Below are 123893 nucleotides of genomic sequence, written 5' to 3' on the forward strand. Positions count from 1 at the left end.
AAAGAAATGCATGAGTTTCTTTCTTTCTTTTTTAAAATTGAAGACTGAGTTTCTCTGTGTAACAGCCTTGGCTGTCTTGGAACTAGTTCTGTATATCAGGCTGGTCTGGATCTCACAGGGATCCACCTGCCTCAGGCTCCCAAGTGCTGGAATTAACAGCATGTGCTACACCACCCTGACAAGGGGAAGGTTTTACTGTAGATATGAGAGAGAGAACAGCCAGAGGCACCTGGAAGAGACCAGAGCAGACAAAGTAGACTGAACATGGCTAGGGCCACTGCAAGAGAAAGGAGAATAGCAGGGGGTAGAGAATAGAGATAACATAGTGAGAGAAGCAGGAACAGAGACAGACAGACAGACAGACAGACAGAGCAAACATAGCAGGAATAGCAGGGTTATAAGGAGAATGCATAGCTGGGCAGAGGGAAGCTGGACAGAGTTTAGGGTAGGGGACGAGTGAGAAGGGCTGGGATGCTCGCATGGACTCTGAAACGTGTAACAGGTACTTGTGACACTGAGGGAGCCTGGAGGCCAGCATGTGCTTTGATATTTTAATAGGCACCATAGATAGACATATGTCCCTTCTGCCAGAGGTAAGAAAAATGACTCCTTTGGATAGATGGGAATCCATTTCACAAGTTCCTGAGAAATACTGGCTTGTATCTAGCCACCAGAAATCCTCCTATAGTCCAGGATGAGCCCATTTCTGGATCTTTGGACTGCCTCTTTAAGTGGTGATACATAGACATGCAGATTCTTTTCTGAGGACATGGCACTGCCTGAACGGTCTTCAACAGAGTGACCCTACTGGAAGTGGGGTGACTTGCAGACCCTGAACACAGGCTGGCCTCAATCTTGCTATGTAGATGCCTCAGCCTCCTGAGGACTAGGATTGCTGGTATGAGCTGTCATTCTTGTCTATGGTTTTAACTTTGGCACAGTGGCTGGGCCTTAATCTACTGCTATTTCAGCCAGCAATTGCAACTCTGAAGTTACCAGCCTACTTCTCTGGCAGCAGTCCAGCTGCTCAGGCTGCAGTCTGGTGGGAATTATGTTCCCAGAGGTACCAGCCTCGTTGCTGCCACTAAAGGCAGCTTTAACTAAATCTCTATCATTCTATTTATAAGACGAGAGATTCAAAGGCTGGGGTGAAAACCTGGTAGCTCAGAGACGCTGGGTAGTAACTAGATAACTTTTCCTTGTTGGTGTCTCTCAGGAAAATAAAAGTGTCCTTCAGCTCTGCCCAAACAAAAACAGCCACCCCCCTCCAAATCCCTCCCTACTACTTCCTATGTCTCTCTGTCTCTCCCTGATGCCCTCTGATGCTCGATTGTAGCACAAATTCTAATTGGTCTTAATAAAAAAAAAACTTGGAGTCAGATATAGGGGTAAATGCTGAAAGATCAGAGAGACAAAGGAGCAAGCTACAGCCACACCGTACCTCGCCAGCTTCTCAGCAGAAGAGAGAGAGCTCCTGTCTCCTCCCACCTTATATTCCTTTCTCTGCCCAGTCATATCACTTCCTGTCTGTCTGTACAGACCTCCAGACCTTTATGGTTAACTAGTGGCTAGCTCTGCCCCCTGATCTTCATGCAAGCTCTATTTGTTAGATTACAAACAAAATATCACCACACTATGATTACTTTCTGTCAACTAGTTGCTAACTCAACCACTTGATCCAAGGTTAATTTTGTTTAACCAATGCAAATGCAGACTCGGGGTTCACAGTGACCTAGCACCCCCCACTACTTGCCTAGACACATTCTTGACAGAGCATTCAGCCCTGCCAGGTGTAGCTGATCCTGAACATGTGAAGAGCCTTTACCTTTCTTATTTGTTGTGTCATTTTGTTTTGTTTTGTTTTTCCTTCATACATTACACAAGTGCTACATCATTGTACTATACCCCAACCAGTTATTATTTATTAAACTTATTTATTTATGTTGGTGGAAGGGGGGAGGGTTGAGACAGGGCCTCCTGCAGTTCAGACTTGCCTTGAACGAGTCATGTAGCCAAAGTTAGGCCTGAGCTCCTGATCCCACCTCTACCTCCCAAGTGCTAGCACTGCAGGTGAGCACCACAAGGACCGGCCTCTTCTGGTTCATTCTGCTGGAGTCTATGTGGCTGTGTCCTGACCATGCCCTTTACCACTGAGCTGGCTCCCCAGTTCAGAAAAGGAACAAAGAAAGTGAAGATTATCTAAGGAGTGCTCTTTTTTTCTGGCAGTGACAATTTTCAGTTTTCTTTTTTTTTTCCCTTTGTTTGTTGTTATTTCCTGAAGTCAATTCAGAAAAATAAATAAATGATCTGGAACCTTTTTCTTAAAAGAAAACATCTCTCTTATCAGGAAATATAGTAATATCAAAAGCTTGGCTTCAGAATGCCTGTTTTTCCCAATGATGAAAGGTCTCTCTGTCTTCCAGGCACTTTGAGAAGCTGCATAGCACGAATACCAAGGTGTATCTGATGTAACGTTGCACCTTTTACCGACATTTTCAGTCAAGGAAGTCACTTTGGAGTTGGTTCACTTGTGTTTCCTTAACTAACCCTTGAATCCATTTAGAAACTTTGTTGCGTCTCCTCCTCCGGTGTGACGACTGTAAAGTTCAGATGTGTACCTTAAGAGCGAAGCCCAGGCCGGGCGTTGGTGGCGCACGCCTTTAATCCCAGCACTCAGGAGGCAGAGGCAGGCGGATCTCTGTAAATTTGAGACCAGCCTGGACTACCAAGCGAGTTCCAGGACAGCCTCCAAAGCCACAGAGAAACCCTGTCTCAAAAAACCAAAAAAAAAAAAAAAAAAAAAAAAAGAGCGAAGCCCAGTGAACGACCGATTCTTCACACCCGCCACCTGGTCAAGACGTCAACTTTCCTGTGTTCGTTCCAGTCTGTGTTGTCATCAGAAAGGGCTCTCCTTTCCTGGATTCTAGCACCATCTGTCAGTTTGTCTTATTCCTAAATTGTATGTGAGCAGCCAAGTATGATGGCTTACGCCTGCAACCTCAGCACTCAGGAGCTGAGGAAAGAGAGCTGGGGCCAGCTGAGGCAGCCAGAGCTACATAGTGAGATCCTGCCTTTAAAAAAATAGTAACATAGAGTCCCAGTACTCGGGAGGCAGAGGCAGGCAGATATCTGAGTTCGAGGCCAGCCTGGTCTACAGAGTGAGTGCTAGGATAGGCTCCAAAATTACACAGAGAAACCCTGTCTCAAAAAAAAAAAAAAAAAAAAAAAAAAAGGAAAGAAAGAAAAAGAAAAAAAATAGAGCTGGGCTGTGGCAGCTCACACCTTGAATCCCAGCACTCAGGAGGCAAGGGTTTTCTGTGAGTTCCAGGCCAGCCTGGTCTACAAAGCAAGTTTCAGAATTGCCAGGGATACACACAGAAAAACCCCTCCTTAGCCGGGCGTTGGTGGCGCGCGCCTTTAATCCCAACACTCGGGAGGCAGAGGCAGGAGGATCTCTGTGAGTTTGAGGCCAGCCTGGTCTACAAGAGCTAGTTCCAGGACAGCCTCCAAAGCCACAGAGAAACCCTGTCTCGAAAAACCAAAAAAAAAAGAAAAAAAGAAAAAAAACCCTCCTTAAAAAACAAAACAAAGCCTGGCTTTGGTGGCGAATGCCTTTAGTCCCAGCACTTGGGAGGTAGAAGCAGGCAGATTTCTGTGAGTTCGAGGCCAGCCTGGTCCACAGAGTGAGTTCTATACAGAGAAACCCTGTCTCAAAAAACAAAACCAGAGAACCCAGTTCAGTTCCTAGCACCTACATGGCTGCTCACAATCACCTTGTAACTCCAGTTCCAAGGTAATCCAATGCTCTCTTCTGGTCTCTGTGAACACTGCACACGCATTGTGCACAGATATTTATGCAGACAAAAGTCAAACACCCATACTTGATACTGCTGATAATAATAATAACAATAATAATAAACATATTTTAAAACAAAATGCTGGGGAAATGGCTGAGTTGGCAAAATGATTGCCTCAAACCTGGGAAGTCCTGAGTCCTATCTCCAGCACTGGATAAAAATGGTGCGATGGGCCGGGCGTTGGTGGCGCACGCCTTTAATCCCAACACTCGGGAGGCAGAGGCAGGCGGATCTCTGTGAGTTCGAGGCCAGCCTGGTCTACAGAGTGAGTTCCAGGACAGCCTCCAAAGCCACAGAGAAACCCTGTCTCGTAAAACCAAAAAAAAAAAAAAATGGTGCGATGGACTGGACTGGGTGGTAGTGCATGCCTTTAATCCCAGCACTCGGGAGGCAGAGGCAGTGAGTTTGAGGTCAGCCTGGTCTACAGAGTGAGTTCCAGGACAGCCAAGGCTACACAGAGAAACCCTGTCTCAAAAACAAAACAAAACCAAAAAAAAAAAAAAAAAAACAGGAGTGATGGTTCATTGCTACAATCCAGATACCTGGTAGGTGGAGGCAGGAAGATTAGAAGCAAGTTCAACACCAGCCTGGAGAACATATGAGTCCTTGTTGCAAAAAATAGATGGGACAGGAAAAGGAAAATAAAAAGTTTATATATAATTGAAATCATAGAGTATGACACATAGTCACTGAAAATAATTTCTATGAGGTTCATTCATATTGTTGTACACATAGCAATTCCTTTTTGCAAATGGGTCCTTCCTATGCTACCGGGTCTGGCCTTGAAGCCCTGAGTTCAAATGGTCCTTTTGTCTTTGCCCCCTAGGCAGCTAGGATGACAGATAGAGAAATTAATTGTTTTCATTGCTACAAAGTATTCTATTGTATAAATACACCATAATTTGTCAATTTTCCTAGTTACTAGACTTTTATTTTTTCGTTTCTGGCTCTTGTAAATAAAGCTGTTATGAGACTGTGTTATGCTACATTGTGTTTTGTGACAAGGTCTCATGTAGCTCTCAAACTTGCTCTACAACAGTGTTTCTCAACCTTCCTAATGTTGTGATCCTTCAATACAGTTCCCCATACTATAGTAACTCCCAACCATAAAATTAATTTTGTACTACTTCATAACTAATTTTGCAACTGTTATGAATTGTAAATATCTGTGTCTTAGGCAACCCCTATGGAGGGGTTGAGACTCACAGGTTGAAAACCACTTATCCACAGCCAAGGATAGCATTAAACTCCTGATCCTCCTTCCAGTACCTCCCAAGTACAGGATGTGACGAGGATTAAACCCACCAAACCCATGGCATTGCACATGTGAGCCAAGTATTCCATTGAGCTACATCCATAGCCCCCGAAAGTATTAGTCACTGCTCCACACTTCACACACCTCACTGTCCTTTGTTAAGACAGGGTCTCACTCTATAGTCTAGGATAAGTGGACTGGAATGCCTTCAACCTTCACAGTGTTGGGATCATAAATGGGCACCACCATGTCCAGTGCCTTACATTTCTTAAACAGGCTCCTTATGATAAACAGTATAGCAAGAAGCTGAGTGGAGCCAGGCATTGGTGGCGCACGCCTTTAGTCCCAGCACTCGGGAGGCAGAGGCAGGTGGATCTCTGTGAGTTCGAGACAGGCCTGGTCTACAGAGCGAGTTCCAGGACAGCATCCAAAGCCACAGAGAAACCCATCTCGGGAAAAAAAAAAAAAAGAGGCTGAGTGGCTTTCCTAAGTCACATACAGAGAAGCAGTGACAGTCCTGACTGTCTACCGCCCTAGCTCAGGGGTCAGTAGAATGTCTCAGTTTTGCCAGGCTACTCAATCCTCTCCAGTACCCCTAGGCCTTGCTCAACAGGCCTGAATCTGTGATCCCTTTGTTAGAATGGAATTGAATTCCCTGGAGTTCCTGTCCCAGCCCTGGCCAGTAACTCCAGTAACCAGAGCTGTGTGAGAAGAAAAGGCCAAGCCACTGGGGAAGCCACACCCCAATCAAAGGTGAGGTCTCGGGTGAGTCATGCCAAGGGCTACTGCTCAGGTTGGTCCTGCCCTTCTAAGGTGTGTACTTCTGCACACACCTGCAGCACCCTCATCTTACTTGGTTTTAACACCCAGAGTTCTCTGCTCATCTCTCCCACATACAACAGGTACCCTGGAGCTAGGACACCTCCGCTGCTTCCATTCTGAGCCTCCAGATATGTGAGATGCACCTGAGTTCTGGGAGGGGCCTTTGAACTCCCTACTTTCCCCTTTCAGCCCTGGATCCTCTCAGATTCCCACAAATGGGTTCTAGCCAGGAAGGGTGGGGCTACTCCTGGGACCATCAGGAGGGACCAGCCGCATAGTCAGTGACAGTGTGGTGGCAGGAAGCAGCCTTTCACCTGTCTCTGTGCCTCCCTTGGACTCCAGTGGACCATGTCCCAACACCTGTTTCTCCCAGTTGTCATGATGGGTAAGTTCAGTGGACAGGGCTTCAGGAAGCCGGGATGCCAGCACCTAGAGAGCTGAAAAGCAGGTTAAGTATCCTGTATCCTTTATAGACCGTGAAATATCAGCAGAGGCAGAGAAGTAGGGTGTCAAGAGGAAGAAGGGGAGGGTGACAGAAGGAGGGAAGGGGCAAGTCAGGAGCCTGAGGGGTTGTGTAGAAGGGGAAGAGGGAAGGGAGGCCCCGTGTCGTGGGGGACGGAACACTGAACCTGGATAGGAGTGAGAGCCACACCTAAGCCATCATCTCCCGGCCTTTCCCTGCCTCTCTCTTGTCTTTCCAGTGGTCAGTCCCATCCCAGGCACCTCCCAGGATTCAGGTAAGCCTGCCAGACAAGGGAAAGTTAGGCACAGTGGCCTAGGTGCAGGCAGATCAAGGAGCTGAAACAACAGGGAATGGAGAGGCAAATGTGGGCTTAGAGCAGGAAGATGGGGGCTGGGCAACGTCGGGGCTCAAGTAGCAAGTGTGTCTCTGTCTCCGCCTTCTGTCTTCCAGCTATCAGTCCTACCCAAGGAGAATCGGAAGACTTAGGTAAGAGGGAGCCATGAGTTGCCTTGGATCTTGAGGGGTTTTTTTGTTTGGTTGTTTGGTTGGTTGGTTGGGTTGTTTGTTTGGTTTTAAGACAGGGTTTCTCTGTGTAGCCCTGGCTGTCCCGGCACTCACTCAGTAGTCCAGACTGGCTTCAAACTCAGATCCATCTCCTTCTGCCTCCCGAGGGCTGGGACTAAAGATGTGAATCTAATCACTGCCCGGCTTTGTTTTGTTTTGAGTCAATGTCTCTATATAGTCCTGGCCGTCCTGAAGTTCGCTCTGTAGATCAGGCTGGCTTCGCACTCTCAGAGATCTGCCTGCCTCTGCCTCCTGAGCGCTGTAACTAAAGCCAGCGCACCATCATACCTGGCTGCCTTGATTCTTAAAGAAGCTTCTGGCTGGCTAGGTCATGAGTGAATCGGAAGTGCCCAGGAACTCAGCCGTGGCTTGGTCATGTTCAGAAGGGCAAACTGAAGGAGTGGATGGAGGTTCAGACTGTCTCCCGAGTTACCAGAGTCTTTGGAATAATAAGGTCGGAGTGGGAGGGGCTTTAACTTCCAGGGGTCTCCTTTCCAGATTGCGGCCACCCGGAGCCCTCTTCCCGCATCGTAGGGGGCTCCGACGCACGCCCCGGCACTTGGCCTTGGCAGGTGAGCCTGCATCACGGTGGGGGCCATATCTGCGGGGGCTCTCTCATCGCTCCTTCCTGGGTCCTTTCTGCTGCTCACTGTTTCGTGACGTGAGTAAAGTCTTTGTACAGCTCTCTCCTGCAAAGACTAACCTCGCCCTGCAGCTCGACCTTCCCTGTTTACCGTTCCTGCCCGGCAATGTCATGCTGTCCAGGCTGAATACCCTGGAATAGGAATTATCGTTCAACGTCCATTGTCATCTCCAAGTCCTATTTGACACTTTGAACCTCCACTGTCTCGGCCCCAAATCTGGATCTGACTGCTCACTCCCTGGGTTCCTACTGACCCATCTCCCTCTTGGCTCTGAGTCTTCCGCCCCAAGGTGATCCACTGACTCCGTGAGACCAACCTAGTCCCTTTCCCTCCCCGGCAATTGAGCAGGAATGGGACCTTGGAGCCCGCGGACGAATGGTCAGTCCTGCTGGGCGTGCATTCCCAGGACGGACCCATGGACGGCGCGCACTTGCGCTCAGTGGCCGCTATCCTGGTGCCGGACAACTACAGCCGAGTGGAACTGGGCTCCGATGTGGCTCTGCTTCGCCTGGCCTCACCCGCCAGGCTGAGCCCCTCGGTGCGGCCGGTTTGCCTGCCTCGCGCCTCGCACCGCTTCGCTCACGGCACCGCCTGCTGGGCCACTGGCTGGGGAGACGTCCAGGAGGCTGGTGAGTCGGGCGAGCGACTGCCCTTGCAAGTGTGGGTCCAGGAGCTCCCTAAAAGCTGGGTCGTCTTGTGGGTGGCCCCTCAGAAGCTGGGCCTAAAGGGAGGGAGGGACCCAGGCGGAACTTGGAGACTTGGTTCTGATTCACGGAAAATTCCTAACCTCCCTCTGTGTAGCCTCCTCTGCACCAGAGGTTGCCCCACCTCTGGCCTCACCTTTTCTCCAGCTTTTGTTCTTGTTCTTTCTTCTCCTTTCTCTTCTGCATTTAGGTCGGATTCGGGTTCCGTGCCGGCTCTTTCAGGCAAAGCATTCCCCCTGCACATTTCCTGGTGCGAAAGGAGGAAAACATCCCCCCGGGGTGTTGGGTGGCTCAGAGAAGGCACAAGCGAAGCCTATCTGTCGCCCAGTAGCTATCACATCTATTACCTTCTGCAATAGGTGTCCAAGTACTGACGCTCAGCACGTTTGCTCTTCCATAGTCCTCCCTTCCACTCTGCCCACCCCTCGTCAGTCCATCCCACACTTCCGCTTCTCCCTACTCAGAACACTCATTCACGCACTCTTTGGCTGAAGCTGTTTCTATGTGCCAAGCACTGTGTTAGACACGCACTAAAAAGAGATAACCCCAGTGAACAAGCAAAACCCATGCCTTCTCGGAGGTGGCATCATGGTGGGTAGACAGACCGTATAATCAGTTAATAAGCAAATGCTATGTCGGAAGGTGTCAGGAGGCAGGCTGCTTTTCCGTTTTCAACCACCCCTATTGTTCAGTGTTACTTTGTCACTAGCAAACACGCCCATAGCTATCCCACATCTGCTTTGGTCAGACTTCCACAGGCCCGGGGCTTTGACAGAAGCCTTGTGGAGGGGATGCGACAGCTGCTGCTTGCGGGTGCCATCGGCCCAGAGGTGTCAGGGAAGAGTGACCCTGAGCACCTGGGAAAAGTCAGAGCATCCTGACATGGCCTTCCGAGCAGATTTCCTAGGAGAAGGTGTGGAGAGAGGATGTGCTGGAGGGAGGCCGCCTGAGGACCCTAGGGAAAAGCTAGAATGCTGGAGTGAGTGGCTGGGCAAAACTCACAAGGATGCCCAGACCGGACCCCGAAGATCTTAAGGTCGAGTAGTCATCAACTCAGGGGTCCCCAGACCACCCCCAGACTTTCCTTGCTGAGCTCCAAGGACAGGTTCAGCCGTAGCCTGACCTCTCAGGATTCTGTGTGAGTCTGGAAGGATCTCTTCAGCCACCTTACCTGTCTCTGGTACCTGAGACTTTTCATCAAAAGTAGCAGCTGGGCTGGGTGTGGTGACGCATACCATACCTTTAATCCCAACACAGCAGAGGCAGAGAGGCAGAGAGGCAGAGAGGCAGAGGCAGAGGCAGAGGCATCAGGTCAGAATGTTCTACATAGTGAGTTCCAGAACAGCTAGGACTACATAGTGAGACCCAGTCTCAAAAAAAATTTTTTTCACAGTAGTGGTAGTATGCACCTGGAATCCCAAAAGGCTAGCACTGGGGCCCCAGGTTGAGCCTGGAGCACCCATTTATTGTTTTAGTGAAAACTCAGAGCTGAGCTCTAGAAACATTTCTCCAGGAAGGAGCAGGTGCAGAGTGCATTAGGAAACCAGTCAGAAGGGTTGCTCACTCAAGCCCAGGATTATGCTTCTTGCACTGGGGAGTAACAGTGGAATGCTGTTACTCAAATCACAAATGACTTGAGAACTAGTTTGGGAAGGTGAGTTAAGGCTCCGACGTTATAAAGCAATTGTTGCTTGGCAGAGGATCCAGATTTGGTTCCTAGCACCCACATGGTGGTTCACAACCAAATGTAATTCTAGATACCTCCAGTTCCAGGATATTCTATGCTCTTTTCTGACCTTTGTGGATACCAGGCACACATGCGATATGCATACAGGCAATCAGGCAAAACATTCATATACATAAAATAAAGTAATTGTTTAAAAGGGAGAGAGGAGCCTGGCAGTGGTGACACACATGTTGGTCCAACACTCGGGAGGCAGAGGCAGGTGAATCTCTGAGTTCAAGGCCAGCCTGGACTATAGAGCGAGTTCCAAGACAGCCAGGGCTACACAGAGAAATCCTGTCTCTAAAAACCAATAAAACAAAATAAAGTGGGACAGTGATGACACCCAAATTCCCTTTGTTGTTGTTTTTGTTTTGTTTTTTGTTTGTTTTTTGAGGTGGGGTTTCTCTGTGTAACCCTGCTGTCCTGGAAGTCACTTTGTATGTAGACCAGGCTGACCTCAAACCCAGAGATCTGCCTGCCTCAGCCTCCCAAGTGCTGGAGTTAAAGGCATGTACTGTAACGCTCAGCTGCTTATCCAGTTTCTGTGTCTGTAAAATGGATGCACGATTACATCTAATACACACGATATCTTTGTGAAAAGGATGCTTTTTTTTAACAAATACAACTCCATATCAGTATTAAGAGATGCTTCTTCTTCTTCTCCTTCTTTTTTGTCTTCTTTTGTGGTTTTTCGAAACAGGATTTCTCTGCATTACTTTGCTTTGGAGGTTGTTCTGGAACTCTCTCTGTAGACCAGGCTAGCCTCGAACTCACATGCCTCTGCCTCCTGAGTACTGGGATTAAAGGTGTGCGCCACCACTGCCCAGCCGAGAGCTTCTTAATGATTTTGGCTCCTCCATATTACATTGTCATCTGGGGACCTTGTGTCATACACACCCTGCACCACCATCTATGGCATTTCTCACTGGCTGCTTGCAGGGCAACAGATGATGTGGTGAAGGCGGTAGGCCAAGGTGCCTTTTTTTTTTTTTTTTTTTTGCCAAGGCAGGGTCTCACATAGCCCAAGCTGGCATCAGACTTGCTATGTAGCTGAGGCTGGCCTTGAGTTGCTGACCCTCCACTTCCCATGTGCCACCACACCTGGCTTATTCCATTCTGGGAACAGAACACAGGCCTTTATCCATGTCAGCAATCAGTCTACCAACTGAGCTACGCCTCCAGACCCAAGGGGCATGCTGATGGGAATATCCAGGAGGCAGCTGAAAGCGACAAGCCTAAGGTCTGGGAAGATTCGTGTTTCATACCTGACTCACAGTCTCTGTTCTCTGGTTCTGCCCTCAGACCCTCTGCCTCTCCCCTGGGTGCTACAGGAAGTGGAGCTAAGGTTGCTTGGAGAGGCTGCCTGTCAGTGTCTCTACAGCCGGCCTGGCCCTTTCAACCTGACCTTCCAGCTGTTGCCAGGGATGCTGTGTGCTGGCTACCCAGAGGGACGCAGGGATACCTGCCAGGTGAGGAGAGATCTCCTAACCCATAGGAACTAAGGAGCAGACACATATTTGAGCCTCATCTTCAACGGAATCTGGGCTGGGGAGTATGGCTCAAGGGTACAGTGTGTGTATCTAGAACCTAGGAGGCTCTGGTTTCAATCTTTGAGAACAAAATAAACAAAAACCCAAAGATAGTCTGGAACAGCAGGGTGCACTTGTAATCCCAGCACTTGGGAAATAGGCTGAGCTACATAGAGGTCAGCCTAGGCTACATGAGATCCTATCCCAAAAACAAAACAGAGGGATTATCAATGAGTAGGACTGACATAAAGATTATAGGTGAATGAAAGTTAGGACTCAATACATGTACCTATTACTCATGGAAGCATAATGTAATAAAACATCTGGATCTAGAGTTAGTTACTGCTCTGTCTGCCTCTTCGTCCCCAGAGGCATGGGTTAGGGATGGTGAGAGAGATGTGTTACCTACAACAAAGTATTATTACCATGGTTAGGGACCTCACTGAGATCTAAAAAGTATTAGCTATTATTTTTCTAAGCCTATAGCATAGCACTTGTTGTTCAGTAGGTACCTACCAAAGAGTTATTGGGAAAATGAATTAATTTTACACAGAAGGGTATTTTCCAGATAATTGGCTGGTGGCCAAACAGTATGTTTGAAATAACTTTATTGAGAAATGAAACCCAGCCTTCATGGTATTGGTGTGGAGACAAGGTAGATAGTCTGAGCTTCCAGGATCCATAGACATAATCAGTTTCTTCTTATTTTAGACTTATTTATTTTTACCTTATGCGTATGAGTGTCTTGCCCACATGTACGTATGTGTACCACGTGTGCAGTGCCTGAAGAGGCCAGAGGAGGGCACCAGACCCCTAAGACTGGAGTTGCCGCCAAGTGACTGTGGGAAACCAAACCTGGGTGCTTCCCAAGAGCAACAAATGCTTTGATAACCACTGAAGCATCTCTCCAGCTCTAATCACTCACTTTCCCTCAACCTGGGCATCTTTTATTTACTTTTAGACAATTTCATACATGTATGCAATGTATGTTGATCATACCCACCCTGAACTCCCCCTCCTTCTCCCATCAGATGCTCCCAAACCCCTCCCACCCTTCCCAACTCCATATTGTCTCGTCTTTTAATCTTTGCAACTCACTTGAGTCCAGTTAGTGCTGCCTGCTGGAATGCTGGCTGGCTTCATCGGTTTGACTGTGTGCGGGTAGGCTGCACGTGTGCGTGAAGGTCATCTAGTGACTGGAAGGCACACTTCACAGCACTCCTCCTCATCCTCTGGCTCCTAGGTTCTTTCCACCTCTACTTCTGCCCTGTTCCCTGGAGGACAGTCACAGGGTGTTGCTATAGGTGTCCCGCCTAGCCGTAAGGGCTCAGTGGCCACTTATCGTCAGCACTCTGACCAGTTATGGGTGCCTGCATTAACTGATGGCCACAGCAGAGGAAGCTTCGAAGCTTGAGAGCTGCATTGGTCTATGGGTACAAACATAAATATTTTTAGAAGGCAGTTTGACCACATGTGTATTTACCAAAACAGTAGTAGTGGGTTCCCAACTAGGGTCCGTGACTCCATGGTTTACAGTACCAGGGATAGAATCCTTCTTGTAGAACAGGACCCCAAATCCAATCAGAAAGCACGTGGTCACCTCGGTGACCTTCATACCACTATTTCATCCATGACACATCTTCCTTATCAGGGCGGTATTGTAGCACTCAGGGCTCACCGCTGGGAATACTATTGATGACTTGAATTCTCCCACAAGCATTCGCAGCACTGTGAAAGCCAGCCAGCAGGGGAGTTTTCCAGTCAGCTTCAGGGTTATTTCTCTGTGTGCTGCAACCCAAGTGTGCTGTGTCTTCTGTAACAGAATCTTACCACCTATGGTAGGCAATCAAGAGCGATAACAGTAGTCCGTGTTGTTTTGGGAGTCTCTGGGGCCTCTCTGACCAATAACTCACAAGGAGGTGCCCCATGCCTAACACTGAGATTTTCATTTAATAGCCCATGGCTTCTTGGGAAACACTGTGCACAAATACAGGGTTCTTTAAAAAAAAAAAAAGCAAAACAGTTTTTTAAATTATTTATTTGTATTTTTTATGTACATTGGTGTTTTACTTGCATATATGTCTGTGCGAGGGTGTCGGATTCCCTGGAGCAGGAGTTACAGGCAATTGTGAGCTGCCATGTGGATGCTGGGAATTGAACCCAGATCCTTTGGAAAAGCAACCAGTGCTCTTAACCGCTGAGCCATCTCTCAAGTCCCCCAAATACAGGGTTCTTGTGTTCAAACTCCTTTTAAAACTTTATACATATGGAATTTAAAACTTTGTAAATGTTTAAAACATATATACACACTCGGGTGGCAGAGGCAGGCAGATCTCTGTGAGTTCGAGGCTGGGCTGGACCGATAGCCTCCAAAACAATACAGAGAAACCCTGCCTCGTAAAAACCAAAAAAAAAAAAACCATATATACATATTTATTTTTGACAGGGTCTTGTAACGTTTAGTCTTCCTGTCTGCTGCCTGGTTCCTGTTGCTGCTTTCAGTCCCCAAATAACACACAGGACACTATAATTATGAAGCTGTTGGCCGTTTGCTTGGTTTCTTATCGGCTAGCTCTGACTTGATTATTAATCCATAATTACTAATATATATTTTATAAGGACTTATCTTTACGAGGACACACTCCTGCCCGCATCCATTCCTCCTGGGAGATCACATGGCAACGATTCTCTTTACTACATTTCCCAGAATCTTCTTAGACTCCTAGTCCCACCTATCTTGCTTCCCTATTAGCCAACAGTGTTTTATTGACACATACACAGAAGGACTTCTCACAACAGGGTCTCACTGTGTATTCTTGGCTGGCCTAGAACACTCTGCAGAACAAGCTGTTAATTATGTTTTTACTCAAAGTACTGGGTTTCCATAAGTCTTTAGTTTTGGTTACCTCTCCTCTCTGCTGTCTACCCATCCCTTTGCCACCTTAACCCTTTAACTCCCGCCCCCTTTATATCACATGTATTCTACTAGGCCCTTACCCTTTCAGGCTTTCTTCCCCTCCCCCTCTCATGAACCCTTCCTAGCTTCCTGGCTGCTGCAGCCACTATAAATTAAACATGCAAAAATCTAGACATTTGAAGCTAAGATCTACAGATGAGAGAGAATATGTGGCATTTATCTTTTCTGGGCTTGGCTCACCTCATTTAATATAGTATTTTTCAGTTCTATCCATTGTCCTGCAAATTTCATTTTTTTAACAGCTGAATAAAATTCTATTGTGTGTAGTCGCCACATTTTCATTAATCATTTATCAGCCAAGGCATGTCTAGGCTGACTGTATTTTCCAGCTACTGTGAGCAGTGAACACGGATGGGTAGGCTGAAGTCCTTTGGACATGTGCCCAGAATAGCTGCATTAGATGATATTTCTGTTTTCAGGTTTTTGAGGGGACTCCACCCCGACTTCTATAATGGATACTCTAACTCATGGTCCCACCAATAATGAATGGTGTTCTCCTTCCCTCACAGCCTCATTAGCATTCGCTGTCATTTACTTTTAATTTTTTGACAATAGCCATTCTGGGAATGGAGAGATGGCTCAGTGGTTAAGAACACTGGCTGCTTTTCCAGAGGTTATGGGTTCAATTCCTAGCTACACAGTGGCTCACAACCATCTATAATGGGATCTGATGCCCTCTTCTGGCCTGCAGGCATACATGCAGACAAAGCATGCATACCTAAAAAAAAACATACATAAATAAATTCAAAAAATTTTGCCGATCCAAAGCCACAGGGAAACCCTGTCTCGAAAAACCAAAAAAAAAAAAAAAAATTTGCCGGGCGTTGGTGGTGCACGCCTTTCATCCCAGCACTCAGGAGGCAGAGGCAGGTGGATCTCTGTGGGTTCGAGACCAGTCTGGTCTACAGAGCTAGCTCCAGGACAGCCTCCAAAGCCACAGAGAAACCCTGTCTCGAAAAAAAAAAAAAACGAAAGCCCCTTTTTAAAAAAAGAGAGAAGGGCCGGGCGTTGGTGGTGCACGCCTTTAATCCCAGCACTCAGGAGGCAGAGACAGGTGGATTTCTGTGAGTTAGAGGCCAGCCTGGTCTACAGAGTGAGTTCTAGGACAGCCTCCAAAGCCACAGAGAAACCCTGTCTCGAAAAACCAAAAAATAAAAAATAAAAATAAAAAAAGAGAGAAGGAAAGAAAATAGCTATTCTAAGTGGGGTAAGATGGAATCTAAAGGAGTTTTTTTAATCTTATTAAAACTTTACTGTAAAGAACTTAGGGGAAAATGATCATGCTGTGAGAGCATCCACACTGACGTTTACACATCTCAGTGAACCTCTATTCAGCTAAAACAATCATTCTGAAACTGCACAGCTTCACATTAGGTTTTACACTTTGACTATCAATTATATTTTTATGCTCTGCTGCATTAAAACCAAGGCAAAACTGAAAAATCCTTGACATAGTTAAAACTAGAAAAAACATTAGCTTTATACATATAACTCATGTACTATACCTGCATTCAGCCCTTCCTCATGCCCTAATGTTTGGCTCCTTCTTGTTCTTTCCACGTTATGTTGTAGCCACATGTACTCATGTTCACATACATACATACATACATAATTATAGGTTAGGAGCCACATAAGTGAGACTGCATTTTCCCTTTGAGATATATTATCTCAGTATTATACAGTCTAACTCCATACATTTTCCTGCAAATTTTGTGATTTCACTTTTGTTTAGAGCTGAGAAATATTCCATTTTATCTATGTACCATATTTTCATTGATTATCTGTTGATGGACAATTAGAATGGTTCCATTGCCTTGTTACAGTGACTAGAGCAGTAATAAACATAAGAGTGTAAATATCTCCATGGAGTTCTCTGTGAACATGCCCAGATTGGCTTAGATTAGTCATATGGTAGTTCGGTTTGTTTTAATTGTTGTTTTGTTTGGTTTGTTTCTTCAAGACAGGGTTTCTCTGTGTAACAGCCCTGCTGTCCAGAAACTTGCTTCTGGCCTCGAACTCACAGAGATCCACTTGCCTCTGCCTCCCGTATGCTGGGGTTAAAGGTGTGTCCCACCACCACCCAGTGGTAGTTCTGTTTTTGTTTTGTTTTTTGAGGAACCTCTCAGCTGGCTTCCATAATGGCTATATATCAATTTGTGCCTCCTATAGGCAGTGAATAAGGGTTCCTATTTCTCCACATCTCCTGCAACACTCAAAGTAGCTGGGTGGTGGAGGCAGGTGGATTTCTGTGAGTTTGAGGCCAGCCTGGTCCACATACTCTAAAGTTACACAGAGAAACCCTTTTTCAAAAGCAAACAAATACCCCCCCCAAAAAAACTCAAAGTAGTTTTAATTTGCATTTCCCTGATGGGTAATGGTGTTGAACTCTTTAAAAAATGTTTAGCAGTTTTTTGCTTGTTTGTTTTTTGTTTTCTTCTCTTGAGAACTCCCTGTTCCCTTCCATGGTCCATTTTTATTTTCCTTATATTAATTTCTTGAGTTCTTTGAATATCCCATACTGTAGTGGGGATATTGATCTTGGCAACACGGCTCAGCAAGTATGTGTTCTCACTGTCCAGTCTGACAGCCTGAGTTCCATCTCCTGAACCCACAAGGTGAAAGGAGAAAAACTAAGTCCTGAGGGTGGTTCTTTGACCTCTGTTCTGGCTGTGGCATTTGAACATGCACACACACAATCAATCAATCAACCAACCAATAAATGTGATTTTAAGGTGGGTGTAGAGATAGCTCAGCAGTTTAGAGCGTTGGATGCTTTTCCAGAGGTTCTGAGTTCAATTTCCAGCAACCACATGGTGGCTCACAACCATCTATAATGAAATCTTCTGGCATGTAGACGTATATGCAGACAGAGCAATGTATACATAATAAATAAATATGTTTCTTAAAAATGTAATTTTAGCCTGGCATTGGTGGCGCACGCCTTTAATCCCAGCACTTGGGAGGCAGAGGCAGGTGGATCTCTGTGAGTTCGAGGCCAGCCTGGACTACCAAGCGAGTTCCAGGACAGCCTCCAAAGCCACAGAGAAACCCTGTCTCGAAAAACCAAAAAAAAAAATGTAATTTTAAAAACAAAAAGGCCAGGCATTAGGACACATGCCTGTACTCCCAGCACTCAGGAGGCAGAGGCAGACAGATCTCTGAGTTCAAGACCAGCCAGGGCTACATAGTAAGACCCTGTCTCAAAAAAAATCCTTATCTATGGAAAATGTTGCTTATCTAGCTCAATAGCTGCTCGTCACAGTGACTACTGAACACCTGAGATAGATGTGTTACTGAAAAGGAACAGAAGAAAAGGCAAAGCTGCCCCTGGTGTTCCAGGCCTGTAATCTTCTAACAGGGAGGTCTGCAGCACGAGATCCCAAGTTCAGATCTCAGAGTTTGCTAAGCAGGGGTCTGGTTAGTGCTTGGAAGGGAGAGCTTGAGTTCAAGGCCAGTTAGCAAGACCTTGTTGGGGAGTTGCAGGGGAGGAAGGAAGACAGATACTCATCGAGTGGGAATTTACCTCAGGAGCCTGGCAACCTGAGTCCTTTGCCTGGAACTGGAGGTGGAAGGAGCCAGCCCCACAGCTATTCTCCCATTTCTACATGTGGGCTGCAGCAGACATGGCTCCTCCCATCACACATCATAGTGATAAAATAAATAGATGCTAAGAAAAAGGAGCCGGTGAGAGGGCTCAGAGGGGACGAGCGTTTGCCACACAGGTGGCTCCAGTTCAATTCCACATAAAGGTGGAAAGAGAGAACTTATTCCATAGCAGTCCTCCACCCCAACACACACACACACACACACACACACACACACACACACACACACACAGTCCTCCACCCCCAACACACACACACACTGTCCTCCACCACCAACACACACACACACACACTGTCCTCCACCACCAACACACACACACACACTGTCCTCCACCACCAACACACACACACACACACTGTCCTCCACCACCAACACACACACACACACACACTGTCCTCCACCACCAACACACACACACACACTGTCCTCCACCACCAACACACACACACTGTCCTCCACCCCCAACACACACACACACACTGTCCTCCACCCCAACACACACACACACACACACACACACACTGTCCTCCACCACCAACACACACACACACACTGTCCTCCACCACCAACACACACACACACACACACACACACTGTCCTCCACCCCCAACACACACACACACTGTCCTCCACCCCAACACACACGCACGCACGCACGCACGCGCACGCACGCACGCTAGACATGCTGAAATACTGGGGATATTTCTGTTGTAGAGTGTTCGACTAGCCCTGAATTTGACCCCTAGCAACACAGAAGCAGAGAGCCATAGTACATGCCAATAGTCCCAGACTCAGGAGGTGACAGAAGCAGAAAGATCAAAAGTCATCGTCAATTCAACTACACAGTGAATTTGAAGCCAGCCTGGGCTTCATGAGACCTTAACTAAAATAAAACCGTAGGACAGGACTGAGAAACCAAAACTGTATTTAAATTTAAATAACCAGAGCTGCAAAGTTGACTGTGGTTAAGAGTACTTGCTGCACCGGGTGTTGGTGGTGAACGCCTTCAATCCCAGCACTCGGGAGGCAGAGGCAGGCGGATCTCTGTGAGTTTGAGGCCAGCCTGGTCTACAGAGTAAGGTCGAGGACAGCCTCCAAAACAATACAGAGAAACCCTGTCTTGAAAAAAACAAAAAAGAAAAGAAAAAAAAGAGTATTTGCTGCTCTCGCAGAGGGTTAGGGTTCAATTCCCAGAACTTTTACAACCTCTGTAACTCTGGTTCCAGGGGACGACTATCCTCTTCTGACCTCCACAGACCCCAGACAAACACGGTACACTGACACGCGCAGGCAAAACACACTCATAAACACTAGAGCCAATCTTAGGAAATATAGTTGCTTTGGTCTGTTAGCTACTATTCTGGGTAGAATAACTCTACAGAACATTGAGCCTTGTTTGTTTGTTGGAGACAAGTTTTCACTCTGTAGTTTTGGAGCCTGTCCTGGAATCCTGGAACTTGCTCTGTAGACCAGGCTGGCCTCAAAGTCACAGAGATCTGCCTGCCTCTGCTGGGATTAAAGATGTGCACCACCACCACCTGTCTCCCTTAATGAATTTATTAATTTGTTCATTTATTCACTCATTCACAGACAGGATCTTACTATGCTCCCAGGGTAGATTTGAACTCCTCCAACTGCAGCCTCTAGAAAGCAGGGACTACAGACATCGATACCACACCTGCTCTTATTGCTTTTGTATTGCCTAGGTCTAGCAGCATCTTCCTTGGCTAGTATCTATTTTATTTTTACTTTTATTTATTGTGTGTTCCACTCTATATGTCAAAGCGTATGTGTGGACATCAAATGACAGCTTGTGTGAATTAGTGTTCACCTTTCACCATGTGAGTCCTAGAAATTGAACTCAAGTGATCAGGTTTGGCAACAAGTGTTTATTTGTTTGAAGTCTCATGGAGCTCAGGCTAGCCTAAAAATATTTGTGCCACTGAAACTTGATCCTTTCACCTCCCACGTGTTGGAACTATAGGTATATACCACCAAGCTTGGCTTTGGCCTTTCTTTCTTTCTTTTTTTTCTTTCTTTTTTTTTTTTTTTTTTGTTTGTTTTTCGAGACAGGGTTTCTCTGTATTGTTTTGGAGACTGACCTGGAACTCACAGAGATCCGCCTGCCTCTGCCTCCCGAGTGCTGGGATTAAAGGCGTGCGCCACCACCACCGGGCTTGGTATTTCTTTCTTTTTGTGATTGAGTGTGTGCACTGTGCAGTATACATATGTGTGCAGGCGGCAGACAACTTCAGGAGTATAGTCCACCTTCTTTAAGACAGTCTCTCATTGTCCTTGAGCTCACCAATTAGGCTAGACTGTCTGGCCAGCAAGTGTAGAGGATGCTCCCGTCTCTGCCTCCCGAGTAGCTCAGGTTACCACATTTTTACATAGAGATGGAATCAGTTCCTTAAGCTTGCACGGCAAGCATTTTCCCAGCTGAGCAACCCCCCTACCCAGTCCTTGGTTTACTTTTTAAGGCGGTGGCTGAGGTGGAGCTCAGCATTTGTGAGACCCTAGGTTCAAGCCCAGCCCAAAACAAAACTTTAGGGGCTATGACTTAGAAATCTTAGGAATCAGAGACAGTTTTGGGGTGAACTATTTACAAGAACCATTCAGTTCTGAGATGGACAGGGTTCTCCTGAAAGGTCGTTGACACATTGTCTGGATGCTCTTGGCTTTGGTTACTCGGTGGTTCTGCTTTACCAGGTTTTCTTCTGATTAGGGCTGTACATAATACAGAGGTGAAGGTAGCTAAGGACAGTTTCTAGAAGGTGGCTGTATGTTAGGCCAAAACAAGGTAGGTATAGATCCTTGAACTGGCCTCTGACTTGAGTCATCTATCATTAGGGTGACTCTGGGGGACCGCTGGTCTGTGAGGATGGTGGCCGCTGGTTCCAGGCAGGAATCACCAGCTTTGGCTTTGGCTGTGGACGGAGGAACCGCCCCGGGGTGTTCACTGCAGTGGCTCCCTACGAGTCCTGGATACGGGAACAGGTGATGGGTTCAGAGCCTGGGCCTGCCTTCCCCAGCCAGCTTCACAAGCCCCAGTCAGGACCCCAGGAGCCCAGAGAAGAAAACTGTACCTTTGCCCAACCAGGTGAATGGCTGGCGCGCTGAGCCTGACTGAGCTGGGGTGGAGGCTGCAGGGTCGATTTCTGCAGACCCCCTGACCCAGGCCTCTCATCTCTCAGAGTGCGGGAAGGCTTCGCGGCCAGGGATCTGGCCCTGGGAGGCCCAGGTGATGGTGCCAGGCTCCAGACCCTGCTATGGAGTTCTGGTGTCGGACAGCTGGGTCTTGGCACCCGCCAGCTGCTCTCTGGAGTGAGTGAGAATCCACGTATCAGGCACTTTTGCCCCTTCCCACATTAGTCAGAGACTGACTCAGCCCTTCCTCTGGGGTGGGAGTTGTACCTCAGTCTGTAGTGGGGTCCCCGCTGGAGAGTATAGAACCCAGCACAAAGCGGAGGAGTCTGTCGAGAGTGGGTAGGAGGCTTCATCCAAAACGCCAGAGCCCGAATAAGAGAGTAGGGAGTGGGGTTCCAGCGTCGGGCGAAACATCCCAACCCGGAGATGCAGTCTAAGCCTGGGAAGGTAGGTTTGCCGCGTGTGTGCTGAATGCGCACGCGTCCTCAGCTACCCCATCCAGCAGCCCCGCACCTCTGACAGCCCACCCCGCGACCTTGAAGCCTGGCGGGTGCTGCTGCCCTCGCGTCCGGAGGGGGAGAGGGTGGCGCGCCTCGTGCCGCACGAGAACGCTTCCAAGGACTCCGCCTCGGACCTGGCGCTGCTGCAGCTGAGGACGCGCGTGAACCTGACCGCCGCACCGAGTGCCGTGTGCCTGCCCCATCCCGAACACTTCTTCCTGCCCGGGAGCCGCTGCCGCCTGGCTCGCTGGGGCCGCGGGGGTGCGCGGGGCCCCGGACTGGGTGGGGTGGGCGGAGCGGGGACCAAGCGGCCGAAGCACCCTCTCGCTGCTCTCTCCCCCAGAACCCGCGCCCGGCTCCAGCGCGCAGCTGGAGGCGCAGCTGATGAACAGCTGGTGGTGTCACTGCCTGTACGGCCGCCAGGGGGCGTCAGTGCCGCCGCCAGGAGACCCGCCGCATTTGCTTTGCCCCGCCTACCTGGAGGAGGAAGAGGCGGGCCAATGCTGGGTGAGCGGCAGGAGCTCGCCGCGAAAATCCGGTCCTAACCCGCACTCAGCTGGGGGCGGGACGGGGCGGGGCGCACTGGGTGGTGCCAAAATTCGTTTAGTCCTTGCTGTTTTTTCGAGACTGGGTTTTCTGTGTATCCTTGTCTGTCTTGGAACTCACTCTGTGCACCAGGCTGGCCTCGATGTCAGAGACCTGCCTCGGCGTGCGCCTTCACGCCCGGCTTATTCCTTCTTTTAAGGCGTGAGTGTTGGAGATCCAAGCCCGGGTCCTCGTGAAGCAAGAGCTTTACCAACTGAGCCATCTCCTCAGCCCGAGTTTGGCAATTTTAATTTAAGAGAGGGCTGAAGCTGGGCGCACGCCTTTGAGTTCCGGGACAGCCAGAGCTACACAGAGAAACCCTTGTCTCTAAAAAGAGGGAGGATGAGAAGGTGTTGGAGTTTGTCAAGTGAGGGCTAGATTTTTACGCAAATTAGTGTTGGAACTTGACCGGAAGTGTGTTTGATTAGTCCACGAAAGGAGAATCAGTGAAAAGTGTTTACACTCTGATTAGCCTCTCCGCCGATACAGCAATGTAAATCAAACCGAATTAGAAAAAGCCCACGTTTAATGGATACAAAGCTCCCTGGTAGCCTTCCAGCCTCCTAAAGAGGAGAGGGGGGAGACGACCACGAGTCTGTTCTGGGGAGGGCAGTTTAAATACCCTGTGGGAGTGGTCTTGAGCATCTCTGGGGGTCGAAGCTTCCACCGTAACAATCAGGATCCCAGGAAAGCCGAGAAAAAGCTGAGTATCTCTGCACCTGTAGCCTGCGCTCACGCTAGTAATAATACTGTTATGCTACAGAAAGATGCGGGTTGGAGCCTTCTGTGTCGTGAGGAGGGGACGTGGTTCCTGGCTGGACACAGAACCCTCTCAAATGGTTGTCTCCGCCCCCGAGCCTTCTCTCCACTGCAGACTCACGGGCCATGGATCAGTCATGTGACTCAGGGAGCGTACCTGGAAGATCAGCTAACCTGGGACTGGGGCCCTGAGGGGGAGGAGACTGAGAAACAGATTTGTCCCCCACACACTGAGCACGGTGGTGAGCAGTGAGTGGTCTGTGAGGCTTTAGGGGTTCCTGGGAGCACGTAGCTTTGGAACTCCCGCTGACTTGGTCACCTCCTCTCTCTAGCCTGTGGCCTAAGGCCAAAGGCCACTCCAGCTGGTGCGTTGTGGCCCTGGCTGACAGAAGTGCATGTGACTGGTAATCGAGTCTGCACTGGGATTCTGGTTGCCCCGGGCTGGGTCCTTGCAGCCACTCACTGTATTCTCAGGTGGGTCTCTCCTAGCCACAGGCAGCATGAGAAAGATTAGGTGATAAATCAAGAGCTCTTTCGGTAATAGGACTTTGTCACTTCGGGCTTCGTTTATACAGGAAAAGCTTTGCTGGGATGTTTTGGTTTGGCTGGCTGGGGGTGGGGAGGGTCTGTGAAATCTTTTGAGACATCAGAGAAATCCTTCTGCTGGGAAGGACTTCACCAGTTATGGAAGAAATAGGAGATGATGCTGTTTCCTGTTCCTACAGGCTGGGCTCTACAACAGTGCCTTACATTGAAGTGTATCTGGGCCAGGCAGGGGCCCGCTCCCTCCCACAGGGCCACCAGGTGTCTCGCTCGGTCATCAGCATTCGCCTGCCCAGGCACTTAGGACTTAGACCCCCCCTGGCCCTACTGGAGCTGAACTCTCAGGTGGCGCCTTCCCCATCAGCTCTGCCCATCTGCCTCCAGCCAGGGGGAATTCCCCCGGGGGCCAGCTGCTGGGTGCTGGGCTGGAAAGACCCCCAGGACAGAGGTGAGAGCCCTTGGGTAATGGAAATGAGGAGTGACCTCAAGCCAGAACCCTATACAGTTCTCTCTCCTCTTTAGTTCCTGTAGCTGCTGCTGTCACCATCCTGACACCACGACTCTGTCACTGCCTCTATCAGGGCATTCTGACTCCTGGAACCTTCTGTGTCCTCTATACTGAGGGGCAGGAAGATAAATGTGAGGTACAGGGGTCTAGGCATCCCCGGGACCAGGGAGGGGAAAGATAGTTCCAGGCAACTAGACCCTATTCAGATCGGAATTTCTTGGTATTGGGCTCCAGATAAGAACAAGTGGTATTTCTGGTCCACACCTTAGAGAGGAACCAGGGTACCTAAGGGTGGAGACAAGCAGGGCTTTGTGACTGGACCCTAGGGGAGTTAAGAGGACCAGGGGCAAGGGTAGCAGACCCATTTGGCCTTGGCTCCAACTTTGCAGGTGACCTCGGCACCTCCCCTCCTGTGCCAGACTGAGGGAGGCCCCTGGGTTCTCATGGGCATGGCTGTTCGAGGTAGCCAGGAGCTGTTTGCAGCCATTGGCCCTGAAGCTGCTTGGATATCGCAAACAGTGGGAGAAGCCCATTTCCTTCCTCCTAGTGGTTCCCCCTACTGGCCTCCTGAAGACAGTGACCTGTGCCACCAAGACTTGGCAGGAGCTGCAAGCTCCCCTAGGGCAGCCGCTCTGCTTCTGCTCCCACTGGCTCCCCTGATCCAGGGCTGAGTCTGGCTCCTCTTCACACCACCCATAAGGGCTGGAATGTGGCCCAGCCGGCCAGCTCCCAGGCCTGGAGAGGGCCTCATCCACCTATACTACACTAGCTTTCAGATCATCAGACCTCAGTGCTGGCTGCTTTGAACCTAAGAGTCCTTGGGAGTGCTGGAGGAAGAGACAATAAAGACGTAAATACAGACACGTGGCCTTGTGGCATGTCTTAGGTTGCTGAGGGCCCGAACACCTCAGAGCTAAGGGGAAAGCCCCAAGGATAGGGCTCTTCCCTCTTGGTGAGTCAGGCCTTGGGATCCCAGGAAATGTGTCCCCTATAACGTGGCAGCTGGGCGGGGGAGGCTAGGTGGACAGCTGGTTGTGTGTCACCTCTCCATTGGAATTAGTGTCTCCAGCACCTGCAGCATACCTCAGCCCTGGCTTGGTACCCACTGGACTAGGAAGTCTTGGGATGTAAAAGTCAGCCCTAAATATTACACCCTAGTGTATAATGTACATTCTTAGAGTCTCTCCCTGTGAGTGCATACACACACGAACCTCCGCACCCTTCAGGAAACGCTCACTTGTCCATCGTAACCAGTGCTCTCAGGATTTGGGCCACATTCACACAAATCCCACCCCTGTGTCTGCCACTCACCTGTTAATTCAATCCATACCCCACTATCTGGCAAGGCATGAAAACTGGAGCCTGAAAAATAAGTTCATGACGTGCTGGTGTCCCCCCGTCAAGTGGGAAGGAAACGCATGTGGCCACTCCTTGACTAGGGATCACGAAATGGTCAGAGGAGGAATGAGATTTGAGGGCGTAAAGACAGCAAACACGGAGCTGAGGAAAGGGTGGAAGTCTTACTGGGTGAGCAGAGGGGTCCCTCCCGAGGTTGGGGGTCGCAGTCTGTTACACGGGCAGAGACTAGGGAAGGGAGACCAGAAGAGAGTAGCAGGTGACAAAGGCAGGCTGCAAGGGGTAGCAGCTGTTAAATTCTAGGTAGCACAGTGACCATTCTTCAGGCCCTCCCAGGAAGTGCATTTATCTACCTGCTCTCGGTACCAAGCCAGCTACCCCCACACGGACCCTGCCTCATTGTTTCCCTAAACACACCCTGACTCCCAGGCTTGCCCCTCCCCCCAAGTCAACCTCTCCTCTTTACCTCCGCTAGGAATTCTCTGACCCCTGGGCTGGGCTGGAGTCCAAATGCCTAGGCTTCTAGGAAGAGAGGGGAGGAAGTAAGGGTCTATTCTTCCTCAAGCTTAAGCCTAAGCCACATCCCAGGTGCCACACTGACTTGCCTGCCTTTCCCTGAACTCCTACTGTGTGCCTGTGCTTGTGTGTGTACACACATGCTTGCACCCATACAAGCAAGTCCTGAGCCTACTGCTCTCCGCCTTGCTTTTGAGACGGGTTTCAATGAACCTGGAACTTGCTGTTTGGTCTAGACTAGCCAGGACCTGCGGTCTCCACTTTCTCCCACCCAGTGCTGTACTATGCTTACCAACGTGGACCGCCACACCCAGCTTGTCCTTCGGTGCTGGGATCTGAACTCAGGTCTTCATGCTTGCACAGCAAGCACCTTACCCACTGAGGCCCTCCCTAGCCCCTTCCCCTGGATTTCCACCCCGGCACACTATACTACAGATGTGCGCCTGCTTTACCACACCCCAGCTTTGCCTTTTTTTGGGGGGAGGGGGACCGCTACGTAACCCTGTCTGTCCTGAAACTAGCTATGTAGACCAGGCTGGCCCCAAACCGCAGAGCTCCACTTGCCGTTGGGGGGAGGAGGACATGGGGAGAGGGACAGGACAGGACGACTGGACAACAACTGGGATTTAGAGGCATGGCCACCATGCTGGGCCCAGCTCTGTCAACTTTGTTTTGTTAGCATTTTTCCGTGTCCTCTTAGGATGTGGTTCTCAACACTCTTCCTCCAGGACCTCTCCAGCTACTGTGCAATTAAGAGTCACCGCTCGGTTTTGTCTGTCGCAGTTCCTAGTTTAAATGATTCAATGATTGCCTTTTATTATTTGATTCAAGTCTGACATCCCTACTTCATCATAATCTCAAGGAGGTCATGGATGGTATAGTGTGCCACTTGTGCCTGGGGCCACAGTAGGTACTCAGCAAATACTTGTTGGATGATTGTCAACAGCCAGACAGCTCAACACCTGCAAGAAGGCTGCAAGCTTCACGGAGGAATGGCCCTGGCCTGGGGCATCCCCCATGTCCAGTCTTAGATACCTGGCCTGAGGAAGGAGGGAAGGAGTGAGCGGCGGCTGTGGCCCCTCAATAATAAAGTCTGGGCCAGGCTGCTGTGTGAGGGGTCGGGGTGGGGGTACTGAGAACCAGGAACACCTGGGACGTTGGCTGGCCCTGAGGGTTTCCAGCCCCGCCTTAGAAGACTGCTTTCTGACTGGCCAGGATCGGTTTTCCTCCTACCAAAACCACCCCCACTCCCCAAGGAGTCTGAAAGGGCTACAGAGGTCAGAAGCGGGGGGGGGGGGGAAGCCCACTGCTTTCAGCCAGGAGGGCGTGGCTGAGGGAGGAGCCCACAGGTAGTAGCTTTCTGCCCAGGTGCCTGCAGAGGTCTCTGTGGTGACCAGGTTGTAAGGCGCAGCAGGTCCACACTGGTCACCGCCGAGACTAAAGGTGTGTCTTCCATTCCCTGTGGCCATTTCCTGCCAAGAAGCCCCACGTCCACGCTTGCTTCACCTCTCCATTCTAGATCTTGGGATTCCTCCTTCCGAGCCGACATCCAGATCCGGCCTTCAAAGCCAGCCTTCCATTCCTTCCTTTTCTACCTCGGGTCTCCCGCCCGCCCGCCCGGGAGCTCTCGACCTGGGCCATGGCCCTAATGGTGGGCCGGGGACCTGGGCAGCGAGAAGCTGTGGCCATTCTGCTTCTTATGGGATTGCTCCAGCCAAGAACGGGTAAGTGTGGGTGGACCGGGAGGGAGGGCTGGAGAGAGGGCACTGTCGCGAGCAGGCAGAGCCCTGTGTAGAGCATGACTCTCCATATTCCCACCATTTAGCCATCTTCTCCTGTCAGCCTCCTAAGCAAGGCGTCCTGGGGAAACTGGCTGTAACTAAGGGGTCTGGGAACTCAGGCCTCCCTGCTTACTCCTCCCTTTCTTTCCCTCCAGGAGCTGCCGGGGCTGAAGGTGAGGCTTTCTGGGGAACTGGGAGAGGGGAAGTGGGGGCACACCAGTTTGGAGTCCCCTGCTGGGTTTTAGGAACGCTTGTCACCCTGCTGAGTGCTCACCTAACCACACTAAGTGCCCCAACAGTTCTGTGAGTATGGAGCCATGGCTCTTGTTTTATGAGGAAACTGAGGTGAAGAGAAACAGGGAGTGTCCAACGGCAGAAATGGAAGTCTGACTCTCGTGTGGGTACCTGAGGTGGCTCCGAGGAAACTACACAGACCAGCTCCTAGGCAGACTGGTTTTCAGTCCCAGCTTAACTATTTAGTGGCCTGGTCTCCTTCTCTTTCTAAGCTCCAGTTTCTTTGCCTTGAAAAGCTGTCTGCTCTGTTTTTCTAGGGTTGCAGTGAGGATTCCCAGAGATTGGGAAGTGAAAGCCCCTTTGGGCCTAGACTCACCACATCAGGCTAAGTAGTAGCCATCTTCATGATTATGAGGGCATGGAGGGAGTCTGGTGGCTGTTTGCTCTGCTTGGGGAAGATGTGAAGAAAGGCAGTCGTAACTCCACTCTCCTGCTAGCTCAGTGGGAGCAGGTTCACATGACAGAGAATGCAATTGTTCCGTGTTCAGCCACATCCATGCCTGTGTGCTCTGTGTGGGTTAGGGTGTCCCCAGGTAACGCACAGGCTGGTGCAGTTGGGACAGTCATAGGCATGAGAACAGGTGTCAGCCTGGACAGTGGCAAGAGAGGGCCCTGGACGCTGAGAGCAATACCTGTGACTCAGCCAGCTCACTCAGAACAGACTGTGGAGGGGCCGCACTTAGGAAGGCTCTTTGACCTCGAAGAGGAAGGGTGGGGAAGGCTTAAGAGCACAGTGATCGGGATTAACAAAGGTCCAGAGGTGAGTAGTGTGTGGACCAACCTGTGACAGGAAGCGTCCTGCTGGATAGTCAGAGGATAGCGCCATGTGCATCTGAACACATCTTTTTTTTTTTTTGGTTTATGACACAGGGTTTCTCTATGGCTTTAGAGGCTGTCCTGGAGCTAGCTCTTGTAAGACCAGGCTGGTCTCGAACTCACAGAGATCCACCTGCCTCTGCCTCCCGAGTACTGGGATTAAAGGTGTGCTCCACCACCACCCGGCTTGAACACATCTTTTTTGTTTGTTTGTTTGTTTGTTTGTTTGTTTTTTGGTTTTTCGAGACAGGGTTTCTCTGTGGCTTTGGAGGCTGTCCTGGAACTCGCTTGGTAGTCCAGGCTGGTCTCGAACTCACAGAGATCCGCCTGCCTCTGCCTCCCGAGTGCTGGGATTAAAGGCGTGCGCCACCAACGCCCGGCGAACACATCTTTTTTAAATTCTTTAAAATTTAGTATTTTGCCTGTATTAATGTATGTGTGTCACATGAGTGTCCAGAGCCTTTGGAGATCAGAAAGTATCAGATCCTCTGGAACTAGAATTTAGGAGAGTTGGGAGCTGCCATGTGGGTGCTGGAAACCAAATCTAGCCTGTGCAAGAGTAGTAAATGCTCTCAACAGCTGAGCCATCTCTCCAGCCCCTGGAATGTGCTGTCTCTTAAGGTCAGTTGGAGCCATGGAAGAGCTCAAGACTGTGATTGGCCACATTTGTAGTTGATGAAGTGTCAGATATGTAAAGGACAGATTGGATAGAAAGCAAGAAGGCTTGAGAGGAAGGGGGTGCCAGGACACTTGAACAGGGTGGCACCGGGTAGTGAGCTTCTCGAGCCGCTGCACCATAGAGCGGGGATGGCAGTGAATGTGAACGCGCTTCCCAGAACCAAGTCTGCAGGGCGGCAGGGCTGAGGACTGCTGTGGGTACACGAAGTGCCAGCCCTCACCTTCCCTTCTCCCATGCACAGCCTCCTGTGGTGTAGTCATGCAGCCACGCATCACAGGTGGTAGCAGCGCAAAGCCTGGCCAGTGGCCTTGGCAGGTCAGTATCACCTACGACGGCATCCATGTGTGTGGCGGGTCTCTCGTGTCGGATCAATGGGTGGTGTCAGCTGCTCACTGCTTCCCCAGGTACCAACTCGGTGGAGGGGCAGAGGGAGGGTCAAGAGTGGGTTGGAAATAGTGTTTGGGTGACAGTCCTGAAATTCCAGTACTTGGGAGGTGGAAGCAGGATCAGAAGTTCAAGATCATCCACAGCTACTACCTAGTAAATTCAAGGCCAGCTTGACCCTGTTTACATTAGACCCTATTGAGAGACAGAGAGACAGAGAGAGAGAGAGAGAGAGAGAGAGAGAGAGAGAGAGAGAGAGAGAGAGAGAGAGAGAGAGAGAGAGAGAGAACAATCCTGCAAGATCATTGTAAGTCAGACTAGTTTCTGGGGTGGGATTAGAGTATCAATAGTCAGCCTGGCAGTGGTGGTGCATGCCTTTAATTCCAGCACCCGGGAGGCAGAGACAGTCAGATCTCTGTGAGGTTGAGGCCAGTCTGGTCTCCAGGGTGAATTCCAGGCAGACTCCAAAGCTACTGAGAAACCCTATCTTGAAAGAAAAAAAAGATCTCTGTTCAAGGCTCACTTAGTATACAGGCTAGCCAGGGATAAATAATGAGCTCCTATCTCATAAATAAGTAAATAAATAAAAGGGACCAGCCAAAGGTAAAAGTGAGGGGTTAGGGTCATGGGATCTGAGTCAGGACAGCATAAGGCGGCAGGTGTCAGTGTTTAGAAGAGGTCTCTCAGGTCCTACCCTTTGCTTCCCTGCCTGCAGAGAACACTATAGGGACCAATATGAAGTAAAGCTGGGAGCCCACCAGTTAGACTCCTACAGCAATGACACTGTGGTCCGCACAGTGGCTCGTATCATCTCCCACTCAAGCTACCGTGAAGAGGGCTCCCAGGGTGACATTGCTCTCGTCCACCTTAGCAGTCCTGTCAACTTTTCCCGCCACATCAAACCCATCTGCCTCCCTGCAGCCAATGCCTCCTTTCCCAACGGCCTCCACTGTACTGTCACAGGATGGGGTCATGTGGCCCCTTCAGGTGAGGTGGGGCACTAGGTGCTAAGAGACAGGGACGGGAAGCTGACTGAGGTTGGGGACCCTAAATGCATTTTGTTTCCACAGTGAGCCTCCAGACACCCAAGCCACTGCAGCAGCTTGAGGTACCACTGATCAGCCGTGAAACCTGTAGCTGCCTGTACAACATCAATGCCGTGCCTGAAGAACCCCATACTATCCAGCCGGACATGCTGTGTGCTGGCTATGTGGAGGGAGGCAAGGATGCTTGCCAGGTAAGCACAAGGGCCCAGGAGCACAGGAGACCAGTGCGCCCTGAGAGGTGCAGGGCTGAGTGGAGCTGCCTGGGTGATTGTTGTCAGAGGTCTGTCCTGACAGAACTTTCTTTTTCCTTAGGGTGACTCTGGGGGCCCGCTCTCTTGTCCCATAGAAGGCCTCTGGTATTTGGCAGGCATTGTGAGCTGGGGTGATGCCTGTGGAGCCCCTAACAGGCCTGGAGTATATACTCTGACTTCTACCTATGCCTCCTGGATCCACCACAATGTGGCAGAACTCCAGCCTCGAATGGTTCCCCAAACTCAGGAGTCCCAGCCAGATGGCCACCTCTGCAACCATCATCATGTTTTCAACTCAGCTGCAGCCCAGGGACTGTTAAGGCCCTTACCTTTCCTGCCACTGGGCCTGACCCTGGGCCTCTTCTGCCTTTGGTTTGAACATTAAGCTACTTAACCCTCAAAGTTGACCATGCTTCCAAGACCAAAAGCACACCCAAGGACATGTGCCTGTTCTGGAGGGCAGTGCACCAACCTGATCTTTGAGCCCTTCAGCTGCATTTGCTCTTTGGGATTATAATCTAGGGCCAAGAAGTTACAGCCTGTGGAATGGGCCAGAAATTTTAGCCATCTTTCTCTGTTATCTGCAGCTTATTGGTTAGGCTCCTACAGAGCTCCCAGAAGCCTCAGCTAGGAAAATGAGCCCTGACTTCAACCTGTGTCTAGTTCACAGGACAGCTGCCTAGCTGACTGCTTCGAAAGGCTGGCTTCAGGGCCTACCCATCCTGCCTGATGAGCCCATTACTTTGTCCTCTCTCTGTCTCCCTTTCAGACAGGGAAGACCTCAGCTTTACTCCACTGGCTGCCAAGCCTGCTTTGAGCCCAACTCCTGGACTCCGGAGGACTGAGCCCCCACCGGAGCTGGCTGGGGCTTGGATCAGGGAGAGGGATAAAAGGAGCAAGGAGCAAATGTTTTAAACACAACTGGCTATATGTGAGGTGAAATGGAGAATGTCACCCTTTGGCATCTCCTTTGTACCTCTAAAGTCCAGCACACCAGCAGAATTTACTTTATTAAAAAATGACACAAAACAGGTCTGTACACATATTTACAGGTTAGAGGCCAGGAGACGCTGGTCCAAAGAAGGGCACAAGCCACTCACTTCTTGGAAAGCTTGACTTGTTTGTGCTTGGGGGGTGCCCACTTGAGGCAGACAGAGTCCACTGTGGGAGAGAAGAGGCATGAGAGGCCTGTGGGTCAAGTCTGCTTACACCTGGCTGCTCTTTCTGGGCCCAGGCCAGGTTTCACCTTCTCAGGGTGAGAACAAAAGGGCAACCTCAGTCCTGAAGAGGGGGAGGGAATCCCAGGAATGAGTAACCTGCTCTAGGTTGCAGTCCTAGAAGCTGGTCCAACTGGTTTGGGATCTTTTAACAGGGAAAAAAAAAGGGAGGGGGAAGGACTTGGCTCTTATCCCACCCTGTCAAACACACGTGTTCTTGAGCACATGCACACACACACACACACACACCACACACACACACACACACACACACACACGCAGCAGCATGCAACACACCTGTGATAGGTGGTTTCTTATACTGGGCACTTTTGAGGTGTTCCTCTACCAGCTTAGGTGTGACACAGATCACGTGCTGGCCCTTCCAGTACTTGACCATGTTGAGGGACTGCAGGGTGCTAATGATGTCATTCTGGGTGATGCTGGTCATTTGACTGTAGAGAAGGAATAGAGCACATGAAGACAGCAAAAGGGACAAGAGACAAGATCCATGATCAACCTTAGGAGAGCCCATTCCTGGAGGATTCCAAGACGATCCTTTACACAAGCCCTGATGGACAGTGTATCCTGGACCTGGCTGGAAACCAGGGTTCTTACCTGAGATCTTTGATAGACAATGTGCCCCGGAAGTCCCGCAGGATCTCTAGCAAGACCCATGACCAGTAGCTTCGGTAGCTGAGTTTACCCAGGTCACTCAGTGGCTTCTCTGGAGAGCCTACAGTGCTCTCCAGCTTGGAGAGCTCATAACCTGGCAGCGACACAAAGAGAGCCTTAAAGATACAGCTTCTCCCCACCCCACCTCATTCTTCCCAACTAGACAGCAGCAGCTACTCACTGAAAGCAATGAGAAACTTCCCATAGCCACGCCGCTGGTAGGGGGGGCAATGTCAGGATGCAGGCCACATTGTTTCCATCGGGGGATTCCTTCTCCTGTGGAGTACAAGGTTTTCAGGTCCTTTGGGGGTCCTAGCCCCCATTCTGGTTTATAACACCCTCTTCCCAGGCTCCCCAATCTAGTACCTTAGAAAAGTAGCCGACAATGTGGGCCCCTTGCCTATCTACTTCCGTCAAAATGTAAAAGACAAAGGGCTCCACGTCAAAATACAAGGTCTTGTGGTCCAGGAAAAGCTTAGCCAGCAGACACAGGTTCTGACAATATATCTAGGGATAAGAGGTAGAAACATGCTAAGCAAACAGTACAATGCCTCCACTGTCTGGGACCAGCAGCCACTCTGAAATGCTCTAAGTGCCAGCTGCACAGAGGAGCCAGTCAGGGAAGGGGACAAAGCACCTCCCCACCCCCCACCCCCCAGGGAACAGAACCCAAAGCAGAAAGGAGTCTTCCAGTCAGTGAGGCAGACAGGAAGGAGGCCCAAAGAGAAGTTTATTTGCACCACAGTAACAGGAAAGCTAGACTGATCATAGCTCCCCTTATTATTTATTTAGTTTTTGAGACAGGGTCTCATGTCCTGGCTGGCTTGGCCTCAAACACAAAGAGATCTGCCTGCTTCTGCCTCCTGAGTTCTGGGACTACAGGTGTGTGCCAGCATGTCTAACTATCAGACACTTTTTTTTGTTGTTGTTGTTTTTTCCAGACAGGGTTTCTCTGTGGCTTTGGAGGCTGTCCTGGAACTAGCTCTGTAGACCAGGCTGGTCTCGAACTCACAGAGATCCGCCTGTCTCTGCCTCCCAAGTGCTGGGATTAAAGGCGTGCGCCACCAATGCCCGGCCTATCTGACACTTTAAAATATTAAATTTTGTTAGTGCGTTGTGGCACACACGTGCAGGTCAGAGAGCAACTTCTAGCTGCTATTCTCTCTTTCCAGTATGGGTTCCAGGATAAACTCCGGGTGTCGGGCTTACATAGCCAGCACCATAACTGTTTAGCCATCTGACCACTTTTGAAGGCTAAATAAAGGGTAGGGTCTTATATGCATAATTGGCTTCAATCTTCATAGACATTAACTTGTGTTTCAGAACAAGAAACTGAGGCCCAGAGAGAAGAGTGCATTAAGTTCCACAGCTGGTGAATGCCAGGGCAGAAACTCAGCTGGGTCCAGGCTCTGTCTCACTCACCGACTGGAGAGGTCTCCCCAATCGGTCACAGTTGCTAGGTTTCAGTCTAATTGATGCAGACAGAGGTCCACTGAGGTCAGTATTAAGAGACAATAGCACCTTACAGTTGGCTTCTTAATACAGATTTAAAGCGTTTCCAATTTTTGGGTTTATTTTTATTTTTGGTGTTTTTTTGTTGTTGTTGTTGTTGGTTTTGTTTTGTTTTCCGAGATAGGGTTTCTGTGTATTGTTTTGGAGGCTGTCCTGGAACTACTCAATCTATATAGACCAGGCTGGCCTTGAACTCAGAGATTCACCTGCCTCTGCCTCCCGAGTGCTGGGATTAAAGGTGTGCACCACCACTGCCTAGCCCTTTTTATTTTTGAGACAGGGTTTAGACAGCTTACAGCCTAGGTTGGTCTCAAATTTGTGGCAATCGTCCTTCCTCAGCATCCTGGGTGCTAAGATTATAGGTGTGAGCCACCACACACTGGATGTCTGGGTTTTTTATACCTCTTCTGCTCTCTTACCCAATCTAACACTGTGTGAGCCCAGCACTGCTAGTCTGAAGTGACTCAGGAGCCTGAGTGGGGACATGTGGTGTTGATTTAAGGCTTCAAAGCTGGCAGAAGGTGGAGCTGGGAAACACCATCCCCACCCCTACCCTGTTTCCAATGGAGGCCTTCTGTCATTCTACCAGTTCAAGCTGAAGGAAGTCAGAGTAGCTGGTAGGGAGGGACCAGGCTCGGTATTCCCCTAGCTCAAGGCCACCTGAGCCCCAGCATGTCTTCAATAACAAGACCATGTTTACTAACAGCCTACTAGATGCCAGTCATGTGCTACATACCTGACATTTGTGGTCTCATTTGTTCCACCAAACAGATGAGGTAAATAATTATGACTCTTATCTTATGGATGCGGAAACAGGGACAAAACAAAGTTAAGTAACTTGTGAGGCCAACCAGGAAGTGACATGGTAATCTAAGAAGCCTACCCTCTTGTACTACATGGCCCTTCAGGGGAGACTTGAACACTTGCTAAAGCCCTCCCAGACCCAGCAGGAAGAAGCAAAGGAGGCCACCAAAGCCCACCCCTGCTCCAAGTGAAGCCATTCCTCTGAGAAGCAGGAACTCAGGCTGCAGTTCACAGTTTGTAAGAGTAGGAAATCTCTTACAAAGCCTTTCCCCTTCCAGGCAAACATCTCGGGTCACCTAGAAGCAGGAAACTGAGAGCAGCCTCAGGCAAGACAGTCTCTACTTGAGGCTCCAGAACTACCTTGCCAGTGGTGGAGCCCCCAGAAACAGGGGAGACCTAGCCTGAGGTGGTTTACCATATGGCTGTGTTAACTATGCACCAACACAGCCAAGTACCAAGCAACACGAGACCTCACTTGGCCAAGAGTAGCTATAGATACCCACTGAAGGCTGGCGCCTGCCTGGTGGAAGTGAAAAGAACTGCCCAGGAGACGCCAGTCTCCCTCGAGTCCTGGGCTACCAGCTCACCTTATGGTCTTTGCCATCCACTTCATACACAGAGATGTTGCTCTTGCGATAGATCTCCTTCCCAGGGGGCTGCCGCCACTGACACTGGCCCTGGGGAACCGGGTGAGGGAACAGGCTTCAGACCTCTATTGTCTGCTAAGTGACTCCCACTCAGCACTGTGGCCGAGTCTCTGCCTCTTGGTTTTGCCATATGCAGGCTCTATGTTCAAGCTTTATATCCAGTAGCCTTTGTTTCCTCATAGAATAGGGTCTATTTCTTAACCGAGGCACAAAGAGGCAAATGACTTGCAAGTGTCACAATCAACTGATTTGGAGTCTGGCCATGACACCTCTTTTCCTAACGCTCATGTCCAGCTTTGGGAGGCTCCCAGCTGTGCTGGTGAAAAGCGCCCCCTTCCTGCCAACAGCGGTGCAGCACTCCTTCCTACTGGCTGACGTCACTGCTCAGGAGCTGTGCTTGTTACCTCATTTGCCCTGAGGAGCCCAACACCAGGCTTCAGTAAGGGGCAAGGAACTTGAATAGTTTGGTCCCCATTCTGTAGAAGAGGAAACTGAGGTCTGAAGAGTGGCAATGAGCTGGTCAGTTACCCTGCCAGCAGTGGGAAAGCTCTCTATTTTCTTTTTTCCCTCCTTTCTTTAAATAAACTTTAAATTTTTTTTTATTTTCTAGCTGGGCATGGTGGTGTACACCTTTAGTCCCAGAACCCCAGAGGTGGAGGCAGAGGCACACACGCGTGTGCGCGCGCACACACACACACACACACACACACACACACACACACACACACACACACACACACTGTGTAGGTATGTATGTTTGTGGGCGTGTATACTGAAGTGCAAGTTCCAGCAGAGACAAGAAGACGACTTCAGATCTCCTGGAGCTGGAGTTACAGGTACCTGATATGGGTGCTATGAGCTGAACTTGGGTCCTGTGCAAGAGAGTCCAATGTTCTTAACCCCTAAGCCATCTCTCCAAAGTCCTGCTTTCCTTTATGTAGTCCAAGTCAGCCTAGAACTCACTATGTAGCTGAGAGCGACCCAGAACTTCTGTTCTTCCTATGTCCATCCCTAGGCACTAGGATTTAGGAACTATCACACCAGAAGAACCCAGGGCTCTAGCCCCTTGGGCAGTGTTTCCCTAACTTCCCTGGACTCATCTGCTGCAGGCGGAGTCTCACCAGGTGGAAGCGGTAGCTCTTCTCATACTTCATGTACTTGAGGCAGTACTCGCAGAGCCAAAGCTTGGGCTGCTTCCCATAGTCTTCTGGGAAAGGTGAGAAATACCAGGCATCAATTTCATAGTTCCCAATGTGGATCTTGTCTACATACTTCACTTTGGTGATCTGCAGACAGGGAGAGTAGGGGGCAGGGCACAGCTCAGAGCTCAGCAGGAAAGAGTACCCCAGCTGGTCACCAGACACTGCTCATACTTACCGCCTCATGTTCCTTTTCCAAGGCTGCTGTGGTGGGGTCCATCTCTGCGTAGGTCTGGGCAAGAAGTGCACAGAGATGAATAGACATGGTTAGACTGTCCCCCCATCTTAGAACTCTGTGTTTACCTACTGTCACCTACAATAATAAGATCTTAGTAATAATAAATAATCGCGGTAACAACAGTAATCATGCCGATAGCTCATTTGTTTTACTTGGTTGGGAGGCTGGCTCTTCTGAGCACCTCTCCCTACTCATACTTCCAGATGCCTCAGGCTGGACCTTGAAGTCTATAAACAGGGCCTGGGGTCAGGCCTGGTTCAGGGTTAGGTTAAGAGCTTCAGCCTGACAGTGGTCATGCTTGACTTTAATCCCAGCATCTGGGAACCTAAGGCAGGAGGAGCTACGTCAACAAGTATGAAGCCAGCCTAAACCATGTGGGACCCTGTGTCAAAACAACAACAAAAACAAAAAGAAAACAACAAAAATCAGATTGAGGCAGTGTGGTGGCACACTTTTTAAAATCCCAGCACTTGATAGGCAGAGACAGGCAGATCTCTGAGTTTGAGGCCAACCTGGTCTGCAGAGTGAGTTCCAGGACAACCAGGGATACATAGGGAAATGTGGTCTCACAAAGAAAGAAAGAACATCCGTGTACACTAGGTCATCCAAGTCCAGTGAAAGACCCACTGCTGGCCGGGTCTCCCTCCTCAACCACCTCTGAGGATGCTCTGTGAGGTTCCCCTGCCTTCTCATGCCAGGCAGCAGGTTTCCAGAAAGGACTTCTAGGTCTGTCTTCCTCCTGGGCCCACTCTTAAACACCACGGCCTGTCACTGGCTGACTTCTCTTAGGACTTTTCCCTCACCCTGGTGGCTGACCTAACCAGTGGCCAACTGAGTCGATGCCAATTCCTATCTCATGGGATCTCTGGAATCAGTTCCGGGGGAACTTTTCTCTGACCCACTCCAAATAATCACTGCTACTTTAGGTCTGAACAACTGACTAGGGTTCCTTAGACTCGCTGCTACATCTCAGGCCCCTCAAACCCATAGCTATCCAAACCTTTCTTCCAGCCTTCGACCTTTTACACACACAATTACTTCCACTTCGAGAATGCCCTTCCTCTCTTCATACTCTATATGCTCACCTCACAGAGCACAAGTCAGGTGACTCTATGACAGTTCTGTGAACTATCATGTATAATTGTTTTTGCTCTTTCCTGTCATTCAAGGCCCAACATCTTTCCCAAGCATCTACCAGGAAATCTGACTAGATTCACATCTTTGTGTTGGGTTGTTGTTAATTATGTTGCTTTTGAGATAGGGTCTCAATACGCATAGCACACTGGTCTGGAATTTGCCTGGTATCCTAGACTGACCTTGAACTCCAAGCTTACAGGAAATTCTTATCTCAGTTGACCAGCCCTTCCTACTTCAGGTCCCCAGTGCTGGGACTACAGATGTGCACCACCATACCTGGCCTTCACAGAGAATTTTTACCACAATTTTACAGAGTAGTAAACAGACAGAACAGGATGAAGTCTATTGCCTGTGTGTACCTGCAACTGCCAAACACTCTAGAGATATTATTTCATTTAGTTTTTATAATGAGTCTTTGAAACAAGAGCACTTGTTATTCCCACTATACAAAAGAGGAAACAAAGGCACAAAGAAGCAAAGTCACTTGCCCAAGGTCACAGAACTGCCCAATCCAACAAAGACAAAGACAGGAAAAGCAAAAATAACAAGATTTTTCTTGTCAAATGCCTTTTTAACTGCATTTGTCAATTTTCACAAAGCATAATTCTTTTCTGTAGATACATGAAAGAATTACAGAACCACTATTTTTCTTAAATGTTGTGATTTATTTAGAATTAAACACTAATTAGAACAGGGCATGATGGTACACACCTGTATCCCAGCACTTCAGAGATGGAGGCAGGGAAGTCAGTTCAAGGTCATCCTTGGTTATATAGCAAGTTTGAGGCCATGTCTCAAAAAAAAAAAAAAAAACACAAAAAAACAACCCAACCAACCAACAAGGAAAAGTCCCTAGTACTTAGGTAGATTCTGAAACACCTTGCTGACAACCCACCACTGTCTACCTGCTGAGAGTCACTCTACTCAAGTCAGAGACCAGCCTTTTAAGCCTGTGCTGTCCAAGAACAGCCATTAATCACAAGTGCTATTTAAACTCATGACAGAGAAAACCTGTCTCAAAAGACATCCTCCCCCCACCAAAAAAGTTATACTCAAACTGGACATATACAAACAAATATTGGAGAGAGCCACAGGTGACTAGAGGAGCTACAGAATTTGCTGGTAACAGTTCAACTAGAGAGTGCTGCCCTAGACTGGAGTCTTTCTAGCTTAGAGCATTGAAAACATTCCCTACTAAAGCACAGCTGGCACCGTTCCCAGTTGAAATGTCTGTGCATATATACATACATGGGTTACAAGTCAAACAAAACTATCTCAAAACAATACCCCTAAGAAAGTGGAAAACATCCATACTGTCTACACTATCCTATTTCTTTCTTCCATTAATAATGTTTAAAGGGGATGGAGAGATGGCTTAGAGGTTAGGAATATTTGCTGCTCTTGCAGAAGACCTGGGTTTGGTTTCCAGGACCCACATGGTGGCTCACAGCCACTTGTAACTGCAATTCCAGGGACTCCAATACCCTCTTCTGATCTGTGGGCACCAGACACATATGTGGTACACATGCAGGCAACATTCTTATACATACATAAATCTAAAAAGCTTTTACAAAATGTAAATGTTATACATACCAAACAAAAACAAGTTCATCGCCTGCTAACCACTGTGTCTGCAGTGAGGAAAGCATGGCTGCACTGCATTCCCCAGAGCTTGGAAGGGCAGCTACGACACTGAGGCTCATGGCTGCTGCAGTCTTAGTGTGGAAATCAACGCAGGACTGTAGGTCTGCTCCCTTTTCTGAACTATTCAGAAAAATGTAACTTTCCCTTTTTTGTCTTTCTTCTATCTTTTCTCAAAAAACAAAATGGGACACTGAGATGGCTCAGTGGGTGCTGTGATGTGCAGTGTAAGCCTAGAGACCTAAGCTGGAACCTGCTTAAAGGTAGGACAGGACTGACTTCACAAAGTTGCTCTCTAGCCTCCACATTCTCAAACCATGGCACATGAACCCCACCAATAAATACGTTTTTTGAAATATATATGCACATATGTATATTTAAATACATACATATATACTATACACACACACACACACACATACTTTTTTCTGGTTTTGGATACATTTGTAAAATGTATCAAAACCATGATTAGGGTCTGGCCTCTAAGATGATATACTTCCTAATAAGAGTTCTTTTTTTTTAGACTTATTCTTTTATGTGCACTGGGGTTCTATCTGCATGTATGTCTGTGTGAGGATGCCAGATCCCCTGGAACTGGAGTTACAGACAGGTGTGAGCTGCCATGTGGGTGCTGGGAGTTGAACCCAGGTTCTCTGGAAGAGCAGCCAGCTGAGCCATCTCTCCTGTCCCCTAATGAGATTTCTTTTCTTTTTCTTTTTTTTTTTTTTTTTGGTTTTTATGAGAGAGGGTTTCTCTGTATTGTTCTGGAGGCTGTCGGTCCAGCCCGGCCTCGAACTCACAGAGATCCGCCTGCCTCTGCCTCCCGAGTGCTGGGATTAAAGGCGTGCGCCACCACCGCCCGGCCCCTAATGAGATTTCTAAACCTGTGCTCCCTCTGTAAACTGAGACTGATGTTCAGTAAAAGGCCACTCTGCAACATCAGAGCAAGGAGGGAATAAGTATATTTAACCTAATACTCAGGCTCACAAACCATTAATGTGTGGCATAACTCCTGCCCACCTTTTAACCAGCTGTTTAACTTTAGTTTAACATACTAACTTCTCAGCTGGGCGTTGGTGGCACATGCCTTTAATCCCAGCATTCAGGAGGCAGAGGTAGGGGGATCTCTGTGAGTTCGAGGCCAGCCTGGTCTCCAGAGCAAGTTCCAAGACAGCCTCCAAAACAATACAGAGAAACCCTGTCTTGAAAAACCAAAAAAAAAAAAACAAAACAAAAAAACAAAAACCAAAACCAAAAACCAAAAAAAAAAAAAAAATACTAACTTTTCTCAGCCTACTTCCTCATGTACAAAAAGAACAGATTTCCTCAGTGGTGATGGACCATTAGAGAGATCTGATGAGTTTTTACAACACTCAGCATTGTTGCTGGATAACCAAGTAGCCGATGTAATTTTGTTTTCTTTTCCTTCCTTTGGAACTTCAAGTTCCAGAGTTCCAGCCCTAACTGTACCATTTCCTTGCTTCGAGACAGCACGTCTCTCTCTCTCTCTCTCTCTCTCTCTCTCTCTCTCTCTCTATCTCTCTCTCTCTCTCTCTCTAAGCTGAGGTTTTTACACATGAAGAATGAGAGATAAAATGCCTAGCACACTACAAGATTTCAAGTGAGAGGACTATGGTTTTGTGACTGGGCTGAGAAGGGAAGGGGCCAGGACCTTCTGTACGTGGTTGATCTCATCATGCTTTCGTTTCTGGTTTCGAGTGATCTTGCGCTCAGGCTGCTCTGCCAGCTCACTCAGGTATTTCTCAGAGTTCTTTTGCACGGCATCCTTCACTGTCTTGGTCAGTGCTAGTCGGTTCTTGTCCACCCATTCGTCCAGTCGCCTGTTGACTGTTAAGATGGACCATGAGGGACTGACCTGCTACCTCTTCCTTCCACCCAGGCCCAATGGCCCCAAACACTCACAGCCTACATAATGTACATAGAATTCTTCTCGGCCCTCCTGGTCATTCACTCTAGACTGGATCACTTCTGCTGAATCTGTAAAGAAAAAGAAGGGGTCAGATGCACTGAGGGATGATTTCCAGATCCATGTGTCACATCCGATATGGTACTTATTTACCTTGTAAGGTGAGCTAGGTTAGGACTTTAGGTTGGGGGAGAGGATGAGGATGAGGCTGACAAAGAGCCAGTGATTTGAAAACTGAGAAAACCTGGTATTTAAGTGTGTTTAAGTCTAGCTCCAAAGTCAGTGCTCATTTTAGTCATTCATTTATTTGGGAGACATGGAAGCTGGCTAGGGATTAAGGCAGTTTAAGATTCTATATAATTCTTCCTTCAATTTCCTAAATGAATGTAACTAACTGACCACATTATTTTGATTTTCTGAACCTTAGTTCTTTCATCTGAAAAGTAAGAATAGTGCCTACCTAAAAGGGTAAAATGGCTTAGAATTCTTTTTTTTTTTTTTTTTTTTTTTTTTTGGTTTTTACGAGACATGGTTTCTCTGTATTGTTTTGGAGGCTGTCTTGGAACTTGCTCTGGAGACCAGCCCGGCCTCGAACTCAGAGATTCACCTGCCTCTGCCTCCCGAGTGCTGGGATTAAAGGTGTGCGCCACCACCGCCCGTCGGCTTAGAATTCTTTAGTATGACAGATTCCTAGCAAATGTGTCTAGACACTAGGCCTTCTGCTGGTATTGCTGGACACAGAAAGCAGACACACAATGAATCACAAGAGATCTTGCTCTCTAGCAGTTTCCCATTTAACACAGCAGATAATTTTAACATGTTACATATAGTATGGCTGAGGTCTGAAAAAATATTATATAATATACAAGCAATTAACTTTGCCTGAAAGGGTCAAGAATGGGATCACCATGGGAGATAAAGTTAGGAGCTAGCTAGGCAAACATGAGAAAAGTTAATGCATTCCAAGAAAGCACATCTGCCATAAACGCAGTCTTTGGAGGGCAGAGCAGGCCTGACCTGGCAATGGTCTTTACTGGGAGTGTCTAGAAACTAGAGGTCGCAGACACGAATGCTACTTTTCAGGAGCTTTGTTTTTGAAACAGGGTTTCTCTGAGTAGTCCTGGCTCTCCTGGAACTTGCTATGCAAGCTAGGTGGGTCTCGAACTCACAGATATGCCTTCCCAGTGCTGGGATGTTTATTCTAGTTTTAAAATTACATTTATTTATTAGGGGGAGTGGTTAAAGGTGAAGTCAGAGGACAATCAGTGAGATCATTGTCTCTTTCCGACACATGGGTCCTGAGAATAGAGCTCTGATTCTCACCATTGGTGGCAAATACCTTTATCTGCTGAGCTATCTTAGCTTGGGGTTTATTTTGAAGAGGGAAGGAAAAGGAACATAAGTAAAAGGGAAACGTGTTTTTATGAATCGGGCGTCCTCTTTTCTGGCGATGTAGGGGGTGAGAGAAATGTACAGACAGACAACAACCAAAAAACACCAGTGAAGGAACAGCAGTAAAAATGAAGCTTGAAATCGGGCAGGAATGAGTGTTCATACGCTTACAATGTGACCACCTTACTGGTGGCTTTACAAGAGAAAACAAGCATCATCCCCGACTACAGTCTCCCTCTAGAGAGCTGGCAGCTCAGCTCCCGAAATCTCTGCGTTCTTACCTTTCCTGGGCCACCACCCTCACCCCAAGACTCCCAGCCCCCAAACTCCACCCTACGGAGCGCCCATCCCTACGCCCTGCCCATCTAAGCCCCGCCCCTAGGCCCTGGACCCCGCCCTCACGCCAGGTGCTGTCGGGCCGCCGGCACAGGTAGGTTTCTCCAATTTCCACGGTGACTTCTGGTTCGCCACGCGCCGGGGTCGGCGGAGAGACGCGGCCCGGAGACCGGGCAGGCCCCTCGACTGCTGCATTTTCCCCGGGCCCGGGCTCGCCCTCCCCGACAATTCCCGAAGTCGTTGCAGCAACTGCGGCTGTTGCTCCCTGTGCCGCCATTGCGGTCCCGGAAGTGATGTCGGTGACCTTAAAGACGGCCGCTTTTAATTCCGGGTGAGCGGGCGAGGGGGCGGAGTCTCAGCGTCTAGAGGTGGGAGACTGATGTGGCTTTTGTTTCATGGTGGGTAACCCGTAGAGCTATTGGTAGTTAGTTACTCTAGAAACCCATCCAATCTGAGTTTCTCTCTCTTTTTTGATATAGCCCTGACTGACTTGGAACTCGCAGTGTAGACCAGGCCGGCCTTGAACTCACAAGAGATCCACCTGTCTCGTCGGGGGCTAAGATTTAAAGACGAGCGCCACCACGCTCGGCGTTTCTGTTTAGTTTTTGAGACAGCGTTTCTCTGTGTAGCCCTGGCAGTCCAGGAACTCACTCTGTAGAACAAGCTGGCCTGGAACTCATTGAGATCCACCTGCCTCTGCTGGGATTAAAGGTGTGCACCACCACCGCCTGGCTTTGTTGTTTTGATACACAGTCCCATGTGTGTCATACTTGCTGACCTAGCTCCTCTCACCTTAGGTTCCCAAGAGCTGGGATTAAAGGCTAGCACCACCTCCCTCCCCCCCCCCTTTTTTTTTTTTTTTGAAAAAGGCTCTTTCACCGTCTGGCCTCAAACTCATTGAATTAGTGGCAATTATCTGGGGGTTACAGTTGTGTTCCATTATATGAGCTTCGGGAGTCTGAAACCCAGGGCTTCATGCATGCTACCCACCCCATCTTGCCGTTCTTGTTCAGGGTGGGAGTTAAAACAGTTGAGACAGGCTGGGCGTTGGTGGCGCACGCTTTTAATCCCAGCACTCGGGAGGCAGAGGCAGGCGGATCACTGTGAGTTCGAGACCAGCCTGGTCTACCGAGCGAGTTCCAGGACAGCCTCCAAAACAATACAGAGAAACCCTGTCTCGAAAAACAAAACAAAACAAACAAACAAACAAACAAAAAAAACAAAAAACAGTTGAGACAGGGAAAGAACAGGTGTGTCAAATAAGTACCTTCACAATAAAGTTTTGTTTTGGTTTGGTTTTTTGGGGGACAGGGTTTCTCTGTGAAAAAGCCCTAACTGTCCTGGAACTAGCTCTGTAGACCAGGCTAGCCTCCAACTCAGAGCTCTGTCTGCCTCTGCCCGCTGGGATTAAAGGTGTGAGCCACTACCTGGCTCACTTGTGTCCGGACAGGGCTCAAACCTGTAATGTTGCCAGAGGTAATCTTGAGCTCTCATCACCTCCCAAATGTCGAGGTTAGGATGTGTGCTACCCAGCAGTTCATGCACTACTAGGGATTTACCTAAGGCTTCATCAATGCTAGGCAGACACTACCAGTGAACTACATCTCCAACCAGAATGGCACCTCTTAAAGGTCTGTGGGGGAGGCTGAGCAGAGATGCAATAAAGAGCTTTTTGGGTGTGGCTGAAGAATCAGTGTACCAAATTCACTGAGATTCCATAAAGATTAAACAATATGTACATATGGTCAAGTCATAAAATTATATAAACCGTATAACAAAATTCAAGCTAAACTTCTTATTTGGTAGATAAAGTGGAGCGACACACATCTAATTTGCTTTGTCGCTTCACCCCCCCCCCAATGATCAGGTAAGGTATGTTTTCCTTCATTACTGTGTTGGGGTACCTAACAATTATAATAGCCTGCCCAATGCATAATATTTTAGGGACGGTGCCATTGGCAAACTAGTAGATGAAAAGAATAACGGTTTGTTATATAAGAACTTACTTTCTGAGCTTTGCAGACCTGAGAAATATGTAGTGATTAGGAATGGGTGTGCATCTGTGAGTTATGTTGTATTTAACTCTGAAGCAGTGTTGCTTTGCCCACCTAAAACACTTGGTTGGTCTAAGAAAGAGCTGAACGGCCAATAGCTAAGCAGGAGGAAGGATAGGCAGGGCTGGCAAGGAGAAATCTAGGGAAGAGAGGATCAAAAAAGGAGAGAACCCAGGGGCCAGCCACCAATAAGGAAAGAACTATATAGAGAGTAAAGAAAGGTAGAACGCTCAGAGGCAAAAGTAGAAATGGGATAATTTAATTAGAATAGCTGGCTAGAAACAAGCCAAGGCCAGGAATTCATAAGTCTCCCTGCATTTATTTGGGAGCTGGGTGGCAGGCCCCCAAAGAGTAAAAAAACCAAACTACCCAACCCTTTTCAGGATTGTAATTGCATTTGCTCAGGCTTCTGTTACCTCACTTCATCTTCGCCTGACATCTTCATTTACAGATGATGGCTTTCCTGAGTAAGGATTAGCCTAGGCATAGTAAATCCATTGATCAGATGTGAGCACACATACCTCTGTGCTGGCTTCATGCCAACCATGATTCTAACATGCAAATCCAACTATCCTTCTAGAACTGTGTGGGGACTGCACCCAGACCACCCTGTTATTATTGTGTGTGAGTATGGGCACACATGCATGTAGGTCACAGGATTTTTCAGGATTCAGTTTGTCTTCTGTCTTGAGTTCCAAGGGCATGACTCAGTGGCCAGTGCTTTTACCCACTGAGCCATCTCACCAGGTCCTTTTAGTATGTATCACAGCTACGCACCTTCAAAGACCCGAACATGAGACTCTTCTTTGACAACTGCCTAAGGGATTTGGTGAGGCAGGGTTTTGCAAGCAGTCCAGACTGGCCTCGAACTCATGTTCCTCCTGTGTTTAAGTACCCCCAAGGGCCAGGATCTCAGGTGGATATCACATTTGATTTGTTTTGTTTTGTGTAACAGACCTGGCTGTCCTGGAACTCACTTTGTAGACCAGGCTGGCCTCAAACTACAGAGATCTGACTGCTGGGATTGAGTGCTGGGGTTAAAGGCATGGGTCACCACCTCAGGCTAAGAGTTTTCAGTCTAGGAATTTAAATACTTTCCTACCTCCACATCCCAAAACAGGGATTGTCAAAGTGAGGGAAATCAATTACCATGGAGCTTAACTTTCTCATGTCTACTTCTGAGGAAGAGTGTACTAGCTCTAGAGTTTTTATTAAGATCACTTGCTTGACCTCTCCTGTTTCCTTTTGTGCTTTCCCTACTCACTGATGGAAGTACACCCTCCACCCCCCACATACAATGGGACCAAGGACATTACAGTACCAACCCTGGAACCACTTTAGCAAATTATCTGTACATAAATCTTCCTCAAGATCAGTTCCTAAAGAATCCAACCTGGGGGCTGGAGAGATGGCTCAGAGGTTAAGAGCACTGGCTGCTCTTCCAGAAGTCTTGAGTAGAATTCCCAGCAACCACGTGGTGGCTCAAAGCCACCTATAATGAGATTGATGCCCTCTTCTGGTCTGCAGGCAAACATGCAGACAGAACACTGTATATATAATGAAATAAATAAATCTTTTAAAAATTAAAAAAAAAATCCAACCTGAACCATCATTTCCTATCTTAAAACCCATCCATGGACTCCAACTGTGTCAGGATAAGGCCCATGCTCCAAGCACTGCACACTGGCTGCTGCCTACCCCTCTGGCAGCCAGCAGGATTTTCAGTGCAGCAAGACATTGTTATAGTTTCCTACAACCTGTCATTTGGTCCCCAGATACAATTTGCTGTTTCCCCTCAATCCAACAGTTCTTTCCAGGAGAGGCAGGAGATATTGACCTACAACCAGCTTCAGGAAGACAACTGCCACTTCAGGTGGCAGAGGCAGAAGAGAGACTGCAGCAGGTTCAAGGCCAGCCTGGTCTATAAATCAAGTTTCAAGCCAGCTAAGGCTACAGAGTAGTCTCAAAAGAAGAAAAATCTGGGGATGTAACTCACTTGGGAGAGTGTTTGTCTAGCAAGCAAGAAGCTCTGGGCTCTGTCCCTAGCAAAGCATAAAAATAGGTATGGTACTGGATGACTGTATTTCCATGGCGAAGTTCAAGTGTAAAGCCAGCCTGGACTATACGATACCCTGATTCAAAACAAAACCCAGCAAACAAACAAAAAGACCTGATTCTTCTATCCAGTCCCACCAGGCAAGCCTGTAGGTCCTAAACAAGGGGGAGAGGCACGTTCAGTTGAAATCCCATCTGAAGTTCTGTTCTACACAGTTCTGATCGTGTGCTTTTAACCCATGTCCTTAGTCTTCCCTAAGAGGACTTCTTTGTTTGTCTGAGGTGGTCTCTGCATAACCTTTGGTGTTTCTTTTTGCAGCCATAGCGGCCATGGTTGGCAGGCAATATTTTTAACCTCAAGAATCAGGTGGCTTAAAAGGCTGCCCAGTCTAGTGACCTTCACCTCTAAACTCCGTGACTGCCAGGAAGGGGAGAGTTCCATTTGGACTTTTAATATCGTCTGGGGCCCAGAAAGATTTGTTCAATGAGCAGAAGCTGCCAAAGTCACCCCCACTTCTGCCAAGTTAAATAGGCAAGAACCTCAGGGCCAGTCCTCCTCCTGCCAGGCTGGCTAGAGGCTGGGACGTGACCAGGTTAACTCCCAAGGCCCAGGGAACCCAAAGGGAGCAGAAACAAAAGCTCATCTGCCCTCCCAACATGTGGGGCCCAAGAGGGCATTCAAAATGCAAACTTTAATAAACAGCAGGTCAAAGAAGGATCCTCAAGACTGAGAACAGCGGAGCTGGTGTTGGAGGCCTCAGGGGCTCCTGCTTCCTCCCTCCAAGACTTGGAGTAGGAAGCAGAGGCCCCAGTGAGGAGGAGTGGTGCCCAGCTCCATGGAAGTCCACCTGTCTGAGGCCATGAGCCCCAAGCAGCAGTGTATGCAGCGTAGTGGCCCCCCACCAGGCCCAGAGGGTCCTAGGAGGAGTGTGGCAGGCTAGCAGGCCAAACTCCGCAGTCAGATTCTGAAGCTCTCCTCCCGGCCATCAATGTGGCGGAGCCGCAGGTAGACATCTGTGCCAATGCCCTGCAGGGACTGCAGCTGCAGGGAGCCACCGAGATACTCCGCATAGGCCCTGGACGTGGGCAACCCGAAGCCAAAGCTGGGGGCAGTGGATAGGATAGGGGCTTCAGAAGCGTGAGTGTCCTGGTCTACCCTTCCCCCCATCTTGGGCAGGTGGGGCCTCACCCATGCATAGGTCCTGTCTGGCTGCCACTGTGCATATCCAGGTGGCCGAAGAGGGGGCTGATTCGGGGGTCCTGGGTGCTGGCCTCAGCTGTGGTGAAGTGGTAGTCCATGACCCGATCCAGGTCTTTGTGAGCAATTCCTCCACCCCGGTCTGAGATCCTGGCAGGGTAATGACAACAAGGACTTGCTCAGGTCTGATGAGGTCTCACTAGGTTCCTAAGCTGAATCTGACTTCCTGTTCCATCTAAGGATAGAATGTGGCTTTATCTTTAGCACCTCTGCCCGGGCCACAGACTATTTATACTTTCTCAGACTATTTGACATTTACTCTTACTCTCATCAAACACCATTTGCCCAACTCCAGGTTCCTCAGCTGGCCCCAAATTCACAATATCTAGCTCCTGGTTGAGAGTTCTCAGGATCCATGAATTATCTTTTCTACCAGGATCCAAGTCCCAGAGGTGGGCAGGTCTGCTTTGAGGTCCTACAGCAAGTTAGAAATAGTGCCTGGAATCTTCATCCTCCCCAGCCCAATTCTACTTGAGCAAACCTGATGATGAGATCAATATCATTATTGGCGATGGTGATGACCACATCTGGAACATTGTAGGGAGTATCTAGGTGACTCTCCATGGTGGCTCTATTCAGGAGAGAAAGACCAGTAGATGGTGGCATCCTAGTTTCTGTCCTTCCCCACCCAGTACAGTCAGCCTGCCTACCTCATGGCATTCTTGAGCAGCTCAGGTAGGATATAGTCCAGCGGCATGGGAATGAAGGGGAAACGGGCAGCCACATGTCCATTGATGCGGACTCGAGGGGCATTGCCATACTTGTGCTCACACAGGCGTCTGTGGATATAAAGGTTCAGTAGATGTCCTAAGAGTTGTAGTTCTTGCCAAGAGGCACTGGGCAACTCATAGATGGTTCTGCTCATCACACTGAAGGGCACTTCTGGTGTCAAACGAATAGAAGTCAAAGGTTGCACTAAACAGCCTAAGCAAAGGCAAAAGAGCCCTCCATTAAAGACATCAACAGTGGAGCTGGAGAGATGGTTCATTGGTTGTTAAGAGCACTTGTTCTTGGGCTGGAGAGCTGGCTCAGGTTAAGAGCACTGGCTGTTCTTCCAGAGGTTCTGAGTTCAATTCCCAGCACATGGTGGCTCACAACCATCTGTAATGAGATCTGGTACCCTCTTCTGGTGTACCAGCATACATGCAGGCGGAACACTATGCATAATAAATAAATAAATCTTTTAAAAAAAAAAAAAGCACTTGTTCTTGCAGAGGACTCAAGATCTCAGCACCTATGTCGGGCTGCCAGACCTGACTGCCTGAGCTTAATCCCCTGATTCCTGCATAGTGGAAGAGAAAACTGACTCCCATCAAGTTGTCTTCTGACCAAACTGTGGCACACAATTATCCAATCAAACACACACACATTACATTATTAAATGCAATAAAAGAAATTTAAACAAAACTGGCTGGAGAGAAGGCTCAGTGGTCAAGAGCACTGGCTGCTCTTGCAGAGGACCCGGGTTTGGTTCCCCAGCACCCACGTGGTACACAGACACACATACACATTAAATAAAAATACTTTTTAAAAAGCCAAGCAAAAAACCTTGCCCTAGACCACACAAGGAGTCACACAGACAGACGCCTTCCCCATACGAGGACTCAAACAGATTCCTTCCCTGCCCCTGAGACATCGACCCCTTGTACCATTCTAGTCTCACCTGGCAAAATCCACCCACTTCTCAATAATCTTCTTGGGTGACAGACGAGTGCAGATGATGCCAACAAAATCAGGCTGGCAGGAAAGAAGAAGGTTCGGACTAGCAAAACCCCTCCCCACCTCAGCGGCCAAACGCCCACAATTTCTGGAATGCTAGAGCTGCCCCAAAGCCCATCCCCATTTAACATCTCGGGTCAGTCTTGGGGCTCAGCCCACCTTGTCCTCATGCAGTGCCAGGTGGTGAGTAGCCAGCATGCGGATCCCAAGCCTTGAAGTCAGAGTCTTGTCCAAGAAGTACCGGACCAGCTTTTCATCCTAGAAAGAGTCGGCCTCTGAAACCTGGGTCCCTTCTCCACCACACTACTTATCCAGGCCCATTCTCCATCGCCTCTGACCTCTATGTGTTTCCGGCTCTCACGAAGACCCTCAGCTAACAGGGTCACCACATCCTTGTGGTCATCCAGCAGCTGTCGCACCAGCTGGCAATACTGGGCCTCGTCTGCCTGGTCCTTGATCTGCAGATGACAGAGTCATAAGCACAGTGGTCGGACCCTGACCTTGGCCCCTCACCCTACTCAGCCTAGCCTCACCGGAGGGAAGTCTGTCAGCTTCTGGAAGGCCCGGATGTATAGCTCGTGCTGCATGGAATAAGTATGGTGGGAATTCACAGACACTTAAATAGAAAACAGTCACCCATGGGGACCCCCACCCAACTCAATTAGTAAGGTTCAAGCCCCATAAACTCTTCCAATCCCCACTGGTTATATGTAGTCTTGGCCTCTGATGTCCCACCTGGACTTGACATCCTTCAGCAAGCCCCGCCTCCCCCACTTAGTCCCGTCTGGACTTGACATCTTTCACCACTTGCCTCTTGGACACTGTGCAGACTGAAAGAGCGAACGCCCCTCTACCTTACCACATGCAGTATGGTGGGATTGCAACCGATGATGAAAGGAAGGCTGCGGAAGCCCTTGATGCGGTGAGCAATCCTCACTGGTAACTCTTGCTGCAAGTAGCGGCCACTTTTCTAGAAGAAAAAGAGGGGAGGGCCTAAGCAGCTGGCTGCAATCTCTGGAGCAGAGAGGAAAAGAGAGAGCCTTACCAGAAGGTGGCTGCCATCCTGTGAACGGCCAGAATAAAGCATCATAGTGGGAGTGAGGCGGACTGAGGGCTAAAAGGAAAGATGGACTTTGAGCACCAGGTTTCAAAACCCCACCAACCCCACATTAGCTCAGTCCTGTCCCGGAAGACGTATTCCAACTTCTGCTAATCACCCAAACATCCTACCTTCTCTGCTGCCACGTCAATGGCTGACTGGTTGTAAAAGGAGGTGACAGTCTTGGAGCGTTCCCTGGCCAGCTCTACATGGTGTGTATCGGTGGCTGATGTTGAGCGAACCCGGAGTGACAATGAGGACCCCAAGAGGGGCCGGAGTGAAGGCCCGCTCCGAGGGCCGCTGCCCAGCACAAAAGTGAGTATCATTGTCTTGTTTCTTTGTTGAACTAGGCTGCCACTGTAGGACTGAGGTCCGACAGGCAGGGGTGACCCCAAAGAGGAGCAGAGAGTGAGTGGGCAGGGCTTTCCTCGGATTTCAGGGATGTGGGTCCCTCGAGGATGCTGACACGCTCAGCGCTGGCACAACAGCTTCCATCTATTGGAGTGGCAGAAGACGGTTGTAAAGATCCGAATCCAGATGGTCTGCACTATTTCTCCAAGTGCACACCAGAATCCTCAGACCTGGACATACTTGCCCAGCCCTAACAACCACCAACTCCCCAGACACTCAGGCAACACTCACCGGGGGTCCTACTATGTGAAACTCAACCTGACGGCGTGTGTGCGCGCTCGGGGAGGCGGGTGGAGTAATCTCCAGTCCATTCTAGCCATAAAATCTCACCCCAGCTCTCTCAGGTTCTGGACAACCTCATTCAGGGGATGGATCTGACCTTTAATCAGCATTATGGGACCCGAGCCCTTGAAGAATGGCTTGCGTCCGTGCGACAAGCATAGCGTACGGAAGAGCAGGATGCATGCGGCAAAATTGCGGTCTCAGGGTTCCCCATCGGAGCTCCCCCTCCGCTGGGTCACTTAGTCCGGCCAGGGTCCCCCCATATGGTAGATGCCAGCCCCCGCCCATGCGCATTCACGTGCAGAGGTGGAGGCAGAGGACCTGTGCTGCCGAGCGTTCGCCGGAGGGGTTCTGCGTGAGTTCCTCCACTTACCGCGAGGCCAGACCCTGGGCCCGGGTCCGAGCGGAACCGCCGAAGCAGTCGACCCGCCCGGCTAGCCGAGCCCGCCTGTGCCCTCCTCCGATGTAACATCGCGCGGGTTGTGTGGGCCCAGTGCCTCCTGGGAGTTGTAGTTTGACCACGAGGACTCACTCGCATGGGCTCCTGCTCATATTGCTAGCCCCCACCCCTTCAGATAAGTAATTTGGCTCCCTCTGGTGGTCCCGAATTACCAGTGGCCGGTCATCGATTCTACTTTTTGTTCTACAAAATGAGTTCCCTGGGAGCAAAGTGAAGGAAAAACCCTTAGATGTCTTCAGAATGGATCCGACATGTTTCTTTAAGGTCCCATCCTTCAAGCTCCTAACTAATTCATGGTCTGCCTGGTTCAAACTCCAACTCAGCTCCCTTAACACCCGAGGAAAGTTAGCTAATGTCTCAGGGCTCTAATTATGGAGTTGACGAATGTCATCATATACCTATAAATTCATATACATATAACTGTAGATTATATGAATTTATATATCCAAGCTTCCTAGAACAGTGCTAGGTGTGGAATCAGCACGATCGTTACTATTTCTACCTGCCTGCAAGTTAACATGACTAGGTGACGTTTCTGTCCCACGAGGGAGGTAGAGAGTGTATAAAATAAATAGCCTCTACTCTGAGGAAGAAAACAGGGTGTGAGAAACATGGCCAGGCGAGGAAACGGGGACCGGATAAGGAACAGCCTGAATGACCTGAGGGTATGGCTGGAGCCATATGGAATCCGGGAGAGAGGGGATTCACGGAGTGGCCAATAGCTTTTGACTGTCAGTCAAGCCTGGGTGCTGGGGAGTTAGGAACCACCAAATGATTTTGTTTTTCCTGAAGCCAATTTCAGAACACTCACTATTATAAACAGACTGGCCCAGAACTCTGTCCTCCTGCCTCACCTCAGCCTCAGTTTACCGGTGTCACCACTCGTGGGCTCACTAAGGTTTTAATTATCTGCTCCTGTTTAGAACCCTCTGGCTGTGGTGACAGGAAAATGGACCAGATGACAAAAAGAACGGAGAAGACAATTACAAATCTTTGGGTCTCTTGCTTGACTCCTCCCCCACTCCGATCCTTACCCCCCCCTTTTTTTTTTACAACTTCCTGGCAACATCCTGGTGCAAAACCAGGAGGGCATTCGGCTCTGGCAAACAAGCATAACTTTAGCACATGGAAGAAGTCAGAAAGAAGGGTGACAGCCTTCATCGCAAGCAAAGGACTCTGAGTGCTTCTTGGGCTCTAGGACTCGAGGCTCACGTGGCTGCAGCGTGGATGGGAGACACCCCAGGCGGCAACAGCTGCAGCCAGTAGGCGGAGATGTCTGGCAACCACTTCACCTCATTTAACCTGGCTCTAGACTAAGGCTTGGTCAGAACAGGCTGCAGCTGCCAGCTACCTAGGCTGGGCACACATGTCCTTATCTTTGTAGCTACTCTATAAGATGGGTACTGTTATCATCTTCCTATTACAGATGCAAGAACTGGAACGCAGACAGATTAGAAGATTCGTCTCCCTCTCTTCTCTGTCCTCACCATGTTGCGTTCATTCTACGCCAGTCACACTGGTGGCCTCTTGATGGTTCACCAAACATACTAGGCTCATTCCCCCTCTCACTGGCTATCCTCTCTGCATGGAACACAGTTGCCCTAGATATCCACATAATGTGTTTCCCATCTCCTCCCAGGTTTTACTCAATTTGGGTGAAGCTCACACTGTCCATCCTAATTAAAATTGCAGTTGCTTACACCTCCCTCACTCTGCTTTTTCTTGTCTGTACCATTATCGTCAATTTCTTTGGTTTTGTTTTAGTTTTAGTTTTTCGAGACAGTTTCTCTGTGTAACCCTGGCTGTTCTGGAACTCACTCTGTAGACCAAACTGACCTCGAACTACTGAGATCCACCTGCCTCTACCTCCCAAGTGCTAGGATTAAAGGTGTGTGCCACCATGCCTGGCTATCACCCATTTCTTGTCTTTTCTCACCAATAGCACACAGACACAGTGGAGATTACATGTATCCATAAACTGAAGGCTATATATGACACATTCGTGCCTTTGTGCATGTGGGGAGTATAGAGAATCAAACCCAGGATCTCATACATACTAGGCAAGAGTTCTACCGTTGATCTCCACCTCCAGTCCCCAAATTTATTAATTGCTAGTTCCCTATTTTCAACAATATAAGAAGACAGCATGTAAAATACTTGTTTGACAGGGCTGGAGAGGAGACTCAGCAATTAGGACACCCTGATTGGAATCCCAGCACCCACATGGCAATTAACAACCACCTATAACTTCAGTTACAGGGGATCTGACACCCTTTTTTCATCTCCGAGGGTACTGTATACACACAGTGCATAGATGGATATACATGCAGACAAAATACCCATAAACATAAAGTCAAAACAACAAAAATATGTGTGTGGGCCTTGTTTTATTCCACACCCCTAATCTAATTTTAAACCTAGGGCCCTCTGCTTGCTAGACAAACACTAGCATAGCTACAGCCCCAAACCTCCCCCTTTAAATGTTTTTGTTTTCTCTTTGAGGTGCTGGTGGATTGAACCCAGAGCCTTGCCATGGTCTCTACCCCATATGGCAGAAGAAAAGAACAGACTCCTGCAAATTGATCTGTGATCTTCATGTGCCTTCATGCATGCACCATGGTATGAATAGTATATTTGTACACATACAATATATTTAAAAACTACACATACATACATATACATGCATATGCACATACATACATAGCAGTCTTTCTTGGACTTCGAGCCTCCAAATCATGACATGGAGGGTTATTTATTGTTAATTATGAACACTTGGCCTTAGCTTTAGGCTTGTTTCTCGGTAGCTTTTTTTTTTTTGCTTAAATTAACCCATTCTATTAATCTATGTGCTGTCCTGAGGCTTATCTAAGTACTGTCCATCCTGCTTTCCTTCTTTCTGTGTCTGTCTGGCCCCTGGCTGTCTGGCTCCTCTTTTCTCTCTGCCCACCAGCCCCACCCATCCCTCCTCTGCCTAGCTACTTGCTGTTCAGCTTATTATTAGACCAATCAGGTGCCTTAGGCAGGCAAGGTAAAACAACAACATAAACAAATATTCTATTCCACAACATATATGTATATGTGTGTAAGTGTACATATATATGCATACATATAATCTTGTTCAGACAGGATCATACTATATAACTCAGTATTTATGCTGGCCCCAAGCTTACAATCCTCCTGCTTCAGTCCTCCAAGTACTGGGATTACAGATGCGTGCCACCAACATGACTTCTTTTTTCTTTGAGGCAGAGTTTCTTTGTGTAACAGCCCTGGTTGTCCTGGAACTCACTTTGTAGACCCGGTTGGCCTCACACTCACAAAGATCCACCTGCTTCTATTTCCTGAGTGCTGGGATTAAAGGTGTCCGCCACCACCACCTGGCCCAGAATGACTTCTTTTTTTTTTTTTTTTTTTTTTTTTGGTTTTTCGAGACAGGGTTTCTCTGTGACTTTGGAGGCTGTCCTAGACCTAGCTCTTATAGACCAGGCTGGCCTCGAACTCACAGAGATCCACCTGCCTCTGCCTCCCGAGTGCTGGGATTAAAGGTGTGTGCCACCAACGCCCGGCCAGAATGACTTCTTACTGTATTAACTTATTATTGTTTAATTGCTATCGCTATTTGTGGTTATTTACTGGTTATTGATAGGTCCTCAACCCAAACTGTTGTGAAACCTCTTCCTATGCTGAATAGGGCAGAACTGGCCCAACTGGGTGAGACAGAGAAGGGGCGACACAGGAGGCTGAGAAATACAGTAACTGTGGCTCCCATCTTTTTATTGTTGTCTTGCTTCTAGAGACAGGGTCTCAGTAAATAGCTCTAGCTAACCTGAAGCTTACTCTGTAGACCAGGTTAGACTCAAATTTGATCCTCCTGGCTCTGTTTCCCAAGTCCTGGGATTATAGGCTGTACCATCATGCTCAGCTGTGGCTTCTTTCTCCTACTTATATTACTCTTTCTAACCTAGGGGAAGTCAGCAGTAGATAACAAGAGTTGAGAAACAGGTCTAAATCCTATTTGTCTATATCCATTTCCTCGAGCTGTTACAACAAATTACCACAGGTTTGGTAGTTTGCAACATCACAAATTAATTTTCTTTTTCTTTTAACGTGTAATATGTATGTGTGAATACATGTGTGTGCATGCATGTGTAGGTCAGAGGACAATTTTGTGGAGTCAGTTCTGTCGTTCTACCTGTTACATTTTGGGGTGAAGAGTAAAGAGACAGAAGGGAAAAAGAGACCAGCGTTGGACCACAACATACAGAACTGTTTATTTCAAATATCAAAGAAGAGTCGCTCTCCCACAGGAAAGGAGGTGTGCAAAAGGAGGAGGTCAGTTGGGACCCTTAATGGGGGCAGGTGAAAAGCTTGAGAATGCGGAAGACAAAGAGACTTCAGGGGCTTTGTGCAAAGTTTGCAGTCTCTCTATCCTGGAGCTGCTTGTTCACACAAAGCCCTTTATCTCTAGAAACTGCTTGGCCCCGGCTATCGGGATTCAGGTGATAGTGGGTGACTGAGTTAGGCAATGCTGGTGAGGGAGAAGGGGCTGCTGTGTCAGTGGCACGGGATTTTTAGCAAGCTTAGTTCACTGGTAGGAGTCTTGCAGAGTTTGTTCAAGGTTTTTTTTGTTTTTCAAGACAGGGTTTCTCTGTATTGTTTTGGAGCCTGTCCTGGAACTCTCTCGGTAGACCAGGCTGGCCTCAAACTCACAGAGATCCACCTGCCTCTGCCTCCCAAGTGCTGGGATTAATGGCGTGCACCACCAACGCCTGGCTTTCTTCAAGGTTTATTGTGACCCCACACCATCTTCACATGGGCTCTGGGGATTAAACTCAGGTCGTCGAGTTTGTGCAGCAGGTAAACCTTAATCTGTTGAGCAAACCCATCTAGGTAAATATTTCTAATTGTTCTTTACTTCCGATGTCTGGTAGAGGTGTTACTAGACCAAAATAAAAATATCAATAGCTTTTTGAGTCTGGTGATCCAGCTCTGTGATCCTAGTACTAGACAACTGAAGGCTAGAAAATTGAGTCAAAGGATTGAGAGTGGTTTGCACAATACCACATCACTGAGTACTCTATGGCTTGGCCCCAGAAACCTGACTGGGGCAGTAAGGGAATGAAGAAATAGACACACAGACTCATGATGTGCTGGATTTGCTGTGATGAAGTGCACCTTCTTTACAAAACCTCAAACCTCAGCGAGTCTCAGTAGGAGGTGTCTGGAGGTGGGCAGTCTCAGGCTGTAACAGCTGGTAGGTGGAAGCTGCAGTTGCCAGCTTTTGCCCACGTTGGTCAATTGTTCTCAAACACTCAGACTTGCACATACTCTCAGCGTGTCCACTTGGACCAGAGGAAGACTGTACCGCCTCTCTGAGCCTCACCCAGCACTGAGGAAGCTTCGCCAAATTCCAGTGGGTCTGGGGCTTTGGTCCTTGAGATGGCCATGAGCATGCCAACAATACACACTCACACAGGATTTCATTAAGTCCTTACACACTCATTCAAGGCTTTCTTGGCTCCCCACAGCACAGGATTAACCGATTAGTTAGTTAATTCTGGCCAGATGTGATGACACATGTCTGTAACCCCGCACTCAAGAAGCTGAGGCAGGAGTATTGTGAAGAGTTTTTGTCACCCAGGGCTGTATGGAGACACTGTTCTAGAAACTCTAGGAAGGATAAGCTATTTCTGTTTCCTTGCCAGTCCCTGTTTTTCAAAGCTACTAACATTCATTATTAGCTTAGGACCCCCTCTGTCCCTTCTGTGGCCACTTCCCTCTGACTCTTTCCTGTGCTCTTCCTTTTTGTTATTGGACACACAGTATCCAGGGTAGTATCTCTGCCTTACTTAAAGATTTATTTATTTATCACAGATACTGTGTTCTGCCTACAGGCCAGAAGAGAGTACTAGTTTGAATTGTAGATGGTTGTGAGCCACCATGTGGTTGCTGGAAATTGGACTCAGGACCCCTGGAAGAGCAGTCAGTGTTCTTAGCCTCTGAGCCCCCTTATTTATTTAGTTTTAGAGGCAGAGATTCATGTAGTTTGTGTTGAGGGTAACTTTGAATTCTTTTTTTTCTTCCTTTTTTATATATAATATTTTATTTATTTATTGTGTATACAGTCTTCTGCCTGCATGCCAGCAGAGGGTACCAGATCTCATTCAAGATGGTTGTGAGCCACCATGTGGTTGCCGGGAATTGAACCCAGGACCTCTGGAAGAACAGTCAGTGCTCTTAACTGCTGAGCCATCTCTCCAGCCCAACTTTGAATTCTTGATCTTCCTGCCTTTCTTCCCAAGTTTACCATCATGCCTAGTTTATCCTGTATGTATTTATTTATTTTTACTTGTTTCTCTGTAACTGGAAGTGAGATTTTTTTTTCTTTTGAGACAGGGTTTCTCTGTGACTTTGGAGGCTGTCCTGGAACTTACTCTTGTAGACCAGGCTAGTCTCAAATTCACAGAGATCCACCTGCCTCTGCCTCCCAAGTGCTGGGATTAAAGACGTGTGCTACCACTGCCCGGCTGTAAATGAGATCTTAAGGAGGAAAAGAAAAGATCTTAGCTGGTATAGTGGTGCATCCCTTTAATCTCAGCACTCTGGAGACAGAGGCAGGATGATTTCTATGAGTTCAAGGCCAGGCTGATCTATGTAGAGAGTTCTAGGACAGACAATGCTACATGGACCCCATGTACAAAAATAAAAGGGAGATGGGAAATAGGGAGGGAAACAGAATACATATAATGGGAAAGCAGAAAGGTGCTAGCTTGGGGAAGAAGGGAACTATCTGGGAGGCATGAGAGGGAGTGGGAGAAGCAATAGGGGAATAAACAGAATGAAGTATCAGTATGTATGGACAGAGATGCCACGATCAATCCATTATTCTCTATGCTAATCCTAAAAGGATAATAAAAATCCTATGATATGAAAAATAAAATGAATACTTCTTTTGTTTGTTTTTGAGACAGGATTTCTCTGTTTAACAGTCCTGATTGTTCTAGAACTCATTTTGCAGATCAAGTTGGCCTCAACACAAATAAAATGAAACACCAGGGTGCCCACTTTAATTCTATGCAACATTAATTCCCTCTTTCCATACAGCCTAACGTAGTCACGAGTTCTAAGCATCTTTGGAAACTGATGGAAACCCACCACATTCTCTGAAATAATAGTAGTAGATCTGAAAAGGAGCAGCCAAGGAGGGAGGGCAGCAACCAAGGAAGAAATAGACAGGTACTTGAAAGCAGCAATTAATACCACTTGGAGGTCACAACCATAAGACTCTAAATGTAACCATTGGTCCTGGTCCTACTTGCAACTAGGTGTTAGGGGAATGTTTTGGGGTAGCTAGCTTATTATGTGATAAGGAAGACTGGAAATATAAAATCTTCCCAAAACTTTCAGTAGGGGAGAAAGGTAGAGGGAGCCTGTGAAGGAACTCCATGCAATGGGAAGAATGGGATATCTGTAAAGGTGAAATAATATCAGAAGGAGTGTTGGGTTAATTCAGGCTCAGGTTTTGCCAAGAGGGCACCACAACAGTACCAAGGTCTGGGAAACAGCCAGCAGTGTGGGCAAGATAACGGAATTTATTATGAGAGGAAGGGCGCGCTCCGCCCACAAGGGGCGCTGTTGAGGCGCGTGCGATGACTGGCGGCTACCTGAAAGCTTAAGTTATAGCCCAATGGCATCTGAAATAATTTCAGGGGGAATGCTTCCTGAATCGATCACAGTTAATCTGTAGACATGCCAAATGCATAAAACAGGGCTTGGCATAGAGAACGCGCTAAGCACCGTCACAACTCTAGAGACTCCATTTCCCTTGATGTCTTGCAGCCTCTCCGACTACGATTCCCATCATGCCTGGCAGCTGCAGTACCAAGAATTCCCCACATCCTTTAATCCAGTTCACCAGCTCAGCATTCCTAGCTGTCGTGCCTAAGAACAACCAATTGGATAGGAGAAAGCCTGCAGAGGCGGTCCAACCCTCGGGGTGGAGGGGCGTGGCCACATCAGGCCCGCCCCCGCCCCGTGGCGGGTTCTTCCCCCGTTCCTGGTCTGGACTGCTGACATGGGCATCACCTGGAGGAGCCCGGGACGCTGGCGCCTGGCACTCTGCCTCGCTGGTTTAGCGCTCTCGCTGTACGCACTGCACGTGAAGGCGGCGCGCGCCCGCGACGAGGATTACCGAGCGCTCTGCGACGTGGGCTCGGCCATCAGCTGTTCACGCGTCTTCTCCTCTCGGTGCGTGCAGAAATGGAAAGCATGGGGTCCTGGAAGGCCAGGTGTACCTGGCGGTCAGATTGCCGGATGATTTTGGAGTCTGGGATCGCAGTGTCCGCAAAACGGACACTTTGAGAGCGGACTGCCCCAGGAGTTTTTGGTGGGTAATCAGACGTGCACAGAGGCTGGACCTCTCAGAGATACCGGTGTTTTAACGCTTTCTGAAGATGCCGGCGAATAACTGATTGGAAAACTGGAGGAAGCAAGGCAGACATCAATGGAGATTGAGAATAATTTGGAATGGCACAAAGCAGGAGGAGGTGGTGGAGCATTGCTGTGCTCAGGGACAAAGGTGGCTCACTCTGGCTGTGCTGGAGGACCGGATGTTAGTGGGTGGCGAGGGAACTGTAGGTTTGTAGGTCCAAAGCAAATAGATTGTGCTCCAGATGCCCCAGTGTGGTCACCATAAAGCACGATCAAGCTGAAAGAATTTTTTAAAAATTTTGTTTGAGTTTGTGGGGTGGCATATGCATGCCACTATATACTGGAAATCGGAGGTGGTTCCTTCCTACTTTGTGACTCTTGGGGATTCAACCCAGTTGACAGGCTTGGCAGCAGGCACTTTTATTTGCTGAGCCATTTCAGCAGCTCTTGAAGTTACTGCTGGTTTGTGATGACAAGCCAGGATAGAGTCAGTGACATGCCAGAAGGTCACTGACCTTTGAATTCGTGGTGTGTGGAGAGTCTTGCTAATTGCTTTTCCAGGATAAAGCCCAAGAGGCACTAGGCTGACCACACTTACCAGGGTTCTTTCGTTCCCACAGGTGGGGCAAGGGCTTAGGACTGGTGGAACATGTGCTAGGACCTGACAGCGTCCTCAACCAATCCAACAGCATATTTGGTTGCATCTTCTACACCATACAGCTGTTGTTAGGTGAGTGGCTTTGTCCCTTCATGACCTGTCTTCCCTCATCAGCCCCCCCCATGCGTTGGTGACCCAGACGGTTGACAGCCAGCTGCTAACCACTGAGCAACCTGGTCACAAGGAGACAAGAAAGGAGGACACTAGCAGGAGTATCCTAGTTAGTTTAAGAAGCCAGAGGCTGGGCCGGGTGTTGGTGGCGCACGCCTTTAATCCCAGCACTCGGGAGGCAGAGGCAGGCGGATCTCTGTGAGTTCGAGGCCAGCCTGGTCTACAGAGCGAGTTCCAGGACAGCCTCCAAGAAAATACAGAGAAACCCTGTCTCGAAAAACCAAAAAAAAAAAAAAAAAAAAAAAAAGCCAGAGGCTGAAAGGTCTCCCCCCCACACACAAGATTTCCTACCATCTCAATTCTTTTTTCTTTTTATTTGGTTTTGTGTTTTGGTTTGGCTTGGTTTGGTTTTTCTGTAGTTTTGCAACCTGTCCTGGAATTCACTCTGTAAACCAGGCTGCCTGGAACTCACAGAGAGCTGCCTGTCTCTGCCTCCCTAGTGCGGGAATTAAAGGCGTGCGCTACCACCACCCAGCTTGGGTTTTGTTTTGTTTTGTTTTTTGAGACAGGGTTTCTCTGTGAAACAGTCCTAGCCATCCTAAAACTCACTCTGTAGACCAGGCTGGCCTCGAACTCACAGAGATCTGCCTGCCTGCCTCTGCCTTCCTGAGTGCTGGTACTCGACCACACCTAAGTTGTTTTTGTTTTTTGGGTTTTGTTTTGTTTGAAACAAGGTCTCATGCATTCCAGGTTCACCTTGGACCGCCAAGCCTCCTGCCCCCATCTGCCAAGTGCTGAGATTATAGGCATATGTCAATACATCCAGTTGAAAAATGCTTTTTGAGGGGACTCCAAAGGTGACTTGTGTTTCACCGAATACCGAGTTTAGCAGGAGTACTTACTGTTTGGGTCCCAAGGATTACTGAGCAGATAAGGCCCATCAGCTCCGGTCTTAAGAGACCTTTCACTAGATGCATGTGCCATTTGTCTGTCACTGGGGAGGCATGGCAGAGTTCTAGATGGACCATTACAGATCCTCTCTTGTTTTACAGGTTGCTTGAGGGGACGCTGGGCCTTTCTCCTGCTGGTACTGAGTTCCCTGGTGTCCTTCGCTGGTTCTGTCTACCTGGCCTGGATCCTGTTCTTTGTGCTCTATGATTTCTGTATTGTTTGCATTACCACCTATGTCATCAATGTGGGCTTGATGTTGCTTAATTTCCAGGATGTGCCAGAACACAAGGCCAAAAGGCACTGAGGTCCCTCCTCATGCTAGGCTAATGTAACCTGTTTTACCTTGGCACATGAGCCTTGCCCAAGAAGGCCCTATTCCCTTCATTCCAACCCCCTCCATAACCACACACAGGACAATGACCAGATGTGCCTCTAAGTTCTGTTCCCAAGGGCTGCTTTCTGCTCTTGACTAAAGACAATGGTTTTGAACAATAAATTTTCCTAAGTTGGTCAAGTGTGAAGTGTATGTCCGCCAGAGACCCTTTGGGGTGTTGTCTTTCTCTGTTACTGCCTTCTCTGGAACTGGGAGGAGTCAGAACGGAGGACCTGTCCGGGAGGGGTGACTGCATCATCTCCAGCACATGTAGTCAGCAAAATCTGACACATCGGCCCCCACATCCAGGAAGCAAGCTTGCACCTACTGCCTACAGATCAGACCTCCTGTTGTAGGAGGGCCTGCCACATACCTGGAGGGCAAGCTTGCTTGGAACTTCTTTAAAATGTACTTGTTTTTATGTTATGTGCACTGGAGTTTTGCCTGCCTATATGTCTGCGTGAGGATGCTGGCTCCCCTGGAACTAGAGTTCTAGGCAATTGTAAGCTGCCATGTGGGTGCTGGGAGGGCAGCCAGTGCTTTTTTTTTTTTTTTTTTTTTTTTTTTTGGTTTTTTGAGACAGGGTTTCTCTGTATTGTCTTGGAGGCTGTCCTGGAACTCACTTTGTAGACCAGGCTGGCCTCGAACTCACAGAGATCCACCTCCCTCTGCCTTCGGAGTGCTGGGATTAAAGGCGTGCGCCACCAATGCCCGGCTCAGCCAGTGCTCTTAACCACTGAGCCATCTCTCCAACCCTACTTGGAACGTCTTCTATAGTTCAACTTGAACCTCTGCAACTAACTCACTTATCATCCCATGCCAGTCTTAACACTTGCACAGGGCCAGGCTAAGATTCTATTTCTGTTTTTCCTAATGTATACTAAGGATTTGGCAACCCGTGATAGTTAATTTAATCCTCAATTGTAGGAGATAGTCACTACCATTGTATATTAGTGAGGCAGCTTAGGTAGAGAAGCTACTGTGCCCGAGGCGACATGTCTAGTACTGGGAAAGAATTGGGGAGGGAAATCTCAGACTAACATCCCACAATTCCCATTGTAGGACTTTGCACATGCTGGCCAAGTGTTCTCCCACTGAGCTGTGCTCTTGCCTGTCTCAGAATCTGAGCTACTTGGCTCCCATCCACTCTAAACTCCACTCATAGTTGCCTCTGTATTGGGGTCAGGGTTCCTGAATGGTGGAGCTAGCCTAAGTAAGGAGTTGGAAGGTTCTAACCTCCATCCCAGCATTTGCAATAAAGGAGAACAACGCTTTGCTGACAAGGCAGCAGGCCCAGAGAGAGGTTGGCATAAGACCCACCCCTTAACACAGCCCTGCACGTGTTCTCTGAAGCAAACCTAGAGAGGTGTATGAAACAGGCCTGGCTATGCCGAGGGAGACAGGGAAGCTGAAAGGGGATCTACGGAGTCTGCCACTGCTCCGCAGGTGATGTTTTCATGCAAGTAGCTGCACTAGCAGTCAGGAGCCAGCATGTTGAGATTGGTTGATTGTTTTTTTCTTTTTTTGATTTTACGAGACAAGTTTTCTCTGTGTTGTTTTGGAGGCTGTCGGTCCAGCCCAGCCTCGAACTCACAGAAATCCACCTGCCTCTGCCTCCCGAGTGCTGGGATTAAAGGCGTGCGCCACCACTGCCCAGCATTTTTTTTTTTTTGAGATTGGTTGATTGTTTTTTTTTTTTTTTTTGGTTTTTTCGAGACAGGGTTTCTCTGTGGCTTTGGAGGCTGTCCTGGAACTCACTCTGTAGACCAGGCTGGCCTCGAACTCACAGAGATCCGCCTGCCTCTGCCTCCCGAGTGCTGGGATTAAAGGCGTGCGCCACCAACGCCCGGCTGGTTGATTGGTTTTTTTTGTTTTTTTGTTTTTTTTTTTTTGGTTTTTCGAGACAGCGTTTCTATGTGGCTTTGGAGGCTGTCCTGGAACTCACTCGGTAGTCCAGGCTGGTCTCGAACTCACAGGGTGAGTTACAACTGCCTCCCGAGTGCTGGGATTAAAGGCGTGCGCCACCAACGCCCGGCTGGTTGATTGGTTTTTGAGACAGGGTCTTACTCTATAGTCCAGGCTGTCCCTGAACTTGGTAGGTAGATCAGGCTAACCTTAAACTCAAAATTCTGTCTCAGCCTCCAGGTACCAGGATTACAGATGTACACCACTATGCTGGACTTTTAAGAATTAAAACAAACTGGGATCTCTGTGAGTTCGAGGCCAGGCTGGACCAACAGCCTCCAAAACAATACAGAGAAACCCTGTCTCGTAAAACCAAAAAAAAAAAAAAAAAAAAAAAAGGCAGAGGCAGGTGGATCTGAGTTCAAGGCCAGCCTGGTTACAGAGCAAGTTCCAGGACAGCCTCCAAAACAATACAGAGAAACCCTGTCTTGAAAAACAAACAAACAAAAAAAGAATTGTAAAGTAACTTTATGTGTATGAGTAATTGCCTGCATGTGTGTCTGCACTACATATGTGCCTGGTGCATGGAGAGGGGAGAAGAGAGTGTTGGAGCCCCTGGAACTGGAGTTACAGGGGGTTGTCAGCTGCTGTGTGAATTTGGAAATCTGAACCCAGGTCCTCCAGAAAGAGCAGCCAGTGAAGAAACCAATGAGCCAACTCTCCAGACCCCTAAGCATTTAAAAAAATATTGTTGGTTAAGAGATAGAGTGTGTGTATGTAAATGCATGTTGAATGTCATGATGTGTGTAGAGTTCAGTTTACAGGAACCCTTTCTCTACCATGTGGGTCCCAGGAGTCAGATTGGGTCATTAGGCTTGATGGCAGGTGTCGTATATTTTTGGTTGTGAGCCTGGCCTTTAATGGCTGAGCTATCCCTCCAGCCCTGTGGCAAGTGTCTTTGTGCTAGCCCCCTAACTATTTCTTGTCTATCGGCCTGGTGAAATAGATCACCAGGTAAAGGTAACTAGATGTGAGTTCAAACACTGGGATCCACACAGAGGGAGAAAACTCTCACAGGTTTCCCTCTCTCTGGAATAAATAAATTGATAAAACAATAATAAAAGGTCAGGTGTTGGTGGTGCATGCCTTTAATCCCAGCACTCGGGAGGCAGAGGCAGGTGGATCTCTGTGAGTTCGAGGCCACCCTGGTCTACAGAGCGAGTCCCAGGATAGGCTCCAAAGCTACACAAAGAAACTGTCTCGAAAAAAATAAAATAATAAAAGACATTTCTTCCAGTCCACTTGATGGAACAAATTTAATTTTTTTGTTGTTTTTTTTCAAGACTGGAGCTCACTTTGTAAATTTTTTACTATTATTCTGTGCATATGAGTATTTGCCTGCATGTATGTCTGCACACCACACATGTGCCTGGTGACTTGGAAGGACAGAAGAGGGTGTCAGATGCCCTGGAACTGGAGTTACATGGGACTGCCCCAGAGTCTGGGAATCCAACCAGCTGTTAACTGTTGAGCCATCTCCACTCCCCAAAGCACTTGAGTCTTTCAGGCAAGGCACAAACAACTTCATCGTTCAAAGTCACCAGTGCAGTAAATGGGGAAACTGGGATTTGAACTGGGGGATTGTGGCTGGTGGCAGAAGCTCATTGAGGGGTAAGGATCACACAAGCTGCTGGCTCCCTTCTAGCCCAGGAAAAGTAACCCTGACTCTTAGATGACTGTGGGCGGAGCAGGGGTGGAGCTAGGGAGACCCAGGTAGCCTCTCTGAGAACAGGAACACTGAGAGGCCTGAAGCAGCATGAGGCAGAGCTGGGGACCGGGGCTGCTTATTGTGGGAGCTGTGGTCCTGACAGAGGGTAAGTCACTCAAGTGGACTCCAGTTTGCTATGTAAGATCTGAGGGGCTATAGTCTCCTTGTGGGTGTTCTTGCCTAAGCGTGGTGTGTGTGTGTGTGTGTGGGGGGGTGTTGTGGGAGTGAGGGGAGGTAACACAGCCTGCTGTTACAGCACCTTGGAAGAACCTGTGTCAATACATTCATCCTTACAGTAGTTCTTTGAGGTAGATACTCTGAAATAGGTTCCTATCTTGGTGAGGAGACTCAAGTACAGAAAAGCTAAATGACGTGCCTGAGACCAGCCTGTCCCGGGTTAGGAAGGGATGAGCTGAGAGGACTGTGTACGTAGGTGGCAATCTCACCTGCGTGTATTTTGCCCCATCTAATCCTCTATTTGCAGAGTGACCTCAGGCATGCTCTGGCCCCACTGGCTTGGAGCTGTCCTTTGCTTCAGAGGTGCAGTAGGCCTATTTGTGTGAGCCCGATGGGTTACAGGCAGGGCAGGGACCCTCTGAAGAGTCAGCCTCTGGAAAGGTAGTTTGATTCATGAGCACAGGGGTGGAGTGAGTCTCACTTGGGGCCTCCTCCACTTTGGACATGACACAGGCCTCTAATCTACCCTCTTAGGCTTCCACAGCTGAAGGGACAATTAAGCTAATGTCCTTCCCATCCACAGGCCACCTCCCTGACTCAGTGGTGGGGGCAGGAGTTAGGGGTTCAGAAGCCTGAGGGGTTGGCCTGCTCCCAAGGTAAATCTCAGGCCTTGCTTTTTGGGCCCAGGAGTGCTGAGCACAGCTGAGAGAATTAATGGCTGCGTACTCTGAATGGGCTCCAATAAAAGCTGCTTTTCAGCCTCATATAAATATTTTCATTCTGGGAGGGGCCGGTTAAGGTAACCAGTCATAGATAAGGGCCTCGGGCCTGTTGTCACCTCATGCCCTCCACTGAGCCTAGGCCTCAACATCTTGTGTCTTTTCCTTCCTAGGTCTTCAAGCAGCTCAGCGTGGTAAGCGGTGGGGACAAGGGACCTGGGCTGTACTCATGATGGAGGGTGAATGGTATTGTGTGGTCCTGAAGTCAGGACAGTGTCTGCAGTTAGCATGACTCACTCTTCTCTACAGCATGTGGGCAGCGTGGCCCTGGCCCTCCAGAGCCCCAGGAAGGCAACACGTTACCAGGCGAATGGCCGTGGCAGGCCAGTGTGAGGCGACACGGGGTACACATCTGCAGTGGCTCCTTGGTGGCAGACGCCTGGGTCCTCACAGCTGCTCACTGCTTTGAGAAGTGAGTTATGCTCTGTTTGTCTTTCACTTTGAGGGTGTTTGTCCCTGTACCTCCCTCACAAGACTGTTTCTCACCTCTAGTATAATTATCATTTATGGAGAATGCTGTGTAGCTGACACGTTACCAGCTTAACTTTAGCAATCTCTCATGGTAGATGCTTCCTTTACAAAGGAGTAAATGGGCTGGGCGCTGGTGTCTCACACCTTTAATCCTAGCACTTGGGAGGCAGAGGCAGGCAGGTCTCTGTGAGTTTGAGGCCAGCCTGGTCTGCAGAGCTACACAGAGAAATCCATCTCAGAAAAAAAGGTCCCCAGAGGAATAAATGGCAACAGAGGAGGGGCCTGTGCTGAGCTGCCTGTGCTGTTCACCAAGTTGCCATGTTCCCATTGGCACTCAGCTGCCTGGGCCTTGCACTTCTCCTTCCAGGGTGGCCACAACAGAACTGAGCTCCTGGTCTGTGGTCCTGGGATCTCTGAAGCAAGAGGGTCTGAGCCCTGGGGCTGAGGTGGTGGGAGTTGCTGCCCTGCAGGTGCCCAAGGCCTATAATCACTATAGCCAGGGGTCAGACCTGGCCCTGCTCCAGCTCACCCACCCCACAGCCCATACAACCCTCTGCTTGCCCCAATCCACCCATCACTTCCCCTTTGGAGCTTCTTGCTGGGCCACTGGCTGGGACCAGAACACCAGCGATGGTAAGTATTGTCCTAGACAGAAGCCTACAGAGGCACTCTGCTTGCCCAAGGTCCCATTGCTTCCCAGAGCTAGTCTCAGTTTTATTCCCTTTGGCAGTTTCCAGGACCCTCCGGAACCTGCGCCTTCGCCTCATCAGCCGCCCCACCTGTAACTGTCTCTACAATCGGTTGCACCAGCGGCTGCTGGCCAGCCCAGCGAGACCTGGAATGTTGTGTGGGGGTGCGCAGCCTGGAGTACAGGGACCATGCCAGGTCTGATGAGTACAGGGGGAAAGGGAGGGCCTAATCTTGGGCTAAGGGCTCACAGAGAAGGGTGACAGGTACAGTCACAGGGCATCTATCTGGTCAGTGTTGGGACTCAGGTGACTCCTTTCCCTGGCTTCAGGGGGATTCTGGGGGACCTGTGATGTGCCGTGAGCCTGATGGACACTGGGTCCAGGTTGGGATCATTAGCTTCACATCAAAATGTGCCCAAGAAGACACTCCTGTGCTGCTGACTGACATGACTACTCACAGTTCGTGGCTGCAGGCCCACGTTCATGGGGCAGCTTTCTTGGTACAGGACCCAGGAACTGTGGAGAGCAGTGATGAGAACAGCTGTGTAGGTAGGTCTGTGCCTGGGTATTGGAAGTGGGATGTATGGGGACACCCAGGACACATGAAGGCTTCCTGAGTAGTGGGTAGGAGCCACAGGAAGCAAACCAGCTCAGACACTGAATCTAGACACTGCCAACAGAGAACTAGGTTTGTTAAGGCCCCTTTTAGCTTCTGGGATAGAAACAGCCCTCTGGGGCCAGGAAGCTTTTCAGACTTGGGCATGAGTGTCTCTGAAATCTGATTGGTTTCAGGGGGAAAGCTGAGTTTCCAGGCAGAAATCCAGGGAGATGAGACAGGGCACTGACTGCAATGCAAATTGCATGCAAAGTCATTCCGGGGAAGGAAGCTAGGTTCTGATGTTCAGGACAGCACGAGCAAGCTAGCAATTTTAGGGCTGGTCCAGGCTTGGGGAAATGCCGGTGGGTGGGGGAGTGGGGTAGAGACCTTCCAAGCAGGGCTGGCATGGATTACTGTCAGACATCAGCATACACATTGGCTCTGAATCCAAGTGGGCTACCTGGTTTTGGTTACAGAGCTAGGTTAATCTATAGGCTATAGCTTGATTACCTTTGGCAAGGAGGCTGAGTCAGGTGAGAGGAGGGTACCGGGAAGACCTGCTGACTACAGAAGCACTCAGCACACGCCCTAGCACTAAATGACCATTTAACAAACTATTTCAGCATGTGGCTCCTTAAGGAGTGGAGGCCCCCAGGCAGGAGCCCTCTCTCAGTGGCCCTGGGACGCCAGGCTAAAGCATCATGGGAAGCTGACTTGTGGTGGAGCCCTGGTATCAGAAGTGGTGGTGCTGACTGCTGCTCACTGCTTCATCGGGTGAGCCTTACGTCTCTCTCCTTTGTGCCCCTTGCCCAAGCTCTGTCACTCAGTGCTGTCAACTCTACTTCTCAACAGTCGCCAAGCCCTAGAGGAGTGGAGTGTGGATCTGGGAGCTGGGCCAGAGGAACGGGGCCTGAAACAACTCATTCTGCATGGAGCCTACACCCACCCAGAGGGTGGCTATGATGTGGCCCTCCTGCTGCTGGCTCAGCCTGTGACATTAGGCCCTGGCCTGAGACCCCTTTGCTTGCCCTACGCTGACCACCACCTGCCTGATGGTGAACGTGGCTGGGTTCTCGGGCTGACTCAAGGAGCAGGTACATAGTAACAGAGACCCTGGCAGTTGTCCATTGGACTTGCAGGCAACTGAGGCACCTAGCCTCATCCTTTGCTTTCATAGGCAACAGCTACCCTCAGACAGTACCTGTGACAGTCCTGGGTCAAATAGCCTGCAGCCGACAGCATGCAGCCCCTGGGAGCACAGGCATTCCCATTCTGCCAGGGATGGTATGCACCACTGTTGTGGGTGAGCTGCCTCAATGTGAGGTGAGTTCCAATTCCCAACCCTTACCCAGCAGACCCCTGGCATTCTCACGCCTTTCTACCAAGCTTGGCTGCTAGCCCTGCTTTCTCACCTGAATCTAAGCCCTGCTAGCAGCTGCCCCCAAACACTCAGCCTGCAGCCCCCAAGCTCCTCCCACCTGCTGCAGGAAGTTACCAGTGTAACCTGCTCTCTAACAGGGCCTATCTGGAGCACCACTCATCCATGAGGTCAGGGGCACATGGTTCCTGGCTGGACTGCACAGCTTTGGAGACACCTGCCAAGGTCCTGCAAGGCCTGCAGTCTTCGCAGCACTCTCTGCCTATGAGGACTGGGTCAGCAATCTAGACTGGCAGGTCTATTTCGCTGAGCAGCCAGAACCCGAGGCTGAGCCTGGAAGCTGCCTGGTCAACTCAAGTATGTGTCACTATTCACTCGTCCTCTGCAGCCCTGGCTCCCATCTAGGGAAAACACTATGGTGACTCATCTCTAGTGCCCGGGGTGTGGGGTACAGCAACAGACAGACCCACATGGACTTTAGGCAGCAGGGGTCTCAGCTTCTTGGTCTTCAGGTCTCCCACATACCACAGGGGCCAGGATGGATCCTGCTTCTTCAAGGGAACTAAGAAAGCTATAGGGATGGGGCCAAATTAACCTCCCTCCTCTCCTTGACAGGCCAGCCAGTCAGTTGTTGACTGGTGACTCTAGTTTACTCACAAGACGCCAGAAAAGCCAGGCAACTCCCACATCAACACCCAATTCTACGCTCCTGCCCTTCCCTATCCTGTCCTGTGGTTCTCAGCCCCGAGGCAGGTTCAACAACTGTCTGGATGGGAATGAGCCTGCAAGGGGAGGCTTTCTATGAGAGGCCATGACCCCAATCCCAAGCTCAGCTTTCCAACAGAGACGTCTCCAGCATTCCCTAAACAACCCTTCAGATACAACCACACCAACAGCTGTTGTGGAAAAAAAAGTGGGTTTTTTTGGTGGGGGGAGTGGGAAGCAATTTTCCTTTTAAAACTTAAATAAATTGTTACAAAATAGATTTTAGAAAATAAGTTACAAACTATAGTAAAAGGCTCCCCTTCCACAGGCAACCTTCCCACCTGTGGTGCACTCTGAATATGCCTCTCCCTGGGTTAGAATCAGCCTATCCCAGCACTGTGGCAGAGCCTGGCCCTGGAAGAATACGGTGACAAAGGCTTGGGAAGGAGATCCTTCATGGATAGACACGAAGACTACCTCACGCCCTTCTTGAGAAAGAAACCAGATCAGGGTCCTCTTCATGGGAAGAGATGAGGATGCCCAAGCAACTCCTGAGCGAACTGTGGAGATGAAGCCTCTCTCTCTCTCCTGCCTGCCTGCATCCCCAGCTTCAGTGAACTGTTCTTTGGAGACCTGAAGTTCAGAGGGAGAAGTTGAGGTCTGCAGGCCACTGGGGTGAGGGGTCCAGGTGTGAGGCTGTAGATGAGTCCCCTCTGCTTGTTACTGGTGCCGTTGAAGCTCCTAGGGAGAGAAGGAACAGTGGTCACTGAGGGAGGCCTAAACCACCACTCCAGACCTACAGGTCACTCCCCGACATGGCCCTGAGAGACGGCGAAGTGCAAGTGGCCAGGACACACAGCTCACTGTTCTTGTGTTCACCTACCATGTATAAGGCTAAGTACCAGGCCCGGTATCTCCCCCTCAAAAAGACCAAGCCCAGGAATCCTAGAACCCCTAATTTATAGTCTTGGCTAATAGGCTCCTCACTCATTTTACTTGAAGACAAACCCCTTGTCCTGACAGTCGTTTCTTTAGTTCTCAGGAACCATCGCCACTATCTTTGCCAAGATCTGGTCAATGGCATACTATTTCAGGGACACCTTCCCTTGGTGGCTGTAGATTTTCCTCCCTAGATGTGGAATATGAGCTTAAGGCTTGCTGACTACACAGACTGTCCCATGCCTCCACGGCCTTGCCCTTCAATGGGCTGGGGTGGAGACCAGTTTACCCCAAGATTCACTGTGAGGAGGGTGACAGATTGACTAATGAGTGCTGCTGCCCGACTGGGCCTGTCTTCAAAGAAACAATTATCCATGAGTCAGTCCTTCAGTTAAAGGGCGGAGAGGGCAGTCTGATCAGTTCCCGCAGGGTCTGCAGCAGAAGAAAAGGTTAACCAAAAGGAAGAACGAAACGGTGCGGTGCAGCACTCCCAGAAAGGCCCAGAAAGAAAGGCAGGACAGGAGAGCGCTCACTAGTGGCCAGCAAACTGGCCAAGTCAGCAGTGATGCAGTCAGTTAGGATTCACCAGCTGAGCAGGCAGACCCACCTCTGCCTCAGCCCTGCAGGCTCTTCCCTATCTACCCCCATGACAGTCCAGGATCTGCAAGCCTCCACCACCCCTCACTCATTCTCTGACTTCTTGCCTACTCTAGGAAAGACCAGAACCCAACAAAGCCCGTTTTGTCTTTTTCCTATGCAAGTCATTACTGGCTAAACCAAGATTCCCAGATGTGGTAGTTCCCAGATATATCTGTCCACTGAAAGAAAAAGCACTGCCCCACCCACCATAGTGTCCATCTTTCTGACCCAGGATTCACACTTCAGTGGCTCAAAACCATTTCAAATGAGTTAGTCCATGTCTAGGCCTCCTGCCACCCAGAAACCCACTGCCCCTGTTCTTCTTGCTTCCCTTACTCCCCCAGGGGCACAGGGATTTTCTACTGTGTGCCTCCCTCTTCCTGGGTCCTCTACCCAACCCACTCACCTCACATACCTGAGCTAGACATGGTCCACTCCTCCTGGTGCTGCTGCTGGTGCTGCAGGAAGCTCATTTGGTGACGAAAATGGCGGGGACAATGAGAACAGGTGAACGGTCCCTCCTGGGGGGCATGGACACGTCCATGGCCCTGTAGCCGGGCAGCTGTTCGGAAAGCCTTGCCACAGATGTTGCAGCTGTAGCGCTTGGGGTCTGTGTGGGTCCTGCTGTGGTTCTTGAGAGACAGTAGGTTGGGCAGAAGTTTGGGACACAGGGAGCAGGGGTAGAGTCCAGTGGTATGAGCCTTCTGGTGGTTCAGCAGGCTTCCAGCATGGCGGTAAGAGCGCCCACACTGAGCACAGCAAAAGGGACGTTCCTTGTCTTCAGCTGCTGTCAAATTTGTTCCTTGTCCTCCATTAGCTGGCTCCCCATTCTCTTCTGGGTCTCTAGGAGGTTCGGATGGGGCCTCCTGAGCTGTCCCTGGACCAGGGGGATTCACCTCTACCATGCCAGCTTGTGGATCTCTGGTCTCCTCTGTCTGACTTGGCGCCTGATTATGGTCAACAGCATGAGTCTGCATGTGTGTGGCCAGCTCACTGTGGGACTCAAACACTTTGCTACAGTTACTACAAGCAAAGATCTGGGCAGCAGTGTGGTTATTGATCGTGGTGGTCACAGTACTCAACAGCTCTTTGGAACAGTGCAAACAACTGTGACAGTCTCTCTTGTTAATGCCGGGATTCAAGAGGCCGTCAGGTTGGCAGTAGGTCTTTCCACACTGACTACAGCAATAAGGGCTGCTCTGTGGTTGGAGCTGAGAGCTGCTGTTTCCACCATCCCAGCTATCCATATAACTTGCAGAAGGACCATTGGACTGGCTCTCAGAGAGATGAAAAGGATTCCTGGACACAGTGTCTTCCAACTTGCCTTCTGGCTTGGTCAACTTATCCTGAAGACCCCAGGCACCATTGTGATTCATTTGTCCCCTGTCTCCTTGACACCCATCTACCTTCCCCACTTCCCAAGATAAAAATTCTGTGACTTCTGGACCTGCTGCTGGTCTGCTGGGACTCTGCATGTGCTCCCCAGGCCTCTCGGTTCCATGCTCCAGCTGCAGTACCGACTGAATCCCTTCTGACCTGCCCTCGACTCCCCAGTCATCAGCAAGGTCTTCCTTACTGCCTTCGGTACCATGTGGGCCTCCCTGGCTACTGGCCAGCTCTAGTTTGCTCTCCTCATGCTCCTGCAGATGCCGCTCCAGAGATCCCTGGCCAGGAAAGCCACAGCCACAAAGGGTACAGCGTACAGCTGCTGCCCTCCGGGGTGCCCGCCGCCGCCGGCTATCAGAATGCAGCCTCTGGTGGTCTTTCAGGGCTGTGCGGCTAGAATAGGTCTTAAAACAGAAGGGGCAGCTGTACTGGCCTGTCTCAAGGATGCACCGATGGCTCAGGAGGCCGCCAGCATGGCGGTAGTTCCGGCCACATTGCCCACACCTGAAAGGCTGATCCTCACGAGCAAGCTTCTGGGTGCCCTTACCCCTCCGTCGCTCAGTATGGACCCGCTGGTGGTTGGCCAGCTGCTTCCGCAGGCGAAAGGCTTTCCCACATTCACTACAGCGGAAACGGCGAGGGTCTGCGTGGATGCGCCGGTGGTTCTTAAGGGACATGAGGTTTGAAAAGCCCTTGGAGCAGGCCTGGCAGCCAAAGTGGCCAGTCTGGTGGCTCTGCCGGTGATTGATGAGGCTGCCGGCATGCTTGTAGGTACGGCCGCATACTTCACAGCTAAAGGGCCGCTCAGAGCTGACTTCAGTCTGACAGCCTTTCTCTGCTGTCTCCAACCTCTGCTCCAGTTCCTCCTCCTTTACAGTGGTCTCCTCCCACACTTCTTCTTTCACCCTTGCCGGCTCCTCCAACGGCTCCACTTTAAGTTCTTCTTGGAGCTGCCCCATTAATGCCTGTTCCTGCCCTGCCTCTGCCACATTCTGGGGTTCGCTGCTGCCTCCTGCCTCTGAGATAGGACCTACTTGGGGTTCTGAACCTTTGCAGCGAGGGTGGTTCCGCAGATGATTCCGGTAGGCAGCCAGGTTGGGGTAGCAGCGAGAACAGACAGGGCAGATGAAGTCACCTGTCTGATGGATCTTCCGGTGGTTAACCAGGCTGCCTCCATGTCGATAGGTCTTGCCACACTGGTTACATCGGAAAGGGCGGGGGTGGGACTCAGGAAAGCTTTCACCAGCCTGCATGCAAAGGCCGTCTGCAACTGTGCCATCTACTCCCTCCTCAGACTGAGTGTCCTTACCCTCTTCTGAGACAGAAGTCACTGTGCCCTCAAAGACATGATCCGTAACTATTTCTATCGAATCAACTGATCCTTCCAAGTGGCTAAGAACAGTCTCTGTCGTATTGCTGGAACTTTGACTTTGGTGATGCCGCTCTAGGCTCCCCAGGTCATCATAGGTCTGACCACAGCAACCACAAATGTGCCCATACCCTGCTCCATCGAGAGCTTCCACCTCCCGCTGGAGCTGATTCAGCAGCTCTGCCTCTGAGAGCTGTAGGGGAGGACTGTGGGTAGAGGCCGCTTCTGCTGTGCCCTCGTCCTCCTCCTCCTCCGAGCCCTCAGGTATGCCAGCAGTGCCGTGAGCCTGGCGCAGGTGATGCCTGTAGCCAGTCCTTCCAGGGAAGATCATACCACACAGACAACAGAGGAAGGGCTGTGCGGAGGCTGCCTCCCCTGGCCTGTGGTTCTGGAAGTGACTACGCAGGGCAGGCAGAGAATCAAATTCCTTTGGACAGAGAGAGCACTGATAGATGCCTGGAGGGTGGCAGGGTTTATGGCTCAACAGGCCGGCAGCATGGGGGAAAGACTCCCCACAATCAGAACATGTGTGAGTGACTTCGGCCTTCCAGACAGTGTTAGTGTCAGCAGGGTGGGAGGAGTCGGACTGGCAAATGTCTGGCTTCTGGTCACTACCCACCTCAGCGAGGCTGTCACAGAAGCCAGCTTTACTGCTTTCCTCATCACCTGGGATGTCCAAGTGATCAAGGAAACAGGACTCTTTTTTTTCTAGTCCTTCCTCAGTGCCAGGGTCTTCTTTATCACCCAGGAAACAGGCTTCACCCCTTCCAAGCCCATATTCGCTGGCTTTAGATCCCGCCTGCAAACAGCCCCCATCCCTTTCCAGGCTGTCTTCAGCCCCACAAGGACTTTCTCTCAAAGGGTCTTGGGAAGAATCTAGGTCTTCATCATTCTCCATCTTCTGGGTCCAGGCACCCGTAGGTGCAAGTTCGGACTCTTCTGCACCAGTGCTGTCTTGTTTCTGATGCCTCCTGCGCCACTGCCGACTGTGCCGTCGTAAATGACTCTTCATGGCAGCCATGGTATGGAAATGCTTGGCACAGGTCCCACAGCTAAAGTCTCCAGTCTGGTGGGTCTGCCTGTGGTTGATAAGGCTGCCTGAGTGGCGATAGCTCTTTCCACAGTCTCGACAAGCAAATGCTCTAGGTGGTGACACGGTGCTGTCTGTCCTGTTCTTTTCTCCTTCCCCTGCCTTGTGTGTCATGCCATGATGTTCAAGACTCTTGAGATCTTCAAAGAGCATCCCACAAATGTTACATATCTGTTGTGTTGTCTTATCTACTGTGGCCTCTTCTTCATGTTTGTATACTTGCCCCTGATCTGTGTGGAATGTTGCTTCTGTTCCCACTGGGTCAGGTTGTTCCTTCTTGACAGGGCTAGGTGAACCCTCCGTCCCTGGGTCTGTATTTCGGCGTGTAGCCTTGCAATGTACACGCACATGGTTGCGCAGAGCCATAAGGTTGGGGTATTTTCGAGGACAGAGCGAACACTGGTATTCTCCTGTCCGATGGCTGTGGCGGTGGTTCACCAGGCTCCCCCTGTGGCGGTAAGCCCGACCACACTCATTGCACTTATAGGGACGATGGTCCAGGTTGCTCGAGGGGACCTCTTCCTCTTTTTGGGCAGTCTCAGCCAACATAGGGGCAGTTGAGGGCACTTCTTCCCCGGCCCCTTGACGGGGTCTGTGATGAGCACGAACATGGTTTTTCAGAGCAGCTGCATTGAACAGCTGCTTGGAGCAAACTGAACAGGTATAGACACCTGTTTGGTGGCTCTTTCGATGGTTGATGAGACTACCTGCATGACGGTAAGTACGGCCACAGTCCCCGCAACAGAAAGGTCGATACTCCTCTGGGCTACCATCCTCTAGCTGCCCAGAAGTGCTGAGCTCCCCAGAGCCATTCAGCATCTGTGTTTTAGGCAGCTGATTCCAGCTCCTCTCATCTGAATGTCCATTCGTGGTAGGCATCTCTCTCTCTTCCCATGGCTGTGCCTGCTTTTCCCCCTCATGGGACTGCTGATGCTCCAGTAGATCCCGAGGCAGCCGGAAAGCGCGAGGGCAGTGGGGACAGTGGTAAGGCCGATACTGAGCGTGGAGTCGAGAGTGGTTCTTCAGAGCCATGAGGTTAGAAAACTCCTTAAAACAGATGGCACAAGGGTAGATCCCCAGAGTGTGGCTCTGGCGGTGGTTGGTGAGGCTCCCAGCATGCTTATAGGTCTTCCCACATTGATTGCACTTGTATTTTCGCTCCTCCTCAGCAGGAAGTGGCTCAGTGGATTCCTGGCCCCCCGTGAAGTTCACTACTGATTCAGCCAAATACTGCTCCAAATTGCTAAGGAGGTTGCTAGCTGGAGTGGGGAGCGATGGTGCTCCATCAGAATTGGTGGCGGGTACCCAGTCCTCTGCACTTTCTTTAGCATCTGGCTGGATTTCTTGGCCTCCTCTTGGTTTGGTCGGTGGATCTTCCCAAGTACCTGGAGCTACCCTGGGATCAGCTCCAGAGTCACATTCGCTTGTCTCTTGTATACGCTTTGCCTGACTTTCCCAACCTTCCCTAGAAGCAAGTCTCTGGCTCCAGGATTCACTCTGACTGTGTGAAGTGGTCTCCCTGGCATGTGGGGGCCTGTGCCTTTGGGGAACCTCAGGAGCATGAGTCCTCATGTGGCTCTGGAGGACCGAGGGATTAGGAAAATCTTTGCCACAGGTGGTACAGGGGAAAAGACCAGTTTCAAGGTTCTGCTGGTAGTTGACAGAGGTCCCTGGGTGATGGTAGCCACGCCCACACTGCTGACTTCCAGAGGGGTGGGGGGAACTGTCAGTCTCCTCACTGTCCTGGTTAGAAGATGGGTGGAGCAGTTCTCGATGCCGTGACAGTTCTGGGAGGTTAGGGAAGTGGCGCTGACAGTCAGAGCAGCTGAATGAAAGGGGCATGTCCTCCATGGGCAATGCAGTAGAAAAACCTAGAGGTTCAGGAGGAACAGACAGGCGGCAGCAGCATCTTTCTCTGCAGAAGGGGCCAAGGCCTAGAAAGAGGGGGCAGTAGTCAGAAGGAAGGACTGAATCAACTTTGTTCTTGGCTATATGAGCACCACATTCACTAGAAGTCACTGAGAGGTCTCTCCACCATCCATGCCAAGTGGCCTAGTTTTTATTAGGTCTGACGGTGTCATCATTTGAAGCTTTACTATGCACAAACTTCTATTGGGGGGGGGTTGAGACAGGGTTTCTCTGTGGCTTTGGAGCCTGTCCTAGAACTCGCTCTGTAGACCAGGCTGGTCTCAAACTCACAGAGATCCACCTGCTTCTGCCTCCCAAGTACAGGGATTAAAGGCGTATGCCACCACCGCCTGGCCCTACTAAGCACAAATTTCTAGAAAAGTTCCCCTAGGCACAAGTCATCTCTAGTGCCAGAGATAAGTGAACTAAAGACTAGAGTTTAGTTAGGCTCTAGACAGACCTAACTGGTTTTGTTTAGACAGTACATAATAAGATTTTACTGTTCCCAGGGCTCTGCTCTCTATAATTCCAGGACAAACTAACAACAACCTATGAGCTTTAACAATAAACCAAACTATTTCTTGCTCTGGTGGTGGTGTTGTTTTGAGGTAAGGTCTTAGCTCCCTCTGCAGCTCAAGCTGCTTTGGAACTCCCTATGTAGCCCAGGATAGCTTCAAGTTTATGGAGTTTCCTACCTTGGTCTCTTGAGAGCTCAGATAACACGTGAGAGCCACAACAACTGACCAGGCCTTAGAAAAAGAGAAGTCCAATTCTCTCTTCACCCCTCGGCTAAACCGAATGGTCTGAAAGCTGCTCTCTCAGCTGCCACCTAAGGCTTCCTAGACGGTGGAGACCCTTTCAAAGCAAGGGCGGCACCCGCCCCTGCGCGGCCTTTCAGCCGCACTCTTTCCTAATGCTGGAGGGCATTTGTTTCCCTTACCTGCTTTAAATCCTGCCCCAGCTCAGGTTGGATTTCACTTTAACCCGTTTCTTTCTCTGTGCCGTGCCTGCCTCACCTTGCTGTCACCATCATTTTTATTTTCTCTTCTACTTCCTCTCTACTGTCTAAAGATGACAGCAACCGTGCCAGACACTGCTTTCAAGTGTAGTCTGATTTGGGGAGGGAGGCATTTCAGACACGGTCTCACTATGTAGCTCTACCTTCACAGGTGCTGGGATTAAAGTCGTGGGCCACCAGGTCCGCCTTCTAAGTGTATTTATGCCATTAAACCCAATGCCTATGTTTCCCCAGTTTTCACATAAACTCACTGCAAGAGGCAATCTTCATTACAAAGCTCCCGCTTCCCCAGTAGCTGCCACTGATTTCCATCACTTCATCTTGCCTTTCTCCGAGCCTAACTCCAGTCTCCTGGGACCCTAAAATAACTATTTCTAATCTCACCAGCTGAGTCTGTTCCCAGAATTCTCTCTTCTCAAAACTTCTTCACTTAAAGAGTCCCTTTCCCTAATCAACCACCATCCTGATTCTCCAGAGTCATTCGTCTTTTCTGCCAATTTCCTCTCTAGATCCCTACCTCGCACCAGGAGTGCCTTCTGGTTCCCGCCGCCGGCGCGTCCGTTGGAGGTCGTGAACGGGAGCGCGCCTGCGCACTGGGACCCTTACCCTAACTGCAGCCGCGAGCCCTAAGTGGTTGCTGGTGCGAGGGTTCTCGAGCTCGCATACACAGGCACACTCAGCCAGGGTTCCCGGGAGTGGCAGATGAGGGAAAGAAGAGGGGAGAGAAGGAGATAGAGGTAACAGGGCACGGCAGGTATGAGCCAAGAGTCTACCCCAGTTCCGCGGACACTTCCTATTGTTACTAGGAATCAGGAAGTGTCCTAGGTGCTAAAGCTTCCCCCTGAAACTTCCGCCTAGGAACACTTCCTGTCTCTCCGAGCAGTGTTTCTACACGGACACGCTTCCGGCGCTATGTTCCGGGTGGGCCAAACTGTTTGGTTTTTGTTGTTTTTGAGACTGGGTCTATCTGTGCAGCTCAAGCTAGCCTCGAACTCGCAGGAATCCTCCTGCCTCAACCTCTGGAAAGTTGGAATTACAGGCGGCGTGAGCTATCACGCCCGACTGCAGGCGCAACTCTGGCTCCGCCCACGCAGGTCAGCGCGGCGTTCTGATGGACTTAAGCCACACTTCCGGCCAAAGCTGCTAAAATCGGTCCGATGCTTGTTCAGAAAGCACGGCAGAAAAAAAATATTCTGCAGCCCTGGCTACAGTACTTTGGTGACACTTTCCACGAGGTTCCGTAAAAGACTCTTCCTAAGACAGGAGCGAGAGGGGGGTCCTAAGTTCACTCCTCGCTGTTAGAATGTGCAATGCAAACGGATTCAGGCACTACAAACCCGAGTGCCCCCTCCGCATCTTCCCACCTAGCTCTTGGAGACGCCTCCGGCGACCTGGCGGGCGTACACCGTCAATCGGCCTGGCGTCCCATCCCCTTAGCACCCAGAGACCCTTCGCAAGATACTTCTCTGCTACTGGAGGCTCGGGGCTGCTTCCGCAAGTTTTTCCTTCCTCTTGAGCAAGGAAGGCGCCCTTCCACTTCCGCTGTCTGGCCGCCGGCCCCGCCCCTAACCTCCCTCTTGCTGGGTCCTAGCGCCGGCCCCTCGCCGAGTGTCCCGGGCTCTGCCGGTGCTAGGCACCGCCGCCGAAGCTGCGGAGCCTGTGGAAGTCGAGCCAGGTAGGACACGTCTGCGGGAAGTCTCAAGGGCCTCAGGCAGCGGGCACCAGCGCGGTTTGAGCTGCCTTCAGTTTCCCCGTTGATGCCGAGCGGACGGAGTTGACCAGGCGCGAGCATCGCGGGCGGGGCGAGCGGTGAGCGGCCTCGGGCGGGCTGCGGGCCCAGCAGGTCCTAGAACCCGCCCGGTGCCCGCCGGTCAGCGCTGTGGCTGCCTGGGCTCAGCGGACGCGACAGCCGGTCTTGCTCCGCGCGAGCCCGGGGGTCCTAGAGTCCGCCATGTTATGGGCTTTTGTCTGTGTGGCGCCGACCTCCTAGCCAAGTCCTCCGCGTCTGCGCGCCCCCCTCCCAGTCCGAGGTCCTGCCCGCCCCTCCCGCGGTCCTAAAGATCGCCATTTTGCAGGTCTTTGTCCTGCTCTCGATCATCTGTCCATTCATTTGTTCATTCCTTACTTCTTCATTCATTCTTTCTTGCTATGCTCGCCGAAGCCACGTTATCCTAGGGTTTAGTCCCACATGAGTCAGCATACAGCCCCGCTCTGCGGGGGCTGCCTGTTTGGCGAGGACACCCGCACAAACACGGTTGCAGAGAGCGAGGAGCGCTGGGTTTCTGCAGCTCTTGTCCCTCCTCAGAGAGTCTGGTAGGCCCTACCGCCCTGCAAACTCCCATTTGCTTCAGGGGCCCCATTCGACTGAAGAAATCGAGGCCAAGAGCGCTGTGCATCCCTCATCTTTACTGCCTGATAAATATTCTTGAGGGCACGGAATATTGGGGAACGGAGTAATGGAAGTGTGCAAGGATCTTCCTGTGGGAGAAGGAAAACCAGCAGGGCTCCTGGGCAAACGGAATTGCATATGGAGGTGGTAAAGTCTGTGAATTGTGGATGGAGCTTAGGTTGCTGACCAGTGGGCACACCGCCACAGAAAACTGAGGCTGGGATTTTTTTTTTCCAGACAGGGTTTCTCTGTGTAGCTTTGGAGCCTGCCCTGGCACTCACTCTGTAGACCAGACTGGACTCGAACTCACAGAGATCCGCCTGCCTCTGCCTCCCGAGTGCTGGGATTAAAGGTGTGCGCCACCACCGCCCTGCTGATGGGATCATTCTTGAGCTAATTTTTGTTTTTTTTGTTTTTTGGTGTTTTTTTGTTTTGTTTTGTTTTTTTTTTTGTTTTTCGAAACAGGGTTTCTCTGTGGCTTTGGAGGCTGTCCTGGAACTCGCTCTGTAGACCAGGCTGGCCTCGAACTCACAGAGATCCGCCTGCTTCTGCCTCCCGAGTGCTGGGATTAAAGGCGTGCGCCACCAACGCCCGGCTGCTAATTGGTTGTTATACTTAAACATTCACCCCAACACAATCCCATCAACTCACCAAAAGGCTCGAGGTCTGTTAGGCTTGTTTGTTGTCTTGAGGAGATTGGGAATGTAGGTACCTGTTTTATTTTTTTTAGCCACACCTGCGGCCGGAGTGGGGGAACTGAGTCTGCATTAACTTGAGAGACAGCAAAAATGTCATTCCTCTCTCAGGCGAGGAGTTACATTGTGTCCTGTCACAACAGCCGACAAATTGAAGTGCTGGGGTGATGCTGGACCCGATGGCTTTGTAGAGATGGGAGTTTCGGTGAATGAATAGTTGGTGACTGAGTCTCACAAACTCCAACAGTGGAGGAGGCAGAGGCCGTAGACCTGGGTTTGAATTCCACCTGAAGTTTGCTTTCAGTCACCAAGCAATTTGGGACATAAAGAGAACTTAGAACAAAGTGCCGTGGGCCCCAGTGGTGGAGGCAGAAAATTAACAATCAAGTAATAAGATGTGTTAGTGCTAATAAAGCAATAGTCAAGGGGACAGATGGCAGAAATTTGGGTATCTGACTACCTGGCTTCAAATACTAGCTCAATCTATGACTAATTGCTTGGCATTTCTGTGTTGTCTCTTATTCTAAGAACTTGTTTAATTAAATTTTTATTTATCTTGTGTGTGCATGTGTGTGCTTGCAGCATATGTGTGAAAGTCAGAGGACAGATTCTTGGAGTCTGTGCTTTCTTTCCACCATACGGGTCCTGAGGGTGCAACGCAGGTAGTCAGGCTTGGTGAAACCACCTTTTTACCTCCCCAGCCCTCTTCTAGCCCCCAGAGTATTAAATTTACGGGACCAAAGCTCTACCCTATGACTTTATTTAGGCTTCATTATTGCTGCAAAGACCTTGCTTCCGAACACAGAATTTTAGAAGAACACAACTGTTCAGTCTGTAACAAACATCTAAGAACTGGGAGATGAGCTTGAGTAGTTGGATCAGTGAGCATAAAATGCTAATGATAACCCAGTCAATAACAGTAAGCCTGCAGGTAGTATCTAATTCAGATGGCACCATAAAAAATGTTATTTGAAAGGGGAATTTAAACAGTAGTTAGTTAGGATAAAGATACCATTATTTAAAAGAAGTCCGTGAGGTGTGGTGGCATACACTTTTACATCCCAGCAGACAAGCAGATAGATCTCTGTGAGTTCCAGGCCCGCCAGCCAAAGCTATATAGTGGAACCTTGTGTCAGTGGCAAGCATGCGTGAGATCCTAAATTTGACTCCAAGCACTGCCAGAAAGAAAGGAAGGTAGGTGGTCCATGAGCCACACCTGTAATCTCAACACAGAGCAGGCTGAGGCAGGAAGAATCAGGGCCAGCCTGGGCTACATAGTAAGACCCAGCACTCCACTGCCAAAAAGTCGTCAAGAAAACCTTTATTTTTTATGTGTATGAGTGTTATGCTTGCATGGATGTGTGTGCGCCAAGTGTATGCCTATAACTGGAGTACAGGTTGTTGTGAGCTACCATGTGTGTGATGGGAACCAGGCCTGGGTCCTCTGAAAGACAGTGATTGCTCTTACTGCTGTGTCATTTCTCCAGTGCCCAGAAAAGCCTTCTTAGGCAGAAGGAGATGGCCAAGCTTGAGACCTGAGTTCAGCCTCCTACACTGTATGGTAACAGGAGACAGGACTCTAGCTGTCCTCTGGCCACCACTCATACACAGAGACAGCAAATACATTTTTTTAAAGAAAAAGGAAGAAGGAAGAAAGCCTTGATAAAGGAAGTGTCTGGGAGCTAAGACCCAACAGTAACCAAAGAGATAAGACACAAAGATGCTCAGTAGACTGTGAATAATGGTTCTGACCAAGAGATGCTAGTGTAAACACCCTGAGGCCAAGAGGCATGAGTGGGTGACACTTAGTGATGGCATCGAGGAATTGAACAGAGCTAAGCAGGAGTGAGATGGATTAGGGATTTGCTGATCATAGAAAAATACTGGTGTTTGTCCTGGGAAGTGTCAGGATTTGGCTAAAGATTTCAAGTGATGAAAGAGTCTAACTCAGGGTTTGAAGTTTGAGTTTTGACTCTGTGGATCTCTGTGCACTTTTTGTCTTGGGAGGATTTAAAAATAAAGTAGTAAAAACACATTTTAAAGCAGAGTTGTAGTACAAATGTGTCCCTCCTAAAAGCACTAGTCTGAGTCTGTCTGTCTGTCTGTCTATTTTTCTTTCTTTTATTTGTGGTATTGAGGATAGAACCCAGTGCTTGACATGTGTCAGACAAGTATCCTGGCTCACATGTCCGATTCTTAGTGATCCACAGAGTTTGTTTAAAGTAGAGATTGCGGGCTGGAGAGATGGCTTGGTGGGTTAAAACACTAGCCATAGAAGCTTGGCAATCTGACTTTAAGCCCCCAAAACCCATGCAAAAAGCTGGATTTGGTGGTAGACATCTATAATCCAGCACTGCATACAGGAGAATGGTCAGAAACCTTGCCAGCTAGTTAGTCTGGACTACACAGGGTAGCAACAGAAACAATATGAGAGACCCCAGTCAACAAAGTGGAAGGCAAGAACTGACTCCTAGTTGTCCTCCACACACACACACACACACACACACACACACACACACACACACACACACCATTACTCCCAGCACTCAGAAGGCTAAAGCAGGTGTATCTCTGACTTCAAGGACACCCTGTCTTGGCTGTCCTGGAACTCGCTCTGTAGACCAGGTTGGCCTTGAACTCACATAGATCTGCCTGCCTCTACAGTGCTGGGGTTAAAGGTATGTGCCACCAATGTCCAGCCTTTGTGTGCTTTTTTAAAAGGATTTATTTTTATTCTTTTTGTGTGTGTGTGTGTGCATGTGTTAGGACATGTCTGCAGGTGCCCAATGGGGCCAGAAGAGGGTACCAGATCCCTTGGACCTGAAGTTACAGGTGGTTGTGACCCACTCAGTGTTGTACTAGGAACTGAACTCAGGTCCTGTAAGAACAGCAGGACTCTTAACCACAGGGCCATCTCAGCCCCTTATACTTGTTATTTAAGCCAGGCTCTTGCTATGTAGCTCAGGCTGGTCTTCAACTAATGATCCTCCAGCCTCAGCCTCACAAGTATTAGGATTGTAGGTGTGCTTCCTAGATGAGGAGTTTGATGCAGGGATTTGTCAGACCTCATTTGGAAAAACATCACTCTCCACAAGGGTGGGTACGATGAGGTATAATCTGGCGCTACATTTTTCATGGAGCTAGGTGCCTGCTGGTACCCGTTAGACACTTCCCTAAAGTTTCTCCTCTTACGAGCCTTAGGAGGGATTTACCTCTCCATCAGAATAGAAGACTGAAACTCAGACCTGGAAGGGCCAGGATAGGGGCCAGAGCTCAAGATTAGCAAGGCTGAGTGAGACAACGCTGGCTCCTGGCCCTGGTCTCAGTGCAGTGTTAGCAGGACGAAAGAATGTATAGGTGAAGCCGGGCCGTGGTGGCACACACCTTTAATCCCAGCACTCGGGAGGCAGAGGCAGGCGGATCTCTGTGAGTTCGAGACCAGCCTGGTCTACAAGAGCTAGTTCCAGGACAGCCTCCAAAGCCACAGGGAAACCCTGTCTTAAAAAAAAAAAGGTATAGGTGCAACATGAGCGAGCTCAGGCTCCTAGACACTGGGGCAGGCCCCGACATTAAGTATGGACACAGACTTTTGAGCAAGGGCTCAAACATTTTAAATGCTAGGAGTCAAGTCTCAGCTGTGTTAAGTTTCTAACTGTATGGCATGACAAAGTCTCTTTACTCTTAGAATTCAATTCAGTCTCTCTGTAAAATGGGGTCAGTGATTCCTGTTTCAGGCGGTGTGAGAATTATGTAAGGTGCCACACCCGACTGTCTGGCTCTGAGATGACTCCATGAGGGAAGCAATCTGGTTCCGGTCAGTCCTCATCTGTTCCACGAGTTAGTACTGTTTTTACCTCCGTTTTTCAGGCGAGAAAACTGAGGTTCTAAGATACATAGTAAGTTGTACAAAAGTCGCGTCAGCTGCGACATGGTGGCGGCTAGATTTGAATCTGGGCATTCTGACTTCAGAATATATGTATATACACTGAAATATATGTATATTCTCTGGGTCTTGTTTCTTGTGGTGTTGATGGAAGGATGAGTTGATATATGCAAAAAGGTTAGAATGCTCTGGAATTTGGCAAGTACTTAGTAGATGTGAGCTGCCTTTTTTTTTTTTTTTAAAGCAGTTCTAGGGATCAAGACCAACCAAGCCTCATGTACCCTCACCCTGGTTTTTGTCTTTTTCCTTTAGGAAAAATTTAGGAGGCTAAGGGTATGTCTCGGTGGTAGAGTGCCTGTCTTGCCTGCACCAGGCCCTGGGTTCAAGCCTCAGAAACTTCCTTCCTCCCCCCCAAAAAATGCTTCTGGGTATGTGGAACTGACCCTAAGCAGTGTCTCACTCAGGGTTCCCTCAGTCAGCCAGGTAAACTGCTTCTGTTGATCTTTTCTGGAATGGGTCCTGAGCATCTCCCCACCCCACCCCCAGACTTACTTCAGGTCCATCCTTCTCTAGCCCAGCTCCTGTGGTGTGCAGATGAGGCCACACGTCTATAATCATCCTAGTAAATGATCCACAAGCCTGAACATAGAGCCCTGGCCCACTACCCTCTGGGCACACCTGGCTCTTCTTGCCCTCTCTCCCAGCCCCAGCCCCACATCTAAGACCCTCTTAAGAGGATCTGCTCTAATCCTATTGCCTTCATCCCTCCAGGAGGATGAGCGGGTGTTAAAAACCAATGCAGCTGTTAATCCTATTTTTTCCCAACTATGATCCTAGGAGCAGCTGTGTGGATGTTGTCTGGGCTCTTGGCCAGAAAGTAGGAACTCAGCAAGAGCTAGTATCCCAGGAGGTCTCGCTAGCTCAGACACGTCAGTTGTGACTGAGAAAGACTCTGACTGCCAGCAGTAGGTCAGGCTGCCTTGAGAGTGAGTGAGCTCCCCATTCCCAGAGTTTTGGACTAAAAGGGATTCCAGCTCAGATGGACCAAAATTCCTGTCTGGGGTGGAGTCCAACCGGGGGGGAGGGTGCGCACATACCAAGACCCGTTACCTCCAGACACGGCCAGCCAGCCACCCCGTCTAAACATGGACTCCTCTCTGGACCTCAGGCTGTCTTCCCTTAGTGCTTGGAGACCTTAAAGCCTTGGTTGGAACTGAGAAAGAAGATGTGAGCGTAATGGAGCCTAGGCATTCTGGGAATGCCCAGGGTTAGAAAACGAGAGGGTAAGGAGTAGAATACAGCTGCTTCTTTTCTGGTTCTGGCCTCTTACTGGTTTCTACCCTAATGAGCAGATCAGAGGGGAGACTGGAACACAATATCAAGCCTGGGGACCATCAGCACAGTAAAGGACGTAGAGTCAGTGCTCTGGGCCGAGGAGCCCCAGGTTTGGAAGCTCTGGGGTGAGCCTGGAGAGCTGCCTCAGTGGGTAAGCGCGTGCAGTAGAGCATTCAGGGCTGATTCCTAGCACCCACGTGGTGGCTCACGAACATCTGTAACTCCAGTTCCATGAACAGCCTTAGGCATGGACATGGTGCCAGCAGACCTTCACACATGTAAAATGAAAGTATTTTTTTTCCCTTAAAGATAGGGTTACCTCAGAGCGGGGCATTGGTGGCACACACCTTTAATCCCAGCACTCAGGAGGCAGAGGCAGGCGGATCTCTGTGAGTTTGAGGCCAGCCTGGTCTGCAAATCACGTTCTAGGACAGCCAGGACAGAGAAACCCTATCCTGATTTAAAAAAAAAAAAAAAGAAGGAAAGGAAAAGATAGGGTTACCTCAGATCTTGAGAGGGCTTTAGTGAAGAGTAGAGCCTTGAAGAATGCAGAGGGGTGGCTTTGGTCTAATTTTACTTTTCTCGCAGAGAAGGCCCACCCACCAAGGCCATGGAAGTGGAGGCTACAGAGGCCAAGTCCCCAGGCCCCTGCTACAAGCGCTCTGGACGCCGTTTTAAGTGCCTGTTCTGTACAAAGACGTTTCCAAATGCTCCCAGGGCAGCACGCCATGCTGCTACGCACACACCTACAGATTGCTCAGAGGAGGTGAATGAGGTCCAGCCAAAGGTGGATGCAGAGCCCAAGGCCGAGGAAGCCAGCGGAGACAAGGTGTCCGGCCCAGTAGGAAAGCCCCGGCCCTATGCCTGCCCGCTGTGCCCCAAGGCCTACAAGACAGCACCTGAGCTACGCAGCCACGGGCGCAGCCACACTGGTGAGAAGCCCTTCCCATGCCCAGAGTGCGGCCGCCGTTTCATGCAGCCTGTGTGCCTGCGTGTGCACCTGGCCTCGCATGCTGGTGAGCTGCCCTTCCGATGTACACACTGCCCCAAGGCTTATGGTACACTCTCCAAACTCAAGATCCACCAGCGTGGGCACACAGGCGAGCGGCCCTATGCCTGTACTGACTGCGGCAAGAGCTTCGCTGATCCCTCAGTGTTCCGCAAGCACCGGCGCACCCATGCGGGCCTGCGACCCTACAGCTGCGAGCGCTGCGGCAAGGCCTACGCCGAGCTCAAGGACTTACGGAACCACGAACGGTGAGACACCTGGATAAGCTGGGAAACATGAGTGGGAACTAGCATCTAATAGATATGCCAATCGGAAGGGGGGCGGCTGGACACTTACCTCAAGATAGGAGCACCTGGTTGGACAGGTCAGGCAGGCTAGGTGGCAGAGCAAAGTGCCCAGAGAGCGGGTGGGGTCTTACTGGCCTAGGTTCCAGTACAGCTGGAAAGGGAACAGTGTTTGGAATCTGTCACCCACAGCGGGAGGGGCATATGTGAGTCCTAGGAAAGAGGGCACTTTAGATTTTTTTCTTTTGGTTTTTAAAGCAGAGTTCTTTAAAGTTGCCATGGCTGTCCTAGCTCACTTTGTAGACCAGGCTGGCCTTGAGCTCACAGAGATCGCCTGCTGGGATTAAAGGTGTGCACCACCACTGCCCAGCTGGAGTTCCTCACTCTAGGGTACAGCCCTGTAGCTCTTAGGGAGTTGCAGCCCAGACAGGATATAGGGCTGTCCCACGGGAGCCTGTTGCCATCTAACCAGGCCCTCCGTTACTCCGCAGGTCCCACACGGGTGAGCGCCCCTTCCTCTGCTCTGAGTGTGGTAAAAGCTTCTCCCGATCCTCTTCCCTCACTTGCCACCAGAGGATCCATGCAGCCCAGAAGCCCTATCGCTGCCCGGCTTGTGGTAAAGGCTTTACGCAGCTCAGCTCCTACCAAAGCCATGAGCGCACACATTCGGGCGAGAAGCCCTTCCTGTGCCCTCGCTGTGGCCGCATGTTTTCCGATCCCTCGAGCTTCCGCCGCCACCAGCGGGCCCATGAGGGCGTGAAGCCTTACCGTTGTGAGAAGTGTGGCAAGGACTTCCGGCAGCCGGCGGACCTGGCCATGCATCGCCGAGTGCACACCGGTGACCGGCCCTTCAAGTGCCTGCAGTGCGACAAGACTTTCGTGGCTTCCTGGGACCTCAAGCGGCATGCGTTGGTGCACTCAGGACAGCGGCCGTTCCGCTGTGAGGAGTGTGGGCGAGCCTTTGCTGAGCGAGCCAGCCTCACCAAGCACAGCCGCATGCACTCCGGCGAGCGTCCTTTCCACTGTAATGCCTGCGGGAAATCCTTTGTGGTGTTATCCAGCCTCAGGAAGCACGAGCGTACCCATAGAAGCAATGAGGCTACAGGAGCTGCCCCCCAGCAGGAGCTGGTACTGGGACTGGCGCTGCCTGTAGGGGTCGTGGGTGAGGGCTCAGCTGCCCCCGTGGCAGGGGCGGGGCTAGGGGACCCTCCAGCGGGGCTGCTAGACTTACCCGCAGAGTCCGGTGGTGTGGTGGCCACACAGTGGCAAGTGGTGGGCATGACCGTGGAGCATGTGGAGTGCCAGGATGCTGGTGTCGGGGAAGCTCCTGGTACCCTGGGAGATGCAGGAGAGGTGGGGGGTGAGGAGGCTGATGAGAAGCCCCCACAGTTCGTGTGTCGTGAGTGTAAGGAAACTTTCTCCACACTGACGTTGCTACGCAGGCACGAGCGCTCACACCCGGAGCTCCGGCCCTTTCCCTGCACCCAGTGTGGTAAGAGCTTCTCAGACAGGGCTGGGCTTCGTAAACATAGCCGCACCCACAGCTCAGTACGCCCCTACTCCTGCCCCCAGTGTCCTAAAGCTTTCTTGAGTGCTAGTGACCTGCGCAAACATGAACGCACCCACCCTGTGCCGGTCGGGACCCCCATACCCCTAGAGCCTCTTGTGGCTTTACTAGGAATGCCAGAAGAAGGGTCAGCTTGAAGCTCAGAGCTCTCTGCCACATTCTCAGTCTCCAGATCCCTGCCACTGGGCAGTTAGTTCGGCTCTCAAGCCACCAAGAATTGGGGACAGTGGAGGCTTGCAGCACTTGTGAGAGTCACTCATTAAAGCGTTGGCTTTGACACCAAGCTGTCTTCTGTATTCTGGTTGAGTTAAATTTCAGTGGAGATCCCGGATTAACACAAATTATAAAGGTCTTGGTGGTATTTTGTTTTGTGACAGGATCTCACAGCTTAGCCTGATCCAGAGCTCACCGTATAGCCCAGGCTCACCTTGAACTCAACCAATCCCGTGTCAGCCTCCCAAAAACTAAAATTATAGGTGTTTACCACCACATGTGGCTCCTAGAAGGGGCTTGCAATTCATTGTTTGCCAAAGTACATTTTGGGTTTCTTGTGAAAGAGCTTTCAGTGGGCAAATCAGGACGGGAAGGAGTGTGCTTTGAGAGTCTGGAGTTAAAGGTGTCTTGAAGCATTAGTCAGTCCTGCAGTGAGCAAACCAACAGAGCTTTGTTCAGCCTACACTCAGGGTCATGTGAGGAGCTGGGGTCAAACGATCATCTTTTCTCGGGACTGAGAAAGGACTCCACTGCTAAAGGCTAAGGCTCACAATTAAAAAGTACTCAGCGTGTCTCTCCAACTACCTTAAAAAAATTCCGCCCTCCTCAGGTGTGAGACAACTAAAAAAAGATTATCTTTTCTGTTTATCACAGTAACAAATTAGGAAGCATGCTTGGAGGAACAGAGATCCCTCTTCACACTGAAACCCATGAGCTACAAAGGAATAACCTCATCTTAAAGGTGCTGCTGGGCATGGTGGTGCACATCTGTAATGCCAGCACTCTGCAGACAAAGGCAGGGAGGTCTCTAAGGCCAGCCCGGTCTGCATAGTATGTTTCAGGACAGCCAGGACTACACAGAAAGACCCTGACTCAAACAAACAAACAAAACTAAGACTATATGAAAAAAAAATATATATATGTATATTGCCAATGCAGTGGGGATATACTATGTACCTGAATGGACAGGGTTATTATTAAAAGATGTTGATAGGCTCTACCATTTGGAGGCAAAGGCAAGGGGATCTCTGTGAGTTCAAGGCCAGCTTGATCTCTATCAGGAGTTCCAGGCAGGTCGGTCAGTTCGTGTGTCTCCCTCCCTTCCTCTCTCTCCCTCCCTCCCTCCCTCCCTCCCTCCCTCCCTCCCTCCCTCCCTCCTCTCTCTCTCTCTCTCTCTCTCTCTCTCTCTCTCTCTCTCTCTCTCTCACACACACACAGAGAACACACACACACTAACAGTAGGGACTTATCTTGGTGGTAGAGCACTTACCTACTATGTGTGAGGTCCTGAGTTCTGTCTACAGCATTAGGAGGAAACAGTTGACTTTCCCAGTTTAATCTTTAAGTTCATTGCCTGTGCAGCTTTGGCCAGCATTAAATTCACAGTGAAGCCCAAGCCGACCTCAAACTGGTACATCTGCTGTAGCTACCTAAGCATTTGCCATCATATGCCATAACACCTGACGGTCTTTCATTTGAGGGAGAAACAGAACAGAACAGGGTTTCCCTCTGCTGAGTGTTTACTACCCTTTCTTTGTATTTCATGATGCCAGCTGGTTGTCAGTGCAGTGAAACCAAACTTGAGAGCAGATGATTTTGCCATTCCCCCCAGATTTGTGAGATTGGTATCAAGCTGGGACTGGTCTCTGTACGAACTCTGTAACTGGCCTGTGAAGTTCCCACCAGTCTCCCCAATGCTGTGATCATCAGTGTTTTCAATGTGGCCATCCCAGCTAGAAAGTGGAAGATGACTTGGCCTGTGGCTTGCTACTGGCCTGATGTTTGAAAACATCCAGCAGCACGTTAATTGTACCATTATAGTGTATAAAAAGAGCCCAAAGGGTTTTTTAATCCAGTCTGAGAATCCAAAGCTCTTATGGGACATAATAAGCACTTGCTCTGCCACTGAGCTGCACCTCCAGCCCATAATACTTAAAAACAAAAGACAGAGGTGATGTGTTTGATGCTAAAAACCAAAGCACTAGAATAAAAAAATAATGATTGGTACAAAAATAAAAGTCAATCAGTGGAGTGAGAGGATCTAGAAACAAGTGTATCTGAACTTACTAGTATTTATTTTAAGTTTTGGAGTGCTGGTGATTGAATAGGAGCCGCAAGCAGGCTGGGCAAACATTTTACCTTTGAGCTATATCTCTAGCCCTTTATTGTTTTTATTTTGAGATTAAGTTTACAGACTTGTACAACCAAGCCCAACACATTTTATCAATCTTTCCTTTATTGTTTTTGTTGTTGTTTTTATTTATTTAAAAAAATTTTTAAAACAATCTATTTGACTTTATGTTCATTGGTATGAAGGTGTCAGATCGCTGGAACCAGAGCTACAGACAGTTGTAAGCTGCCATGTGGGTGCTGGGAATTGAACCTGGGTCCAGTGGAAGAGCAGCCATTGCTCTCTAGCCTATTTATTTTTAGGGGGGATTTTAGAACCAGGATTTCTCTGTATAGCTTTGGAACCTGTTCTGGAACTCACTCTGTAGACCAGGCTGGTCTTGAACTCACAGAGATCTGCCTGCCTCTGCCTCCTGAGTGCTGGGATTAAAGGTGTGAGCCACTACCGCCCGGCTTGTTGTCTTGTTTTGCTTTGCTTTTTTGAGACAGTCTTGCTGTGTGGCCCAGAGTGGCCTTGATCTTATGATGCTTTCATTCATTCAGCATCTAATGTTCTGGGATTGCCACCAATTTTTGTGAATTTTTTTTTAATGGCAAATGTGATTGTTCACATCACTGGGGAAAAGAAAGACTAGTACATAGCTTTCCTTGAAAAATGTCTAGATGACTCCATGAATTTTGTCTTCATTATCACATGAGCATACATATATGCATGAACACACATACACGCTCATACACACACACGCACACACAGAGATACCTAGGAAATGAGTTATACAGGTGTAGCCCCTATGCCTATAATCCCAGCACTTGGAGGTAGAAGCAGGGTATTTAAAGGGGTCTAATGTGACATGAGACTGTCTCAAAAGTGAAACAATAAAAAAACAAACAAAACCACCTGTTAGACAGAGAAACGGGGTGGGGGGAGAAAAGAAAAAACAAGGTGAGGGTAAGATTTGCAGACCCAGGGTTTTGGAGTGTGGCAGGGTGGAAGTCGTTAGTGTGTTCCCCTTCAGGGTCAAGTCACAAAGTCCTCAAATCTTCATGGAATACTTCTTCAAAATTTTCTTTTACATTTGGCTGGGCGGTGGTGACGCACGCCTTTAACCCCATCACTTGGGAGGCAGGGGCAGGTGGATCTCTGTGAGTTCGAGGCCAACCTGGTCTACAGAGTGAGTTCTAGGACAGCCTCCAAAGACACAGAGAAACCCTGTCTCGAAAAGCCAAAAAATTTTTTTCTTTTACATTTAGTTGTGTGGTGGTGCTGCACACTTATTCCCAGCACTGCAGAGGCAGGGGGATCTCTGAGTTTGAGGCCAGTCTGATCTACAGAGTGAGTTCCAAGACAGCCAGGGCTACACAGAGAAACCCTGTCACTAACACACCCCCAAAATTACTTTATACTTGTTTTGTGTGTGTTCACATGTATGTGTGTGGGTACATATGTACCACGGTGCTCGTATAGCAGTCAGAGAGTAGCTTGGGGGGAGTTAGGTCTCTTCCACCATTTGGGACCTAAGGATAGAACTCAGGTTGTCAGTCTTGACAGCCTGCCGAGCCACTTTGCCGGCCTAGCAGGCTGCTGAATAAGATTCTAGGTCATACATTATAGCCACTCGGGCCTCCCTTTCTATTTGTAGCTATGGCAAAGCTAAAGGTCAACATGAGCCACAACTCCCTTCCTAAGCTTATTCCTTTTCCTCCTTAGAGTCTTGCTATAGGAACTCATTTTTCCTTTCCTTCCTTTTTTTCTTTTTTTTTTTTTTTTTTAAGACAGCGTCTCCCAGTGTTATCCCAGACTAGCCTTGGACTTGAGGTGATTTCTCCTGCCTCAGCCTCCTGAGTGCTGAGATTACAACCATGCACCACCACACTGGGATCCTGTGCCTTTGTAAGAGTTGAGTCATGTTGGGAAGGAACCAGGATGCAGTTCCTATCCATGCCCCTCGTGTTAGTCATGAGTGACACTGCAGCAAGCAACCATAGTTCAGGAAGGGTTAGCCAGGCAGTGGCCCCGGGAGAATAGCAGGGTTATGCCCAGGTTCTCAGACATTGGGATTGAGAGGGAAATCCTTATGCCCAGGTTCTCAGACATTGGGATTGAGAGGGAAATCCTTTAGGTTCTTGAGATGGCTCAACCAGTAAAATGTATTTGGCACTTAGCTTGACAACCCAAGGTTCATAGCCAAGACCTGCATGATGGGAGGAAAGAACCGCTTCTTCCACATTGTCCTCTGGCCTCCAGCAGTGATGTGGTGTACACAGGCAGTCAGAAATGGAGGGGGGCATCTTTAGAGTTGAGAGTGTATGTAGTTCAGTGGTAGAGCATTTGCTTAGCGCTTAATGAGGACTTTGGTGTCATAAAAAGAAGTTACATGGCCATCATGGAGAGAGGAGGGCATGGTGGACACTGAGGCGGCTCATGGAGCAAAAGGCACTTGTCACCAAGGCTGATGACCTGAGCTTGATCACTGGAGCCTACATTGTCGAAGCGGAGAATCCACTACAGAAAGTCACCCTTTTGACCCTCCGTGCACTCTGACACAAAGGCACATGAACATACAATTAAAACAGTGATAAAGTTTATGATTTATTTACAAACTTTCTGTTTTTAATTTTTATTATTGATTATATGTTTGTATGTGGGTTATATGCATGTCAGCACAGGTGCTTACAGAAGGTTTCAGGTCCCCTGGAGCTGGAATGACAAGCAATTGTGAGCCACTTGATGTGGCAGCAAGTTCTGAAGAGCAGAGACATTCCTCCAGCCACCACAGATGTATTTTTACAAGCTATGTGTTTCTTATAGCTAGAAACCCTTAGACTTAAGATACTTGGCCCATTCTGAGTTAATTTCTGTAAATGGTTTGGGGCAGGCGGTTCAACTTTGTTCTTTTGCCTGTGGATTTTCAGTTGTTTCAGAAGGATCTGTGGAAAAGACCATTCTTTGTCTATTGAATTGTCTTGGCTTTCTTTAAAAAAAAATAAACTAATTGTAAATATGAGGGGTTTTGTTTGGTTTTTAGCTGGGGATCAAACCCAAGGCTTGACCCTTGTTAGGCAAATGCTAAGTCACACCTTCAGCTTCTTGTCTGCCATTCTGCCAAAACCACACTGCTGAATTATTGTAGGATTTTAAAAAGAGATTTCTTTATTTCTAAGTATTTTGACTTCGTGTATGTCTGTGCATCCAGAAGAGGGGTTGGGTGTCCTAGAACTGGCATTATGGATGGTTGCGAACGACTGTGGATCTGGGAATGGAACCCCAGACCTCTGCAATAGCAGTAAGTGCTTTTAACCACTGAGCCATTCTCTCTCTGTCTCTCTCTCTCTCTCTCTCTCTCTCTCTCTCTCTCTCTCTCTCTCTCTCTCTCTCTCTCTCTCTCTCTCTCTCTCTCTCTCTCTGTCTCTCTCTCTCTCCCTGATTAGTATAGATTTTAGTATAGATTTGTAGGAACTTCAAATCAGGGTCTATGAGACTTCTAACTTGGTTATTTATTTTTTCTCCCAACTTTTTTTTTTCTGATCTTACAATTCCATTTTATTTTTACTATGTAGTCTTTGGATTTGAGAGCTGTATGTTGGCCCCAAATTCACTATGTAGTCCTTGGTGGCTTCTAACCCACCATTCTCCTCCTGTCTCAGCCTCCTGAGTGCTGGAATTACAGATGTATGCCATCACACTTAACTCCATTTGGATTTTTGGATCAGATTGTCAGATTTTGCTGTCAAGAAATTTAAAAAGCTAGTTACGGTTTTGGTAGTAGTACTGAATCGGTTGATAACATTTGTGACATATTACCATTTTAACAATATTGAATTTTCTGATCTGTGAGCGTGGAAAGTTTTAAATTTAATTAGATATTTATTTTAATGTTTAAAGTTCTAGTTGTTCTGTTTTGTTTTCTTTTGTTTTTAGGGGAGTTGTTTTTCGAGGCAGCGTTTCTCTGTGTAACAGCCCTGGCTGTCCTGGAACTCACTCTGCAGATCAGGCTGGACTTGAACTCAGAGATCTGCTTGCCTCTGCCTCCTAAGTGCTGGCATTAAAGACCTGCACCACTACAACCCAGCCTTAAAGATTTATTGTTATTGTGTGCATGGGTGTTTCACTGGGATGTCTGTGCCCCAAGAGGGTGTCAGAGTCCCCAGAACTGGAGTTACCGACTTGGTTACCTAGGAACCAAGTTGAGGAGCCCTGGAAGAGCAGCCGGTGCTCTAACCTCTCGGCCACCTCTCCAACCCACCTTAGAGCTCTGATTTCCTTCAACAGCGTTTTTTCATTTTATCTACACATCTTACACTTCAGTTATTACATTTATATCAAATTATTCTTTTTGCCAGGCGGTGGTAGCACATGTCTTTAGTCCATCACTCAGGAGGCAGAGGCAGGCAGATCTCTATGAGTTCAAAGACAGCCTGGTCTACAGAGCCTCCAGGACAGCCTCCAAAGCTACACAGAGAAACCCTGTCTTGAAAAACCAAAAAAAAAAAAAAAAAAAAAAAAAAAAAAAAGATAAAAGTTTAGAGGTAAGCCGGGCGGTGGTGGCTTACACCTTTAATCCCAGCACTCGGGAGGCAGAGGCAGGCGGATTTCTGTGAGTTCGAGGCTGGGCTGGACCGACAGCCTCCAAAACAATAGAGAGAAACCCTGTCTCGTAAAACAAAACAAAACAAAAAGTTTAGAGGTAAAAGGTAGACGGATTACTTTAAGAAGAGCTGGCAAGAAACGACAAGTTAAGGCCAGGCATTGGTGAGAATAAGCCTCCATGTGTGATTTATTTGGGAACTGGGTGTGGGGACCTAAAAGGTAAGAGTAAAAAGCAAACAACAACTGCCTTATCTTATAAAGATGTGCTCTCACGGAACACGGAGCTTATGAGTTTGGCCAGACTGAATGGCCTGCAAGCCCTAGACATACTCCTTGACCTCCCACACTGCTGGGCCCATCTTTTACATGGGGTACTAACTATTCAAGCTCAGGCCCTCATGCTTCCGCAGCAAACACCAACTGAACCATCTTCCTAGCCCTTATTTGGGTTTGTTTGCTTTGTTTTTTGAGACAGGGTCCTGCTACGTAGTCCAGGCTGATTTCAAACTTGCAACCCTTCTGCTCCAGCCTGCTGAGTGCTTGGATTACGACTCTGACCATCCCCAGCTTCAGACTCTTCATTCTGCCTTAGTCTTTAATCGCTAGATGCAGATTTCTGTTATTTGTTCGATTACATTGGACTTGTCTGCATAATGCAGTTTTACCCTTTATTACTAGTAACTCCAGTTACATCTGCAGTTCCTTTTGCCAGCTGTCTGTGATGATAGACACAGCTCCTTAGGACAGAGGCAGGAGGACCACAAGCCAAGCACCAGCCTGGGTACCCAGTGAGACCCAATCACTGATCAGTCAGCCATTCAGCCAGTCACTGGGTGTGTAGCTCGGTGGTCGAGTGTCATTTCCTGGTATTTACAAATTCAGTCCCCAGACCTGAACACAAAACAAGCCCACTAAGCACCTTTCGCCATGTAAAGGAATATATTTGTATATGTCAGGGCATGGAGTATTCAGGGAGCTGTCATTTTACCTAGCACATCTCTCCTTCTAGCCTTCGAAGATCTATGTCTGTCCCACATACAAAAAGACATTTCCCAAAATTCTAACCCTGTCAAAGTCCAAGAAAGTCTCATAGTCTAAAGCCCCAGATTTTATCAGTCATCAAAATCAGCTGCAGGTCGCACTGTGGGTATAGTAAATCAGCTCAGGTCACACTGTGGGTACAGTAAGATCAGCTGCAGGTCACACAGTAGGTATAGTAAATCAGATGCAGGTCACAGTGTGCATACAGTCTGTTCTGCAGCAGCTACTCCTCGTGGACCTGGGCGACTGAAGAAGGGCTGAGATGCGGCTCAGTGGTACAGGCTAGCCCAGCATGTATGAGGCCCTGGCTTCATTCCCACCACCGCTCCCACCTGCAAAGGGGTGGAAGAGCGCAGCCCACAACTGCAGACAGCTGGCCGGAAGGAAGGGAAAGGAAGCTCCCATTCCAAGCGATGTACAGATCCACCTGGAGGGCTGGAGCAACAGCTCACTGTTGGTGAGTGATGACGATTCTTTCGGAGGATCTGGATTTGGTTCCCAGAACCCACATCAGGTAGTTTAAACTGCCTGTAACCCCAGACCCAGGGCTCCAGTGCCTCTGGCCTTCTTGGGTTCAGCACACATAAACATGAATTAAACAAACCTTGAAGATATTTTTAAAATCTACCTAGGAGCTAGGTGTGGTGGCACTCGACTTTAATCCCAGCATGTGGAAGGCAGAAGCAGGCTGATCTCTCTGAGTTCGAAACCAGTCTGATCTATATAGTGAGTTCCAGGTCATTTGGGGATACTAAGAAAGACCCTGTCTCAAAACACAAATAAACAAAACCCCACCTTGGAAAATTCCCTTACGTTTTCAGACTAGAAATAACCCTTCAAGGCTTTGTTCCACTCTGAGTCTCAGTACCAACCTGGGTATTAGTCATCCTTTTTAAAATAGCTCCTGTGAGAACCTACTAGGACACTATCTCTAGCACCCTGCCAGTTTTTTAGTTTTTTGTTTGTTTGTTTGTTTGTTTTTTTGAGACAGGGTTTCTCTGTGGCTTTGGAGGCTGTCCTGGAACTCACTTGGTAGTCCAGGCTGGTCTCGAACTCACAGAGATCCGCCTGCCTCTGCCTCCCGAGTGCTGGGATTAAAGGCGTGCACCGTAGCACCCTGCCAGTTTTAGTGTATTGTTTATTTACTTTTGTTTCTAAAGGCAGGCTCTCACTTTGTAGCCCGGCTAACCTGAGACCTGTGATGTAGACCTGGCTGGCCTCAGACTCAAACATCTGCCTGCCTCCACCTCCCATGCGCTGGGACTTGCAGGTGTACATCACCACTTGCCCTTTTCTGTGTGAGACAGTCTTGATATACAGCCCAGGCTAGAATCAGACTCCCCACCTTTTTGCCCTTTTCTGTGTGAGACAGTCTTGATATACAGCCCAGGCTAGAATCAGACTCCCCACCTTTTTGCCCTTTTCTGTGTGAGACAGTCTTGATATGCAGCCCAGGCTAGAATCAGACTCCCCACCTTTTTGCCTTAGCCTCGCTCCCCTGTAAAAGGTAAGAGCTCTCTGCCATCCTTTTTCATAACACCTATTACAGTTTTGGAATATCTTAACAATTTATTCGCCTGACTTCTCCACTAACAGATGCTGTGTATGAAAGCAGAGACCTCACCTTTATTTCCATTTCTCTTCCCCAGGCTCTACAGTAATGTCTGGAACATGAGTCTTGCTCAATAAGTACTTTGTGACTAAGTTACTAAATTAAGTTAGATGTGGAAAGACGTGGAATAGGAAGTATGGTGTGTGCGCGCACACACACTTTCGTGTTCATACCCTAATCACTGGAGTCTGCTAACCTTAATTTATATGGCAAAAGCCTTGGAAGTGGTGAGTCTGCCCAGTAGCACAATTACCATCTGTGGACCTGTGCAACTGGATGAGCGGGAGATGCTGCATGATTGTCGGGTGGGCCCTATGCAATCACAAAGACATTTAGCTTTGTTTGTTTGTTTTCTGAGACAGGGTTTCCCGGTGTAGCACTGGGGGTCCTGAAACTACCTGCAGACCAGGCTGGCCTCAGAGATTCACTGCCTCTGCCTCCTGAGTGCTGGGATTAAAAGCCTGTACCACTACCTGGCCCCACAAAAGCATGTATTAGAGAGACACAGAAGTTACTGCTAGAGGGGCTGGAGAGATGGCTCAGCAGTTAAGAGCACCGACTGCTCTTCCAGAGGACCTGGGTTCAATTCCCAGCAGTTCACAACTGTCAGTAAATCCAGTTCCAGGGGATCTGGCATCCTCACACAGACATGCAAGCAGAGCACCAATGAACATAAAATAAAAATAAAGTTAAAAAGTTGCTGCTAGAAAGTGGTGATGACAGGGCTGGAGAGATGGCTCAGAGGTTATTTAAGAGCACTGACTGCTCTTCCAGAGATCTTGAGTTCAATTCCCAGCAACCACATGGTGGCTCACAACCATTTGTAATGAGATCTGGTGCCCTCTTCTGGCCTGGAGGGTTACATGCAGACAGAACACTGTATACATAATAAATCTTTTTTTTTTAAGTGGTGATGACAGACTGATGTGCTTTCCGGTGGAAGACGGGTCCACCAGCTAAGGGGTACAAGCAATGAATAGACCTGAAAAGGGAACAGAGCCTGTCCTGAGCCACCAGCAGGAAGCAGTCCTGCAGTTGGCCTTTGCTGAGTGACACTGGCTTTGGACTTCTCGCCTCCAAAATTGTGAAATAATAAATGTGGACTATAAGCCTCTAAATGTCATAATTTGATAATGAGTAATAGCAAATACATGCTTGCAATCCCAGCACCAAGGAGGCTAAGCCAAAAGGACCAGCATAAGTCTGAGGTCAAGCTGGGCTACACAGTGAGTTCAAGGCTAGCCTGGGCTGGTGCTAGAAAGATGGCTCTGGGTGAAGAGCACTTGCAGAAGACCCGGATTTGGTCCCTAGCACCCACATGATGACTCACTTCAGGGAGCCATGCCTTCTTCTGATCTCCATGGGCAGTGGTGTGTATCCATTTACTCAAAGCACTCAGGCACATGAAATAAAGTAAAACTAAACTAGTCTGAGCACTATGTACACTATGTTCCCAGTCTCAGGAAACATGCACACACACGCAGAAGTGAGTACAACCTAGAGAGGTTAATGTTTGTGTTGACTGTAATTTGCAGTGGCCACTGGTTTGCCAATATTAATTCTCCCCTCAGTTCAGAGTAATAGAATAAGAAGTAAGAGCCTAAACTGGGCATGGTAGTACCTTCTGGAAATCCCAGCACTTGGGACGCTGAGGTAGTATTGGGAGTTCAAGGCCAACCTAGTATAGATCCAGTCTCAATTACAACTATAATCCCAGCCCTTTTAGGAGGCCATGTATAAGGACTACCAAGAGTTCAAAGCAACCCTGGACTACAAAGTGATACTATGTCTCAAAAGCCAAAACAAACAAACAACAGAGTAATAGGATTTTTTTTTTTGAGACAGGATTTCTCTGTTAGCCCTGGCTGTCCTGGAACTTTCTCTGTCAATAAGAGATCTGCCTGTCTCTGCCTGCCTAGTGCTGGGATTAAAGGTGTGTACTACCACTGCCAGCAGTATTAGACTTACTGGGCAATTCTCAGCAACATTTATACCTGGTTGTGGTGATGAGATTTATATTCTAAAAATATTAAAGGAAAAATCACCTATACAACTTGTACTGCAATTTAGGGTAAGGGCAAAGTGTTCCGGATGGTGGTGGCACACGCCTTTAACCCCAGTACTCAGGAGGCAGAGGCTGGGATCCCTTAGTTTGAAGCCAGCCTGGTCTACAGAGTGAGTTCCAGGACAGCCAGGGCTACACAGAGAAACCCAGTCTTGAAAAACAAAGGCGTGAACTGTACACTTGATATGGCTTTGTCATAAAGATGAGTTTTAATAGTTTGTATGTTATGGTATGTGTCCGTGTGTGCATTTTCATATTGTGAGTGAATATAGAGGTCGGGGACAACCACCTTCTACCTTGTTTGAGACAAGGTCTCGTTTGCCAGGCGAGCTGACTCTCAGGCTCTCCTGTCTCCAACTCCAACTCACCAGAGGCCACTGGGATGGCCTATGCAGACCACCACACAGGCGTCATGCAAGTCCTGAGGGTTTGATCTCCAGTCTTCAGGGTTACACTATGGTGAATGATCTGCCTAGGCCCTAACTGTGTTGTTTGCAGCCCTCTCTGCTGTATCCCACCTCTCGAGTTCCCCAGCGTAGCCTCAGACCGAGGATGACCTTCAACTGTCCCGCCAGCCTCCAGGTCTGACCACCACACCTCACTACCTTCCTCCTTCCTGTTCTGTCCATGGGCAGTCTGGAGGCAGAGCCCTGGCTAGTCCTCTGGCACTTGTTATGCAACCCACACTAGCCTAAGACTCATAAGGACCCTCCTGTTTTCCCCTTCTGAGTTCTGGGATTACAGGCATACACCACCACACCTGACTGTAAATAACGGCTCTGTGGATAAAGGTACTTGCCTCCAAGCCTGAAGACTTAAGTTTAATGGGACCGCACACCATGGAAGACAAGAACTATAATCTTTTGAGTCATTCTCTGACTTCTATACGTGTGTACACAAATAAATACAAAAGTAATAAAAATGTAAAGACAGACATTCAGTTGCATAGATGTAGGTGTCCAGGGTCTGTATCAGATCTCAGCTGGTGCCTTGATCTTATTTTACTTTGAAGGCAGCATAAGGAATTGGACATAGGAAGCCAACAGGCCAGGAGTAAGCTGGAGCTGGAAGCCTCTGGGAGAAAGATATGTAAAACAGGGAAGCCTAGAGTCCCCAGAGCCAAATACATGTGGTACTCGAGCAAAACTGCCCTGGTCCCCAGCTTCCCCCATCCAATAGTCATCTAGTTAACATCTGTTCCACGGAATGAGTGCTCTTTCCTGTAAAGTCCCAGCTTACTCCCCCGTCATTCCTCCGCAAGCCCAAAGCCTTTCACCTTTGCACAAGTTTTACCTTGTCTCTTACACTCAGTGATTCTACTTTTAGGTATGTCTGGGGACTCCATGTGATGCCCAATACATATAAGCTTCCTAAAATGAGCCACTTTATGCTGAGGGGAGGGGCCGCTCCCTGGACACTGAGCAATCCTGATGCTCCTTAGGGAAAACCTAGGCTCTCTAACATTGTTTCCTAGTTGAGATCAAAACACATTCCATATACAGATAGCAAGACGCATGAAGTCTAAGGTCAATACTCCAGCTGTTGGCTGGCCGTCAGCCAGATGAAGGAGGGCAGGGACCACTTGGCCAATTCCCCATTCTGTCCCTCCCAAAACAGCCAGGAAGTGTACCAGCCTGACTCTAGCCCTTGCAGGACTCAGCATAATTACAGGGAGTGAGTGATGCCTGAGCAGGATGAGTCAGGGTGGCTGGAAAGCCTTGGAGACGAAGGACCACTGAATGTAAGCAAGCCTGAGTTAAGAGCAGCTTACTCCTGAACCATGTGCCTCACAAAAAGCTACATCCTCCTCTGGAAGCCATGCACCTGGAGGAGAAGTTCTGGAAAATTCAGAATCAGGGGCCAGCGAGATGGTTCAGCAGGTAAGAGAACTTGCCACACAAACCTGGCAACCTGAGTTTGAGTCTGGAACCCAGAATGGAAGAAGAGCACCTATCCCTCAAAGTTTAACCTCTGACCTCTGCGTGCACGTCCATGTGAGCATGCATATACATGCGCGCGCGCACGCACACACGCGCACACACACACACACACACACACTTTTTTTGGACAGGGTTTCTCTATGTAGTCCTGGAGCTTGCTATGCAGACCAGGCCAGGCTCAAACTCATAGAGATCCACCCACCTCTGCCTCCTGAACGCTGGGATTAAGGGTGGCCCACCATACCAGGCTGCATACTCATTTTTTTTCCACTGAGAGGGAGAGTCTTTCTAAGCATCCCTGAATGGCCTGGGGTGTGCTATGTAGACCAGGCTGGCCTTGAAACAGAATCAGGACCTGTAGCTCATGTGTCTTATAAAAAACTAGGCTCCAGGATCCTCTGCCTATTTCCACTGGATAATCCCCATAAACCAGGGAGCCACTGGGACTGGAGAGATGGCTCAGAGGGTAAGAGCACTCCCTGCTCTTCCAGAGGTCCAGAGTTCAATTCCCAGTAACCACATGATGGCTCACAACCATCTGTAATGAAATCTGGTGTCCTCTCTGGCCTGCAGGCCTACATGTAGGCAGAACACTGTATACATAATAAATAAATCATCTTTAAGACAAAACAAAACAAGCAGTCACTGTGGGGTGATGAGTCTCTAAGCACTCCTGTTATAAAAGGCAGTGCCTGGGGGCTGGAGAGATATTAAGAGCATTGGCTGTCCTTCCAGAGGACCAGAGTTCAATTCCCAGCAATCACATGGTAGCTCACAACCATCTGTAAGGAGATCTGTTGTCCTCTTCTGGTGTGTGGGCATACAGACATACGCTATATACACAATAAATAAATTTTAAAATGTTAAAAAAAAAAAGGCAGTGCCCATCTCTGATCACAGGATGGGCACTGCTGGTTCCTCTGCCTGGCAACTTCCCTATTATGTTTAACATTCCACATAAATGTCCCCACTGAGAACTACTCTTCCTGTCTGGTCATGTGTTTCTCTCTTCATCTTGGCCTCAGGGACACCACTGGTACCTCTCACACATACACTTCACCCATGTCCCAGTGCTGGGCTAGGCAGCTTATCCTTTCAGGGATATGTTGTCCAAACTGTGAGTGCTAGCTCTCCCTGGCTACCTCACCCTCCCTGTGGCAGAGCTAGCCTGCTGTGGTTGCACTTCTAGAGAAGTCTGGTCTGAGCCTATCTATACTGGGCCAGGCACCAGCAAGGGCCAGGAAGAAAACAGAATAAATACTTGGAGTTCTGGGGGCTAGCCTTTCCAGGAACACACAGGCACAGGTGGCACCAAGCTTTCTTTTTTCTTTCCTTTTTTTTTTTTTTTAAATTTTCTACAAAACCATGTGTCCCAGACAAACAGGACATTGCAAACTCTCTCCCAGGCATTGTGGCATGAAGGGGAGACTCCATGACTGAGCAGCTGCCAACCCCAGAAGAGCCATATGCCCCTCTGCACAAGGGCCAGTGTGAGGGCGGGTTCAGCTGGAGGCCTGCCCTGCCTCCACAAATGCTGGGTCTCTGGTTCTCCCAGTGCCTGCAAGGGAAGGAGAAAGAAATGGGTCTGATAGGAGGCAGGAAGGCTAGTGCCAGGGATGGGGCAGGCCCACCATTTCTCACCAAGAACATGTGACATTATCCAACGGTTATGGTGATGCCAATGACGACAGCCAAGATGAGGACAGTGATAGAAACACAGATGGCAATCATGACTTTTTTCTGTGGGAGAGGGGGGGTCATGGAAAGTCTACTGGAGAGCCCCAGGCTGGGAGCAGAGAGAGGCTTACCTTCCGTGCCTTCTTCTGGTTCTCTAGGGCTATCTTGACATGCTCTTGTCCACGCTCCACATAGTCTGCTGAACTCAGGATGTTCTTTTCAATACGGTTGATCATCTCCCCCTGCTCAGAGAAAGGGACAGTTACGGGGAGGGATAACCAGGCCTGGGGGTGGGGAACAGTTACTCTGCCCAGCTCTGACTGAAAATAATCAAGATATTCTTTGTTGTTCTTGTCTTATTTTGTTTTTTGAGACATGATTTCTCTGTGTAGCCCTAGGTGTCCTGGACTCATTCTGTAAACCAGGCTGGCCTCAGACTCACAGAGATACAGCTGCCTCTGCCTCCTCAGTAGTGGGATTAGGGGTGTAAGCCACCACCACCTGGCTAGTCAAGACATTCTTGGTAGAAAAAAACCTACACTAACAAAGATAAGGCAGGACAAGAGCTCACAAATGTTCAGAGTAAGCATGGCTACTGTCATATTGTCCCTTCTAATCTTTTGTACCATAGCCTCCATTTGTAATGGAGGCTGGCCGTCATCGCTTCCTGTGGCGAGTGCCTATTTCATAGATAGTACACTTTTGTCTGAACTTAGCCATTCTTTAGGCCTGTCTCTATCCCTCTCCGACTCCTCCTGGCATCACCATCTTTGGTCCTGGTATTCCCACTGGATGGAAGCCCTTTCCCAAGACTACCAGCTTCACTGTGGAGTTCAGCTCAGGAGGTCAGGACAAGGCTGATGTTCACCTTGACCCCTACAGCAGGGCATAAGAATGCTATTCCAACCTAAGAGTGCCATTCAAGAGACTAAGAGGTTAGGGATAGCTTCCCACAACTCTAAGAGCATGAAGGGGGCTTTTAGAGAAATCATGATCAAGGCCATGCCTAGGTGACATGCAAGCTGGAGGCACAGGTGGGAATGTTATGTATAAAGGAGTAACCATTGAGGCAGCTGTGGAGGTGGGTAGAATTTGGCTAAGGATGAAGTGGGGATTGCCTGGGAGCATGCTGGATCTTGGAAGGGCATAAAATCCCAGGTGAGTGTCTTTTTTTATTATTTTATTAACTTATTATTATTTTTTATATTCCAATCCCAGTTCCCCCTTCTCACCTCCCACTCCCCCCACTTCCGCACCCACCTCCCAGCTTCTCCTCGGAGAGGGTAAGATCTCCCCTAGGAGGTCTACTAAGTCTGTCCATCATCTCATTGAGGAGGACCAAGGCACCTTTCCACCCCCACACTCCTGTGTCTAGACTGAGCAAGGTATCTCTCCATATAGAATGGGCTCCACTAAGTCAGTTTGTGCATTAGAGTTAGATCTTGGATCCACTGCCAGTGGCCTCATATATTGTCCCAGCTGCACCACTGTCACCAGGTGAGTGTCTTAAGGGTAGAGTTTAACTCCAGGCCACAGCTAGGTCTCAGGCTGCACAGGGCTTCCTTGGATACCGACCTGCATCTCCACCTCAGTAGCTAGAAAAGTGAAGATCTCGTGGAGTTCACGGATACTGCGCTCTAGCTGCTGGATCTCACTGTGTCGTGCTGAGATCTCATTCAGAGCTTGACGTGTCACCTGTGTGTCCTTCAGGATCTGGAAGGCAGACAGGAATTGGAGATGTTACAGGGAGACGAGCGCTGGTCCAAAATTTCTGCTGAGCTTCTGGAACAGCCCTCTACCCCATGACCCCGGCATTCCATTTCACTCCTGGTCTGGCCTTGGTCTCAAAGATGGAAGGCCCAGAGGGACGCTGGCTGGGGTCACTCACATTGGACACAAACACTTCGCTCTGTCCACTGTCTAGCATCTGCTCCAGCTCCTCATCAGACACCATTCCGGCATTGGCTGTAACAAGAAAGGCCAGTTCACAGCTGCTCCGTGCTCCCAAGCCCTGAGGGCCGGGCACCCCACTCACTGATCTTCAGCTGCCTCCGAATGCGCTCCACATTCTTCTCTCGGTACTCCGACTGCATCGAGTTGCACTTGTTGATGAGCTCGACAAATTGCTGGGACAGGACCCCATGCTAAGAACAGAAAGTCTAGCTGGGCATCAGCAGGAACTACTACCATGGGGTGCTGAGGCTATAAGAGCCTTGGGACCTTGGCAGACTCCTTCACCTGCCCGAATGAAAGCCAAAGGTCTTACCAGGGTCCCCATTATGCTATGACTTTGCCTCTTCCCACCCACTCCTCACTACCTCCTTTTTCCTTCCTCCCTAGTAGTTTTTTCCTCAACAAAACATGCTCCCATCAGCCTTAGCACACTGCTCCTTCTGCCTAGAATGCTCAGCCCCACAAGCACCTGTAAGTCATCAATCATCTATTTTTTTAATTTGTACTAACATGTATGGGCATCTTCATGTTCATCTGTGGGCTGCATGTGCCTGATGCCTACGGAAGCCAGGTGTCCTTCCTGGACTAGAATTTTTTTGTTGTTGTTTTTTTTTTGTTTTTCGAGACAGGGTTTCTCTGTGGCTTTGGAGGCTGTCCTGGAACTCCCTTGGTAGTCCAGGCTGGTCTCGAACTTACAGAGATCCACCTGCCTCTGCCTCCCGAGTGCTGGGATTAAAGGCGTGCGCCACCAACGCCCGGCTCCTGGACTAGAATTATAGAAGGCTCTAAACTGAGTTGGGCATTGGTGGTGCATGCCTTTAATCCCAGCACTTGGGAGGCAGAGGCAGGCTGAGTTCTAGGACAGGCTCCAAAACAATACAGAGAAACCCTGTCTCTAAAAACCAAAAAAAAAAAAAAAAAAAAAACCAAAGAAAAAAAAAAGGCTCTGAGCCACCACCATATGGGCGCTGAGACCTGAACCCAGGTCCTCTGGAAGGACAGCTGGTACTTTTAACTGCTGAGCCATGTCTCTATACCACATGTCTCTACCCCACCTTATTTTTTTTTGTTGGTTGTTTTTGGTTTTTGTTTTTTTCAAGATAGGGTTTCTCTGTGGCTTTGGAGGCTGTCCTGGAACTAGCTCTTGTAGACCAGGCTGATCTTGAACTCACAGAGTACTGGGATTAGAGGCATGCACCACCACCACCACCTGGCCAGTTAGTTGTTTTTGAGACATGATCTCACATAGCTCAGGCCGGCCTTAAGCTCACTGATGGTGACCTTGAACTCCTTGATTCTCTGGTCAACCTTCCAAATTACAGGTGTGCACCATGTCTGGCTTCACCTATTTTTGAGTTTTTGATTTTCATCTTATTATTTATTATTACTTTTCTTTGGCTTGAGACAGGGTCCCATGTAGCCCAGGCTGGCCTACTATTATTATAGGTGTGCAGCAACAGGGAGTGGCATTATGTGGTAGTGGAAATCGAACCTGGGGCCCTATGCATGTCAGGCAAGCACTCTAATAACTGACACCCCCAGTCCTTGTTTAAATTTATTTGGGGGTGGGTGGGACTAGGGAGATGGCTGAGTCTGTAAAAATGCTAGTTGTGCAGGGATGACAGCCCACTTTCAATGATCCCAGACGCATGTAAAAAGTCAGATGTGATGCTGTGCCACTGTAATCCCAGCATGCCTCAAGTGAGATGGAGGCAGAGGCAAGAGACTCCTAGTGCAGCAGCAGACACAGACAGACCCCACCGAGGAAGCAGAAAGCCCATCCCTTTGACCGCAGCATGAGCACCATGGTGTGCGTGCACACTCACACACATTCACAGCAGAAGCAAACACATACTTTTTGCATATTGGTGATTGAAACCTAGGCCTCCTGCATGCTAAGCACAAACCCTACCACTCAGTTCTGCTCTTTCCCCTCACTTAAATTACACTTCTTCCCCCTGCCAGCACTTTCCCTCTTCTTATGCTGTTTTGTTCCCTAATACTTGCTAGATTATAAAATAATTTAAGTCTGGCGGGTGGCCTACACCTTTCATTACAGCACTAGGAGGCAGAATCGAGGAGATCTCCAAGTTTGAGGGCAGCCTTATCGGCATAGTGAGTTCCAGCCCAGTGAAACCTTGACTCAAATAAGTAAAAAGTAAAATACTTATTTGGTGACTGTCTTTCCCCACTAGAATGTAAATGTCTCAAGGGCAGAGTTTTTGGTTTAAAAGTCTGGCACACTGGCACGCAGTGTGCACCTGCTGAAGGCTTCTGAATAGCAGTGATGCTGTTTAGACTGCAGGTACACTCATGGACCGCAATGACACCACACTGCCATGGAGCAACAGGATGTTCTCACACCACGGCCACCGCAAGCACACTCTTGTGGGTGGTTACTCCCCCACTCCCCTCCTGACTCCTTAAATAAGCTTACTCTCCTGAACCCCCACTCCTGCACCCTTTCAAGATGCCCAAAAGTCACTACCTACTCCAAACCTGACCTCCACAAATTCCAGCACTCTTCACTACCCACCAGAGGGGCCCAGTCAAGCCACGAGCAATCTCCTCGCTCAGACACTGCCTGACATGACGTCCTCTCCACCAGAATTACTCTCCTTCCTTTTAAAAAGGTTCTTTAAATATATTTTATTATTGCTAATTATGTGCCTTCATCTGTGGGTCGTGCTAGTGTCCAAGGTGGGGGCCCCTCCATAGAGCTGGAGTTACAGATGGTTGTGAACCACCTGACACAGGTCACAGATGGGAACAGCTGAATTCAGTTCCTCAGCGAAAGTGGTGCGTGCTAAGCCATCTCTCCAGTCCCTACATTATCCGTTCATGTATTTCTCCAGTGTGTGTTCACAGGGCAGGGCATGTGTGCCATGGCACATGTGTAGAAGTCAGAGGACAACTTGCAGTAGTCAGTTATTTATACCACATGGATCTGGAACTGAAGAAGGCTATAAGGCTTAGAAGCAGACACCTTACCCACTGATCTGTCTTGGCAGCCCTTTGTCATCTCTTGAATTCTATTTATGGGGTCAAGGATGTCCTTGCTTGTCATTTTAACTTCTATTTATTCATTATTTGTTTATTTATTTTTGGTTTTCCAAGACAGGGTTTCTCTGTGCAGCTTTGGAGGCTGTCCTGGAATTCCCTCTATAGACTAGACTGGACTCGAACTCAGAGATCTACCTGCCTATGCCTTCACACTTGGCTCTTTTTATTATTATTATTCTTTATGTGCATTGGTGTTTTACCTACACGGATGTCTGTGTGAGAGTGTCAGATCCCTTGGAACTGGAGTAACAAATGGTTGTGAACTGCCATGTGGGTGCTGGGAACTGAATCTGGGGCCTCTGGAAGAGCAGCCAGTGCTCTTTTTTTTTTTTTTTTTTTTTTTTTTTGGTTTTTCGAGACAGGGTTTCTCTGTGGCTTTGGAGGCTGTCCTGGCAGCCAGTGCTCTTACTTGCCATTTTTTATTTTTCTCTCTTCTTCCTTGAACAAAGCTATTAGAGACTAAGTCCTACATGAGAAATATCTTTGTTCCCTATTCAGTCCAAATTCCCCACTTCAGTTTTGGGAAAGTATGTCTTTCACAGCCAAGACCGAGTCATGTCTGACACAACAAATTCTCTTTGAATGGAGGTGGCAGGGTGTTATAATGGATTGAGCATTTTGAGACCGGGATCCTCTACCTAGACCAAATTCTTTCTCTCTGTTAAGCACAATGGAAATTCATCAGGACAGAGATCCCAGAATCAAGGATCTCTAAGGGTTGCCCAGTCACCAGTTAGTAATCTAAGAAACACTTGATGAAATTTCCTAGTACTAGGAAAACGAAACCAACCTGGGTTTTTTTCATTCTTGTGTTGACTGAGTTATAATTCTCATCAGCTTCTTCCTTCTGAGGCTCTATGGCTGTGGGAGAAATACAAGGGTTGATGGAAAGGAAGGCTTGTCCTGAGACTTCTAAAAATTGTCTGGGAGGCCAACTGATCTCTGTTTGGGCTAGCCTGATCTACCTACTGAGTATGAAAAGTTATTAAAAAGTCTAAAATGTATAATAAAAAATTTAAATGAGGGATGGAGAAATGGCTCAGAGGTTAAGAACACTGGTTAGGCTTCCAGAGGTCCTGAGTTCAATTCCCAGCAATCACATGGTGGCTCACAACCATCTATAACAAGATCTCATACCTTCTTCTGGCCTGCATGCCAGACACTGTATGCATAATAAATAAATAAATAAATAAATCTTTAAAAAATTTAAATGAGTCAAAAAATTGTTTGGGGACCAGAATACAGGGCTACATCTACATTCCAGCCATATAATAAGGAAGTTCTTGTCTTCGTAGGATTTTTATTACAAAGTGACTTATGAGGAGGGAAGTATTTTGGGTAGTAATACATAATGATGGAGGAGGAAGAGGAGGAGAAGGAAAAAAGGAACTAGGAGGAAGAAGAAAGAAAGGGGTGAGATCAGCCAACTGGGCGTGGTTTCGGCAGGCCTTAACCTCAAACTCAACACTCAAAACGCAGAGAAAGATGGATCTCTGTGAATCTGAGGCCAGCCTGGTCTACATAGGAGGAAGAGGTGGGGGAGGAGGAGGCTAATTCTGATCTTCTAAGAGAAGTTTTTCTTTGTATTACATCAGTGGGTTCCCACAAGAGTGAAGAAGCCTCCTAAGAAACCCCTCACCCATCTGCTCAAAGAACACACACGGGGCTTCAAGAACTATAGCAGTAAGTAATTTTGGATTTAAATGTAAAGTATTAATAAAGGAATTTGAGAGGCCAGCGTGTGCTATGCAAATACCAAGGCTTGGATGCCGCAGGGCAGAGATCCTAGACGCAGGCCTGCTCTGTGACTTGGGTATGTCACTTGACTGTGTAGGCAACAGGGCTGCATCGCTGGGGATGACCTGGCTGAGCCCTAGAAGTTCATTCACCTTTCAGCTGTGCCCGGACCTCTCTCCCCAGCTGTTTGATCTCCTCGCGCAGGTTCTGCAGGCCCTGCTTCATGCCTAAGTGAGAGAAGGCCAACACTTCCAAACCACAGCCTCCACCACAAACCCAAACCAATCCCACGCCCGGCCAACATCTACATAAAACTACACCCCCCATAATCCACCGGGCTAGCATGCGTGAGCCCGGGTTTCGCTTACTCTCCTCGGGAAGGGGCGTGGCCAGAATGGTGACCTGCTGTTTCTCCAACTCCCGGACTTTACTCTCCAGTTTGGCCATAGTTTGCCGAATTGTCTGGACCTAGAGAGGAATACCAAAGGAACTGAAGACATGAGCGGTACTGCCGTCCTCGCTACTCCGCGGCCCTCCCGACCCTTACCTTCTGGAAGAACTCGTCATCTGGGCTGCCCAGACGGGCGGTACCCGGGTGCACCACCAGCGCGACTCGAACCTCATCTTCATCGTCCGAGCTGTGATCCCCCTGCCAGGGCCCGAGTCATTGGCACCACTCGCCCGCTGCGGTTCTCGCCCCGCAGGAACTACGGGCTTCCGGGATTTTCCTTCCTGGCCATCAGCCACCCCTCCCGGAGCCAAAACCAGGGGTCCTCGATGCAGGCGCGCCCGCCGGGCCCCAGCGTCTCCTGCCGGCGTGCCCGCCCGGCCCCGGAGTCTCACCTGCCTCAGCTCGTGGGTCCTGTCGCGCATGGCGGCCCGAGCGCCCCGTCCCCGGACCTGAGCCCCGAGGGCCTCAAGGTTCTAAGTTTGGAAGTCCCGCACCTCTCTCACACTTGACACCCCTTTCCTCGCCCTGCGAACCCCAACACCCCCGCGAGCCTCCAAGGGCCCGCCCCTTTGACCATGCAGTGGCCGGTTAGAGCCCGACCATAGGCCCCCAGGGTTCTACAGGTTGGAATTCCCTTCTCTTCCCCCCATCCCGCTCCCGCAGCTGCGGCCCCGCCCCTCGGGAGGGTGATTCCGAGCATGCGCACGAGCTCTTGTCTCTTCCTCGCTAGGGGGGAAGGCGGAGGTCGGAAGCAGGCGCAGCCGAACGGAAGCGAGGCTGCCTGAATCGAGAGCCCGCCCCCTCTCTACCGGAACATCTCATGTTGGGACTGAAGTCTAGTTGCCCAAAGGCTTGGGAATGCGTCATTTGCACGCAGTCTGAGAGCCTCGTATCTCACATCACCCCATGGCGCCCCCTCATCACGTGACCGGGCAGGCCCCGCTCTGCAGGCTGCGTGCCCGACAGCCAGTCACGTGTTCCGGCGCTGTCAGCGACGTCTCGTACTTCAGTCTCGCGACGTCCCCGATACCCCTGTGTCTGAGCTGTACCCCTACAGCTCTAGAAGGTGGGGAGGGGGTGCACTTCCTATTCTCAGCCTCCTACTGGGGAGACCCTTGTAGGCTTCACTTTTTGTTTTAATTTTGGGTCCTAGGGCGTGGGCAGTCTGAAGACTTAAATTTGGGGGCTGTCAGTATCACGAGACCTTGAGAGTCAGCACATAATGAGATCGGAGTCTACAGCGTCAGAGGATTGCAGGGTTTTGTAGGCAGAGAATCTGGGGGTGGGAAATGACCTCAGCCAAGGTGGAACTCTTCCCCCTGCACACCCTGCGTCCTCCTGGCAAAGGCTCTGACAGGTGGGCGGCCTACGCCCTGCGTGAGCACTGCAGTCCCGCTGAGCTGCCACCTTCAGACTTCAGAACAGCTCAGACTGAGAAAAATGTATTGTTACCTCCGCAGCCCTGAAGTCCTAGCATGACTTGCTTTTCTTTAACGGAGTCCCCAGCACCAAATTCAGTGCTTGGCACATATAGCCCCTCACAGACTTGATCGGAATATGAGCCTTTCATGTATCTGAAACTAAAGCCTGCAGCTTCTCTCAATGTGCCATTTTCCCAGGTTTGTCTCTCTGGACATATTTATTGGGCACAGACCATGGAACAGATATGTTTTAGGGGCTGCTGACACATCAGGAACCAACAGACCAAAACCCCATGCACTTGGGGGGCTTCCATTGTGTAGAAGCCCCCCAGTGTCCCTCAGCAGGTGTCAGCACAGCCAAAAATAAATGTTAGATTTCCTGAGAATAGGTTCCACAAAGAAAACAACAGTATGTTCTGATCAAGAAGCCTAGGTTTCTGAGGCTGGGTTGCTGTGGACTTCTGAAGAGTCATATTTTTGTCTCTGAACCCTGATCTCCCATCTCTGTACTGTAGGCGACTGCCAAGTGTTGTCTGATCCCATATGTGGATCCCATGCTGTGGTCCTTTTCCCTCTAGAACGCACCATGTCTGGAGTTGGAAATGAGGGAGGGAGGGTAAGATGGCCCAAACCACCCCACAGAGGGATGTGGTGCTGGTGGGTTTCTTAGGAGGTCCAGCTCTGCCCAGTGTGGTCCCCTGAGAATAATGTGGAGAAGAGTGTCTGCTGTGGGGCCTGACGTTCAAGGGGTCATGATGCTGTCATGGTAGTCTTCAGTCTGTCCATGCCCCTGGGGACCCCCCCAAAACAAACCAAAAAGTGAATTCTGCAAGGGTATCTTTGTCTATCAACTGCTGCCTCTCTGTTTAATTGCTACTTGCCTCCAACTCATCCCCTCCCTCTGACTCTCTGGTTAGTGTTACAGAGAGGTTTGTGTGGGGGTGACTCTCAGCCTGTCTCCTAGCCCTGTGTGTGGTTGAGAATGTTTCATTGTTTCCCGGGAGATTCATTTTTCCCTTTTGACATCTTGGTCTGACACTTTCTTCCTTGCTAAGGGTAAAGATTGGAGGACATCAAGAAAGGTTAAGGTTAGGAAAGATGTGGTAGGTCTTGCAGACTGCAAAGCTTCTCTTATTCGAGCTTTGCTGCTGTGAGCTTGTGAGTTCCTCCTCTCTGGGCCTTTCAGTCATACCTGCCCATTTCCCAGCCTTTGGCCTCCAGCTGCAGTGTGGAGTTTTGGGTGTTTCTATTAAAGCATCTCAGGGTTATAATATTCATTAGTATTTCATTTGTGGTCTCTGGGTGCAATCGCAGGTATTAAGATGATAACTTAAGGTCCCAGGATACTGGGACCTCATTATTTTCTGACTGTCAAGGTTTCATGATGCTGACAGCCCCCAAGTGGAGTGATGTTTGCCACCGCTGAGTTCTGTGTTCCTTCCTAGGCCCTTTGTAGCCTTGAGTCCTGGGCTTATATAGTGGGCCTTGGGTGTGTAAGTGTTAGTGGAGTATATATTCCTTCCGTTCTGTCTAAACTCAAGCTCTCCATGGTCCTGAGGCTAGCAACCTGTCCTGTCCTCACTGCCTACAGATCTGATCCTCCCAACCCCAGCACCAGATAACCTGGGCTGGGATCCCTGCTCATTCAGCTCTATGAGACAAGTCATTTAACTTTAGTTCCCATCTGAAAAACAAAAGAGAGCAATAGCGTTAAACTCCTAGTGTTTGGTAAGTATTAAATAAGAAACAAGAATAGAATGGCGCCCGCTATGTGCTGGCATGTGTGCTTGCTTTTGCTAGATGGTGATGATGGTGGAGACGGCTTCTCTGAGGATTTCAGTAGCCCAGTGTCTGTGCCAGAGATTCCACTCTGCCGCTTGTCCAGGACCTTCCTTCCGACCCCACTGTGCACCAGGTGCTCGGGTAGCAGTCTTGCCAATCCTGTACATCTCTCCTGTCTCCACCGGCGCCTCTCAGGCCTTATATTTTGCTTACCTACCTCTAGAATATAAACTATGAGGACAGGAATTTTCACCTGCCTTATCCACTGCTGGGTCCCCAGTATCCACAATGATACCTGGCACATACTATCTAGTTATGAATGAATGAGATTCTTTCTTTGGCATTTAATATTTGTATAACATTTAATACATCTTGAGGCACCAATATGAACATTTAATTCATTGAGCTTGACATGGTAACACATGCCCATAATGCCAGCACTTGAGAGGTAGAAGCAGGAGGATGAGGAGTTCAAGGCCAGCCTCAATTACTTAGCAACTTCGAGGCAAATGGAGGTTACATGAACCCAGTATGAAGAAACAAAACAAGGGCTGTGTGGTGCAGAGAACGAGCATGAGGTCCTGCGTTTTACCCTTAGTACTGCATGAGCCAGGACAGTGGTGCCCATTTGTAATCTCAGCACTCGGGAAGTGGAGTCAGGAGAATCAGAAGTTCAAGATCATCCTAAACTACATAATGAGTTTGAGGTCTGCTTGGGCTACAAGAAAATCTAGGAAAAAGAAAAGCATTGGAAGTCATGTGACAGTTTTATGAGACAGAGGTACTGTTGCTGTCTTTCTTTTCCAGAACAGAAAACTTGAACTGCTGTGCCCAAGGTTACATGACTAGTAAGTGCCCTTATTAGGATTTGAAGGCAGACCCAGCTCTAGGGTCTGTCCTTAGTGTGCTGGTTTTGTTGTTGGAGTTTCCTGCTGAATACCTGTACAGCAGACAGACCTGTCGAGAAGAGGATTGGGAAATGAACTGTCAGACAGAAGGACTGCCCCTCTTCTTCAGGTGTTTGTTTTTTGAGGTAGGGTCTGTGTATGCAGGTCTGGAGCTCCATGTATAGTAGAGGCTGATTAGAGTGGTGTGCTGGGTTACAGAAATATGCTACCATGCCTAGGATTATGCTTTGCTAGGGACTGAACCCAGGAATTTGCATGTGAAGTGAGCACTCTGCCAGTGAGCTACACCCTAGCCCCAGGGTCTGTGCTATAACTAAGGTCACCAGCTAGGGACTGGGACTCAGCGTTAAAGCTCTTGCCTCACATGCACAAGGCCCTGAGTTCAAGTCCCAGCAGCTAGAAGGAAAGGGGGATGAGGAAGAAAGGGGAGAAAGGAAAAAGGAAGAGCTGCCCCACCATCCCCAGGGACAGAGTGTGCAGCACTGACCGGCCATCTTTTCTGTGTCAGGGCTCTCTCTCCAATGCTTGCTGTGTTGGCACTGAGGCAGGCCTTAGTCTGCTTCCCCCTTTCTGCCTGCTTTCTCCCCAGGAGCCAGGGATAGCCTCATCTTTCTTAACTGCCTCAGCTGCCCCTGCAGTCATTGCTCATGCTGTGGCTTTCACAAGCCCGTAGGCCACAGAAATGAAGCTCCTGTGGTTCACTGCTCAGGAGTGTGTTTAAGAGTTACCACTTGTTTAAAAGAATAAATAAATTATATTTAAAAAAGAGTTATCACCTGGCCACACTATAGAGTTCCACCCAAGACTCCCATTCCTCAGACTACCCTCACTTCTGTGGCTTTACCTGATGGACATGTCAAGGTCTCCCAGTCCACAGCACTTTCTCAAATGTTCTCCTGAGAAAGCTCCAGGCCTGGAATCAATAGGCCTCCTAGAGGTCTCATCCAGGCTGTCGCCTCCTGGACATGGACCAAACAGCAGTGCCTGCTCTGATAGCCTCCTAAACCCATCCTCTCCATCCATTACACGTCCTGTTCTAATGGGTGACATTGGGTCACCAGACTATTGTTTTGTCCTTGGACTTTAGTCTAAAGACAGAGGTGTTATGGGTGCTCAGTGGTAGATCCCTTGTGCATACACACAAAACGCTGGGATTCACCCTGAAAAAACAAACAAACCACGATACAGATGGGCCTGGTAACTTGTTAGAGGAAGGTCTGTGAAAATGTTAGAAAAGTCAAACTGGTCAGGCAGAATGGCATAACTCTTTAATCCCAGTACTTGGGAGTCAGAGGCAGGCAGATCTCTGAGAGTCTTAAGCCAGTCTGGTCTACAGAGTGAGTTTCAGAACAGCTAGAGACATAGCTATGTAGGGAGATCCTGTTTCCAATAAATAAATAAATGGGAAGGAAAGAAGGCAGGCAAAAACTGTAGGTAAGCATGGATTTGTAAACTTGGGCGTGGAGGACTGAGGAGCCCAAAGTGTAATAATTATTGCAAGTTTGAAGCCAGCCTGTATTATAGATCAGAGTCTGTCAAAGAAGATAATGGGGAAGAGAGGGAGGAGGAAGAGGAGAGAACCCTTTGTAGTTGTGTGAAAATAAAACATTGGCATAACAGAAACATAAGCAAAGCCAAAAGACAAGTTGGAGAATGGTATTTGTATTCTTATCATACACAAATGGTTTATCACTCTACTACCTAGAGAGTTCTCACATACTGATAAAAAAAGACGAGTTTAATTTTTATTTATTTATTTATTTGGTTTTTTCAAGACTGGGCTGTCCTCAAACACACGGGAATCCCCCCCCCCACCTTTGCCTCCCTAGTGCTGGGATTAAAAGTCTGTGCCACTATGCCCAATTCAGTTTAATTTTTAAAAATAGACAAAGACCAGGAACATTCTCCAAAATGTGTGAGTCTTAAACACACATGAGCTGTCCAATATCCTACATAATAATAAAAAAAGAAACTCAAGCTGGAAACAGTGGCCTAGGCCTGTAATCATAACACTTTGGAGGCTGAGACAGAGACTAGAGACCCTGTCTATATAAAGTAAGCACTGGGGATATAGATACAGCCCAGTGGGGGAATGCTTGCCTAGTATTCACAAGGCCACAAATTCAATGTCCTAGCACCCAAAACGTAAAACAATACTGAAGCACTTCTTTATTCTGTTAGACAAGAGACTTAGGTGAGCAAGCAACTTCTTCACCCAGAGTGGTGGAAGGAAGGCAAAAGATACTTAATCACAGTGATAAATGAATATATACTATTTAAATATTTATTTATTATCATATTTTGTTTGTTTGTTTGTTTTTCAAGACAGGGTTTCTTTGTGTAGCTTTGGATCCTGTCCTGGAACTCACTCTGTATACCACACTGGCCTTGAACTCACAGAGCTCTGCCTACCTTTGCCTTTCAAGTGCTGGGATTAAAGGCGTGTGCCACCAGTGCCCAGCTTTATTATTTTAGTGTGTGTGTGTGTGTGTGTGTGTGTGTGTGTGTGCATATGTGTGTGTGTATGCACATGTGTGCCATATGTGCATAGTGGTGCCTGAAGAGAGCAGAAGGGGTTGGCTACCCTGGAATGAGAGTTGTGAATGGCTATGAGCCATGTGGGTGTTGGGGATTGAACCTGGGGCCTCTGGGAAAGTAGCCAGTACTCTTAACCACTGAGCAGTCTCTGAAGCCCCTGAATGCACACTTTGACCCAGAAATCCCACTTCTCAGTATAACTGTGGCTGTGTAAGAAGTCATGCAAGGGAAGTCAAGGTTACTAGCAAACTAAAACAGAGTCTGAGGATGGCCCGAGTGGATTTTCTGCTGACCTAGTGTGTGTTTGCTTGTTATATTCTCTTTAAAAAAACCTTGGAAAGTTATATAAGAAGAGCTCCAGGGCTGGAGAGGTGGCTCAAAAGTTAAGAGCACATTCGAACACATTAAAATCCCAACACCTAGACTATTCATCACTGTGGTTCACCATCATCCATAATAGTATTCACGGAGCTCAAGCATATAGACAGGCAAAACACTCACACACATAAAATAAATCTACAAAAACTACAACCACTGCCATGCACTGGAGAATAGTAGAGAAACGGACCCTGGCATATTTCGTGGTGGTTAGAAAATTTGTTAGAGTAAGAATTTTACTATATAGAGTTCCTGTTTTATATGTATACAAGTAAAGTATGTGTATTTGTTTTTTTGTGTGTGTGTGTGTGTGTGTGTGTGTGTGTGTGTGTGTGTGCTAGAAGAGGGCATCACATTTCCTGGAACTGGAGTTACTGCCAGTTGTAAGCTGCCCAGTGTCATGCATGGAACTAAGCCCAGATCCTCTGGAAGAGCAAAAAGCACTCTTACCCACTGAGCAATCTCTCCAGGTCCTATGTTTGCTTTGTGAGACAAGATCTCCCCATACTGGTGATTACAGGCATGTGCCAGCTTGCTTGGCTCTTATTAGTTTGACTTTTGAACCATATAAAAGTACTGAAAGATCCATGTGATTTGCCCAGCAGTGGTGGCATACGCCTTATTCCCAGCACTCAGGAGGCAGAGACAGGTGCATCTCTGTGAGTTCAAGGCCAGCGTGGTCTACAGAGTGAGTTCCAGGAGAGGCTCCAAAGCTACAGAGAAACCCTGTCTCAAAAAAAAAAGCAAAAATAAAAACCAAAGTCATAACAGTAAGCTATGAGGGAAATGTAGATACTATTTGTAGAAATATGAAGTGCCTAAGAGTAAATCTTTCAGGGCTAGAAAAAGGCTTAGTAGAAATTTTCCTAACATGTACAAAAACCTAGGTTCAATTCTAGGATTTTGGATTTGTTTTGTTTTTCAAGACAGAGTTTCTTGGCTGTCCTGGAACTCTCTTTGTAGACCAGGCTGGCCTCTACCTCCTGAGTGCTGGGCTTAAAGGTGTTCCATCACCGCCCAATGTAGCTTTCTTTTTTATATGTAATGTGTATGTGTTTTGTCTGTACCAGGTGTATACCTAGTACACGTGGAGCCCAGAAGAGAACATTGGGTCTCCTGGACCTGGAGTTTTTCAGCCAGTTATGAGCCACTCTGTGGGTTCTGGGACTGGAACCCATGTCTCTGGAAGAGCAGCCAGTGCTCTTATATTGCTGAGCCACCTCTTCAGTCCCTCTTCCCCAAAAAAGAATTATTTTAAAAATATGGACTGGAGACCGACTGTCAGTTAGGAGCCCTTGCTGCTCTCCCAGAGAATAGAGTATGGTGGCAGGCACATGCCTTTATCTCAGCACTCAGGAGGCAAAGGCCAATCTCTGTGAGTTTGAGGCCAGACTGGACTACCTAGTGGGGTCAGTGAGGGGGCAGGGAGTTGATCTTGCAAACAGTCAGCTAGTCTTGAACTCTTGGGTCCAAGAGAACCTCCTTGTGAGCCCCTCATGTAGCTGGGACCGCAAGCTTGTGATGCTGGGACTGACTATAAATTGTTTGATTTGAGACAAGGTCTAACCATGTAGCACAGATTACCTTTTAATTTATGGCAGTCCTCCTGCCTCAGTGTCTTTCATGTTGAGATTATAGACATAAGATACCGCACTTGGCTAACTGCTTCAGTTTATTGTAAAACTTTAAAACAGCCCTAAGTTGGAACTGTAGCGTTGGCTCTGAAGTTAACTGAGTATATTATACTCTTGCAGAGCACCAGAGTTCAGTTCCCAGCGCCAACATTGGGTGGCTCACAACCACCAGACTCCACAGGCACCAACATACACACACACTTGTGGACATGCAAACACAGATTGTCTTAGGGTTTCTATTGCTGTGGTTAAACACCATGGCCAAAAAGCAAGTTGTGGAGAGAAGGGTTTTTATTTTGGCTTACACTTCCACATGGCTATTCAGCACTGAAGGAAGTCAGGGCAGGAACTCAAACAGTGCAGGAACCCAGAGGCAAGAACTGATGCAGAGGCCATGGGGGGGGGTGCTGCTTATGGACTTGCTCCCCGTGGCTTGCTCAGCCAACTTTCTTATAGAACTCAGGACCACAGCCCAGGGGTGGCCCCACCCACAATGGTCTGGGCCCTCCCTCACAGATCACCAATTGAGAAAATGCCCTACAGTCAGAGCTTATGGAGGCATTTTCTCAACTGAGATTCCCTCCTTTCAGATAACCCTAGTTTGTGTGTCAAGCTGACATAAGACTAGCCGGCACACAGATACACACATAATTAAGAACAAAACAACTTTAAAGAGAAATCCTAAATTGATGTATCTGTTCCATGTAAGTGGATAGGGAAACTCGGCGCTGTAAGTTATCAGTTCTCCAGAGCACATCTAGAGAGGCTGGGCTGTAGCTGTGTGGTTTTGCTGCAAAGAAAGGCTGAATGGGCTCCTTTGGAAGTAGAGACCAGGTAACTAGGGAAATATTTGACTTTACCTGAGTTGAATGTTAGTTCCTGCTTG

The 123893-nt window shown here is 49.0% G+C and overlaps 9 protein-coding genes across 22 annotated transcripts; 5 read left to right on the top strand and 4 right to left on the bottom strand.

The window, feature by feature from the left end:
• The first annotated feature begins 6282 nt into the window (after positions 1 to 6282).
• Positions 6283 to 25050, top strand: Prss36 (serine protease 36). Its single transcript, XM_040731283.1, has 15 exons — positions 6283 to 6319; positions 6579 to 6671; positions 6848 to 6883; positions 7460 to 7622; positions 7954 to 8234; positions 11338 to 11504; positions 20998 to 21247; positions 21342 to 21471; positions 21784 to 22055; positions 22138 to 22301; positions 23143 to 23380; positions 23471 to 23612; positions 23864 to 24129; positions 24204 to 24325; positions 24579 to 25050. The coding sequence occupies exons 1-15, from the start codon at positions 6283 to 6285 to the stop codon at positions 24858 to 24860; spliced, it is 2643 nt and encodes an 880-aa protein (XP_040587217.1). The 3' UTR covers positions 24861 to 25050.
• Positions 25051 to 27429: 2379 nt separating this feature from the next.
• On the top strand, positions 27430 to 32341 carry Prss8 (serine protease 8). 2 transcript variants are annotated; one of them, XM_040753601.1, is made up of 7 exons: positions 27438 to 27504; positions 27581 to 27785; positions 27998 to 28015; positions 29873 to 30035; positions 30731 to 31002; positions 31086 to 31252; positions 31374 to 32341. In XM_040753601.1, the coding sequence occupies exons 2-7, from the start codon at positions 27701 to 27703 to the stop codon at positions 31695 to 31697; spliced, it is 1029 nt and encodes a 342-aa protein (XP_040609535.1). In that variant the 5' UTR covers positions 27438 to 27504; positions 27581 to 27700; the 3' UTR covers positions 31698 to 32341. The 2 variants fall into 2 exon arrangements, with proteins under 2 accessions (XP_040609531.1, XP_040609535.1); XM_040753597.1 differs by having other exon boundaries at positions 27430 to 27785.
• Positions 32304 to 44336, bottom strand: Kat8 (lysine acetyltransferase 8). The gene is given in 12 exon segments (XM_005064335.4): positions 32304 to 32473; positions 32827 to 32981; positions 33145 to 33295; positions 33383 to 33428; positions 33430 to 33477; positions 33568 to 33708; positions 36105 to 36194; positions 37286 to 37450; positions 37542 to 37595; positions 42052 to 42227; positions 42303 to 42377; positions 44101 to 44336. Coding segments are annotated over 12 exon segments (1377 nt in total). The 5' UTR covers positions 44312 to 44336; the 3' UTR covers positions 32304 to 32408.
• A 4480-nt stretch (positions 44337 to 48816) lies between these two features.
• On the bottom strand, positions 48817 to 53420 carry Bckdk (branched chain keto acid dehydrogenase kinase). Of its 4 annotated transcripts, none has more exons than XM_005064332.4 (12): positions 53286 to 53420; positions 52351 to 52714; positions 52166 to 52234; positions 51980 to 52090; positions 51654 to 51701; positions 51459 to 51578; positions 51280 to 51378; positions 51065 to 51138; positions 50052 to 50180; positions 49883 to 49972; positions 49333 to 49491; positions 48817 to 49246 (listed from the first exon to the last, which is right to left on the bottom strand). In XM_005064332.4, exons 2-12 carry the CDS (start codon positions 52543 to 52545, stop codon positions 49102 to 49104), a joined length of 1239 nt encoding a protein of 412 aa, XP_005064389.1. In that variant the 5' UTR covers positions 52546 to 52714; positions 53286 to 53420; the 3' UTR covers positions 48817 to 49101. The 4 variants fall into 4 exon arrangements, with proteins under 4 accessions (XP_005064389.1, XP_012966356.1, XP_012966389.1 ...); XM_013110902.3 differs by having other exon boundaries at positions 53234 to 53369; XM_013110935.3 differs by lacking the exon at positions 53286 to 53420 and adding an exon at positions 52862 to 53053.
• A 7901-nt stretch (positions 53421 to 61321) lies between these two features.
• Positions 61322 to 64031, top strand: Vkorc1 (vitamin K epoxide reductase complex subunit 1). Of its 2 annotated transcripts, XM_040753638.1 has the most exons (3): positions 61383 to 61619; positions 62423 to 62532; positions 63624 to 64031. In XM_040753638.1, the coding sequence occupies exons 1-3, from the start codon at positions 61447 to 61449 to the stop codon at positions 63824 to 63826; spliced, it is 486 nt and encodes a 161-aa protein (XP_040609572.1). In that variant the 5' UTR covers positions 61383 to 61446; the 3' UTR covers positions 63827 to 64031. The 2 variants fall into 2 exon arrangements, with proteins under 2 accessions (XP_040609576.1, XP_040609572.1); XM_040753642.1 differs by lacking the exon at positions 62423 to 62532 and having other exon boundaries at positions 61322 to 61619; positions 63624 to 63729.
• Positions 64032 to 67616: 3585 nt separating this feature from the next.
• Positions 67617 to 72641, top strand: Prss53 (serine protease 53). Its single transcript, XM_005064336.4, has 11 exons — positions 67617 to 67674; positions 68638 to 68658; positions 68774 to 68936; positions 69363 to 69628; positions 69726 to 69880; positions 70014 to 70233; positions 70906 to 71056; positions 71135 to 71376; positions 71460 to 71605; positions 71801 to 72017; positions 72276 to 72641. Exons 1-11 carry the CDS (start codon positions 67617 to 67619, stop codon positions 72293 to 72295), a joined length of 1659 nt encoding a protein of 552 aa, XP_005064393.1. The 3' UTR covers positions 72296 to 72641.
• On the bottom strand, positions 72560 to 82297 carry Znf646 (zinc finger protein 646). 3 transcript variants are annotated; one of them, XM_013111636.3, is made up of 3 exons: positions 82079 to 82297; positions 74359 to 79722; positions 72560 to 73106 (listed from the first exon to the last, which is right to left on the bottom strand). In XM_013111636.3, the coding sequence occupies exons 2-3, from the start codon at positions 79637 to 79639 to the stop codon at positions 73006 to 73008; spliced, it is 5382 nt and encodes a 1793-aa protein (XP_012967090.1). In that variant the 5' UTR covers positions 79640 to 79722; positions 82079 to 82297; the 3' UTR covers positions 72560 to 73005. The 3 variants fall into 3 exon arrangements, with proteins under 3 accessions (XP_012967090.1, XP_012967097.1, XP_021084313.1); XM_013111643.3 differs by having other exon boundaries at positions 81232 to 82297; XM_021228654.2 differs by having other exon boundaries at positions 74350 to 82297.
• On the top strand, positions 82286 to 92159 carry Znf668 (zinc finger protein 668). Of its 4 annotated transcripts, XM_040753678.1 has the most exons (4): positions 82288 to 82389; positions 87994 to 88164; positions 89605 to 90273; positions 90801 to 92159. In XM_040753678.1, exons 3-4 carry the CDS (start codon positions 89627 to 89629, stop codon positions 92011 to 92013), a joined length of 1860 nt encoding a protein of 619 aa, XP_040609612.1. In that variant the 5' UTR covers positions 82288 to 82389; positions 87994 to 88164; positions 89605 to 89626; the 3' UTR covers positions 92014 to 92159. The 4 variants fall into 4 exon arrangements, with proteins under 4 accessions (XP_005064395.2, XP_040609612.1, XP_040609601.1 ...); XM_005064338.4 differs by lacking the exon at positions 87994 to 88164 and having other exon boundaries at positions 82286 to 82389; XM_040753667.1 differs by lacking the exons at positions 82288 to 82389; positions 87994 to 88164 and adding an exon at positions 82703 to 83027.
• Positions 92160 to 99727: 7568 nt separating this feature from the next.
• On the bottom strand, positions 99728 to 115015 carry Stx4 (syntaxin 4). 4 transcript variants are annotated; one of them, XM_005064341.4, is made up of 11 exons: positions 114739 to 115013; positions 114443 to 114544; positions 114264 to 114363; positions 114048 to 114122; positions 112949 to 113019; positions 109178 to 109286; positions 109031 to 109107; positions 108718 to 108855; positions 107274 to 107384; positions 107107 to 107205; positions 106881 to 107023 (listed from the first exon to the last, which is right to left on the bottom strand). In XM_005064341.4, the coding sequence occupies exons 1-10, from the start codon at positions 114766 to 114768 to the stop codon at positions 107122 to 107124; spliced, it is 897 nt and encodes a 298-aa protein (XP_005064398.1). In that variant the 5' UTR covers positions 114769 to 115013; the 3' UTR covers positions 106881 to 107023; positions 107107 to 107121. The 4 variants fall into 4 exon arrangements, with proteins under 4 accessions (XP_012967209.1, XP_040609631.1, XP_040609627.1 ...); XM_013111755.3 differs by lacking the exon at positions 107107 to 107205 and having other exon boundaries at positions 99728 to 107023; positions 114739 to 115015; XM_040753693.1 differs by having other exon boundaries at positions 106783 to 107205.
• Positions 115016 to 123893: the final 8878 nt, after the last annotated feature.

This window comes from Mesocricetus auratus, unplaced genomic scaffold (genome assembly GCF_017639785.1).
Source record: "Mesocricetus auratus isolate SY011 unplaced genomic scaffold, BCM_Maur_2.0 Super-Scaffold_4256, whole genome shotgun sequence".
NCBI lineage: Eukaryota > Metazoa > Chordata > Mammalia > Rodentia > Cricetidae > Mesocricetus > Mesocricetus auratus.

What these genes read in the sequence shown, in the direction of transcription:
- Prss36 (XM_040731283.1), top strand. Translation starts at nt 6,283, where the DNA reads ATGTCCCAACACCTGTTTCTCCCAGTTGTCATGATGG. An exon ending in GACGCAGGGATACCTGCCAG is followed by an intron (nt 11,505 to 20,997) that starts GTGAGGAGAGAT and finishes ATCTATCATTAG; the next exon opens with GGTGACTCTGGGGGACCGCT. An exon ending in GCCACTCACTGTATTCTCAG is followed by an intron (nt 23,613 to 23,863) that starts GTGGGTCTCTCC and finishes CTGTTCCTACAG; the next exon opens with GCTGGGCTCTACAACAGTGC.
- Bckdk (XM_005064332.4), bottom strand. Translation starts at nt 52,545, where the DNA reads ATGATACTCACTTTTGTGCTGGGCAGCGGCCCTCGGAGCGGGCCTTCA. An exon ending in AGAGCCGGAAACACATAGAG is followed by an intron (nt 51,379 to 51,458) that starts GTCAGAGGCGAT and finishes GACTCTTTCTAG; the next exon opens with GATGAAAAGCTGGTCCGGTA. An exon ending in GATATTGATCTCATCATCAG is followed by an intron (nt 49,492 to 49,882) that starts GTTTGCTCAAGT and finishes TTACCCTGCCAG; the next exon opens with GATCTCAGACCGGGGTGGAG.
- Prss8 (XM_040753597.1), top strand. Translation starts at nt 27,701, where the DNA reads ATGGCCCTAATGGTGGGCCGGGGACCTGGGCAGCGAGAAGCTGTGGCC. An exon ending in GCTGCTCACTGCTTCCCCAG is followed by an intron (nt 30,036 to 30,730) that starts GTACCAACTCGG and finishes CCCTGCCTGCAG; the next exon opens with AGAACACTATAGGGACCAAT. An exon ending in GGGTCATGTGGCCCCTTCAG is followed by an intron (nt 31,003 to 31,085) that starts GTGAGGTGGGGC and finishes TTGTTTCCACAG; the next exon opens with TGAGCCTCCAGACACCCAAG.
- Znf668 (XM_005064338.4), top strand. Translation starts at nt 89,627, where the DNA reads ATGGAAGTGGAGGCTACAGAGGCCAAGTCCCCAGGCCCCTGCTACAAG. An exon ending in GACTTACGGAACCACGAACG is followed by an intron (nt 90,274 to 90,800) that starts GTGAGACACCTG and finishes GTTACTCCGCAG; the next exon opens with GTCCCACACGGGTGAGCGCC.
- Vkorc1 (XM_040753638.1), top strand. Translation starts at nt 61,447, where the DNA reads ATGGGCATCACCTGGAGGAGCCCGGGACGCTGGCGCCTGGCACTCTGC. An exon ending in TCACGCGTCTTCTCCTCTCG is followed by an intron (nt 61,620 to 62,422) that starts GTGCGTGCAGAA and finishes TCGTTCCCACAG; the next exon opens with GTGGGGCAAGGGCTTAGGAC. An exon ending in CACCATACAGCTGTTGTTAG is followed by an intron (nt 62,533 to 63,623) that starts GTGAGTGGCTTT and finishes CTTGTTTTACAG; the next exon opens with GTTGCTTGAGGGGACGCTGG.
- Znf646 (XM_013111636.3), bottom strand. Translation starts at nt 79,639, where the DNA reads ATGGAGGACATGCCCCTTTCATTCAGCTGCTCTGACTGTCAGCGCCAC. An exon ending in GTGGACCATGTCTAGCTCAG is followed by an intron (nt 73,107 to 74,358) that starts GTATGTGAGGTG and finishes TTCTCTCCCTAG; the next exon opens with GAGCTTCAACGGCACCAGTA.
- Stx4 (XM_013111755.3), bottom strand. Translation starts at nt 114,768, where the DNA reads ATGCGCGACAGGACCCACGAGCTGAGGCAG. An exon ending in CACGCCCCTTCCCGAGGAGA is followed by an intron (nt 114,123 to 114,263) that starts GTAAGCGAAACC and finishes TCTCTCACTTAG; the next exon opens with GCATGAAGCAGGGCCTGCAG. An exon ending in TCGGAGGCAGCTGAAGATCA is followed by an intron (nt 109,108 to 109,177) that starts GTGAGTGGGGTG and finishes TTCTTGTTACAG; the next exon opens with CCAATGCCGGAATGGTGTCT.
- Prss53 (XM_005064336.4), top strand. Translation starts at nt 67,617, where the DNA reads ATGAGGCAGAGCTGGGGACCGGGGCTGCTTATTGTGGGAGCTGTGGTC. An exon ending in CGGGCTGACTCAAGGAGCAG is followed by an intron (nt 71,377 to 71,459) that starts GTACATAGTAAC and finishes TTGCTTTCATAG; the next exon opens with GCAACAGCTACCCTCAGACA. An exon ending in AAGCTGCCTGGTCAACTCAA is followed by an intron (nt 72,018 to 72,275) that starts GTATGTGTCACT and finishes TCTCCTTGACAG; the next exon opens with GCCAGCCAGTCAGTTGTTGA.